This window comes from Glycine max, chromosome 17 (genome assembly GCF_000004515.6).
Source record: "Glycine max cultivar Williams 82 chromosome 17, Glycine_max_v4.0, whole genome shotgun sequence".
In the NCBI taxonomy this organism is placed as follows: domain Eukaryota; kingdom Viridiplantae; phylum Streptophyta; class Magnoliopsida; order Fabales; family Fabaceae; genus Glycine; species Glycine max.
The window spans coordinates 10,877,822-11,022,000 of record NC_038253.2 but is presented as its reverse complement, the minus strand read 5'-3'; the positions used below and the strand labels follow the sequence as shown (position 1 = coordinate 11,022,000).

At 31.1% G+C, this 144,179-nt stretch overlaps 11 protein-coding genes, 1 non-coding gene and 1 pseudogene across 14 annotated transcripts; 5 read left to right on the top strand and 8 right to left on the bottom strand.

Annotated features, from left to right (window-relative positions):
- Positions 1-3,021: 3,021 nt before the first annotated feature.
- LOC100795257 (AT-hook motif nuclear-localized protein 24) lies at positions 3,022-4,983 on the bottom strand. The gene is made up of 2 exons (XM_003549846.4): positions 4,545-4,983; positions 3,022-4,362 (listed from the first exon to the last, which is right to left on the bottom strand). The coding sequence occupies exon 2, from the start codon at positions 4,322-4,324 to the stop codon at positions 3,461-3,463; it is 864 nt and encodes a 287-aa protein (XP_003549894.1). The 5' UTR covers positions 4,325-4,362; positions 4,545-4,983; the 3' UTR covers positions 3,022-3,460.
- A 7,314-nt stretch (positions 4,984-12,297) lies between these two features.
- LOC100787342 (protein DETOXIFICATION 56) lies at positions 12,298-14,742 on the bottom strand. Its single transcript, XM_003550844.5, has one exon. The coding sequence runs from the start codon at positions 14,425-14,427 to the stop codon at positions 12,904-12,906; it is 1,524 nt and encodes a 507-aa protein (XP_003550892.2). The 5' UTR covers positions 14,428-14,742; the 3' UTR covers positions 12,298-12,903.
- On the top strand, positions 19,375-21,116 carry LOC100786795 (protein DETOXIFICATION 56-like; annotated as a pseudogene).
- Positions 36,918-40,348, top strand: LOC100794729 (ACT domain-containing protein ACR8). The gene is made up of 7 exons (XM_003549845.5): positions 36,918-37,408; positions 38,079-38,124; positions 38,229-38,343; positions 38,435-38,502; positions 38,601-39,167; positions 39,253-39,357; positions 39,560-40,348. The coding sequence occupies exons 1-7, from the start codon at positions 37,344-37,346 to the stop codon at positions 39,920-39,922; spliced, it is 1,329 nt and encodes a 442-aa protein (XP_003549893.2). The 5' UTR covers positions 36,918-37,343; the 3' UTR covers positions 39,923-40,348.
- Positions 40,349-51,429: 11,081 nt separating this feature from the next.
- Positions 51,430-57,050, top strand: LOC100794202 (AT-hook motif nuclear-localized protein 1). Its single transcript, XM_003549844.5, has 6 exons — positions 51,430-52,358; positions 53,954-54,021; positions 54,474-54,605; positions 55,581-55,742; positions 55,863-56,089; positions 56,743-57,050. Exons 1-6 carry the CDS (start codon positions 51,968-51,970, stop codon positions 56,756-56,758), a joined length of 996 nt encoding a protein of 331 aa, XP_003549892.1. The 5' UTR covers positions 51,430-51,967; the 3' UTR covers positions 56,759-57,050.
- An 8,548-nt stretch (positions 57,051-65,598) lies between these two features.
- LOC100793679 (ATP-dependent Clp protease proteolytic subunit-related protein 2, chloroplastic) lies at positions 65,599-70,293 on the bottom strand. Of its 2 annotated transcripts, none has more exons than XM_003549843.4 (9): positions 70,060-70,293; positions 69,924-69,967; positions 69,768-69,840; positions 67,630-67,750; positions 67,313-67,450; positions 67,081-67,197; positions 66,392-66,460; positions 66,200-66,295; positions 65,599-65,863 (listed from the first exon to the last, which is right to left on the bottom strand). In XM_003549843.4, exons 1-9 carry the CDS (start codon positions 70,119-70,121, stop codon positions 65,726-65,728), a joined length of 858 nt encoding a protein of 285 aa, XP_003549891.3. In that variant the 5' UTR covers positions 70,122-70,293; the 3' UTR covers positions 65,599-65,725. The 2 variants fall into 2 exon arrangements, with proteins under 2 accessions (XP_003549891.3, XP_006600819.3); XM_006600756.4 differs by having other exon boundaries at positions 66,217-66,295; positions 70,060-70,276.
- Positions 68,017-69,756, bottom strand: LOC121173833 (uncharacterized). Its single transcript, XM_041011200.1, has 2 exons — positions 68,592-69,756; positions 68,017-68,498 (listed from the first exon to the last, which is right to left on the bottom strand). Exons 1-2 carry the CDS (start codon positions 68,947-68,949, stop codon positions 68,296-68,298), a joined length of 561 nt encoding a protein of 186 aa, XP_040867134.1. The 5' UTR covers positions 68,950-69,756; the 3' UTR covers positions 68,017-68,295.
- An 846-nt stretch (positions 70,294-71,139) lies between the features above and the next one.
- On the bottom strand, positions 71,140-73,812 carry LOC100306019 (uncharacterized). Its single transcript, NM_001249428.2, is given in 4 exon segments — positions 71,140-71,263; positions 71,351-71,473; positions 72,565-72,746; positions 73,492-73,812. Coding segments are annotated over 4 exon segments (414 nt in total). The 5' UTR covers positions 73,564-73,812; the 3' UTR covers positions 71,140-71,226.
- A 1,658-nt stretch (positions 73,813-75,470) lies between these two features.
- Positions 75,471-77,097, bottom strand: LOC100786268 (uncharacterized). The gene is made up of 2 exons (XM_003550843.5): positions 76,492-77,097; positions 75,471-75,958 (listed from the first exon to the last, which is right to left on the bottom strand). Exons 1-2 carry the CDS (start codon positions 76,838-76,840, stop codon positions 75,810-75,812), a joined length of 498 nt encoding a protein of 165 aa, XP_003550891.1. The 5' UTR covers positions 76,841-77,097; the 3' UTR covers positions 75,471-75,809.
- Positions 77,098-93,891: 16,794 nt separating this feature from the next.
- On the top strand, positions 93,892-97,360 carry LOC100785755 (methylsterol monooxygenase 1-1). The gene is made up of 5 exons (XM_026126469.2): positions 93,892-94,422; positions 94,520-94,842; positions 96,377-96,524; positions 96,624-96,656; positions 96,846-97,360. Exons 1-5 carry the CDS (start codon positions 94,093-94,095, stop codon positions 96,903-96,905), a joined length of 894 nt encoding a protein of 297 aa, XP_025982254.2. The 5' UTR covers positions 93,892-94,092; the 3' UTR covers positions 96,906-97,360.
- Positions 97,361-112,710: 15,350 nt separating this feature from the next.
- Positions 112,711-115,625, top strand: LOC100785216 (uncharacterized). The gene has a single exon (XM_003550841.5). The coding sequence runs from the start codon at positions 112,983-112,985 to the stop codon at positions 115,254-115,256; it is 2,274 nt and encodes a 757-aa protein (XP_003550889.1). The 5' UTR covers positions 112,711-112,982; the 3' UTR covers positions 115,257-115,625.
- Positions 115,626-125,351: 9,726 nt separating this feature from the next.
- TRNAY-GUA (transfer RNA tyrosine (anticodon GUA)) lies at positions 125,352-125,444 on the bottom strand. Its single transcript has 2 exons — positions 125,408-125,444; positions 125,352-125,387 (listed from the first exon to the last, which is right to left on the bottom strand). It is a non-coding gene; the product is annotated as a tRNA-Tyr (tRNA).
- A 1,390-nt stretch (positions 125,445-126,834) lies between these two features.
- LOC100792796 (SNARE-interacting protein KEULE) lies at positions 126,835-138,949 on the bottom strand. 2 transcript variants are annotated; one of them, XM_003549841.4, is made up of 21 exons: positions 138,394-138,949; positions 136,657-136,715; positions 135,411-135,492; positions 134,884-134,962; positions 133,911-133,961; positions 133,721-133,817; positions 133,585-133,617; positions 132,782-132,907; positions 132,469-132,660; positions 132,288-132,371; positions 132,101-132,199; positions 131,897-131,973; positions 130,889-130,985; positions 128,934-129,059; positions 128,679-128,774; positions 128,430-128,549; positions 128,275-128,352; positions 127,651-127,841; positions 127,269-127,359; positions 127,093-127,182; positions 126,835-126,998 (listed from the first exon to the last, which is right to left on the bottom strand). In XM_003549841.4, the coding sequence occupies exons 1-21, from the start codon at positions 138,470-138,472 to the stop codon at positions 126,945-126,947; spliced, it is 2,001 nt and encodes a 666-aa protein (XP_003549889.1). In that variant the 5' UTR covers positions 138,473-138,949; the 3' UTR covers positions 126,835-126,944. The 2 variants fall into 2 exon arrangements, with proteins under 2 accessions (XP_003549889.1, XP_040867133.1); XM_041011199.1 differs by lacking the exons at positions 134,884-134,962; positions 138,394-138,949 and having other exon boundaries at positions 136,657-136,708.
- Between the last annotated feature and the right edge of the window lie 5,230 nt (positions 138,950-144,179).

Sequence of the window (144,179 nt, the reverse complement as noted above, 5' to 3'; positions counted from 1 at the left end):
TGTTATGTAAACTGATTTTGTATGTGAAATAAGCAAGGGGAACGTTCACACCAAAACAAAAAAGAGAGTAAAATTAGCATCAGTTTTGAATTTCATTTTCCATGAACTATAAACAGCTCATTGCCATTCATGACGATGACAATAATTGATTCGTTGATTAGCGATGATTAATTTGAATATGTTCAACCAAATTATTTGTCAATGTTGACGCTAGACATTCATTTCTCATAACTAACGAGTGACCGGAAAAGCCGATACATTTAATTATTGCTGCATTACTTGAGATGACTTGGGAAGTTTATTCTTTTTTTTTTTTAATGTTTGTATCTTAAATTTTCTTTTCTTTTCCCATCCCGTAAAGAAAGATCTCCCCGCCTTTTTTTTATTGAAAAAACAAGCTTATAATGTTCTCAGAACAAATTACATTTGATAGCTATTGATTTCAGAATAGTTCTTGAATATTTGAATTTTTTATGAGATAAGAAATCAAATTAATGATCGAACTTAATTACTACTAGTGAGAAAATAAACAAAGGAAAAGTTAGGAGTTTTCAAGTTATTATTTGGTAAAACTTTAAGTGTCCAAATGCACTGTGATTTGCTATTAATCATAATATGAATAGTGATATTAACAGAAATTCTGATTAACTGTCATTGGTATTGGACAATAGTTAAAAATCTTCAACCCGAGTGCATGAACCTTAATGTTGAAGTCCTATAAATATTTACATTATCGTCAATCTGATGGTTTAATTACCTTTATCAAAGGAAACTGATTGATATATACACAACTTTTGGGTGTGATCGAAGAGATGGAACTGGAAGGAAGAGATATAGAAAGACAGAAAGAATTAAAGCATATTAAAATAAAACCTGTGATATGTGATAAAAAAAAAATTAAGAAAAAATGAACTGAAAGAAATTAAAGCTGGAACTGGAAGTACTACACACGAACGAATATCCTTGTTAAATTAATACAAAATTGTAACAATTGTAATGAAGGAATGGAGAGAAATTAATCTATCAACCGCTTGTGTTTAAAAAAAATCATTTTCCAAAATAACGAACTACTTATTTATTTTGGGCAATTTTACTCTAACTTAATATTTTTTACAAAATTTCATATAATTTATAGGAGAAATAAGAAAAGAAAAAAAAAACACAAATATGAAATAAGTCATATAATAGAAAGAGATATTTTTTTAATAAAAATGTTTAAAAATTTGTTGAGTATAAAATTACTCGTTGATGCATACATAAAATAAAAAAAAATCAAATTAACATTTTAAAAATTAAGGTGTTAGATTAGAAGTCTTATGTTATACTATTTAATGGATTTAAAGCAATTTATGAACAATTAAATCATACATAGACGTGTAGCTTACAACGTAGAAATATCAATATGTGACAAAAATAGATGAAGAATTCCTGGACTTATTCCAAGTCTATGGTGATTTAAGGAGAAAATCATATTGAAGTTTTTTGAGAGAGAACTGTCCTCAGCCTGGCAACCATACGTGTGGGTAAAACTTTAATTAATTAATGGGAGTATAGTTTCTCAATTCAAAGAAATCTAAAGATTTTAGTGCAATTATTTTTTGGATTTAATAGTCAAATGGATTTAGACACACCAAAAAAGAGAAAGAAATAGAAAATTTCTCACTAATGATGCTAAAACCCTTAAATTTGCTAGAATATTGTAGAATTTGTCTTCGTATAAAGATTTTTTTTTTAATTTTCATCGATTGTTTCATTAATAGTTTTAAATATCGATTAAAAAATTAAATAAAGTCAGTTAATGCTCTATGTCTCCATCAAGAATGACTAGTTAAATGCACTCGCCATCGGTGATCCTAAGTTACCAATTATTAGTTAGGTTAGGTAAATGATAATATATATGTATATATAATCTGTCAGAATATAATCTGTTTACTTCAACAATATATTAAGTTCTCCAAATGTTTTTATCCAACTAAAACCTTATCCGAAAATGATTAAAATTGAATGTTCTTTCTTTACTTTGAAAATTAATTGGCGGATATATACCTGAAACTTGATATAATAGCCGCAACAAGGACAAATGCTTAAGCTTTCAACGAAGAAATAGGTTGGTAAGGAACCTACCAGTATACTATATTAAGAGAAAACAAATAAGATTCTTACTTTGAGGGAACAAAACAGTTGTCTGGCTCGAGGAAATTTAGAATCAGTTGACCAACAGAATAGAGCAGGACGCACGCAGTACACACAATACAATTAAAGATGGCAAAAAGTCTCATTAACGAGGATGATTGGATAAGCTTCATGTCGCTCTAGTTCATTTAGATTATACTAGTACTACCAACCAATCTTTAGTTTTTTAAAGAAAAAGGAGCTTCGGTGTATAGAATCAAAACCAGGTTTGGCTCAAAATTCAGTAGGATTAGTATGGAAGAGAGTGAGACAGAGGGTTTAATTAGATAAAACACTCGGGAACGTTGTTGTGTCTTGGTTATTGTTGCCTTTTAATGAAATTGAGAATGACTGCCTCGAAAAGGAGCTTTCATCAGACACTGCATGTGTGAACCAGTTGCCTAACATGAGTACTACACAAAGTTTATCTTCTAACTCTAATTGCAAAGGTTTTAAAACAGCGGCTACAGTTTTGTCACGATTCTTGATATTGTGAGAAATTTTGCTATAAATATGACTCATATGATTGCAATTAAAATTACAGACCCTCCAAAATTATCTGACCTACGTTGCGTTTGAAATTAGTTTGCAGACCATTTTCTAAAATCTTGCTAATAATTATATATACTACTTTAAAACAAATTAATGTCAAAATACAGAATTTATAATCTTACGTAACTAGTTTGTTGTGGAGAAGCCTACTAATTAACATGTTTGATTAATCAACCTAACAACCAAAAAATGAGGTCGTACATCATACAAATTGTTACTGTTTAATATGATACATGCGATGCGACTATAATCAGTTAATCACGAGTCGAACGAACACAATAGCACCCCATTGCCATCAACAGAATCAAACTCACCAAGGATATAAATATTCATCAGTTTAATTACAGTCTCGAATACATGTAAAAGAAAACATTTTACATCACCTAATAATCAAAATGACACACAAATTAAAGAAGCAAGAAACCTCAATTAATTCCTACTTTCAACATCCCTAACTTAATGAACGTCTTGCCATATCTCCCACCACCACCACCACCACAAAAGCTAACAGATAACTATAAGAGTGAAGAGAACAGCAGCAATGTTGAAGTACTTATGGTGACACTGATGGGACAATTGGAAGAGTTTATTTGAACTTATGAAAATACTAACATATAACTTTCTCATCACCTCTTTGTAGCACATATGAATAATCTCGGCAGCCAAATTTGACAATAAAATCTTGTCGTTGAACAAGAATTTATTGAACCAAGTTGTTTATCTAAGCAGACCCTAATCAGAAAGGTGGGCGAGTAGATGCCGCCCAGAATGGCTCAGATGGCATCTGAACAGAATTGAGAAGATTAGGAGGCAAACCATGGAAAAGTGGAGCGGTAGCATCCCCTCCTAGAAGCTGTGACTGGCCAACACCACTTGCACCGGGTGACCCAATTGAACCTCCTTGCATTTGCAGCGAATTAGGGTCCTCATCCTCCAAAGGAAGCCTCTCATAAGCAGCGTTGCTAAACGAGGCGGCCATGATCACCACGGGCCCTGAAGCAACCAGTGTTCCAACAACGCTTCCTCCCACCACCTGTCCCTGACCACCGGCCAGATAGATGGTCAAACCAGACGCGGCCGGTGGCGCAGGTGGTGGAAGGAACGATCCCGAGAGGGACAAGATCTCGAACCTTCCGTGAAGAGTGACAACCGAACCCGATGAAGCCGGTTGCCGGAGGGTGACGTTGGTGACGGTGCCGGTGCCGCTCATGATGCAAATCCCTCTCTGGCGTTTCCTGGCGAACTCAGACACGCTTTCCACGATGTCGTAGCCGTCTGCCACCTCCATCATGTGGGTTCTCATGGCGTTGGCGCTGTCGCGGGTGATGATAATGGGTGGCTTAGGCTTGTTTTTGGACCCAGCTGGTCTTCCTCGAGGCCTTCTTGTTATCTCAGCCTCACCTGCACCTTCGTTGTTGCCGTTGCTGTTTTCTTCGCGTTCCCTTTTCTGCGCGCCGCTGCTGCCGCTGTTCTCGTCCTCGGTGGCTTGGTTTAAGCTTTGGAACTGGTGTTGTTGTTGTTGCTGCTGGTGGTGCAGATGGAGATCTCTTGTGTGAAAAGGAGGGGGGAGGGAATGACCATGTGCCGAGATTGGATCCATTGCGGTTATATGATTCTATTCGATGTATAATAGAGTTCCTACGGATATCGATATAGATATAATGATCTCAAGTTGTGAAGCTCTTAAAACACTATTACTTCATTTGCATATGCAAGAAAAGTAGAAATGAATTTGGCTATTCTAGTATGTGTGTATATGTAAATGAGAGAAACAAAATATGGGATGGATCAAAATGGAAAGGAAATTAATGAGAACAAACTGTTATATTTGACCAGGCTTGGCTTTTCTTGAAGATCAATCTTGTTAATTTGATGAATCCAACTTGTAGCGAGTAGCAGTGACAAGTGATGATAGAAACGGAAATAGGAGATTGAGATTGGTGCAGGCCAGGTCACCAAAGTCGTGATTGAGATTAACTTGACTTGTACTACTACTTCAACTTGCCTCTAAAAACGTTCAATTGGTGGGGCTTTCAATGGTGAAAGCGGTGTAAATTGGAGTTTCCGTTGAAGAGGGAAGAGAAAAAGGTTGAAGCTTGTTCTCTTATTTTTGGAGAGAAGATGCAGTGTTGGGTTAGGGTTAGACTGAGGAGAAGAACAGATCCAAACTAGATTTGATTGCAGAAAGACTGCGTGCTTATGGGCGGTGGATGGGTCCTCATACTCTCTCTCTTTCTCTCTCTCTTTGGACACAACATATGCATCAAACAACTAATGTAGTACTAATATTTATATTAATCTTGCGAAATAAATATTTAATTCTATTCTTTAATATTCTTCAGTTCATTGTTTGAGTTAGTATTCTTAGAAATAAAATTAAATGCTTTTCATTTACTGCGTTGAATGCTTTGAATGAAATTAAATTATTGTATATATACTTTAAATGCTTTAATTTGAGTTGAATAAAACGCTTTAAATGAAATTATTTTATTTTTACTCCAGTCAACTTTTATTGAAGGTCACTCCAGTCAACTTTAAATGTTGTTTAAATAAAAAAATTATTTATTTCAAAATGTAAGTTATTTACTTATTTTTTTTAATAAATATTTATAAAAATAAATAACTTACATTTTGAAATTATAAAAAAATAAGTAAATAACTTACATTTTGAAATAAAGAAATATTAAAAAAATACGTTTAAAGTTGACTGGAGTACCCTTAAAAATATTATATTATGACTTTTTGGTTTCTTGAACATTAACAAAGTAAGGTAAAGTATTATCAATTGAGTAATACGATAGTTTAGCTGAATCAAATTATATATTATATATAGTTGAACTTATACTTTTGTACTGTTTTATCAATTATGAATTATCATATCATTTAAAATTGTTGATTATTGTAATAACTATTTTAAAAACCATATTTATAATATTTTATAATTAGTGGATAGAGTAAAAATATTATCATTAATAATATATTAAAATTAAACTTTATATATTTTATATAAAAAAGTAAACTTTCTATATGGATGAAGTATTTGATAACTTTTCAACATTTGTAAAAATCGTACTTACTACTAGTACTGTAGCATTTTTTGAAACGGTTGTATTAACTTAACACTTCTAATTAAATTAAATTTATTACTACTACTAGCTAGTAGCATGAAATACTTTTAAAAAAATAGCATTAAAGGTTGTAGCATTAGTATTAAATTCAGTTCATTAAAAAAAAGTTTGATTTTGAGAAGGTAATTATGTAAAGTTTTCTATAACTTCATTCAATCTTGTACATTGTGATAATATTAAAATAGTACGACTTTAAAAGTAGTGTTGTAGTTTGAACTAAACTTTTCAGTAACATGATAATGTACATGAAATAGCGATAGTGTTCAAAAAATTTTCACTAAAAATTTAATTAAAAAAGTTGGTTGAAATTATATACTAGTGGTATAAAAGGTTTATATGAAATAGAGAAAAGACTGAAATTAGACTAGGAGAATTTGCATATTGGCAAACCTTGAGATGGGAATAGCTTATAATGACTTAATTTTGTACAGTGAATTAATATTTAATTTGATTAATTTCGCGTCAAATTGAAAGTAGTGTTAGAAGATACAGCAAAGTGATGTGGTAGAGTTAAGTCTGTCTGAATTAATTTATGTGGAATTATTACTATTATTATCAAAATAAATATTGACCGAGAAGAACGTCAAGTTTTGAAGTTTAAAGCAGTTTTCTTAGGTTATTTTTCCTGAGAATATCCACAAGAGAAACGGGAACTTCGATGGTAGTATATGACAGACTAGTTTATATAAATGAAACAATAGTTATAGCTGGCACAATAAAAACTTAAGTGGACCCGTGTGCATCAAGAGGGGCTGCTAGGGTATTATTTGTGCTTCAATTTTCCATGACCCGCCACATGCACACTTGGGTCTTCGTCGCATTCGCATAAATTCTATCTTTAATCTTCTCAAAGTCGTCTAACCTTAAAATTGAGGCCCACCTGCTATAAGCATGACTCATGCGTTTTCACCGGCTTCTTTCGTGTCAATTCTAGTCATGGACTTCTTCCTGGACCAGTTTTATTATTAATTTGCCAAAATTAAGCATGAGCTAGCTACCTATATCTTCGCTATATATGGCTACTAAACTGAAATAAGATCGACCCTACAAGATGATAAACTAGAGTCCAACAACAGTGTGGTAATTAACAAAAACAACTAGGCATAAATGATATAAAAAATAAGATAGGACCTTAACAATTTTTCACGTTGCCAATGCAATAATAGGTTAATGCTAATGATGCAAAATTCAAAGCTGTACATGTACGCGCCACACCAATTCTTAATTCCTTAGAATCCAGGAAATGGATAATATAGTATATATATACACACAGAGAGGGAGGATGCACTTTTTCTATACATAGCAAAATCACCTCTATCTAAAATTTAGTTTAATTTTCATGTATAATTGTGAGTTCTGCAAGAAAATTTATTAAGTAATTTAAGATCAATATTGTGCTCATATTTTTTGGATAAGCCAAATGAATATATTTAAACAGAAAAGTGGTACGGGAGACACCAGTTTACAAAAACATGACAACTAAAAGAAAAAACACCAAGTTACCAAGGAGAAAGACAACACGAGATGTCATTCCCCCTATACTCAGCTGTACCCACTACCCACCAAATTGACTACCACAGCATTACATGCAATAGTTGCTCACTTATCTATTCAAACAAAGAAACACCCATCAATATTATGTTCATGATCTCAATTACTAACATGTTCATGTAGTAATTTTTACATGACATGTACATAAGTTTTTAAATTTATAAAAAAGAATTATAATAACATTTTGACTATGTGTTATACAAAGATCAATATATAAAAAATATAATAATCTTCTAACTATTTAATAATTTCTTTCGTCCCACATTTAGTAATAAGTAAATGATCTGATGTATAGTGTTTGCTTTGATGTTAAAAATGCAAATATATATATATATCATTATTTTCACGTTAAAAATGTTAAAATGATACAGAATTTACTCAAGTGAGGGAAGAAGAAAAATATTGAGTTTTGATTCTTTTCGTTAATAAAAAACTAATAATTAATATTTAATCCATAAATAAAAGTGGCATGCATCCATTTGTGCACAACGCTGTACCAAACACATAGCATATGTAGATTGTTTGTGGGAAGAGGCACATGCGCCATACCATAAGCGACAAGTGGTGAGTTAAAGGCATTTAGTGGGAGATGATGCAATGTTAGATCAAATAAGTGTTTTTAAGAAAGAGAAAGTGATTGAGTTTTGGAGGGAAGGCTGCGCTAGGAGGTGTGTGTGGGATGAAGAAAGAAATGAGGTGTAAGGTTAAGTGGTTGGTGTTCATGACCAATGAGGTAGCTAGGGCATATTGCAGAACAGAGTGTGTGTTGGAGACGCGTGGGTGGCGCTGACACTGCACAAGCGCCGGAGAGTTTGCTGAAACTCACAATAAAATATTGCTCATAAAACGCCAGCTATATATAGCTACTCTCTTCTCACAACTCCCGTGCGTAAATAAAACCCATGCATCCGAAGATGCTCTTTGTCGGCCCTTACTCCATCCAAAGCACTCTCTTTTCCCAAACTCATGGTGGGCCCCACTTCCTTTCTCCCTCTCTCTCTCTGTTACTTTGTCGGATTCATTAGTTAAAGACGCATGCCTTCATACTTCCTTTACCCTTATCCTCAATCCAATACTATGAAGGGAGACAATAATCATGTGAACTGTGAGGGTACTCTATGTGCATGCATAATCAACTCCCTTTTAGTTAAACTTTATAGGACACTTTTGGAGAAAATTGTGAATAATATCCTTCTTTTTGGTTGCAAAACTTGTGAAGGTTTTCATTGCATATAATTAATTGAGTTAAAACTCCCCCTCGATCTGTGCCTCGCCATATTTCCAAAACAATTAGAAGATATAAAATTAATTTAATAATTGTAAAAGAAGACTTAAGAATAAAGAAGGAAGGAAAAAAAGGAAAAAAATCAATTTTTTTTCATAACACATAATGTGGATGAACTTTCATACAATATATATATATATATATATATATATATATATATATATATATATATATATATATATATAGTGATATCATACTTAAGAAATATATATTGCACGTTTTTTTTAAATAAAAATATTATTATAGTAAAAAATCATAAAATTAATCTAAGTGCGGAGATCATTGAAGTGCATTTCACCTCTTTCAGTAAAATCTTTTCTATACAAGTTCCAAATCGAACCCCTCCTAGCATTCATATTTCATGCCCTTATGATCTTTTTTACTTATCAATACATATTGAATAAGAAATATACTAATAAGTGTTCTTAAAATATTAGTTAAGAAATTCAAAATGTTTTTTTATTAAAAATTATCATCAATACATATTTACTTAATTAATTTCGAATGCATTCTCAATACGAATTTCAATAATAAATTTTTTATTTTAAATTCTTTAACCATTATGTTTAGACTTTGGTTAGCATAGCTCTTTGAAGTTTGAATAATGATATATGAAGATTTTGTAACTCCAAAACACTTCATTCTCTATGTCGGATGAAGATTCTATGCAATAAAAAAAAAATCTTAAGCCTCATATTTTATTTCTCAACGTTTATTAAATTAAATATAAGTAGAAATTTTTTTAGCAGGATTCAATGTGTGAAGCATGACTGTAGGTAATTCAGGTACCACTCTATCCCTGTATTTCTATCACACATAGAAAAATGATTTATGGACATCAATAGTAGTCTACATAGCACCTACTAATAAAAAGAGAGAGAAAGAAATATAAGTTTTATAAATAAAGTGTACCATAATGATATGTGTTAATGAAATATTTAAAGACCATAAAAAATGCTCATGAATCATTACTCTAAATAATTAGATAATCTTACATCATATTATATATATATATATATATATATATATATATATATATATATATATATATATATGTGTGTGTGTGTGAGACAGTTAAATTATTTAATTTACAAGAAAATATTAATTAATAATGTTAAATTATGTGTTATATGATCAAAATTAATTATATAAGATTATGATAGTTTGAGATCATATAATAATTTCTTATATACTAAAGTGTGAATATCTATGCATAATTTCCATTAAATAAATATATATATATATATATATATATATATATATATATATATATATATATATATATATATATATATATATATATTCACAGCACAGACTCCTTAATATATTCTTCAAACATACATCCTACGAGAGTTCCACTAAAAAAAAATATGTAAGGTACGTAGTCATGTCAATGTGTTTGATATGATTTCATTAAACATAAGCCAAGAAGGAATTGATCACGAACAAGCATGTGGTCTCAAGGGAGTGCGTTGATCCTTAAACTGGCCATACTAATTCTGAAAAAACGATACAGTATACTTTATTTTATAAATAAATAATACATGCATTAATGTGTAAAAAATTTTTTTATCGATATGTAAAAGTTTTTTATATTATTATTTTAATAATAAATTATTATGTATAGTAAATTTGTTGAATTTTATAATTATCTTAAAAGTTATAAAAAGTATTTCTGAGTAGTTATCATTCAAAATGCAGACCTTAATTTGTTGTGGTGATAACTCGAAGTTTAGAGTCTCTTTTTGTTGGCTGGGAAATTATAGTGCGTATGTTCTTTTTTCTTACTTCGGACCCAAGCTATTTTTTAGAGCTCCTCTTTCATCATAAGAATTCAATACGGTAGTCCATTTAATATGCTAAAAATGCAAGTCAGTTTAAAATTTCTAGCTCGATATATTTGATTTTTAGACAAGTTTAACTCTGAATTTTAGCCAACTCAATAAGAGTTAGCTTGCAAATGGGTCAGGTCAATCCTCTCGTAATTCTTTTAATAATATATGTGTTGTTGTTGTAACTTATGAACCAACAGAAAACAAGTTGATTTTGTAAGTCTTGATAAAAACAATTATATTATTATTATTATTATTATTATTATTATTATTATTATTATTATTATTATTATTATTATAACATGTCTACTTATCTCATTGGGTTTGGCATTTGAATATAGGACCAAACTGACAAAATATGGGTTAAAATCTTGAATATTAGTATGCAAGCATGAATATAGAACTACAAGGGCTTTTCTTTTATAAAAAAATTATTAATAAAAATTGAAGTTTAACAATTCAAAGTTTTGTGGTTTTTGTTAAAGATATATACCACCCTTCTATTTATTTATTTTTTTGCTTCACGGTTAAGAATAGTTCACCTAGCTAGAATAGTACACCACCAAATTAAATTTGAAGGAAACAAATTGGCTGCATCGCCTAAAGATTGCACTGTATGAAGAAACTAGAAACACCATCGTCAACAAAAGTGAAAAATCAAATTGTGAAACCTGTGTTCCTCTCTGTTAGTCTCGTGTGCGTGAGTGTGAAGCAATTTTCTTTTCCTTTCTCGGTTTTGTTCGTTTCTGCTGTGCATGTTTGTGGGCTTTTTAATTTTTATCCCACTGATATCACTAAAATTTCCTATCTAGAACAAGGAAGAAGATGAAACAAAAATAAAAGAGAAGAAAGTTGTTGAAATAAAATGCTAGTAAGATCGACATGGGGGTGTACTAATTTCCAAAAGAAGAAGGGATATATTTGGAAAAACAATTTCAAAATAAATGAAAGGGAGGTATAAGATAAAAAGTGGGAGGTATTTTAACAAATGCCAAGTTTTAAAAAGAATAGGCCCATGAACTGAGTCGTTTTAGTACATAGTCCAAAAGAATTAGATTGAAATAGCAAGTTTCTAACCCATAACTAAAGTGACCTAATTCAACCCAAATCAAAAATATTTTGATCTGTTATAAGTTAATTAATTTGTATGGCAAACTAGCTAATCCAAATTGACAGTCCTGTCAGGTGCTTATGGATTCATTTCGCAATTAATTATGTAAATTCTAGCATGTTTGGAAACTTGTTGAAAATAGAAGAAACGCATTTAGATATGAAAGCTATAACTATTATATATCTTTTATAAATCATATTTTAATTTTGAAATGTGAAAAATGACATTTGAAACGTGAAGCCAAATACGTTAATAGCTACTAGATTTTATAAATCACATATGAAACATAAAAAATCACATGAAATGTGAAACCAAATAGGCTGGAATTCATATTTCTTGTTACTAGCATGCAACTAGGTTTAGTGATGCCGAAAGTGCTAGCTAGTAGCTTTCATTACCATATATATAAATTACATAATGCTGCAACTTTACACATTATTATTAGAATGACTATTATAAAGATACGAAGATAATTAGTGGGATAGAAGGAGCAAGTTGGACGATTAACTTTGTCAAAGCACTATGAACTAGCCTTCTATCCCACCTTATGATGGAGAATCACTTTTACCTTCGAAAAGCACTATTAGAGAAAAGATAAACATTAAGAAAAAATTAAACTCGAATAAGAACGAATCTGAAGTGTAGATATTTATTGGAAACTAAACTTTTACCTCATTTTGCTTTAGATTGGTTAGTGGTCTTAATTTCATAAATAATTACTTCGTAATATAAATTTCATCTATGCCTTGCAAATGATGGAAGGGACAACCCATATACTTCTTGGCATTTGGTTTGAAGCAGAATCCCCTGATTACAAGCTTTACTGTTTACTTCTTCTCTTTTCCGTTATCTTTCTCAGTAAACGAACGGGGCTTTGATATTGAGATTTAAGAAACACAAGAGCTGCAGTACTCCTAAATTTCTGAATCTCTGATGATGGGTAATTGATGCTTTGCTTTTAGATGTATGAATAGAATAGTTTTGCCTTGATTGCATTATGATCATTTGACACAATTATAACATTAGTACGTAGACCAACGTCTTGTTCTACCTATTGATTTAAAATGCATTAATCTTCTAATTTTCAAATCTGAAGTTCCACTGCATCCGTTACTACAATTACAACTAGCAATGATATGATTCAGAAAACACCCGAGATCACAAATACTAGTGAGATTGAGAAGGGACTTAGCATATTGTACATGTCTAATTCTTCTCACCCCAAGTGTTGTTATATATGAATTTGGGGTGATAGAGCCATAGAGGTTTCTTTCAACGTACAAGTTCATTTACCTGATTTCTTGGAACTTGTTCCTGTACCTGTGCGGGAATACATACTAACATTTGTGCCTTGGTAGCTTCTTGCACCCAATTTATTCTCACAATAAATGTTAACAACAAAATCAAGCATGCAACAACACCAATCAAGAATCCTATAATGAGTCCAGCAAGTCCTAAACGAAGCTTGAAGGCAAAAACCACACCCAATGGTAAGGCCAAGAAGTAGAATCCACCAATATTGGCATACATTCCTAGCCATGGTCTTGCAGTCCCTCGCACTATGCCTCCACAAACCGTCACAGGAAAATTAAACACTTCCACCAGAGCCATCAAAAACATTGTCTTCTTCACACCCTTTACAACCCCTTTATCATGGCTAAACAAATTCCCCCAAACCCCTCTAGAAGCCACCATCATGGAACCACCGATACAACCCGATATAACACCCACTGCCAAAGACACACGTGCTGATTTATAAGCTTGACCAGCACTATTAGCACCAAGCTCATTGGACACACGAGTGGAAACACACGTGGCTAGAGAAAGCATCACTGAGTAAAGCAAATAGTCAAAGTTCAACACAATGGCCAGAACCCCCAGGGCTTGTTTTGCGTTTGCCAAGTGGCCAGTGAGCAAAACTAGAATCTCGTAACACCACCACTCAAGGCACGTGTTGAGGCAGCATGACCCACTAAGCTTCATTAGCCTAATCCAATCCATCACATTCTGATCCCACCACCCTCCTTCCTTCCACAACATGCCCTCATTTCTTCTCTCAAGAACCACAACATAAACCGCCAGCATAACCATAACCATGAGATCGGTTATCCAAACCGCAATCGAAACTCCTCGGAGTCCCATGGTTTTGGAGAGTACTATGTTAACGGGTATGTGAAAGGCTAGTGCCACAGCAGAACTAAACATGGTGGGAAGAGTCATGCACTGAGAGCTGAGGTAGGTTTTTAAGGGACAAAGGAGTGAAGTGACCAACAAGTCAGGTATGAGATAGGAAACATAGGTTTTGGCCACGGTTGAGATCTCTTGTTGTTGGCCAAAACAAATCAAAATCTTGTCAACGTTCAACCACATGAAAGATATGGGGAGTGATGCCAAAAGCAACAAGAGGGTTGTCATGAGAAGGGTCTTGTGGAGGAGCCTCACGTTCTTGGCTCCATGCGCTTGCCCACAGATTGGTTCCATGGCGCCGCTTAGACCGTTCAAGACGGAGAAGCCGGTGATATTAGCAAAACTGAACCCGAGAGCGCCACCGGCTAAGTTCAGCTCCCCAAGGTGGCCAAGAAAAGCTGTTGTTATGGCTGTCTTGGCAAACCAAGCCAAGTTCATGGCCACAAGAGGAAGGGCTATCCCTCGTTGAACTCTTAGCTCTTCTAGTACCATCTTTATGAAATTTGCATTGAAAGGGCATTTTTTAGTGTGTGATGAAGGAGATGAGGGCCGATGGTTAGCCTTATCGTTTGTGCTTAGGTTCTCTACTTGTTTAGATGTTGCTGACATTTTTGCTGAGATAATGTTATGGTATGATTGTTGTGTTGTGAAGTTTCACTAGCGTGTTTCTTTTGTTTTATATAAGATTGGTTAAGCAACCAATCTTATATAAAACAAAAGAAACACCCTATTGGAAGTTGTTTCTCAAGCAAGAATAGAGATATCGGTGATATCATCAGCTTACCAAGTTGCTGCCAATTGAAATGATCTGTACTAGTGCATGAACCATGTAACACGCACTTTCAGTTATTGCAAATATCGTGTAGTAAAAAAAGACCTTGTGAATTTACTCAATTTAGGGGTCAGAAGGAAATTTCCTTTATTTACCAACTAATTAACTGTCACTCACTTCTAAAACGAAAGTAAACAAAATAAATTTAAGATATATCAACCAAAATAACCATTAATTAGTTGTGGCTTGTCTATCAAACTGATATGGTTGTCTTCTTGCTCTTGATTTCATGTACTCTACAATCCAATTTATGGAAACCTATCTAGAAAATGATCAGCTAATGGAGAAATGAGTAGGTGCAAAATGTGATGTCAACAGTAGTATTTCGTATAGAATAGAAAAATAAAAAAAAATCACCAAAAAAATAGAAAAATAGAAAATTTCCGTACATTTTAATGTTATTTTTATCTATTAATTCGCGGATGGTTTTTTACATATATTTGCATCAAACACAACAAAGTTCCTCATGATACAAGTTATTTTAACTCCGTTTCTACTACTCTATATATGCTCGATCACGGGTAGATTGGAAATTCATCAATCTGATTTGACCGGTTTCAGTTAAAGGCGCATTCCAAGGGTAGATTCCCACCCAAATTCCATTATTCCTTAGAATGTTGCATTTTAAAATATCATATCCTCGGTGGAATATATCATATATAATGTACTTATAAATTCCTTTCACTAAACTGGATTTCCATGCTTGGAGCTTAATTACATCATTAACATAGGAATTTCTTTGAGCCTAAGTACTGGGTGACGATCAAGCATCAACCGAATGCAAAAATAAGCTAGAAACTAGTTTTAAGTGGATTGTCCATCGACTCAGCTAGATTAAAGCAACCTATGAGAGTCAAACTCTTGAAAGTCGAGGATTACATTTTTCACACTTGTTCTTTGTGTTTATTAGAAGCGTATCACTACAAGAAAAAAAGGGTTCATTACCCACGGATTTCAATCCATAGATAAATCACCATTTTTGACAAATAATTTTTCGTCGAAAATTTAAAATTACCTACGGATTCAATTTTGTATATAATTTCATTAAGCACCAACAGATTTTACTCACGGATTTGTTTCGTAGGTATTTATCGAAGTATTATACCTATGGCTTGTATTTGTGTGTATTTACTGACGAATTTTACCTAAGAATTTTATACGTAGGTATTTATCGATGAAATTTACCTATGGATTGTATTCATAGGATTTACCAACAAATTTTACCTTGGATTTCATTCGTAGGTATTTATCGACATATTCTACCTAGGGATGTTATTCATAGGCATTTATGGACAGATTTTACCAAAAGAATTTATTCAAAGGTATTTATCAATAAATTTTTCTGACAGATTTTACCCACGCATTAAATTGTCAATAATTTATCAACGAATTTTATCAATAGATTTTTCATTGATAATAAAATCTGTGGAAAAATTAAAAATCCATATATAACAGTGGAAATGAAAAAAAAAAAAAAAAGAGGTGAGATAGAACATTATTAATATATTTCTGTAAAAAAACATTATTAATTTTCTAAATATTCAATATACGTTAAAATATAAATAATAATAATAATAATAATAATAAAAGAATAATTAAGGATGCAATTTTTTAATATTTTTTTGAAAAAAACCTAACACAAATATGTTTTACGTGATTTTTTTAAAATAAAATAAAGACACAATTACATGGGATGTAATTAAAATTACGTGTTAAAAAATGGCATTTAAACCACTTTGAGGATCAAATTAATTACTATCATAATAAATGTTCTATGTAATTAAAATTATAAATATAATCATCTGTAATATTTTTTTATACAAAATAAACCTAAAAATATAATAAATATTTAACATATATTACAAATAATATATATATATAGCGTTAGAAGTACAGTGTGAAGTATTAATTGGTGTTTGATTAAGTACAGTAAAACCCACTTAAAACTAAGAATTAATTGTCGAAGGTCTAACAAAACCCATTTACAACATTAATAATTGAGCAAACCATTTACTATACACACTAGAATCTTTTTTAAGTACACTCCCCCTCCTATCATCATTCCGAAAACCATGTTCTCGAATGATGTTTAAACTTTTATATTCCATAAATATTGCATGATGTTGATATAGCATGATGTTAACTCATTAGTAAGTGTACTAAATTTCTTACAAGTAGTAAAGTACTTGGAAGTCCGAGTGTCGAATCCACATAGACTTTGTTTGTACTTAGATTAATGCAAACCCCATTTTACAAGCAAGAGATAAGCAATTTAAAATAAAAGATAAAGAAAGATAATAGATAAGATAGATAAAGATAAGAAAAGATAAGATAAATAAAAGATAAAAATAGAAGATAAAAGAAATAAAATCATAATTTTATAAGGTTGGGACCTGACCTGCCTTGTTTGCCTAGGATGTATGAGTTTATGATTTTTCTTTATCAATTTAGGTGACTCTGTTCTACCCACATCTGTTCAATTACTTGCCCCTAATTCCTCACGATGACAAGCTTATTTTATTTATCTATCTTCCAAAATCCTTTGCAAATACTCAACAAATAAAATGCATGAAGTATGAATTTTAGTTGTTTACAAGAATGCATGGGCATAAAATTATCATTCTATTCCTAGCAATGATTTTCTTATGAAATCATTTTTTTTGTTCTATTAGAAGTTATTATCTTCCGAGCATCTAACCCCTAAAATCAATGCATGCATACCTTCTTTAAATCTTATTCAGAAGTTACCCTCTCCCGAGCGTCTAATCCCTACCAGAATCCAGGCCCTTTCTTTTGTGTTTTTTTTTCTGCTAGGCTTGATTGTCTTTTTATAGTTGTTGTAGTGGGATTGGGTCTGATGCTAAAAATCATCATTTTTGATACTTTGCATGTAATCATATTTTCTTGAGACTTTTTGATATTTTGGATATTTTCTTGATCTTTCTCTCTTTTAATCTCTCCTTTTTACATCTGCAAGTCAAATCTTAATATTTAAGTTTAAAGATAACTGCTAAATAAATATTTTTAAAGATATTTTCAATATATTTTTAAGCTAAATCTTATATGAATTGAATTAATTAATCCACTCAAAAGTAAGAAACAGTAGTATAAAAAAAAGTAAGAAACAGCTTTTTGAAGGAACAAAATTAGCAGATTTAATAACTGGATCGAAAAACATTTTCAAAATGAACTACATTTTTTAATGGCAATAAGTTATATATTACATATATTTCAACTAAAGGCATATGATCGATTAAGTGTTGAAGACATGAAAAGGAGATTAAGAAGTCCATTCATTATCTGGAAAACTATAACTCTATAAGGGGATCGAAAAATTTAAGAACACATAAAAACCATCATTTTGGACTTTCAGAATTCAAATTAAAACCTTCATTTGAACATATATTTAATTTAATTTTAATTCTTTTAAAAAAATGTTTTTAAATTTAATTATTTAAAGTTTAAAATTTTATTGTAGTCTTTAATGTCAAGTGTTCTTTAACTCATAAAAAATCTTATAAAACAATCATATATATATTAGTATATTTTAAGAAATTTATATTAAGTTGATTTTGATTTATATGAACAAGGTAACAAAGATTAACATAAAATTTTATATATATATATAAATAAAAAGAACTTTTAATTTAATTGTAAGTTTTAAGAAACATTATTTAATTAAAAATTATTAAATACTACAATAATTAATCAAAATTACATTAGTACGTATAATTTAATCTCTCTTTATATATATTATCCAGAATTCGTTGAAACCATTGTGATGTAAGGTATTTGTTTTATTAATTAATAGTCGCTTTATATCTTATGGCAGTATTTGCTTTATTAATACATGCGCTTTATACTTTGTGGCAGTAGCTGGAGCATTGAAGGAAACCAGATAATTAGATAATAAGAAAAGTACTTAAAGCGATTCATTTATTCAGTGGGTATATATAAAGTTTGAGATTTCAAGTATAATATGAGATCCCGGATGGTGATTAGAATTTTCGGTCATAAAACAGCTTAGTTCACTACAGGAATATATATATACTTGCATAGACTATACGGCTTGCTAAAACATATCGGATCTATTCTTGTATTCTGTGGATTTCAAATTTCCATCTGTCTTTAATTGCTAGGTTGCTGCGCGTGATTGTCAAAGTTCCAGTTCGCTGTTGAAGGATCATAATAAGGAGAAGTTCATTCGCTGGCAGCAGCATCCCGATTCGGGAGATCCAAGTTGCCGTGACAATTAATACCAACTTCTTTTCATATTTTTTTTATATTGCTCCCACTTTTATTTATAGTTGTGCTTAGTCCTACTTTTCTTATTAGGATCATGTTTTCATTTTATTTTTTATATATAAGATCGGAAATAGTAAGAAATAGCAGGAGATCGACCATATCCCACAATAAATTTCTTTTAGGTCCATATCTAACCGACAAGCCACAACTAATGGATTGGCCAATATCTCTTACAATTTATTACTATTTTGTTTGCTTTGGCTTTACAAGTGAGTACAGTTAATTAGTCGGAAGACTTACATTCACAAGGTGTTTTTTTATTACACGATACTCGCAATAATTGAATGTGCATGCTATATGGTTCACGCACTTTTGATCATTTCAATTGGCAGCAACTCAAGCACCAAAGTCTAAACCTTATCTAATCTTATACTATTAAAGAAAAGAAACACGCTAGTGGAACTTGGCAACAATCTCACCAAAACATCATCTGATTCATCTCAGCAAAAATGTCAGCAACATCTAAAGGAGAGAGCATAACCGCAAACGACTGGTCCAACCGGCAACCCTCATTTCCTTCATCACACACCCAAAAATGCCCTTCCAATGCCAACAATTTTGTGAAGATGGTGGTAGAAGAGCTAAGAGTCCAACGAGGGATAGCCCTTCCACTTGTGCCCATGAACTTGGCTTGGTTTGCCAAGTTAGCCATAACAACAGCTTTTCTTGGCCACCTTGGGGAGCTGAACTTAGCCGGTGGCGCGCTCGGGTTCAGTTTTGCTAACGTCACCGGCTTCTCTGTCTTGAACGGTCTAAGCGGCGCCATGGAACCAATCTGTGGACAAGCACATGGAGCCAAGAACGCGAGGCTTCTCCACAAGACCCTTCTCATGACAACCCTCTTGTTGCTTTTGGTAACACTTCCCTTATCTTTCTTGTGGCTTAACCTTGGCAAGATTTTGATTCTTTTTGGCCAACAACAAGAGATCTCAACCGTTGCCAAAACCTATGTTTCCAATCTCATACCTGACTTGTTTATCAAGGCACTCCTTTGTCCCTTAAAAGCCTACCTCAGCTCTCATTGCGTGACTCTTCCCACCATGTTTAGTTCTGCAGTGGCACTAGCCTTTCACATACCCGTCAACATAGTACTCTCCAAAACCATGGGACTCCGAGGAGTTGCAATTGCGGTTTGGATAACCGATCTCATGGTTATGGTTATGCTGGCGATTTATGTTGTGGTTCTTGAGAGAAGAAGTGAGGGCCTGTTGTGGAAGGAAGGAGGGTGGTGGGATCAGAACATGATGGATTGGATTAGGCTAATCAAGCTTAGTGGATCATGCTGCCTCAACACGTGCCTTGAGTGGTGGTGTTATGAGATTCTACTTTTCCTTACTGGCCACCTAGCAAATGCAAAACAAGCAGTGGGGGTTCTAGCCATAGTGTAGAACTTTGACTATTTGCATTACGCAGTGATGATTTCTCTAGCCACTAGTGTTTCCACTCGTGTGTCCAATGAGCTTGGTGCTAACCGTGCCGGTCAAGCTTGTGAATCAGCACGTGTGTCTTTGGCACTGAGTGTTGTATCTGGTTGTATCGGTGGTTCCACGATGGTGGCTGCAAGAGGGGTTTGGGGGGATTTGTTTAGTCATGATAAAGGGGTTGTAAAGGGTGTGAAGAAGGCAATGTTGTTGATGGCTCTGGTGGAAGTGTTTAATTTTCCTGTGACGGTTTGTGGAGGCATAGTACGAGGAACTGGACGACCCCGGCTAGGCATGTATGCTAGTCTTGGTGGGTTCTATTTCCTGACACTGCCGTTGGGTGTGGTTTTTGCCTTCAAGCTTCGGTTAGGACTTGCTGGATTCACTATAGGACTCTTGATTGGTATCGTTGCTTGCTTGATTTTGTTGTTGACGTTTATTGTGAGAATAAATTGGGTGCAAGAAGCTACCAAGGCACAAACGTTTGTATGTATCGCACAGGTACAGGAACAAGTTCCAAGATATGAGGTAAATGAACTTGTTGAAAACCATGAGAATGATCAAGTGTGAAAAGAAACCTCTATCACCCCAAATTCATGTATAAAACACTTGGTGAGGAAGAATCAGAAACGTATAGAAGTCGTAGACACACTACTCTAGAGTCAAAACACGATCATATATATATACTCCAATGTTCATTTTGCTGAGTCCCTTCTCAATACCATTTTGAGTGTTTGCCATCTCGGATGTGTCCTGAATATCATTGCTAGTTGTAATTGTAGTAACGAAAGCAGTGATACTTCAGACTTGAAGATTACAAGATTGAATAGGTACAACGACCCTTTGGTCTATTGATGTTATAAAAAAATGGTTATACTGACCGGATAAAAAATTTTACAAAATAATCCAATCATAATCCAACATAATAAATTTTTTTATTTTTAAAATAATTATGTAATTTAAACAATATTTTTTATTGGATGACCAGTAAATAGGCATTAATCTCTTGATGTTATAATTGTATTGAATGATTAGAATGGACTCAAGGAAATAACTATTTAGTTTGTACATCTAAATTTCTCAATCTCTTATATAGTTATATACAGTAACAGAGGTAATAGTGATTAGTTCATATACAATGATTTCCAAGAACAAGAGATTGAGAGGACCAGAATATGAAACATCGTCATTGGCAAACCTGGTTTATATATATAAATACTTACACACCTGACAGTGACACCACACTGTTTTGCAATCAGAAATAAGTAACTGGAATGGGACATCGGGCAATAAAGCTGACGGAGAATGATACAATTGCACTTCTCATACTCATTTTTAACCGAATGCATTTCACTTAGCAAGATTAACTGTGTGTTTAGATAAATATTGGTAAAATTAATTTTGAAGTGATTGTGATTTATGTTGAAAATTTAGATATTTTATTATAAATAAGTTAAGATTAAAATTTGATACAAAAGTTTGGATTCAACATAAAACTATTTAAAATGGTTGTTTCAGAATCAATTCTGAAATATTCATCCAAATTAAGTCTGGATTCAGAATCAATTTCCCAACACAAATCAAACGCACACTACATCTAGAAAAGCATATTTGCCGGAAGCTTCGGATGTAGTGGACTGGAATCCGCAGCACAAATTTTCACTAGCATAAGTGAAGACATTCAATATTCTTTTTATTTGGTCTAGCACGAGATTTTGAAATTCGGTTGAATAGATCGAGCGTCGATTCTGTGAATTTCAGGAGCAACATCCTTCACAACAGAAATTGGACATTTGACACACCTTCAGTTGTGACTAATTTAGGTTGGGGCCTGCTATTGGCACCCCCAAGTTAGTATTTAAATTTTAAACCCCTAAGCAAACAAAGTGAAAAGACAAAAATATCTTTTTGGTATTTAGTTACTCAAAAATATCCAGTGTTAATTTCTTGAAAAAAAATTCACATAAGAGAAACTTATTTCCATTGTTTTATTTTTTTTAAAATAAATTAACACAATAGAAACTTATTTCTACTATGTTAAATTCTTAAAAATATATAAAATAACACCAAAAATTTGTTTTCATTGTGTTAATCCCCCTCCCTCTATTACAAATATTTATTCGAAGATATTTACAGAACAAATAGAAATGCCCTTTGGGTTGTGACTTGAGAGGAGATTGGGCCAAGAAATTTAGGATTGATAAGATGGCCCTGACAGAGAAAGGCCTATGTAACAAAATCAATGCAATACCATTGAAACTGAATAGGTCTACATTTCAGTATTTCACAATCAAAATAAGACTGGGCTAAGAGTCTAAAAGCAAAGACGTTAAGAATTCATATTCTACGCAGACATTACAAGAAATCCACACGGAACAATTTTTTTCCTGAAAAGATAATGCATGGACAATTACTCTACAATGAAAGTAGTATTTAATTTGTTAACACTACATTATCACTGATTCCAACTTGCTCACGGGATAAAGCCCAACTTTCTCAGAAAATAATGCACTTCCATATTTAAAGCTAAGAAACTTAACTAAAACTTCTCCTTATTTCTCATTTGTGTTTTCTTGGGTTTCAGCTTTCAGGCTTTGATTAGTTAAATATTCAATGTCCTATAGACGATAAGACGCAAAATCTTTCGGTAATAATGGTAAAAGTACAGAAAATATACATAAAAAAAGTTTTAAAATTATATATTAAAGTACAACAATACAAAAAAATGATTTTCATACAGAAACCAATAAAAGAGTTTAATCGTAGTACTATTATTATTATAGTTAAATTCTCTTACCGATGCAATAATGTAGCTAGTTATGTAAAAAATTAACATTGAGAAATAAAATTTACAAAGACAGTTCTTGAGGAGGAAGGTTGTTATATATGTTATTGATTATAAGAAAATAGAAATATTTTTTTTAAATGATAACATTTCTTAATTAAAAAATTATTTACTTAATTTTTTTAAGTTTTTAGAAGTTATAATGAGGTTATTTAATGTTTATTAACCAATACCACGAGCACACATTGAAAAACTGAAGTAGTTAATCATTAAATTCTCAAAACACACAAATGCCAAAGTGTATCTTAGTTAAGGAAAAAAATATAAAGTATTTAATGATAAAAAATTTATTATATGAAAATTGGAAAAATTATTTAATGCATACTTTTCCAATATTAGAAATAATTAATTTAATAGTGTGATTAATGTTTTTAATCAATAATATTAAATTACTCGTTAAGAAAACCTTGTTTTAATATTTTTGATACAATAACAAATACTAATAATCCACGTGCTCAACCACCTGTTTCATGCTTTCTCTAGTTTTTGTTTTTTGTTTTTTCACTTTCAGTCAAATTCAGTTGATTGTGAAGTTTAGTTATAGGATGCCTATCAAATTTATAATGAATCTAAATCCCACCTACTCGTCCCATTTCAGTTAAAATCACGTGGCAAAATATGGGACTTTTAATACCCCAATAGTTGGAGATGGATCATTGATATGTCTACATCTAAGGTGTGTTTATGGTGGCTAAAAGCTGCTGCTATAACTTGTACATTAAGAAAGATGGGTTAATCTAATAAAAGTAAATTTATGTTATTCAAGAAAAGCGTGGTGGTGCAGGAGATTATTTTCAATGAGGGAAGGACAAGAATTTTCAGTGAGGGCATGACATTAGAGCTCATTAACTAAGGTGACAAGGGACAACCAAATTAAAACTCATGAGTCATGACCTAAGGCCTCTCATACCAAACATACAGGCTCTCTTAAAAAAGAAAAAACCCGGGCCATGTGAAATGAATGGTTAAGAGTTGTAACTTTCAATGGCTTCCCTGTCTCCTTCAAGAGGAGGAGTCCCTTTGGGAAATGAACCAAATACTGAGGACAAGGGCAAGGGCCAAAAGGGGAAGGAAATTAAATGAACAGCTAACAATGCTTAACTTAGCTTTGTGGCTTCCAAACTAACGGCAGAAAAAAGCAAAAACCAACCGTATGTAATGTACTAGTACTTTTCTCGTTGGGCTGCAGAGGAGAAGTCAATTATGCAAGCTGGATCCTGGATCTAAACTAACTATAAAAACGTTGGCCGATCCAACGTACCAAATAGTACTAGTATGTGATGGACACTGGAATTGGAAGGCTTCATTTAATGTCAAATTGTCAATGTGTTGTGCTTCTAGCCCTGATGTTGTTGACGTGAGCTATCAAAGAAAAATCATATGAAACAATAATATTCTTGTTATTCAATTTATGTTGTTCAATTATTCTAGTCTAGATTAGTGTGATTATATTTTTCTTCCAAAAATTACTTCATGTACAAATTATATATAGCCTTCCTTTGTTACATTGGAAAATAAGGAAAAATAAATATATTCTTTCTCTTTTGTCTCTTCTTTAACATGGTATCAAAGCACGAGTTCTAGATCCATAAAAAAAAAAAAAATGAAAACACCTACAATAGGGGTGTCGAAAGAGGAAGCGGAGAATTCACTCCTGGCAAAACTTACAACAAAGATGACTCAAGCATTGAATCTCAACCAAACATAGAGTCAAATTTCAAGTTCTGAAACTACAATACAAATTGGAATCAAATTAGATGGTACCAATTATGCACTATGGTCCCAAATTGTCGAGATGTATATCTCAGGCAAAGACAAATTGGGATATATAAATGGAGATCTTCCTGAATTCCTACAAATAGACCCTGCATTCAAAAAATGGAGAACAGAAAATGCAATGGTGAAGGGATGGTTCATCAATTCTATGGATCTAAAGTTGGTGAGCAACTTTATTAGATTTCCAACGGCCAAGGTTGTTTGGGATAGTATTGCTACAACATACTTTGATGGCGCTGATACATCACAAGTATATGATCTCAAAAGAAGAGTGACTAGACTCAAACAAGGCAGTGGATCTATTGAAACGTATTATAACAACCTGCAAGGACTATGGAGAGAAATCAATTTTCATCGACCAAATCATATGGAATATGGTGCCGATATTCAGCAATATAATTTAATTTTGCAAGAAGACAAAGTCTATACCTTTTTAGATAGGCTTGATGATTGTCTTGACAAGATTCGAGTGGATGTACTTTAGATGCAACCATTCCCAATGGTGGAACAAGCTTATGCACTAGTCCGAAGAGAAGATTTGAGGCAATTTGTGATGATGGTAAATGAATATATTGTATCATGAGGTGCTATGCTTTCAAGGAGAGGGCATAAACCTTAGCACCAATTATCTCTTCAGATGACTTCAAATGGCAAGCCAACTACCAAATCTTAATCACAAGGAAAAGGAGAAGGATGCAAACAAAGTCATTCAGATCATACTTTTTTCTTGAAGTATCAACAATGGAAGGTGACAGCTCTAATAATCTATGTTGATGATATGATAATTACAGGAAATGTTGAAAAAGAAATCTCTACACTACAAGAGCAATTGGCAACTAAGTTTGAGATGAAAAATCTTGGAGGGTTGAAGTATTTTTTGGGGATAGAAGTAGTTCGATCAAAACAAGGCATATTTCCATCACAAAGGAAGTATGTGCTTGACTTATTATCAGAAACTAGAATGCTTGATTGTAGACATGTTGATACACCAGTCACACAAAACCATGGCTTAGGAGAATTTCCAAATTAGACCCCTACCAACAAAGAGAGATATCAACGCCTAGTGGGAAAGTTAATTTACTTATCGCATACACAGCTAGATATTTCTTATGCAGTGAGCTTGGTGAGTTAGTTCATGCATTGTACTAGTGAAGACCATATGAGTGTTGTGTTTCATCAAGGAAAAGCCCGAAGAAATGATAATTCAATTTCCTTTTGTGAAGTCGGTAGATTAGCTAGCAGATATACTTACAAAGGCTATCTCTAGCAAAATATTTCACAATTCACTTAACAAGTTGGGCATTGAAGATATCTACGCACCAACTTGAGGGAGAGGGGGTGTTGACGTGAGCTGTCAAAGAGGAATCATAGGAAACAATAATATTCTTGTCACCCAATTTATGTCGTTGAGTATCCGTTGAATTATTCTAACCTAGATTAGTGTGATTATATTTTTCTTCCAAAAATAGCTTCATGTACAAATTATATATAGCCCTCCTTTGTTACATTGGAAAATAAGGAAAAATAAATATATTGTTTCTCTTTTGTCTCCTCTTTAACATATGCTTTCAATGGTATAAATCACTTATTTTTACTTTTATACAAGCACTTTTAAGCACCAAGGATGTGCTTAGTTGTAAGGAGAGAGAAAAAAGGAAGAATAAATAAGAAAAGAAATATGATGAAAATAAAAGTAATTTGACCGAAGAGAAATAAATTATAATACATTGAAAATTTTAAATTAAAATAGGTTGATAAGTAAGAAAAAAAAATTAAAAAAAAGATATACATTGGATAAATGACCAATAGCTTTCATTCAGTACTTGCCCCATCATGTGTAAGTAGAGGGCAAGATAGTAAAAACGATTGTGCATACAAATTTCTTCTTTAATATGATCATATGAGAGAGGAAAAACACATGTGGGTCCTATGAGCTTTTTTAAAATATTTGTGCACACACTTCCTTCCAATCAAACCACCACGAACATGCTCTCTCTTCTCACGTATTTAACTGCAATCAAACTATCGCTAAATCTGTACGATGGAGTAATTCTTTTTGGATACTTTCAATAGATTTCATCAAAAACATTACATCATTATATTTTAGTAATAAATTATTTATTAATTTATAATTATTTTATTTATAAATTAATTAAAGTTTAAAAAATAAGAAACTTTTTAGACTTTTATCATGTAAAATGTTTTTTTGACGCAAAAAATAATAAAAATATAATTAAATTATATTTTATTTAAAATTATAAAAATAACTATTCTCACACCAATAGTAATATTTTGCTACGAAAGCATCGGTGCTTCACATGTTGGGTTGCTTCCAACTCCAATACCCCTTGGAAACTTCAAGTCTTCAATTGATGTCTTTAATCAGTACTGTTTGTACTAGCAGTGAAAACGTAAGGGTTAGACGATCCCTTACAATAGCGTGCGTGATAACAGCTAGCTAGTATTATGCATGTGCTAAATTTATAATTGCAACATTAAATAATGTCCTAGCAGTCACAAGAGGAGTAAAAGGCGTAAATTGGGCCACTAGTTAATGAAAAAATGTACTACACTGTTGTTAATTGTATAACTTTTATTTTTACATTTTTTTTATAGTTTCATTTTTTTTTCTAGTGCATTTGTACCATTTTGTGTACACACTTAATTGACTTAACCATATTTTGTACATTTATGAGTTTATGTTTATATATTTTTTACATATTTTATTCACATATGTGATATATTTTAAGTCATAAATTTCGTCTATTAAATCAAATTAAATTTTTGCATGAAAATAAATTTAAATATTTTGATTAGGCCTAACAGACAGAATTAACAAATATAAAAAACAAATGGTAGAAAGTATATCAAGTATGTGAAACAAATCAAATCTCTAAAATATATATATATATATATATATATATATATATATATAAACAAACTCATAATTGATCAGCATACTCGTTTTTTTTTTCATATGGTCAATGCTCTTTTATTGATGATTTGAGTGAGCATAGTCTCCTCTGAGAGCAAAAAAAGGATCTTGATGCACACCTCTCTCTTTCCCCCAAAGTTTTCGGACGAGGGAGGGAGTAGACAACCTAAAGTTTCCTTTTGAGATAAGTTAGTAGGTTCAAAGAATCCATTATCGCTAAAAGACCCGTGCAGATTTAGTTAGGAAAAATCTATTCAAAATAAACTACAAGGATGATTATAGGTCGATGAATTCACTAAGGGGCATCAGCGTAGTAGATGTAGAGAATGGATTATACATTATGAAATTTGATTCAATGAATGACAAAGAAAAGGACATTAGTGGGAGGGCCTTGGATATTTTCGACCACTACCTTGCAATAAGACCATGGGTTTCAAACTTTGTGTCATTAAATGTCAAGATTGATCGAACCTTGGTTTGGATACATTTTACAAGTCTAGGCATGGAGTACTACAATGAAACTGTCTTCTTGACATTGACTTCATCTATGGGGATCGGAAGGCAGTAAAAGTCAATATCATGATTGTGAACACATCAAGGGAAAACTTAACTTGAATATGTCTTGAAATTGACTTGGATCAGCTAGTGATGGACGACTGTGGTTTAGAAATCATTGGTTTAATATTGAAAATGAAGGCTTGTGTTTGCTTTGTTATATATATATGGCTTTTATGGCCACTTGACGAGAAAATGTTTAAAACAAGAGGTTGGGTAATTGTTAAAAGAAAATGTACCAAACCCTATGGAAGAGTGGCTATGCAAATGCACACAATTGGTCAAAATGTAAATCATAATGCAAAAATGGAAACTAATGTAAATCATGGGGCAACAAATTCGTACAAGGCTTGGTTGGTGGTTACACAAGGAGAACGACTAATAAACTCTAGAGAAAAATAGTAGTGGAAGGGATAATGGAGCCAAATACATGGACAACTGTAATAATTTATTAACTTTTATAATAATTATCTTAAAATTTATATTTATCATGATTTTTTATTGTTTTATATTATCATTTTTTTTACTCTAACAATATATAGATTTTTTTAAGGAAACAATATGTAGATATTAATCTCTGACGAAGTTTAATTTAAATGAACCTTTAAAGGGGAAAATTGATAACAACTTAACATCATAATCTTTTACCAAGTTTAATTTTCCCCTCAAACTCACGTGAGAGCCGTCAACCGTTATTAAGCTGTTTTTTTTATAAAAAAAAATTGTGTTCAGCTGTTATTTCGAGATAAGGCAGGGCTTTGCAAGTGATAATCCAAGGATAACATACTTTTAAAAATAAATTTGGTTTTTAAATAATTAAAGCATATTTTCAGTTATTTTATTTTAAATATAATAACTATAATCTTAATTTTCTACTATATAATTATTATAAGTTTATAAGATCATTTTATTAGGAAAAAAAAATAGCATGTGTGTATTTACTTATTTTAAATATAATAAGATTGAAAATTTTGTTGACAAATAAGGTGGGTCGGTGCGAAGCCATCTTATGATGTTGAAAAACAGGGGGAAGTATTGACATGGTGTGGCCTGGCTGCCACTTGTTTCCGGATTTGCTTGCAGTGCTGTACTGCTGTTTCTAGTTGGCATACTTGAATACTGGTTATACATTTATGGGCAGCTTTTGGTTAGGGAGCAGAGACTATAAAGTACAGATAGATGTTATTATTATTATATGTAATTTACGTTGAAAATTCACGAATCTTTCAAAAGTACTTGTAGTATATATTAATACACGAGTTTAATATATAATTTTGGTGTAGTAAACCTATTTCATAGCTGCCTTCATCTTATATTAAATAATTGATATATTTTTTTTATTATTAGATAATATTCATAGATTATATTATCTTTAATCTTATTATATTTTTTAAAAAAATGATTAGTATTTATTCATTTTTTATTTTTAATCAATAATATATTTTAGTTTTATATGACAATTTTTTTATAAATATATAGGATAATATGTTGGATATAAATCTTAGATAAAATATAGATAACTATGTGTATATTATATAAATTAATAAGATAAGATAATTGCATTCTCTCTGTTATAAAAATTCAAGAAGATGATTAATACACATTAATTAATTATGTAAAAAATAATCTATAATATATTTATAGTATATAAAGAAGGATTTTTAAAAGAAAATTTTCACAAAAACAATTTGTAAAAGGAAAGTTTAGAAATGTCATTCTCTCCAAAGTTCTTAACAATGCAATTGTTTGTTAATTTTAATTTCCAAGAATGAATTGACACGTTTGCCTTCTTAACAATAAAAAAGTGATATCTCATTGTTCTAAAAATTTGTATCCGATGTATTAAGATTTAATGCAAACAAAAAATCAAATCAAATTGCTCTTAAACAATTTAATCTGATATTAAGATTCAATTAAAAAATAATCATACCAATCTGATATTAAAAAAAGTGATATCTCAATATTGCTCTAAAAATTTGTGTCCGATATTAAATTTTACTGCTAAAAAAATCAAATCAATCAGATATTAATAAAAATAAAATCAATTCACTCTAAAATTTTAATCTGATATTTATAAATGACAAGGGAATATTTAAGTACAATTTCTATAGAACACATATTTAAGAATAGGAAAAGGTTATGTGTGTGAAAATTAGCTTGAAAGTTAACTAAAAGTTAAAAAAAAATAACATATTAAATTATAAGTATTTGAATTATATTTAGTAAGATATTTCGACTAGTTTTTAGTTTCTTTTACTAGTTAAAAAGTTCATTTAGTTTTTCGATAAATAAATCTTTTTAGTAACTTTTTAGTCGTTTTTAATATTTTTTGAAACATCACTTGAAATAACTTTTTTAAAATGTTAGCTTCTAGTTTCTAACTTTTTATATTTTCTTTTTTTATCCTTAATTTATTTACCTAATTTCTTACTTGTCATTTTTAAATAAATAAGAGATTTATTGTTTTATTTACTAATTCATATGTTTGTCTTCTCTCTTTTTTTCCTCTAACACACAGCCCCCTTCATTTTGTTTCACAACATGCATATTTATCTTTTTTTTCTCCAAGGAATGGTATTTTTTATTTTTTTTTTCACTCCCCATATAATGCTTTGATAGGTTCTCTTTATAATATTTTGATTATGAAATTCTCTAGTATGAATGAGTAAAAAAACAAAAACAATAAAAAAAGAAACATAGGGTTTGATTACTTTATTTTTTATATTATGTTTTAAATATTTTTATATTGCATTCTTAATTTAATGATTATACTATTTATTTTATAAATTAAGACATTGATAATGATAGATGATAGGTTTTTTTTGTAATAATATTTTACATTTTTTATATTACAATATTTATTTTAACCATTATATCACTTATAATATTTAATTTATTATTTCAACACTATATTTTGTCTATTATTTTTTGAATAATTTTATATTGGTTGATTTATTTTGACTATTACACTAATTAAAAAAATTAAAATATAATGTCTACTTAAGTGTATTTTCTTATATTATTTTAAACTTTATTAAAAATATTTTAAGAAATATTATAAGGTTAACCGTAGAATACATGACATAAAAAATATAACATAAAAATGTAGAATATAAATATGTCTATTTTTGTCATTTTATACTTTTCAACTACTTTAATATTTAATTTTATCGAATGTTTTTAATTTAATAATCTAAATTTCCAGCTTTTTAGCTAATTTTATCGAACATAACCTAACAAGATATTAAAAAAAAAACTTGTTTATCAAATAGACAAGTAAACTTTTCAGCTAATAAAAAAAAGTTAGAAACCAATTAAAATGTATTGTTAAGCATAGCTTAACTGTTGAAGTATATGAACAATATAAAATGACATAAAAACAACAAAATCATGATGTATGTAAAGGGATAATTCTGAAAATTTGATTAATATGTTAAAAATAAGAAGGAAAGAAAATATTTAAAAAAACCAAAATTTGAAAGTCAACATTTAAAAATATGCTAACAAGTACCATAAAAACTACTAAAAAAGTTTAGTTGTATTCGACAAGGCATTTCAACTAATTTTTATCTTTTTTTACTAGCTGAAAAGTTTATTTGACAATTCAGTCAATAAGTTTTTTTTTAATAATTTCTAACATTTTATGAAATACCACTTGAATTAATATTTTTTAAAACTCTAACTTCTAGCTTTTATTTTTTTTATATTTTTTCCTTTTATACTTAATAAATTTAACAAACTTCCTTATTATTTTTTAAAAAAATTATGATTTTGTTACTTTTATGTTATTTTATACTTTTCAGAACTAGTTTAACAATTAGTTTTATCTAACAATTATTATTTAATAAATTAGTTTTTGAGTTTACAACTATTAACTAGTTTTTTAGATAATTTTACCGATCATTCAAATAAGTTTTTCGCTAGTAAAGAAAGTTAAAATTAATTGAAATATCTTATTAAACATATTTAAAAAGTTATAAATTTTAAGCATGATTAACACTCTAAATTTATAAAATAAAAAGTATTTAAAAATTAACTATGTGAATTTTAAACCAAACATATTGAATAAGAATTAGCCTCGTTATTATATTAAAATTTTTAAAATATCTCGGAGACTTTGTCGGGAGCCAAAACTCCTAAGTGAGATGGTTAAAGAAAAAATTTGTTCATGCCGTCATATTTCAAAACTAAGCCTCCGTCCTCCGTTCGATTCTAGTGAAAAATGGAAGAATATAAGTGTTTCAACAATGAAAGGAGTTTAAAGTGTTATATCAATATTTTTATTTATCCGTAGATATTAAATATAATATTAAAAATTTATAATACTTATACATCGTGTTTAATTGAGATAAATTTTATTGGTTTACCAATTTATTTGGTTGTAGTGAAAGTGAGCGGAAAATTGTTAAAATTATATCATGTTAATCGTGAAAATTATATTTATTTGTGTAAATGAAAGTATTTTTAAAGTAAAAAAAAAATTTTACTAAATGATTTTATTAACAAATAAATGTTTAAAGATGAGATATAAAATTTATTTTCAATTATGAGTTATTTTTGGTTAAATAAGTAAGTTCATAATTTTTAACTTAAAAGAGAATTATTTAATATTTAATGCACATTATAATTATAATTTCAATAAAATATCTATTTGAGTTGTAATAATATTGTAATTCATAAGATAATAGAATAACTTTATAAAAGTGTTTTCAATTTAATGATTACTTTCTGAATAATTTTATTTATAATAAGAAATAATAATTGAAAAAAGTTAAGAGTATAGAAATGTATAGTAAAATAAATAAATATAAATTCATAAAAGATGAGAATGGAATACAAAATGATAACGAAGTAAACCTTTAACCAATTTTGATGGTAAGCGTGTTTATATTTGGAGGAATTAAATGATTGTATTTCAACTTTTCGAAATTGATCGTCAACGATTTTATTTATAAACATCTAATACTAATAATTAAATTATATGATTTTGACACATGTACAAAAATATTTCTATATACATTAATGTAACACTAGTAATTATTTTTGCATAACTTCTTCACAATGGTATTAATTGGTATTTTGATTTGTCAAAAAGTAATTTACTCTCCAGCACTTTCCCGTCATCCAATGTGTGTGAAAGAAATTATTGAAATTAATAATGTCAAGCAAAATAATTCCCTTTGATTATACAATAAGTTTCTTGAATTGTTGTCATATTTTGTTTGTTTTTGAAGAGATTTCTCTTTGTTCATCTCTTAGACAAGTATATTGAAATTTGATTTTCACAACTTAATCAAATCTTACACAGCATAGTTAATAATGGGTCACTTTTGTTAAACTTTCATTTAAAAAATATGGTGAAAAAGCATGAAAAAACAATAAAATAATTGAAGTTTGTGAATTCCGAAATAGCCCTTTGTTTTTTTTTCTCACGTGATTGCATCTGCCACCGTTTCTTTTGTATTTTTTTTTTCAAATTTGTGCGTATAAATTATAAGAAAGCACAAAATCGGTTATACGCATATTCAATTTTAAAAAAAAAGTTTTCAAAAAAATTGTCATTTTTCTTATTACGTACTTAATAATTTTAATTCAAACATTTCATTTTTTCAACTCGCTTTCACCTAAACCAAAAACTTCACTTTTTTCCATATTTCTCACGCTTTGGTTATTTTATATTTCTCTCAACTGAACACAATGTAAAATAAAATAGGTTCAGATTTCGAACAATTTAAGCTAAAAAAAAAGAGTACCATTTTAAAAGTGCATTAGAATTTTAACAGTTTTCAAGTACAATTTTTTGAGAAAAAAATAAAGAAAATTATGAAGGAGGACAGAAAATTATTTGGAACGCAAGAAGGTGGTACAAACTAATCCCAACTACCATTGGCCTGCACGTTGATGTTAGAGGGTGTTTGGAGTTACTCCAGTTTTCGAATTAACGGTCCAAAAGTAGCGCGAGGCGAAGGGAGACCCAAGACAGAGGAAAATACTAGTCGCCCCTACGAGACAAAGAGAGACTTGTCAACAACGTGGCGCCACTCAAACTGCTTCTCACGCTTATTCTCCTCCACCATTCTTCCTACTTTGCCCTTTAGCCGCTGCCAAAACGCACCCTCTTCTCTTACCCGCACGCGCATTCCATGTATTTTTTTTTTTAAATAATAATCTTATTATTTTAAATACTATTTTAAAATTTCTTATCTCTCAAATTTTTATTGCATTATAAATCTCATTATATTAATATTTTTTTTCAAATAATTCTTAATCTTCCCATAAATCCTCATAATATTTTTTGATAAGTTTTAGAGAAAAAAAATGTATTTATAGCGTAAAAAATCATACACAATTATTTAATCATAATTTATTGTAAAATTATCGATACATAAAAATTAAACTCTAAACTGTGTTTCATACTTTCAAACCAATAAATATTTTACTTTTTATTCAATATTTATTATGAAAAAAGAAATAATAGAAAAAATTGTAAAAGATTAAATAACTTAATGTATGTTGATCTAACATATTTGTTTTTGAAAAGCAGCTTTTAGGTCCACAATATCTGTAGAGGATCATCTACTTGGGCCTCCTCTGGCGGGAACAATCATCTCTTCCCGCCACAGATTGTGAACAGACGGCCGTTTGTCTCTTGCAAAAGCTACTTTCCCTGCCGGCTAACGGTGTGAGTCAGAGGGACGACGTGTGTTATTTATTTATTTATGATATGCTTGCGTTGCATGTGACATAAGACAGTGTCAGTGTGCCCCGTCCTCGTGGGTCCCTCCTTTGGAGGACAATATTGGTGAACATCCTTCTTTGTCTGACGCGTGGTGCTTATTTCAAAAACGCCGTTACCAGAAGGCATGATCATGATTCTGTGGAGGTGCCTCCGTGACTACCGTAGTAGTATGACTCATCAGTCATGCGTGCGTGTATTTTGTTCGCAACCAATCCAATTACACCTTTTCAATTTATTATAATTAATTAATTATCAAATAAATCATGGCTAATCAATTACTATATGTACGCATGTACAAAATACCTAAACGGTTGACATATTTGTTGCCCTTTCTACAAAAATAGTTTCTGAATGGAGCCATTTACTTGCGCTTTAACCCTTTATTTGGATTATTAAAAAAAAAGAGATTTTTAATTGTTTCTATTATCATTTTTGTTCACTCAATAAATTAGGAAGATGCTTCAAACTATAAAAAAGTTATTTTCCCCCTTTAATATTAACATAGGTTAAATGACGTATTTAAATATTTAGATAATTATATTGTTTATATTTTTGGAATACCTTATTTTTAAAATTACAGGAGAGCAATACGATGTTTTTTTTTATATAAAAATAAAGTAAAAAATGATAACTCATTAATATATAATTTGAGTTTAGTAACGTGAGAAACCTCTTTAAATGTGTTATAAGCTTGAGTTTATTTTAGCTAACCAATAAAAACAAACAAACTTGAGTTTTAAAAAAATGCTGTCATTGGCTAGATTATTTAGTGAGAGTTAACCTAGCTAGTACCAAATTCTAGAATAATATCTGAATATTCCCTTTCAAAATATTCTACTTTTATTTGGGCATTCCAAATATTTTTATGTTCGAAAAGTTAATGAGATATTTGCTTTATGATTCAACTTAAAAGATAGAACAATTGAAGTAGAATATTTGGAATTAATTAAAAATGTTGTTGGTTGAAATAAATTATACGATTGATTTTTTTAGATAAATTATACGATTGATTCTTTATCATTATTACTTACTATAACACAATTACTTCTTATAACATAATCCATAATATTTTGTATGCAATTTATTTCTTCTAATTTAAAATTTTCATTACAGATATTATTGAGGGGAAAGTAATTGTATTAAGATTAATGATGGATGATAATTTGAACCTTGTGAAGGACGAAAACCGAGAAAAATTATAGATGAAACAAGCATGAGTATATATAGAATAATAAGGAAAGACAATAAGATCAAAGATACAAAAGCAGAAATACAAGGAAACTTGGCCAAAGCAAGGGACGGGGAAAAGCCGATACGAGCGGTGTTGTCACGTGCGGACGTCATAATTGGCGTCGGCAAATCACACCTTACTTACCAAGATTACTCGATTGTTACTAAGGTCCCATGGTGCCACGTGGCTGGACCCCACTGGTCTGTCTGTTGCCACTGTGCTGTTGAGTCCAAAGCAAGCAAGGAAATTCCACGTGTCGTCCCAGCTGGACCGTAACTACCCTTGATTGGTGTTTCGTCGTGGTTGGTTGATTTACCTGCTGCTGTGTCCCAAACAGTGAAAAAAACAGTAACTCCGGTCATCACGGGCAGAATTAGGGGCAGGCAAGCGTTTGTCACCGAACCTCTCTCCCTCTCTCTCTACCTATTTAAATAAGTAAACAAATAAAACAATAAAGATGGGAATTAAATGCCATAAATATAAATAGGTAATATGTGCCGTTTTAGAAAGAGGCAGAGGCTTGCAAGAAGAAAGAAAGAAAGAGAGAGAGAGAATAGTAACTCTCGCACACTCTCACAACAACGCATACTATAGCGAGTTTGGTAAGAGTTGTTTATGGCGATTTGATCGAAGGAGGTAGTGCATTAAAAGCCACCGTTTGGAATTTTAATGTCTACTATATATAACTTCCGCTGAGCTTTAAGACTCAGACACCCATATCACGAGTATTTACTGCAAAACGTTTCGATTCACCGGTTCACGTCGTTTCGGGTGGCTGCAAGTAGTGTTAGTATTTAATACCTCTTACCTTTTCCCTGTGCTGAGCAGAGGGTTATTCTTTCCTCGCTGGGTTTCTCATTCAAGCTCGCAACATACTTTTCCACAAATGATGGAGTGGCCAGCATGTACCGATGAGTACGAGAAACTCGTAATTCGCATGAGCACCCCCAGGTTTGTTGTCTCTCAATTTCATTCGTTGTTCTTTGTCTTCGAGGTTATTTCTGTTATTCTTCTTTTACCCCTGATTATGTGATTGTTGTTGTGGTTTATAGTTTTCTTAAAATCCTTCTACAATTTGTTTGTTAATTGTTCTTCTTTTCTTTCTCTTTCTCAAAATCCCCTTTTTTTTCTCTTCATTATTCTGAGCCTCTTACTATGAATTTTCATTGTAGAACTGCATCATGTTTTGAAATTAGTTGCTATTTTGTCTGTTTGTATATTCTTAATTTTATTTTACATTGTTATTGTTTCGTGAGATGCATCGTGCACCGATTCGAACTTCCAACTTCTTTTTTTGCGTGCCTCGGGTTTAATAATTTATTTTTTCTAATGTTGTAAGAATGTGTCAAAAATCGTGAACATCTCGAAGGCGGAGAAAAGCATGTTTCATCTAATCCACACCCCTTTTTCAAATTGATTTGTACCGACAACTGTATTTTAACAATTTTCTGACTTTTCTTTGGTTTTCGTGTCTCATGACTCAATTGCCCCTTTTTCTTCCAGAATGTTTTTCTTCATTTCGTTCACATTACTTTACTTTTTTATTTTATCTATTAAGCCCTAGAAATTTGGCATAAAATATGTTTAATTGCGCTGACTTTGACCATTCACAACGAAACAGGGTTGTCATAGACAATGCCGTGTGCTCCACTGCGACAATAGTCAAGGTAACCCCCGCCCGAAAATCCATCATTTTTCTTACATGGATTGTTGGTTTTCATCTAAATCGTGAAAATAAAAGACTAATGACTATGTTTGATAAAATTTGTAGGTTGATAGCGCCAGAAAGCATGGGATCCTTATTGATGCCGTACAAGTTCTCTCTGATCTTAACCTTTCAATTAAGAAGGCTTACATTTCTTCTGATGGCAGGTGGTTCATGGATGGTAAGCTAATTTTTCTTTCTCTTTCTTTACATTATTGGCAATTTTTTATTCCGGTTTCACTGACAATCCTTGCATTGAATTCAATTTACAGTTTTCCATGTCACGGATCAAAACGGAAACAAGCTCACAGATGAGAGCGTCTTAAGCTATATTGAACAGGTATTAATTGTGGCTAATAATTAACTTGAATGTTATTGATTAAAATTGATTTGCCAACTAATGTAGTTCTGGGTTATTGTGTTTGTGTTATGTATCAGTCACTTGGTAGCATTCACAATGGAAAAACCAGTCACTCAAACGGTCTCACGATCCTTGAATTAACCGGCACTGACCGCGTTGGTCTTCTTTCGGAGGTGTTTGCTGTTCTGGCTGAACAGCAATGTGATGTGGTCGATGCTAAGGTTTGGACTCACAATGGCCGGATTGCCTCCTTAATCTACGTGAAAGACTCCAATTCTGAGACTCCTATTGAGGACTCTCAGAGAATCAGTACCATTGAAGCACGTTTGAGAAATGTTTTAAAGGGTGACAACGATATTAGGAATGCAAAAACTTCCGTCACTAATGCTGTTTTGCATGCCGAAAGAAGGTTGCACCAAATGATGTACACTGACCGTGATTACCAGAGGAATCCCATTTTCAAATTCTCTTCTGATACCCCAATTGTCACCGTCCAAAATTGGGCAGAAAGGGGTTATTCTGTCGTCAATGTTCAGTGCAAAGATCGAGTTAAGCTTTTGTTTGATGTCGTGTGCAATTTGACAGAAATGGAATATGTTGTGTTCCATGCCACTATCAAGACAACAATCGACCAAGCGTATCTGGTAATTATTAGATATCAATTGTGTTTTATTTTGTTCCTTAACTTGGTTCATATGCTAAATTAACGTTAAATGATTTTCACTACAGGAGTTTTATATAAGACACAAGGATGGCACCCCAATTAGTTCAGAACCAGAGCGACACCGTGTGATTCAATGCTTGCAAGCTGCAGTGGAGAGAAGGGCATTTGAGGTATAGTATCCTTTTTCTCACTTTTCTTTGTTAGATTATTATTATTATTATTATCCATGGAATCGAAGACAGATACTAGATAATTTACAATAACTCACCCATCTTGCATAATCATCTGAGCTAGACTTCCTTGGTCTTTCTTAGATTATTGTGACCCTTTGCAATGCCTAAGATTAATTAACTGCTAATTTTTTGGATACAGGGTGTTAGGCTAGAGTTATGCACCGAAGACAGACAAGGACTTCTTGCAGAAGTGATGAGAACTTTCCGAGAAAATGGGCTGAATGTGACAAGGGCAGAGATATCTACCATAGGGGACATGGCATCAAATGTTTTCTATGTAACAGATGCGATAGGATACCCTGCTGATCCAAAAATCGTGGAATCTGTAAGGCAGAAAGTAGGGTTAAGCAATTTAAAAGTCAAGGAGTTGCCATTGGTATGCCATGAGAAGGCAGAAAGGGAGGATCAACCAGTTGGGGTTGGTGGGGCAGTGTTACTGTGTCTGGGGAGCCTCGTGAGAAGGAATCTTTACAATTTGGGTTTGATAAAATCTTGTTCTTAAAAAAGCAGAAAGGGGCGGAATTTAGTAGTGTGGGAAGATATTTGCCACTTTCAGAGCACAAATATTCTTTGCTTGAGGTTTGGGCTTTGTGTACATAAAAAGTGAAGGGGGGATTTGGTGATAGTAGTTGTTGTTCGTTGGTTGGGGTTGGATTTGGTAGGTGAAAACTGATTCATATACAGCTGGAGGGGATTGTGTCCCCACCCTTTTAAATGCTCTGCGTGAAGAGGGGGAAGTATTTAAGAGAGTTTGGAGTTGCAAAAGAGGTTGTCGGCCATGGTAAAATTTAAATATACTAGTAGAGGACTATTGGATTCTTTGTTGGCACAGAATAGGTAGAGGCAGAACAAATTTGGTTCATACACTACAGCACAAAATTTGTACATAACGGCGTATCAATTAATATCATTATTAATTTAATGTCTTTATGCACGCTATTTAAGTTTTATGGGTGTTGTTTTTTAAGTCACCATTTACGTTGGTGTGGAGGATAAGATATCTCTCCTTTCAACATTTTTTTTTTTCATTTTATGGGGTGCACAGCTTTATGGCTACTACACGAATGTTATTTGTTCCATTTAGGCTTCATATAAAAAAAACTCATGAATAGGTCAAGTGAAAAAAATTTAGCATTAAATTACAGAGGCTACTATCTTTATTATGAGATTTTGTTAACTCTGGCATTGCTAGAATGCTAGTTGACGCTGGAAGTAAGTGAATGCACGTACAATCTAGTAACATCCGTTTTACGCAAAAGGCACAACTCGTAGTAAATTGGTTCAAGGACAGTCACTATCCATTATCCAATTAAACAATGTCTAGCATAAGGGCCAGTTGCTGGGGAAACAATCTTAGATGATTTTCGTTTATTTTATCTTCATTCCCCGTTTGTGATATTTAATTTTCCTATATATTTGAGATTCGTCTCAAATTTACGCAAGGTATTTATGAGATAATTGTATTTTTATTTAAAGATAAAATTTAAACACAGTTTTATAAGTATTTTTTGTGGTAAATAAAATTATAATTTTATCTTAATAATCAATGACAATCCCAAATGTCAAACTTAATTTTGTGACTTACCAAGATAAAATTTCAATTTAAAACAACACAAACATTTTAAAAAAGTGTATCTAATTTTTATCCTTGATCCAAAAATAAGTCTATAAAAGGCTACCGATGTATGTGAAGTTGTGAAAAGACAAAAAAATAACAACTGCTACTACCAATTTTCATAAACTAATTAACTTTTAGATAGCATAAGTGGGGGGGGGGAATGGCGTGAAAAGTAAAAGAAAGAACATGAGTAATATAAAAAAAATGAAAGTAGAAAAGCAAAATAACTTAGATGTTTGGGAATTGATTTTAAAAATTGGGTCTTGTTTGGATTGGTTGTAGGTTTTTATAGTTTGTTTTCAAACTTATTTTGAAAACAAACTTTGTTTGGATAAAAGTGGGTTAAAACATTCTTTTAAATGAATTTTAAAACTTTATACATTCACTTTTGGAAATAGAAAAAAAAAAGTCTTTTAGTTTTAGTTTTAAGTTCCCAGAAGATGTTATTCTCTTTTGGTAGATTCCTTCACCATTTCCTTACCTCTCATTCAATCTTTGCTAAAGATGACTAAATAAGTTGAGCCAACTGACCTAATCCAAACCTATTGATGAAATGTTTAATTTCAACTTTAAATTTTGAGTTTGAATCAAATATAGATTTTTGAAATCCAATCCGATCATACTTTTATCACAAACTAGTTTATGAACTAAAAAAATTGAATTATGCTTAGTTTAACTTTAACTCATTTAATTAGCGAAGTGAAATTTTAATTTGTTTCATTAAATTAATTAATGATTCAAGTCCCCAAATTACATCAAGTTAGTTTGTCAACTCTAGTCGAAACTAATAGTTTTCTTTTGGAAAAAATAAATGTTTTTTTTGTCTGATACTTGAAATTAACTAATAAAACAATTTAAAAATTATATGATAAACTTTCTTTCAAAAATACAAATGTGGGACCATTATTTTCTTAAGGAACGGTTATATTGGCTTTTTCTGTTTTTTTTATAATTGTTTTTTTTTCTGTTTTTGAGGTTATATTTATTCATACATTTATAATTTAAAAGATTAAAATCACTCTATGTCTATGAGGTGCGAGACATGTTGTTTTGTTTAATAGAAACCATGACATTGGACAAAGGATTTGTTTATCGTTAGTCGATACCATATAATTTGACTCTTTATTTGTTGCGGTTTGTTTAGGGTCACGCTTACGTTTTACTCAAGTAAACTTGCTAAGGTGAAAAATATAAACAAATGATTTTTTTGAAACTTATCGAAATCAATATGCCAAACATTATTTATTTTAAACATGAATAGTTATCCTTTATTTTTTTTTATTCCTTTCATTTCAAAATATTAATTGTTTTGAACAGCTCTATCTTATCTATTAGTATTTCAGAAAATTAATACAGTATTTTTTTTAAATTTTATCTTTGTTTTTGTATGCTCGGTAAGTGAAAAATAAAACATTTTTCTCGCGTTAATTTTTAAGATTAATATTTAATTACATTTTTTTTATAATTTAACAACTATGGTCTTTTAAAATGAAATAAAAAATGTTTGGAAAACTTAGAAAAATAACTTATTCCAACTGATATTTTAAAATGTCCACTTCTAATTATTGATTCTAAATAAAATTATAAATCCAACGAAAAAAGGTATTGGAATATGATAAGTGTCCAAAGTAGTTTAAATTGATCCAAAATAATTAAAATGATTCCTTATTAACAGCTAAATATTATGCAAGACAAAATAGTCTTTTCAATATATATATATATATATATATATATTCCTTTCATCCTCACGTTTGAAAAAAAAATAGTACTATCGTTTACTCTTTCGCTTATCTCATGTCTCATATGCACAATATACCAATTGTTTTTTGAAGTTGTATATTACCATTACTTTTGAAGTAAAAGTTACACCAATTATTAAATCAACATTAGCAGGAGGAAAATTATGAATGATAATATTAATGTACCCGTAAAAAAAAAAAAAATCTTAATGAGATGTAAGTGCTCCAAACAAAAAAGAAAAAGGGCTAGATGCTATATAGAATCATAAAAGAGGAAAAACATTCAAAGAAGGCGGAAGAAAAGACAGACGGCGGGGTGCCTACCTGTCTGTCTTGCACATTTTTTAATTTTCATTTCTTGAAGACTACAACACCTCCAATGTTTCAGCATGTTCTATGTTAAATATTTTATCTATATTAGAATATAATATAAATATAAATATTGCACAAAAACCAACAAAGTTTAGCACTATTGCTACATGATGACAGAGATTTAATTTTCTATTTGTATGTATAAGAAAAAATTATCGAAAGAGAAAAAATTCATTTCAATGATTTCTAGGTCTTAAAGTTAATTTCATAACTTTTAGTTATGAGATACCTTAATTTAGTAAAAATAAAATAATAATAATAATGCACAAAGCAAGGGCCTTGGTGATTTAAACTAGGATGGAGCAACGGTGTTGATCTCAGTGTCGGGCTTTTGGTTGATTTTGAAGTTATAGGTTTGGCTATTGCAGTCTCGGGCCGAATTACCTATTCGTGGGAATCACGAAGCCTGCCTTTTCTATTGTTTAGAACTTGTTCAATGAATCATCATGGGCCATGGGCCCTAAGTATTTTAGCTTCTTTCTATTTCCTATAATTCTTGCAATGGAAGTGTTTTTAGGAGTAATTTCTTAAGAAGAGCATTTTTAGAAGTTTTTTTCTCTCCATAATTGACTTTTTTAGGAGTTATCATCTTAATATAATATATTGAGATTTAATTGAATTTTTCAATTTTTTTTATTCCTTTCAAATATATTTCTTAATTTTATTTTTTAATTATTTCGATTTAACAATTAGGCCCCAAAATTTGTTCTCAGTGATCTTAAATCACCCTAGTTTTTTTTATTCATATATTCAATCTTTTAACCGCTTACCTCTTTTAATCTACCTTTTTGTCTTTATTTTTAAATTAAATTTCTATAATTTTAAATAAATTATAAATAATTAAAATAATCTTGTATCACCATATAAATTACTTATTGTAAATCTAAAATATATTTTATATGTTCAATTATAAATTCTAATTACAATATAAATTATATATTAAAAATATTTATTATAAATTTTACTTTTCTAAATAAACATGTATCTTGTGTTTTGCACAAACTAAAATACTATTTTTTAATTTTGAAAATAAATTTTTTTTTTACTGAAAATAGATAGTTACTTTAAATTTCTGTTTAAGGATTTTTTAAATTTTTTTGCAATCCGAAGATAGGGTTAGTCAATATCTCTTACATATTTTTTTCTTTATAAATCGCTATCTCATACATAATAAACTTAGGTTGAGTTAAATTAATTATGTAGAATTTTTCTTGATGGATAATATAACATTTATAAATCATATAATTAATATATCATTGTTTTCAATTTAACTGTGAATAAAATGAAATTTCATTAAACTTAATTGATGAGTTTTTTTTTTATTTGTTATACTCCTCACTTTAACAAAGTAATAGTTTTTTTTTGGGCACAAATTCAATTCAAGCATTGGATCAGGTTTTAAATTTGGTTTTAACTAGTCGAGTATAACCTATACACAAGGAAACGTATGTTATAGGCCCCAAAACCCAGGTAATGCAAATCTACCATGTCTCCAACAATAGGTTATAGGTGCATTGATGCTAAATTTTACACTTTCACATGGCACACATAAGGAATTTTACGATATGTTTTTCTTAAAAGTTAAAACTGATACGTATCTCAAAACTATAATAAATTAGTATTAGTTTGTGTATTATATTTATTTTATATGATTAATATTTATAATAAATAAATATTTTTATATTTATAAATCACACAATTATAATATTTGAGTCACTAAAAATGCATTAAGCCCAATTAAAATTTGAAAAAAATCCAACAATCTGGTCCAAATTTTTTTAAGGAATCTGGTCGAAATTAGTTACGTCTATGATTTATTCGATTTCGAACTGCTTTATTTTTTATCAGGCCGGTTTTCATGGTTAAATGAATAGTGTGGTGTTTGGTTTCAGTCAAATTGATTCAACCAACTCTCTATATTTTTTTTTGTTAGAATTAAAAATAAATATATAGAATGAATGAAAACAAAAAGTATTTTTTTTTATAAAATCGTAAAACATATTTAAGTATTTACATGCATTTTGTCTAAAGTCCTTTTTTTTTTTAATCCGCTTTGTCTAAAGTCCTACTTGCATTGTATCATTGTTCGTACGTAATTTGATTCATTGAAAATTTAAGGGGAGGAGGAAACCAGAAGTAGAGAAGCTTACAAAATATATACGGATCGATCAAATTTACAATGCAAAATTTGACTTAAAGTACGAACATTGGAATCTCAACACTCTCCTTGGCTAATATTCCAAATAATTCCAGATTCAGTATCTAATTGGCATTTCAGTAAAAAAAAATAAAAAAATCTAATTGGCAGCTACGCATTTGAGGATGATCTTGACACTTATGACAGTCAAAAGATAAAAAAAAAAATTAAAAAATTAAAAAATACTGTTAAATTATTGGTAAGAAATCCACATATAATTAGATGTAGATTTAGATCACAGCCCTTTTGAATTTTTGCTAACTGTCTCCTTAGCAACAAATCATTAATAAATTAAATTCATAAAAAAAATTATTCTAATTCTAATTCATTTATTCATAGCTTCTCATATAGTATATTTTTACAATGACAACAGTAGATTTCAAATTTAAAATCTAATACAAAGTACTCAAAATTATAAATAAATAATATGGTTTCCATAAGTTCATATATTATTAAAACATTTGCCTTCTTAAACTTATTAAATATAAGACTGCATGATTTTATGATAATACAGAATTATTCTTTAAAAATGATAATACAAAATTATAAAATTCCTTTTTTCATATTACACGGCCATACTTTTTCTGACAAAGACCTCCACTGACGAAGCTCTCCTTAATCCTCATTCATTGTCTGTAAATTGGAGCGGTAATTTTCTAATGTCACCTAGAAACTTATATAATTTTTTAATCATCTTTCGCTTTTATAAGTTAGGTCCCTTTATCAACTAAAATAAAATTATTATTATATAAATAAATAAAAGAAGTCGAAACTTTGGGGGCAAACGCAGAATATATAATATACATAAATATATAATCAATAAAAACAAGAAAGCAAACAAGCCAATTCAATTAAAAAACTTATAGTTGCGGAAAGCTAGTGTGCAATCAATACTCGTCACCTTATATAAGATTATTATATTTTTTAATAATAAAAGCACAAAAATCAAGTTCGTTCTTATCGCATCCTAATTTCTTTAACATATTTCTTTTTTGGTGACTTCACTAAAACTTGTTTAAAAATATTTTCAAGTTTATTGCGATTTTTTTATTATCTATTATAGCATTTTGTATATAACACTAAAAAAAGAACAAGTACTGTTTGCTAGTAGAGATGAAAAGGGTACGTAGAATTTGGATATAATATTACAATATGTTTGATGGTAACTTTAATATTTGTTGGGTATCTATACGTATTATTATTTGCTAAGACTAATATTTATTGTATTTTGATTTATTTTAATGAAAATAATTTTTAATTTGTTTTCATGTGATTAGGAGTATTGTTAGTAGTTATTTTTTATGTTTCATTATGCTAAGATTCTAAAATTAAATGAAATGAGAATTTTAGAAAAAGATATAAAAGGCGTATTTGAAAAAAATAGCTGAAAAATTAGTTAAAATTACAATGTGATAAACATACTAATTGAATTAAAATTATTTGATAAAATTAATTATTAAAATAACTCTTAATAGGCATAACAAATAATCTTGCATTTGTGGGTATCGTCCTTAGACTTATCCCGAATTTGATGGAGAATATCCACTTAAATTGGATATGAGTACGGGTACAAGTATTATATATATTTTTTTGACAATTTTTTTGTCACAACATATACATATATAATATATATTAAAGATTTTATTGCTATAATTTTTTAAAATATAAATCAATTAGCTTAATAGTTAAATAATTAAATAACAAACTTAAAATATACATTTAACTAAAAATATAATCGAGTTATTAATTTTTTAACTTTCATTTCTTTGTTATTCATTATATTTATATATTGTATGAATTAAAATACAATTAAAACTTAATATATAATTTGTTTAAAATATATAAATAAAGTAAAATTATAAAAAAAAAGTGTAGTGGATTATTCGTGAGTAGGGGTGGGAATAGACCAGACCGGCCTACAGGAGCCTACGACTTAACCTACATAAAGCCTGATCTGGAATGACCTATTTAATTAAAAGGTTTGGATTAGATTTTTTTAAAAGCCTATTGAATTAAATAGACCAGGCTTAGACTTATTAAAAAACCTTGTGTGTGTGTGTGTGTGTGTGTTATTAAAAAGCCTTGTGTCATAGTTGTTTTTAACTTAAGAGGATTGTCTAAGTGTTATCGAAAATAGTTATTAGAATTTTAATACTAATATCCATCTTAATAGTTTTGTATAAATAGTTTTAGTAGTAGTTTCAATAATAATGATTTCGATAATAATAAGAGACCAAGATCGGATAAAAGTAAAATTTAGAAAAGAAATGAAGATTGAATAGAGGTAAGGGTTCAATGAAATACAAAAAAGTAAACAAAAAAATTCATTAAAAATATGATGAATACATACATCGTGACTTTCGAATCAATAGTCATTTTCGTATGAGTAGTGTGAGTGGTGTATGAGGATTTGAGTGATAGTGATTCAATCTAATGAAAAATGATTGTCAAGGGTCTTATTTATATATTTCTAATATTAATGGATGAAATATAGAATTTTGACATGTGTATAATAGTTTTCTGACTACCTAATTCAAATGGCTTTGATTATCTTCGCTTGATATTTGTTGTTAACTGCTATAGACTTTCTTGAATTTGAACTTCAACTTTTTGTCTAAGCACTTCTCTTCTTCACATGTGTAATATGCTTTTGAAAACTACCTCTTTTAGTCTTTGCAATTTAGTATTTTTTTTTGTTTTTTATCCTTAAAAAAATTCTTGCAAATTAGGTTTGTTATGTTTTTTACCCTTATAACATTTTAGATAATATTTTTTTAACGGTTCAAAACGATCTAACCGTCCCCATCTGTGTTCAATAAAGACAAAGCTTCCTTCACTGAAGAAACTTGTGTTGTCGCTCCTTACCCATTTGGCTTCGAGGGAAACACAATCAATATGGGGTGAGATAGATGCTTGGATTTGCCATGGAGAGGTGTGACGTCGAGGTGGAGAATGGCTTTAATGGTGGAACAACTTAACTCATTCTCAAAACGCTTTTACTTGCAACCATTTTCGAAACCAAGAACAAAAATTATGGATTTGATTTTTAGTTTTAAAAAAGTCATCAACACCACCCCTTCATACATTTAAATGATCAATTTTGGTATCACCGTCACCGTCATCACCATAATCATTGACACCATCATCACCATTATCATCAACATCATAATTATTATCATTATTATCACTTTTGTTGTCATCGTCAATATTGTTGTCAATTGTGACTATTGCTATCACTATTATAAAAATACTTTTAAACTAATTTTAATAGAATAGAAAACTTTCAAAAGAAAAATTAAAACTAAAAATAAAAAAAAACAAAAACTAAAATTTAAAAACTAAAAACGTGTTATTGTTTAAAAAAAATCGAAATGACAACTAAAAATAAACTGAAACGGGACCTTAAAGTAATTGTGATTAGTTTTTCCTTTACACAATCAAATCTTTTCTTTCTAAGCTCTAACCTCCGAGTTTCAAACAGGCATGATTCCACTATATGCTTAAAATAAACCAATATATCGGGAAAAGATAATTAACACCATTAAAGCGGAGGGGGCACTCAATTTTATACTCCATGTGCAACCACTAACAACCAGTGGTCGTATAAGCACGTGATGTACTTGGACACAAGAGCTATCCCTATTTACTTATATTTAGATTAATGAGATAATATTATTTTAAAAAGAAAAAAGTTTCAGGAGTAAACTGTACGCAAAATTAGGGATATATATTTAATTATCATAATCATATCAATGATTATTATTTAAATGTACTCTGTATATTTTTTTTAGTGGAAAACCATATTGAATACAGTTTGAGGAAGAAAAAAAGAAAGTTCCACTAGTATCATCTGAAGAAAAAAATTATTTATCGTTTATTTATTATTTATCATTATTTATGATATATCCAGTGATGTACCCAAGACTAGTGAAGACAAATTATAAAAAAATATTGAAATCAGAGGGTTTCATTATTCAAATATAAAAGAAATAAATACAAAAACATATGATTTTACTTATAATTTTTGTAAAAAAAAAATAATTGTGAATTTTAAAAAATTAAGGGATGCAAGTGCATCCCTGCGCATAATGTAGGTCCACCAATGGATATATCTAGGAAAGTTATTTATAAAGTATATTTGTGTTAATAGTTTCTGATTTATCTATGAATTGCTTTTAATTTATTATAATAATATTGTTTTGATTATGAAAATAACTTAAAACTTGTATAATAATAGTTTGGATATTTTTTATTTTAATTATAAAAACAATTTATATAAATTACTTTTTAAAATAAATATTTAATTTATTGTTTATCAAAACCCTTACTGAAAATTGTAGTTCCTAATATATTAATATATATATAATATTAAATTATATCGGTATAACTTAATCAACTATTATACTATTTTATAATTTCATATAAAATAAGATTTTTATTGATCTGACTGTTAAATTATATCTATATATTATCAAAATTGTCTGTGCTAAATTTTGTCAAAATTGAACTATAATAAAAAAGTAATCAAATAATTATATTTTAGTATATTTTAAAAAATTATATTATATCAATTTTAATCTATATAAATAAAGTAACAAATAATTTTATATTAATATGAAATTTTGTATATAAAATTTATGTAAAAAAAACTTTCACTCCAACAATAAATTTTTAAAAAATATCATCCAACTAAAATTTATAAAATAATATAATAATTAACTATTTATATCCATTGAATTTCATCTCATATATATATATATGGAGGAATATTGAAAAAAGTGCTTGAGTGGGTCTAACAGTTAGGCACAGCAAGACATTTGAAAGTGAAAAAGCAGCAGTTTGTGATAGGCAAATACTGTATAGTTATTTGTTGGTTTCATCATTAGGTATATCTCTCTCTCAAATTAACTTTCCTTTTTAAGTGGAGGGAGAATTTATGAATGCCTTGCTTTACAATTTATTCCAGTGATAAATAAAAGGTTTGTTTAAGCGTGAAAAAAGCGAAAGTGCGGGTCACAGTTCCTTTTCATTTTATTTTGCCGTCTTTTTCTTTTTTCTTTTACTAATTTCTGAATACTAGATTAATAGACTATGCACTTATGTGTGTATTTAGGCAAATATTCACAAACTTAATTTTAAAATTAATTTTAATTAATGCTAGTATTAAATTTGAAGTACAAAAATCTACTCTTTAAATCCTTTTTTATATTTCAAAAATAAAGTTAAAACAAATTTTAAAGTAAAAATTTCATTTTAATATAATAATTATACTTTTTTAAAATTCTAATCAAATGTATTTTAAAAGTATCATTGAACGTGTATATCAATTGATATTAGATTTTTTTTACTTAATCATTATTCTCAAAGTTTAAGTACTAAATACGTAGCTTGTAAAAAAATATTAGATATGTAATTGTATTAAATGTTTAAAATAAAAATTTTCTTGTCCATCTTAATTTAATTTAAACAGGATTAACTTTGTGGACAGACTAAAAGTATGTGTTTTAAAAGTAAATTTAATTCTAAACTTTTTTTTTGGGTACAAAATTTGATTTTAACTTCTTACAAGTGGACATGATTTTTTTGTATATAAATAAAATAGCATCTACAATCTCAAACATGGAGTGATACTTATTACATACAATTGATGCCATGACCCTAACTTGCTATTTGCCTAATGGCTATTATGATATTGTCATACATGGCTTGCCTTAATAGACTGTCTACCATGCCTTTCTTTTCCTTTCCAAGATAGTTTCTTTGTTTCTTGGCAACCTATTTTACTTTTTCATTCACCTAATAAAATCATATGGTAACGTGTGGTGATTCTTTTCTTTATTTTTTCTTTCTTTTTTTTCCCCTTTGTCCATATTCACACATTATTATATATTTTTAAAATGGGGAAAGAAAAAGAAAGCCCCTCCCAACAACTTTAATACTATTTTATACATTTCTCCACCAGATTCCAACCAAAACCAAATAATTATTTCCGTTAAAATATTATTTCCGGCATTAAATATTAATTCATTAAAATAATTTTTAATGCCCCCAGTTCAGTATATCTCCTTTTCCTCCCCTTTATTTTTTAATCTCAATTTGGACAGTCTTAGGAAAGTTAGGAACCCAATTACCTGAACAACAAAAACAAAGGATTCATTTTATCTGGCCATTTTCATTTCCCTTGGAAACTCAAAATATTTCAAATTTCACTCTTTCTTTCTGCACAATATTTTCCCATCTATTTTTTTCTTCTTCTCAAAACTCACATATTAGTATTTTCTCCCACAAAATTTCAGCTCATAATTTTTATTTTTCGATTTCATCCAATCCTGCTAATTTATTTTTAATGACGAAATTTACGCAAATGGTGCAAAGGTGAAGATTTTCCACATCTTGTTTCATGCCCAGCTCCTCAAGCTAGCTTTTAATTTTGATTTTTCTCATTTCCTGGCTTAAATTTTTCATCTTTTCTAAAAGAAAAAAAATCATTTCCCAGCAGCATAGCATAGTAGTAGAAGTTTTGGGTGATTGAGTTTGAAGAAGAAGAAAAAATATGAGATATTGATGTGTGGTTTTACTTTATGTTACGTGTGAGTGGTACTACTTCTCAAGTGTTTGAACATGGAGACCAGTGGCGGTGTTAGCGGCGGCGTTACGCTGGTGGGATCGGATGCTCCGTCGGACTACCATGTAGCTCCGAGGACCGACAACCCGGCTCCGGCAAGCGGATCCACGACGCAGATTCCGGCGACGGCGGGAAGTGTTCCGCCGTCGCCACATCCGCCACACACGGCGGCGATGGAGGCGTATCCGGCGAAGATGCCGGCGAAAAAGAAGAGGGGCCGGCCGAGAAAGTACGCACCGGATGGGTCGGTGACCATGGCGCTGTCTCCGAAGCCGATATCTTCCTCCGCTCCGTTGCCGCCGGTGATCGATTTCTCGTCGGAGAAGCGCGGAAAAATAAAACCAACTAGCTCCGTGAGCAAAGCCAAATTCGAGTTGGAGAATTTAGGTAAGTAGTAAAGAAAATTCTATTTCTCTTTTATTCGTGATATTCATAAGGTTGACCAAATAGGTGGTAAAGAAAGAAGAAGGAAAATAAAGATTATGAGTTTCAATCTCTCAATTGATATTTTTATTGATAAAATTAATAAATTAATCATCAAAATAAATAAAAATTCATGACATTTATTAAAAAAGAAGAAGAAATAACCTGAGTTGAAGTGGTAGTACTTTGTTGTTAGTGTTGGAAAATGGAAAATAGGAATGAGAAAATGGGTTATAGGGAAGTGGAATGAGATGAGAGGGAGTGTGGGACCTTTGATTGTTGTCCTGAAAAAGTGAGTTAGCTTTGTGGGTCGGTGGAATCTCGTTATGTCCGTCGTTTTGGCAGTTCGTTCGTTCAAACTGATCCAATCCAAATCTTTCTACGTACTATGTTAGGTACTAAAATCTGCAACTCACGGGGAACAACTTATAGGAGGGAAATAAAATTGCTGATTTATTTTATTTTGAGGGGTTTCGTTTTTTGTAGTTATTTTGTTTTTGTGTTTGTGGTACTAGAATGCTAGTGTTGTGGGTGTTGCTTTCTAGGAGTTGTGTTGGCTAGGTGTAGAGTGATATGGAAGGACTTTAATATTGTTGTGCACTCACTCACTGTGTGTTTGTCAAGAAAGGTCCTAAGACCAAGTTGACATCATGCTCCGCTATTTAGTACTACTTAGTTGTTGATAGGTGATGCAATGCAATTACGTGGTCCTTCTTTCTGCTACTACTGCTTACTGGATGACAAGGCTAATATGGATAGGATTGTTTGTTGGGCTACTCTTGCATGCAAGCTAATATTATTTTCTGAGATTTAAATGGGAAATTAACAAAGTAACAAACTGTTTGATCGAAGAGTGTAAACGTATTAGCCAGGAAGTCTATTTTTCAATTCAATATAAAAAATCACCAAACAATAGACTAGGCTTCATGAAGTTATTTTCTGGGTATAAGATAGTAATATGATATTTGATATGTATTAGATGCATGATCAATATCTGAAGACCACTTTTCACAAACTGGTTTTCATAGAGCATTATTATTTTCAAATTTATTATTCCCTTTAGCCACTTTTTTTTTTTTGCCTATTCAATATGTGCTTACCTTTCTGCTTTTTTTTAAAAAAAAAAATGATATAAGCTTCTATTTTTGCTGAGGAAAGCAAGTTTTCCCAATTTGCATTTACATATGGAAGATTTAAATTTCTACGAAAACTCTTGGTTAAAGCTTGCCATTGGAATGGGTAGCTTTTGCAATAAGCATCATAAAATAATTTTTTGAATTATTTTGCAAAGGGTTTTTGGTATTTTTAAAACCCAACCTTATGCTGGGTTTTAAATTTGATTTGCATCTATTGAAAATAACAATTAGTTCTTGACATGCACTATGAAGATTGTTTCATGAAGCTACGACAAAATTATGTTTCAACTTTTTAAATTGTAACTGTAGTATAAATATTCCCATGCTTTATTTGGCCTATATTACAAATGCCTTGTAATAGAAACTGAGACTTTCTCATTCCCAATTTTTTTGTTAATTAATGATTTTTTTTACCCTTTTTAGGTGAATGGGTTGCATGCTCAGTTGGTGCTAATTTTACTCCCCATATCATCACTGTTAATTCTGGGGAGGTAAGTGTCAGAAATATCTATTGCCTTATATATGCTGTGCTCTTGTTGTGCAATGCAAATTAACATTTCTGATATTTATGGTCAGGGAATAGCCAAAATTATTGGTGGAATAGTATTATCTGACATTTTTCTTGGGTGGAAGCACAACTTTCACCAAAAATAGTCATTGCATCTATGATTTTTTTTTTTATCCTTTCCCCTTTCAAATGTTTCCTCTGTGGCCAGTTTTACAATCTTTTCATTGGTGAGATGACAAGGCCTAAGTTACATGCATGCCTTTTGCCATATGAAGTGATTAATTATCAAAAGAATGACAACCAGAGAGAGTATATGATTAATGACTTGTTAATTTCCAGGAATCACTGTATTCGTTTTCTTTTTGACTGGTAACTGGAAAATATTTTATATGATGGTTGACAAGTGACAAACTACTTTTCTTTTGGTTATTTTAGGATGTTACTATGAAGGTAATATCATTTTCTCAGCAAGGGCCGCGAGCTATATGCATTCTTTCAGCTAATGGGGTCATATCAAGTGTCACACTTCGTCAGCCCGATTCTTCTGGGGGCACACTGACATATGAGGTGAAACATTTGTGCAATTTGATAGTATCATGTTATTCCATGGAAAAAACATTGACTTTATTTTGTGTTATTTTATAGTATCTCTCATAGAGGAAGATTATATGCCTGCCACCCTGTTATCCTCTGAATTATTGGATTTTCTTTGACTGCATATTAGAGTTGTTCTTATGAGATTGTGTACAATCTAGTGGAAACTCTAGTTTCAATAAAAAATTATATTGGAAAATGCTCAGGAGCCTGGCAGATTTGTTTGAATCCCTAAACTTATTGAATTGTTTCTTGTTGGTTTTGTGGAGGAAATTATAAGAGAACAGAGGAGAGAAGAGAGACAATACATATGTGGAGGAAATAAAATTATTCTATTCTAATTCAAATTGTTCTCAGCAACGATACAATAAATAGTAAAAGATAAACTAGTTAGATAACAAGATATTAGCAAAACAGAATATTAAAACTAATTTTCTCCTTAAAGATAGGAACCACTTATTGACTAGGCTAATCTATTAAAACTGTTTTACTCCTGAAATAATATAGGAAACCAACTTATTTACCAAATCCTATATTAAAAACTAAAAAATAAAATATTATGCAGTTACAAAAGTATATCTTCAACATTTCTGAATGATGTGAGAAGAGAATTTTTCATCTAATTCTACAATTTAATAATCTGGACAGTAAAGAATGCTACCACTCCTGCCTTTCTGAACTTTGTTTTTGCATTTCATTTCTAGCATATCATTTATTTTTCATGCTTTTGTCTTTGGATATGTAGTTGCAGTGTATTACTCATGGCTACTGCTACTACTACTTACCTTACAATAGTTTCATTAAACCCAGTGAAAACTCTAGCTCGACCTGTTAAGTTCTTTTCACTCTGCATTCATATTTGAAAGTATTACTATCTCTTTATCCTTCTAAAACTACTATTGTCTATCACAAGAAGAAATCTAATCTTTCTTTCTGCTGTTTCTACAGGGACGGTTTGAAATTCTGTCTTTATCCGGCTCATTCATGCCAAGTGAAAGCGGAGGAACACGAAGCAGATCCGGTGGCATGAGTGTATCTTTGGCAAGCCCTGATGGACGTGTTGTAGGTGGTGGAGTAGCTGGTCTGTTGGTGGCTGCAAGTCCTGTGCAGGTAATGTATTCAATTTCACAAACATACTAGTAGCATGCATTAGATGAAAATTTAGTATTCAATAACAAGGGTACATGATTCTGACTTCTTTCTATTTTCCAATTGATTGATATGTATCAGGTAGTGGTAGGAAGTTTTCTGGCAGGAAACCAGCATGAGCAGAAGCCAAGAAAACAGAGACATGAGGTTATAACAAGTGTGATACCAGCTGCAGTTGTTCCAATCTCTACCCTTGATCCAGTGCCAATTCTATCAGCAGCGTCTTCCATCCGAAACGATAATTGGTCTGCTATGCCAGCAGAGGCCAAGAATAAGCCAGCTGACATTAACGTGTCGCTTCCTGCAGGGTAATTAACTTATAGATCTTCATTCCATCTGAATTTACATTTACTGCTGACAACATTGTAATGTGATGGATTCCTAGTTGTTGGCTTTGCTTTCCGTTGTTTGTTGTGTCTGTAATTGTTGACTTTCTACCGGGACCAGCATTGTTTTCAGAGGTTTACCAGCTTCCTGTTCTTGTAGAATTTGAGTTGGCTGATTAGGTATGCTTTTAATGCTGATGTTGTGACATGAACAACACTTTGATGTGATAGTTATTCATGAGAATCCATCTTCCCTTTGGAGTGATAGATTGCGCAATCCACGTTATTTCTATTAAGACAATATTCTTAATTTGAGAATGACCATTTCTATAATTATTGTACACCTTGTAACCACATAAGATTCTTGATCTGTTAAAAACTCAATCTGTTAGTTCCCATGTCTTGTAAATTGAGAATCGAGAAACTAATAGCAATATAACATAATATAAATTATAAAAGACGTTGTTAATTTTCTTCTATGTTTGAATCTGAGAACGTATTTAATCCTTACTATAAATATGCTGTATATATCTAAATAAATTTTTGGACACCGTTGGTTTTATTCTATGATTTTAGCTCTCTTCCGACAATCTAGGGGTGTTTTGCCGATAATGGCCGTATTATTCTTGATGCAGGTTTGTCTTTATGTAGATAAATGTGCCGTGAAGCTGGGTTTGGCATTTGCTTTGAATTATTTTAATTTTGTCAACGGCCATAATCTTCGGGCACGTAACCTCAATCTATTGTCTTGTATATATATAAATGTTTCTTGAACCTTGGTTTGACACCCGTTGGTTTGCAATAGTTTTTTTGTTTTATTATTTTTCTGGGTAATATAAATTTTTGTGGAAGGGGAAGTTGTTTGAGAGTGATATTTTGAGCCAACCCCACCCACTACTTTGGATTAGTTTAATCTTGCAAAGAAGTGAAGTTGTTCGGTCCATGTCCCTGTCTCACACTATGTGACCCACTCGGCTTCTCCCACTTCTAGCTAGTTCTTAATTAATTATATTGGATATGCATGCGAGGTTTTATTCATAGATAATTATATTCTCCAACCATTAAGATTGACTTAGGGGTGAGGAAGGAGGGATTTGAATAGTTTACATGATCTCATGGGTGAACTAGAAAACTTTATTGTCATTGTTATATTAAACTAAAAATAAAAATTGGGAAATGTATTCTCTTCCTCTTTATAGCATTAGAATGTCACTCATTTTTTTTGGTGAAGGAGGTCACTCATTGATACTGCAAAAAAAGCAGGAATACAGCAAAAAAAAAAAAAGGGTCACTCATTTCAGGGTTTACTACCATATTACATGCACAAAACTACTACACACCCTTTTGTCAAAAAAAAAAAAAACTAGTACACCCTTGCACAGGTAAGAGTAGATCTCTGTTTTTTTTTTTTAAAATGTAACGTTGATTAAATGACAACTTAGTTAAATGGGTAGTTGATTTAGGTAAAACATGTAGACATGTACTACACATTTGATCTACTCCTATATTTTCAATTTTAGATAGTAATATCCTCACTTTTCCAACTCAGTTAATTCATTTTTTTTTTCATTTCTCTCGTTGCACGGTGATCTCTCTACACACAATTTATCAGAGTGTAGATATATTTTCAAATTTTATAATTTCTCAATTTAATTTATTTTTATTATAGCAACTATGACTATTTTTAAATTTAAATTGTATTAACTAGTGTTATTATTATGAATATGTTTTTTAATAAACCCTGGACAACAGGCAGTGGCATATCCAAAAATTCTTTCTAGCGGGCAAAAAAATTTATAATATTTTCAAAGAAAAAATAATTCAATTTTTACAAAATACGCAATATATAGCAAAAAAAATCTATAAAATACCTATGTTTTTTTTTATAAATTACAATTTCTCTTTACATATTTTTAAAATATTGTATGATTTTTTCATTGTCAATACTATAAAAATTTTAAAAAATAAAGTGATAAAGTTTAATACCAATATATTCTCTCTTTTATCTCTTATAATTTTTTACATTCGTTTAAAGAAAAAAAATGTTTCATGGGAGCAAAACTAATTTTTTTATGGGAGGAAAAAATAAATATTATATATATATATATATATATATATATATATATATAAAATGTAAAAAAGGAAATCTTGTGGAGACAATTACTCCCACACCTAATAAGGTTAATCCCACACAACACAATGAATGAAGATTCAAATTTACATTAGAAGCTTATGCCCACATTTTATAAGGGCAAAACTATTTTTTTTATGGGAAAAAAATAATTATTATTATATATATCATGTAAAAAAGGAAATTTTGTGGGGACAATTGCTCCCACACCCAACACCTAATAAGGTGGATGAACCATTCACAACAGACCTCCCAAAAACACAAGTCTTCAAAATTAATTATTATGAATACCTTATTATTTTCTCATTCAAATTAAATTGTACTTACCAACAAGAGATGGGTATAACAAAAGAGATTGTTAGTCCCTCACAACAGGAAGGTTCAAATTTTCAGTAGAAACTTATGCCCACATTTTATAGGGTCCGAATTTGGATATTTAGTAAAACAAAAGTAAATTTAAGGGTTCATTTGAGGTTGTTATGAATTTTTAGTTTTTGGTTTTTAATTTTTAAATGTAATTTTGAAAATAAAATACATTTGACAATAATAAAGTTGAAATGATTTTAAACTCATTTTTGAAACACTTAGACATTCATTAAAAAATGTTTTGTGGATAGATTTTTAGTTTTTAAAAAAGCACACACTATATTTGATATGGTCCTTTCTATTACTACTATGCTACAACACTTGACACAAGCATTAACACCATTGTTATCACTACCACTGATTATAGTCAACAATATCATCGCTATTGTCGTCGACACCACTACCAACAACAACAACAACACCACCACTGCCACCATTCCTACCAACAATGCTATCACCACCATTGTTGTTGTATTAATTGTTGACGTTCATTGTTGTTGTCACATTGTTATTACTGTTATCATCACACAAAAAATACACTCTAAAACTAATTTTAATAGGATAGGAAACATTTAAAATGAGATGATTTTGAAAATAAAAATGAAAGAAAAAACTAAAACTAAAATTTAAAAACTAAAAACTAGTTTTTTTTATAAAAAAATGAAATTCATAACTAAAAACTACTCCAAATGGACCTAAACATTTTAACCATAATTTTAATTATTTTGTCATTTTTTAAAAATATATAAGACTAAAAAAGCATGAAATATATTTGATAAATGATAGTAATAATTTAACAATAAAGGTTGTATTATATATTTAAGCAAGGATTTAAAAGTAATTTTATAATAACGGGTACCCATGGGCACAGCCGCACAGTACCTTATTTGCCCCTTCCTTGTGAAAATACTAGTTTAAATTATCTATAAATACCCACTTAATTATCCATCATCTGTCTATTTTGAATTTTACTGAGCTGGTATGGATATTTTTGTCATCCGGCCATGGGAAACGGTAAAAGAATTAAACCATATTTCATTTAAAGTTCTAACAAGTTCTATTATTTTACAAATATTATCGTTATAATGACATTATTATCCTTGAATTTAAAACAAATTAAATGTTATTTTTTATTAATTTAATTTAATAAAAATATAATAAAATGATTTTAGTTTATATAATCAAATAATTATATATATATATATATATATATATATATATATATATATATATATATTATTCCGTACATAAAATATATAAAAAAATCTCACTTTTGGAATTTTGCGTTTGGAGAAGTCCCCGCAAAAAATGATGAACTGCTAATGTTCCGAGTCATTTGCCAAACTATATAACGTCTTTGCAAGCCACAGCTCGCTGTGCCGCCAGGAAATTTCCTACAGCGTAAAAAGGAGACATTAAACTTAATAACTTCTTGATCAATGATCATTAATGCTTGGAGGCTTCCATTACTTGGAACATAAGTACGCGTTTCATTGACACACACACTACATGAATCTTTCCTAGAAATAATCCCCTAAGCGACTTTATTAAGAAAACCTCATAAAATATTGAACAAAAATTCACTATATATACATCGCGATATTCGAAGTTGGTACACAAGTACATCAAAACATGATCATTAAATAGTTTTTGTAGATATGGATAGGATACTAGTAGTAATACCTGTAATTTTGTGCATAGTTGGAATCTCGGTTCACAATTCAAAGTCATCAACCTCTTTGCTTGTGTTTTTTGTGATTAACACGATAATTTTCTCTATTCTCGTGGGAAGTCGCAAATCATCTTTAGCAGAAGTTGACATGGCTTCGCCTTTACTACCATCTTTTTTTGAAGTAGCGGGAGAAGCACAAGGTGGCTTTTTAGAGAATGCAACGTATGATAAAGTTGATGAAAGTAACGATGGATATCATAAATCTCTATTTAATATTGAAGATGAAAGTGTAGACAATGTTGATGAAATTACAACGCAAGAGCAAGAAGAATCCGATGATAATCTGAAGACAAGAATTGAAAGCTTCATCGTGAAGGTCTACAAAGGATGGATTGAGGAGAGCTACTGGGATAAATATGGCATAGACATGTGAATTGGAAGTGAAACTATGGTTTAACTTGGATCTAGTTTTTCTTAAATGAAGTATTTTTGTATGATTAGTATTAGCTTCTAATTAGCTTTCTTTTGTATTTTTTTTAATCATTGTGAAAGCTTAATATAATTTGTAAAAGTGTTTGATCTAGTCAACCATGCTACCTTTATAATGTAAGTACATATAAGGTAACTCGTTTGTAAAATTGATTTTAAGGTGAAGTGATTTATGTTTAATTATTTTTATTTTAAAAAAATAGTAGTAAAATTTAAAACAACTTTTTTATCCAACAAAAACTTTCGAGTTAAACAAGCTCCCTAGTTGTGGCTAAGGGTAAAGAGTGACCTAGTCCCCTTCTAGCACCAATATTCCCACCTTGAATCCACATGTTAACTTGTTGGCAAATGTGTCAATTCATTTTAAGTAGTAAAAGACTCACAAATCTGAGTGTCGAATTCACAAGGATTTTGATTTTACTTAAAGTGATGCAAACTCAATTATTAAACAATTAGAAGAAGTAGAAGAGATAATAAATTGTAAGTGTAAAAATTTGGGGGGAAAGGAAAAGAAACAGATAGCAAGAAAAAAAACAATAATTTAAATGCAAAAAGATGATTTCAGAATGTGATTATGTTGGGGGCATAACATGTCAAAACTACTTGTGATGCAAGTTAATGATTTTCTCTATCTAATGAAATCCTTGTTTCCACCCACATCTACTAAGACACTCTATATTTGGTTTCCCACATAAAGAGCCTAATTTATTTATTTTTTTCTCCCAACTTTCTTTACAAAGATAAAAATAATAAATCGCATTAAGATCAGAAATGTATGAAATAGGCTAAACGAATGTCAATTTATTTCTAGCAATGATTTCATTTAGATATTCTTCCATAGTTCTTTAGAAAAATAACCATTTTTCAATGCATTATCCCTTAAACACTATATGAATAATCAACTCATAATAAATAGAGAAGTACAGAGAAAAGAGTAGTAAAAACAAAATTGTATTAAATAGATAATAGAAAGAGTTGCATTTCAAGAGTTTGCCTGCCAACAATGGGAGTTTAGCCTCTCACCATGAGAGACTTTACACTTTAGGGGCTAATGTGGATGGAAGAAGGGATTGGATGGCTAAAAGAAATAAGGGAGGAATGGCTAGAGAAAGAGGATTTCCCCTATTAGAGATGCTCAGGCTTTGGATATTTTCAAGCTCTCAGACTCGGTGTGTCTTCCCCTCCTGCTTCTTACTCCTTTTATAGGCCTAAAGTAGTTTACTTTTCACACTGACTTCGTGCTGAGCGCGCACTTCTGGGTTTAGGGAGAATGTCGGTTTAATCATGCGCTTAGCACGGTGTTCGTGCTAAGCGCGACCTTGGGCTTTCTCGTGGGCCTTCTTCATGCTAAGCGTGAGCTGGTCGCTAAGCGAACAGACGTGTTGAGCCGGTCTTATGCACTAAGAGAGCTGTCCAATTCTTTCAACTTTTCTTTAAGGTTTTTTCTTTTAGTTTCTGCATCAATTTTCCTCTAAAGCACTTAAAATCTTCTTCTTTTTACTTCTACTGATAAAAAATTGCAAAGATATTAATTTCTTCATTATTTCATTAAAAACAATAGTAAAGTGAAGAAATTGTAATCATTCTTAACCAAAAATAACTATTAAATTAACTCAAATTTCGCAATTATTAGATGACAACATAAGAGGTATTATCCGTTTTGGTACGTAGTGACTTCGTCATGATTTTGTCTTGAGAAGACGCTCGATGAGTTAGAGGAGGAGAATGTTTATGAAGTACCCTTGGCCTTAACTCTAAAGCAATATTGGGTTTTTGGTCTACTAGAACATCTTTCTCTATAGACACAACACAACTCATATATTCTCTTGTTATGAAATAGATCATGCAACAAACTTACATTTAAAAAAGAAAAAAGAAGAAGAAAAAAGGTAGTTGATGATTGTTGTGCATGCTTATTTTGTGCACTCATTTTACACAACAAATATATACTTTTTCCTTAATTATTGTTTAATTTTGTCCTAGTTAGTTAGAATTTAATGCTTTCTTAGATTCTACTTGTTATACATGAATTTTTAGCATTTATTAGCAGAGTGCTAGTCATAGAGAGAGAAAGAAGTTGCTAGAGAATAGAGCTTGCCTAACAAGGAGGTTCGTGCAAAGAAGGTCACGTTGCAGCTCAAGAATGAAAGAAGAGAGCTAGGTCATTTTGTAGAACTCACCTAGCAAGTGTAGCTTGACCAGCAAGCAGATCTCACTGGGTGGAAGAAATTAGACTTAATTTTTGGGATTTCTGAAAAACTCACTCAACGAATGGATCACGCCTAGCGGATCAAGCCTACAGAGTGGTGACTTTTGGAATTCACAAAGAGCTCACCCAGGGAGTTGTATTCTCCTATCGAGCAATGCTTTATGTGAACTGACAAGAAAAAAGCTCATGGCCCATCATAAAAAGGCACATTCTCTTAGGATCAGGGGCATCATTTTAGGGCTTTGAGAAGGGTGTAAACATGATTTCATTGACCTCTCTTCCATTTTTCTTCATTGTTCACCCATTTTTCCTTTTAATACTCATTTTGTAAAGTCTCTCATGACACTGAGAGGCTAACCTATCCATTATTGAGAGCTTGGATGCAAAAAAAATCTGTGATTTACTACTCATTTAATGTTATTTCAATGTTATTGCTTTCTTTTTGTGTTTATTGTTTTGTTTATGGCTTGATCATCCATGTGCATGTTTGTTATAGCGTGATTAATTGATTATCACTGGGAAATGTTTTTATACTAAGAACTGAAAAGGGATTCTAATTAACTCATATCTAGGGATAGAATGGTGTTGATTAGCCTTTTTATAAACCATTGCTCTTAATTAAACCATGTGGTTTAGCCTTCTAAGGGATTAAGAACGGAAAGTGATTTAGGCTTTTTCACATGAGGGAGTGCTAGAGTGGATTAGTTGATTAAGGTAATAGTTGACATTGCATTGAATGGTGAAAAATTCTTAACATTACATCAAGAGATCTTTTGGTAAGCCAAACACCTAACATTTCCACAAATTTTGCACTAAATCTTCTTTTGCCCTTAAAATGTTTGTGTTTTTGTCTCTTTGAACTTTGCCTTGTTTTTAATGTCCTTGTTTAGTATTGAACGTTAAATTTTTTCATTCCTATCTTAAAAATTAATCAAATTAAATTATACATTTCTTATAACATTTGGTTTTACACAAATTGTTTAGTACAACTTAGTCCATGTAGACACGACACTCGAACTTTCCGTTTATTTACTAATTGCATAATTTGGTCCACTTTCCAAATGATTACCAATAACTCATTTCCTATGTTTATTTGTCATGCATTTTAGTTCACAAACTTATTCATGTGCAAAAGCTAAACTGTTTCATATAAAATTTTAGCATATTTAGAATGACAATGCAAACCATAACTATGTTTCGAATCCATTGGTGGGATGATCTACATTAATAGAAGGAACTCGTAAGAGTTGGGAACATGTTTCCAAATATTCACCACTACCAAAAAAACATAACCCAAAAATAGAAGCTACAACAAGTTTCTATAAAATAGTTTTAGATCATCATCAAATCTCAATCTTTTTATGTATGTTAGTTTATTTACTTTTATGATAACTTTCTTAAAAGTCATATCAACAATGATGTATAGTTGAATGATAACTCAGAATATATATATATATATATATATATATATATATATATATATATATATATATATATATATATATATTCACCTGCCATATATCTTTACCATGGGCCAAATGTTAATTACCCAGAAAAATATTTTTAATATATTTTACACATTAACTAAAATTGATTAGAATTTACAAAATAATGAATCGTGCTCTTAATTTTTTTTAATGGCTGATCAAATATTTTAAAAAAATCCTTAAAGAAGCACAAGGTGTATCTCTATAGGATCCATCAAAAGTCACTGTGCCACACCACCCACTCCTCCCTGTCAACACCAGCTCACTCCACTCATCCCACACCTCCAAGATAGGAAAAGGAATTAAGAATTAGTTTGTTTAAATTTAAAAAAATCAACTTTAAAAATTAAATATTTTTTAAGAAACATAAAATTTGCTTCTTAAAATAAGCATAAAACTATTTTTTTAAACAAAAGCAATTTAGACAAATATACTAAAAATCAGAAAAATTGCTTAAAACAAGAAAAAACTGATAAACAAATAAATTTAAACAAATTATTATTAAACTATGCATTTATTTCAACAAATAAATTTAAACAAACTTATCCTAAATAACCATGAAGAAAGAGGTTCCTTCTCCCTTTGAGTCATTTTCAGGAATATTTTTTAATGAATTCCACCATACCATTTAAAAAAAAATCTCTTAAAACATCTTCTAATTCCTCACTTTCCACACCACAACACTACACCGGTTGTCACCCTTGTGCTCTTAATAAATCAGAAAAATTCATGTATTCTAAAAAGACTATTAGTTCAGTAAAAAAAAAAACTGTTAGCAGTAAGTGTTTACAAAATAAAATGTGGGGTAACATTTCTCATTTTTAATGCTATGACTAATATGATAATGCTCATTCATTATTCAATGGTACAAAACATTTTATTATTTGCTCTTCAAAGTTCAAACATGTAAGAACTTCTTAATAAAATGATTCTTCAATACAACTAAATAAATGATCCTTTTAATATGGAAATTCTGCCTCTCCGGTGCTCGGTAGATGATCACGTAAGATGGGATGGGACTAGGACTGGAAAGAGGGTGTTGAGCAACTATTTCGTCTTTATTAACCTTACTTTACTTACTTTACTGCTCTGAATAAGAATTGAAATTCATTCACTTCTAAACAAACAATCAATATCTAGCCAACAGGTTCTAACTATCCAAATATTATTATACAAACTCCAAAAATTGAAGAAGCAAATATTACATGAGAAACATTTTGATTCAGCCATATTAGTTACTATGTAATGCGTGTTCCAAATGTTTTTAACCAAGACCTGTGCCTGCCTCCTTGCGAGGTGCATCAGCCTTAATGCGGGGTGGCCTGACAATTCGGTCAATGAGACCATATTCAAGAGCTTCCTGTGCGTTGAAGCGTTTCATCCTGCTCAGGTCTTTGGTAATCTGAAGAGATGCATTAGAAATTAGCTTCGTAATCAATAAAACTTATGATCTCGAGCTGTGATATAAATACCGGGAAGGAAGGAATTAAGATACACAAGCAAAAAATGGACATGGATGTGAAATAGAAAAACTGAAAAAGAGACATAGAAATAAGTGTTGAAAGTCAAAGTTGAATTTGACTTCAACTACAAGGAAAAGCTAATGATTTTTTTTAAAGATGTTTTCTTCTTTCTTTGAAGTTGGTTAGTCAAGCAAATATACAATCATGAGATTCAAACCACAACAGAAGTCACAAACTCATTTATCTCCATGTATTTCATTGTTGGATGAACTGACCTTCTCAAGAGGCTGACCTGTTTTCTTAGACAACTCATTGAAAAGGTAATCTCTGATTCTAAGAAGTTCATTTGCTTCATTCTGAATGTCATCGGCCTGACAATTTTCATGATGTTAACCATCAAAGTAAAATCAATCCCATTCATACATCAGAGGTGATATTGATGTCCTTTAGACAGAAGACAGACATACCTGTCCACGAGCAGCTCCAGCTGGAGATGTAAGGGCAACTCTTGATAGAGGCATTGCAGAACGATTACTCTTAATACAGCAGAACAACATAAAAAGATTAATAGATCATCAGAACTATTTCATGAAACTAGAGAGGTCAACGGACTCAATACAATGAGCTAAAGGCACAAACTGCATAAAATCTATTCGACTTGGATGTTGCAACACAACAGAATGGAGCAAAAAAAGGAAGCTTAGGAATCAAAATTATGATGGAATTAATAGCTGAAAAAGTATTTCAATGTTCATTACAAGACTTATCAGTTTTTCAATTGTAACATACAGTACAATAATTGATATTACTGATGATATGGTCATTCATGAAAGACAAGGTTATGACATGCTCTTGCTGGCCACAGAAGAAGAGAAAGACACTTGATATATTTTTCTCTTTTGGGGATTGTATATAAGGATTTAATGTGTTGTTTCAAATGTATACGATGTCAAGCATAATTTTTAATCATACACAAATATATCATGTATGATATAGAGACAACTCTCCTGTAAAAAAAAAGGTCCTAAAGTCCATACAACATAGGACATGTTTGATTATATTAAGAATAGAAATCTCTAATCATATAAAGCCTTACTAGGATAGACTTGACTTCTATAGGTAATATTAATATTAATAGATAGTGATAATACAGTACCTTTTCTCCAGCTGCAAGGAGAAATGCTGCAAGACTATAAGCATAGCCAACACAGTGGGTGGCTACAGGACTTTGCAAGCTCTGCATGGTGTCATATATAGCCATGCTTGGTGTAAGCTGCAAAATTTGTAAGCTTAAACAAGTTAAAAACCATGACTAATTATCAACATGAAGCAAGGAATAAATGATTTAATTGATTTATCATTTAACACTAGAACCATAAGAGACTTACATCACCACCAGGACCATTGATGTACATATAAAGCTTCTTGGAGTTATCTATACTGTCAAGATACAGCATTGTTGCCAATATTTGGTTACTAAATTCTTCATCTATCTCTTGTCCAATGAAGATAACACGTTCTCGATACTGCACCAATAATGCACTAGTTTTTGTACTAATTAACTTTAAAAAAGAGATGAATACCTAAAGGAAACTTGAGGTTCACATGTGAATAATGATCTATACCTATGTGATACAAAGAAAACCAGCATCTGTTATGTGAGAAGTGGAAAATTAATAACATACACCAAGGTGTAATAACTTACAAGGGCATTCCATACATCAACCCATTGCCAAGTTCCTTCACCAGGTGTCCTATAGGGGACTTTAGGAGTCCCTATGGGCATCATTCGAATACGTGCCATTGATGGATTGTGGTTAGCATACCTGAAAACATGAGAAGCGTATAGTTTGCATCAGTTTGTTTCCAACAATATATAATATTTGTGACAAACACTTCTACAAAGTGTAACATAGTGTGCACTCCCAAGTAGTGTGTAAAACATGTTGCATTCATACTTTTACTAGGTCAAAGATTATTAAGAATGCTCTTTAAAATTCACATCTGTAAAACTGAAGATATATTGATAGAACACCTATTGATAAATTGAAGAACAGGATTATTAAATCACAGAATACAGTAGAATTTGTTGTCCCATAGTAAAAGGCTCCTATAGAGATGAGTTCAAATTTTCTATCCAAATTACCCAAAAAACACTCACCTACCCCCGTATTTACCTATTACACACCTATGTAATTGCTCCTAACTTTCTGCCCTTGACTGTCAACATGGCATTACTATTCAACATATTCTAATAATATACATAACTGCTAATGATAGTTATTATTATTTTAATATGGAATTGCTTTTACTTTCTGCTCATAACTACCCTAACTGTCTCCAAGGCTGAAAGTAGGAAGTTGGTTCTTCCTCATTCTTTAGCCACTTTAATAGCAATTAGTTCTCCATCTTCATTTAGGGCTTCATTATATCCCAAAATTAACAATCTTAATTGTTTCTCTGCACATGGACATAAGGGATGGAATTTTTCTCCACACCTGAAGCATAAACCCTTGCTTTTCATTTCTGTCAATCTTGGTGTGTTACATGGCGCAGGCCTCTGCTTTTCAAACCCTGCAACCAAGGCTGCCATAAATTTTCCCGAAGTCAAAGGTGCCTCAAATTCTCTCAATAAATTAAACCAATGGATTGTTGACTCTTCCATACTTGGTTTTTCCAATTTAATTTTGACAACCTCACTTGCTCTGAACTTCAAAATTGGTTTTAGCCTTTGTGGTCCATCCAATTGGGTCTTCTTTATCCTTCCACCTTTTTTACTGGCACACGATATTTCACCAAAACTGTGATGATAATCCAAATTAGACCCATTTCCGGAAGAATCTCTCTCATTGCAGTTAGAACTTTCATGTTCATCCTTTGGATGTTTGCCCAACACCTTCCTTAACAGCATCTCAGTCATGGAAATTTCCATACATCCTATCTTTTCTTCCATGCAAGCATCAATTTTAGCCTTCAACCCTTCAAATTTTTCCTCCAACAACATATGCTCAGTCACATTAGTCATGGTGAAATGATGAATTCAATTGCCACAGAACATCCACTTTAGAATCCGGCAAGAAGGACCAAAATGATAGAACACCAATTGTTAAATTGAAGAATAGCATTATTAAATCACACAAAATACATAGAATACAGCAGAATTTGCAGCCCTAGAGTCAGAGATGAGTTCTCTGTCCAAATTACCAAAAAAACAACACTCCTATCCCCCTATTACACACATATTTAATACATTGTAACTGCTCCTAACTCTCAGTTGCCATCATATATGATATCATGTTATGGCCACTATGAACTTGGTTGCTGTTTAAAATTACTCGCTAATCCAATAATAATAATACCAATAATTATAAGATAAGTAGGATTTGCTTCCAGAAGCAAGGAAAACTGTATTGGAGTGGAAGTGTCACATTTGCAGGTTCAGGGAATTAGAGCCTGTAAACCTACCAGGCTCATTAACAAAATACTATAGCAGAAATGGAGCACATCAACTGAGCAAAACATGACAAATACACAATTTACCTCGCATGAAAAAAAAAGAGTTACGAAGAGGAAAAAAAGAAGGAAATAGAGCTTATTCCTCTCATAAAAGATGTAAATCGCAAGCGTACAATTCTAGTTATTTAATCAATTACTCGCCAATACAAATGGAGGAATAAGAGTAGCAATTCAAATCCAAAATATCATAAACTCATGTTAGGAATAATCTAGCAAGGTTTAGCGCAGCGAAGAATGCACCAATTCTGAATAAGGCACACGCCAAAAAAAATAATCATATAACCGAAAAGAAAGGAAGATGAATTGGAAATAGGGAGTGAAGGTTACCGACAGTGAAGAGTGTTGTGAACTTTTCCATAAAATTCAGCGGTTACGTTAGGTCTTGCCGCTCGGAAAGAACCTAGAATTGAAAACGGTGAGCCAGCAAGCACAGAGACATAGAGAGATTGAAAAATAACAACAAAGAGAGGGAATGAGACACACTCGCAGCTTGAAGTTTCAATCCGGAATAGAGCTTTGTGGCAACACTGCAACGGCAAAAGAAAGAACACAGTAAGCATTAGTCAAATTAAAGAGTGAATTGTATAATTTTGAAGGAAAGAGAGAGAGAGATTGTAACCTAGAAGTAGGAGGAGGAGAAAAACGAGGTGCGGAACCGGTGGTGTAAGGTGCCACCGCCATGTTCAAGAAGTGAATAAGAGAGAGCGGATAGGGAACAAAAAACCAAAATCTGAAGAGTTACTTGCAAGAGAAATGAAGATGAATGAAGGAACATCAACCACAATGCCGTTTCGATCCTCCTTCTCCTAAGTTTTATACTCGTTCGAGTGTATTTCTTCAGGTAAATAAACATTTATTCTGAAATAAACATTTAATCTAAGTGACCAAGTGTGCTATTACTGATAAAAAGAAAAAAAAATATAAAATACCAAGTATTAAAAGTACTTAGTAACATTATTTTTTTTTACTTTTTATTTAATAAATTTTGTTAGCCTAAATTCCGAAAACTTGTTTTTACTTTCACAACCTTGTATTTTACTTCTCTTTACAATATTAAAAATATAAAGTATATTAATTTTCTTTTCCTCATTAGTGTCTTTGAATTATGAATTATTCCTTTGCAAAAGCTAATCAAAATGTTAAAAATATATTATTTAATTTTTTACATGAAAAATATATTATTTAATTTGTTTAATTTCTGTGTAATTTTAATATAAAAAAATTATATTGTCAATCAATCTAAAATCATTATCGATATAATAGATAAATATTATAATTAAAATTTCCGTCCCATTTGGGTAGGTTACACCTGAATTGACATCCCTACAAACACAATCACAAGGAGAGAAATTATAATTATATACTACTTAACTGTTTGAAATGTAAAAATTAAGATAACTAAATGGTTTTTAATTCCGCGTATTTACTAATGTCATCAAATGATCAAGATTAACACACAAAAGTTACCTGATATATTAAAAAAATAACTGTTTTTTTATAATAATCACGTGTTTTTAAATAACTTAAATTTAAGCGTACAGGTAAATTACAAGGTTAAGAATTTTGCAATTTGCCTTTGCTACAAGCAGCATGAATCAAACAGGCAAAAAACTGCTTTGAAATGTATTATACAGATACAGAACCACATATACTATTGTCCATGTCCAACAATGGAAACAAGCCAGCAACCCAAACCTAAATTTTGCACGTTAGTCCAAAATAGCATTGAATATGGGACGTAATTAGCTACCCTCAACCGCACACGGCTGCTGCACAAAACAAGCCATCAATCATCATGGTCATCCAAAGATGTGTAGATCATCCTGCACCAAAGAGCATTTGTAAGAATAATAGCTTAATGTAGCACTTCTTTTTAATGAATACTAGCCCTTTTTTTCTAGTCACCATACCAAAATAAGGATAGGAAAAGGATAAAAACAATATAGAAGAGTTTGAAAAGCCTTTGCTTCTTTTCCTTAGGGAGCAAGTTGAATATCTCTGTGACATCAACCAGATGTTTTCCTTGTCTGTACCTGATCAAATGGAATGAAATGTGTAGTTAGCAAGACCAAACTAAGCATATTCCAGTATATCAAGATATCAAGGATGACTAAAGCAAGAAAACATGTCATCCCCATTAATTTCCTCTAACTATAAGAAATCCTTAACTAAACAAAATGGCAGCTGGGACATACACCACACAGGCAAACGCTACTAGATGATGTCAGTGAGAAACTGATACTGAACTCTACAACTGGCAACTCCTGCTTTATTTGACAGACAAGGGACATCCAAGGTGCACAGACTGTGCCTAAAGAACTCCAGCAAGCACATCCAAGGGTCACTCTTGGCCCTAGTTACTAATTCAGATATCAAGTCTTTTCCTCAAGTAATGAGATTTGAGAACCAACAAGCACGTCTAAAAATGTGGCCTGCTTAGAAATTATATAATGAATGAAGCAAAACCCTGTTTACAACTATTGACTTCGTTTGTCTCATGCACCATGGGTATATTACTCCTTTGGCTGGTTTACAATATAAGGGACGCTAATGCTATTTTCGAGTTTGGTTCAGTTTGAGACTGAAACTGCACTAAATTAGCCTTCACTAATCCACAAAATTTAGAAATCAAACTAAGTTAATCTGAACCACTTGTCCCAATTTCATTCGGTTTATCAAATTCCTACAAAAACTAAACCAATTATAATGATCTTTTACAAGACATGAATTAAAGAAGATAATAACATATACTCCATATTTATACAGCTAGATGAGTGGTAGAAGTCTAGAAGATCAAGGAATTATTAGATTAGAAGTAAAAATAAGCAACTCCATGAAGCATAAACCAACCCGCATATTATTATATTATATCAATCAAGTTGCCTTGTCTTGTGCCATCAATAAGTTACTCTTTTCCTGGGTAGTCACACTACTACAATGCCAAAGAATGAAAAAATTCAAATTTCTAACTCAAGCTGCCATCCACTCTTAAAATAGTGTGCAGACATTGATTATTTCCGCAGTTCCACTTAAAGGTTTCTTAAAAACATAATATTCAGCAATCAGTATCTTTCATAAACAATAAAATTTCTCAGCTTATTTCTAAATTTGATAGAAAACTTACAATCTCACATTGTAGTAGAGGTAAGGAGCACAGATCAATGACATTATCCAATGCCCTGTTACAAGGTAGAAGCCGAATAGGACACCTACTATAATATATTCAGGCAATATCACTTTGTTTATTCGAGATGAGGAATCATATGGATTTATATAATCAAATTCTAGGTCTGCCAGGCACATTAACTGCAACAAGTGTTAAACAAAATCAGCTCAGATAAAAAAGATGACAGTGCACCAAACACAACCAAGTTCATTATAGACTCCTGGATAAAATATTAATGACAAGTCGCATTTTGGTGGTAATAACACTTAACAATCTTCAGAAGGCTCTGAAGCAGAAGCAGAAACAGAAAAATAACAGAACATGGACATAGAGACAGATGAAACTCCTAACTCCAAGAATATTCAATAGATCAACATGAAGACTTGAAAAGATAAAAGCATAACAAAATTAGGTCATTTTCAGTAAATAGACCTCTTTTCAAAACTATAATAAACATCAAATGTAATGTAACCTAATCATGATTATACTCATCCAATCTTAGAACTTCCATGTTTCATTAAAACTAAATGTTTATACATTTGTTGAGTACGAATCATAAGTGACACATGCATTCTGTCCATTGAAAACATTTTCTGAGGAAAAATACTTAAATGGGGCCCCTTCCCCCTAAAGCTTGTCTAAAATTTTTAGAAACTAGATGAGAACCCATAGACCCCTAATTTTCATCCCACGTGTCTTCCCTTGAAGTTGTTAAGTGTTTAATCAAAGTTGCATGTGAAACAATTAGACATATACCCAGTTAAATGCTTGAAATAAAGAACCAATCTTCAGATAATGGGGCGCTTTAAATAGCTTCTAAGTTGACTTTAACAAGAAATTTTAAAAAAAAAAACACAAGCAACAAGTTAGGGCTTGTAGACTGACCTGGTAAATGACGAGTACAATTAAGGCAATAAGAATGAAGAAGGAGATGAGCCACGCAAAGAGATCAGCCATGCTCTCTCTCTCTTCTCCGCTTTCTCTGATTTTCGATTTCAGTTGCAGCACAAAGCGTTCGAAACATGCGATGTGAATTGGGCACGGTGGTAGCTACAAAAACCTCGTGCGTAGGTGCACCACACGAGGAGGAGCACAGGAAAGAAACCTTGGAGGGTTTGGATTCCGCAGACAGACAGAGACACTCGGAGAAGCTAAGAATCTTGTGCCAACTTAACCATGGATTAAAGAAAGGGTCGTTACCAATCCACACAAGAAAAGAAAGGAATTAGTGAACCCTTTTTTAAAATGAAAAAATTAACTAAAATATACTCTCTCTCTCTCTCTTTTTACTGCAGCTAAAATATACTTTTATTCTTTATTTTAATTTTTAAAAAATTTTATTCTTTATCTTATTTTGAAGATTAAAATATTATTTTTTATTTTCTTTGAATTTTTCTATTTTGATCATTTATATCTTTAAATTTTTATTTTTATCTTTTATTTTCAAACTCAATAAATACTGTGTCTATTAAATAATAATGTGACATCAATTAAATTGTTTAATATTAATTAAAATATATTTTTTATTCTCTTTGAAAATATTTGAAATCTTTTCAGATTCTGAATCTACAATATCACTTTTTCCATCACTTACACATATATATAACTGATATGAAAAATCAATACACATATATTTGGATGTCCAAACTTTACTCTAAACAAAAAAATGCCATGTTTCAATTTTGTGGGAATAAAAAACATAGTAAAAATTATACAAAAATAAATTTTCAACATTATATATTTATGTTAAAAAGATTTATCTTGTTTTAATAACGATTAGAAAATCACTCTCAATATTGATCTTGTTGAAAGTTGAAACCTCTAGAGGAAACCAATTTGATAGCATGAAGCATAGCCCACAATACATCTCCTCATTTTAATAAATTCGGTTTTTTAAAAAATTTATATTTTGCATCCTCTAATTTTATGTATTTGAATCCCTAACTCTTGTCCGAAAATAAATAAAATGCACCTCCGTCTTAGATCCGCCATTGATTGCAACACTTTGTGAATCACGATCTTGTGTTTTAATTTAATGGGCTTAATCCATTAATATATAGTCATGGAGTGAAACTCAATTACAAAAACTATTCTGCATTTGATTTCTCCTGATATTGATATTTTTTGCGTTCTTGTTCTTTGCTGTTAATCCTTCATCTTTGATACTATTTTCATTATTTCTTAATCGAATATCCCCTCCCTTTAATTCAACTGGAATCATGATAAATTGATAATCATAAAACACAACTTTTCTAAAAGGATAATATTTTTATCATTTAATGACAATCATACATACACTTATCATTTTCCTTTATCAAATATATTTTAAATCCTAACTTGTTTCTAATAGAATCAAAATCATTGTTTAATTGATCAAATTAAAATATCTTTTTATTTGATCAAAATTCATTACTTGAACCAAACTAGATTGCATAGAATCATATTAAACATATGATATAAATTCTTTTATCTTGCCATAAAAGATAATCATTGTTTACCCATCACACTATTTAACCAAACATATTTCAATAAGTTATAAGTTCGAGAGTAATTAAATTTGATTTTTTAAGTAAAATCTTGAGTTTTAAGTGTATGCATAAAAAAATACAATTAGAAAAAAAATTTCACTAAAGATAATCAAGTAATTAAGTTCTTCGATAAATATCAATCATCAATAAAATTGATAGATATAAGGTAAGACAAAAAAAAAAATCATTTCTCTCTATCTTTCTAAAAAAATTCAATTCATGCAAATTTTTTCCTTGAGCTATGGATGAGATATTGAAAGAACTGTCACATGAAATTGCATAAAGTTTTCCAAAATAAAAAATAAAAAACAAACTCATTTGTTTCACAAGAACGTATAAAAAACATGCTTAACATTATTTGATTGAATTGTTTCATAAGAACGAATAAGAAATATGCTTAACATCATTTGATTGAATATATAATTAGCCCGACTCCTGGGTAAAGTCCAAGTAGCAAGGAGCCACATCAGGTGTCGTCAAATCTTTTTGTTGATGTGGACTCTAAAAAAAATAGTTAGTTATCCTTAAAAATGATGAGAAATGACCTTCTGATATCACTTGCCATGTTCATCAAACTGAGGGGCGTACACAACAAAAGGCAATCAGGCCAGACCGGATAAAAGCGTTGAAAGAGGGGCGTGTTGTTCATCAAACTGAGATTCATACGGTCCCAATCTAAAGCAGCAGTGGGACGAATACCATCCAAGGAAATGCAGAATCAATTGCCATATTCTTTTTCTCAAAGCAAGTAGCGCTTGGAGGCTTAGAGCATAGAAAAAAATTCCTTGACCCCAAGCTCACTAACTTATCATCTGCCTTCAAACCTGCACCACCTCATACAAAATATAACATTCATCATGAAAATAAAAAATAAAATGTTAAACATATTATGTTATTGATACATACTATTTATCCATAGTCATGCATTCAAGGCCGAAAAACTCGGTATCATATAAGTTGTCCGCCGATCGACACATGATTTTGATGATCTATATATCCAGTATCGATCACATGTAAACCCCCTCTTGAAGCTATAATGATTCTCTAGGAAATGTGGTTACAAGATGTCCATAATAATAATTAATGAGGAGTTAAAAGTGGGAACAACCGTTAAATTAGCCATAGGGGAGACCCGTGAATAAGAACCCTTAGATAGAGTTGAAAAGACAGATTATATTTGTCTAAAATGTTTTTGGGTTAGATATAGTAAATTTTATGTAAGACTTAATTATAACAACAGGTATAATTTATGAAATAATGAAGTTATTTGCAAAAAATGAGAAGGAAAAAAAAAAAAAGTGGTGCCATGCCCATGCTTGCATGTGAGTATGAAGATAAAAAGATTACTACTAATTACTTTCAAGGGTGAAGGAAGAGAAGTGAAGGTCGTAGCACTTGGGATCAGTGTTCTTCAAGAAGGGCCTCCTCTTCTCCTTCTCGTAGAACGCCAACGCAGCCTTTATCAAATCAGCGACGGTGTCCTCCGGCGACAACAGCACCTGTACGGCGCCCAAGCAGCTTTCGATGGTAACGTTCAGCAACAGCTTCGACGGCCGAAGGAAAGAGTCATTACTGCTTTGCAACGGAAGCTTAAGCGTCAGAGGAGCGGGTGCAAATCGACGAACGGAATGTTTCTCCGGCTGGAGTTTACGCGGCGGGTCCTTGCCGGAGAATTTTCTCCGATGACCCGGTGACGCTGAAGTCATGCTTATGAGGATGAGTATTTTCGTCGTTTTTGTCTCTTTTAATTCCTTGATAGTCTTTTTTAGGGATCACATGAGACGAGAGAATTGAAGGTTGTTGTAAAGAGTTTGAGAAGCAGAAAGTAAAGCTCAGCGAGAGAGATACGGTTGTAAGCAAGAAAGTACTAGTAAATACTTACGAACAGAACAAACGACCTAGGTTTGGTGGATTTGGATTAGAGTTTAGAGAAGCTTCTCTGAAAGTGCGCGAATTTTAACCTTTTGTTTGAGCAATTTCCTCGGACGGACGGTGGTGGATTAGGTTAGAGAGATTACTTTTGCATTTTGCATGAAAAATATATTACAATAATGATAATTTACATGGATATAAAGAGTGTTTGCATGAATGTTTATAAAACTTAAGATTTTAGAAGTATAAAATATTGAAGAATGCTGGTTATAATATATGACACTTTCTCTCTAATTTTTATTTGTTTATTCACAAAATTTTAATAGATTTAATTTTCTATTTAATATTTTTTTCTTCACATTTAAAAGTGGCTCGACCCACCATAAAATTTCATTTTTAATAAATTTCTCTTAATCACATATAGAGTGTTAAAGATTGTCATTGACCTTTCTCTAAAACATTTTAATATTTATCTTAAAATATAATAGAAGGAAAAAAGTTATTATTATTTTAAGAATAGTTAAAATTGTTATTTTAAAAAAAACAAATGATGATCCTAAGTTGAGTGGACCACTGAGCGCATGGATTATAATTAGAGATTTTAATTAGATTCAAGTCTTGAATATATAATTATGTAAAATATTTAAAAAAAAAGAATTTTATTGTTTATAACAATCTTATTTAATTTCAACAAGATTTCTTTCGTACAAAATATATTTGATTTAGAAAAGAAAAAACAAAAGTTGAGCTGGAGGGGCTTAAATGATTGATGAGAGAAACTTCTTGGAAATGGGTGTAAGGCTTTGTTTGGATTAATTCCTCTGAATTCACCGCAGTGAGTAAATAAGTGGTGAAAGTGAAAAGAGAGGGAGAGAACAACTCTTGGCAAAGAGAGAATGAAAAGAGGGGGAAAAAAGAATGCGAAGAAAAAGGAGAAACTTTGGGAAAAGGAAAGGAGAAGGATGACTCTTTCCAAAATGAGAGTGGGAATATTTTAAAAAATATATATTCGGAAGGTGCATTAAGAAAAAAAGAGTTTGCAAAAAGGAGCACTTGCTCAGCTGCTTTTCTTGTTATTTTCTTTTGAGACATTGGAATCCTACGCCTCTTTATTTGTTATTTCTCATTACATTCTAAATACTCATTTTCGAATGTAAAATTACATTTTAAAATAAACTTTTCAAGATATAATGAAAGATGTTTGATTCATTTGTAGGATTTCAGGAAATAAATATCTCTTTTCAAATACAATACAGTTGTATGTTCGATGCAGGGCTGGTTTTGTTTTGACATGTCCCTAGCCGCCTACTGGTGGGTATTGCTAGGTGTATCACTCATATTACTTGTGCGTGGTTGGTTTCTTCTTCCTTTTACCTTTAAATAATAACGTTTTTTATGTAATCATTGGTTTATTGTGTTGGTTTGTTCTCATTTTTTCATTTTTTCATTTTTGTGAGAGGAGGGATGCATTGTGACCGTTTTAGTCGAGACAATAGTGTTAAGGAGATACATCAGCAAGTGATGATTCTGGTGTGATTGTTATTGAAAGTACACCGAGTACTTTTTTTTTTTTTTTACGTATAAGTCTTTCGGATTAAAGAATCTGTAAGTATTATATAATTTACAAATTGTGAAATTTGTATGCGTTATACGGATTTAAAATTAAAAGAAATATTTATTGTTTTTTATTTTTTAAAATTATAAATATATTAATATGATTGTTATAAAAATTAATGTGTAAAAAATTATTTGTTTATTTGAAATGTAATTAATATTATTATTTTAAATATTTTTAAATAAGTGTAGTTTGATAATTAATTTGTAAGTATTTATTTTTATATTTTGGAAATGATATTAATTGTAAAATAATTTACACTTATAAGTTATGTATACTTTATTTGAGTCGTTGTGGTCTAAAATTGATTATTTTTTGTTTAATTTGATTATTTATTTTATTATTTTGGAGATGCTATTTGTTATAATTTGATGAATTAGAATTAAGTTCAATAATATAATTTATTTTAGTACATATGGTTAGGTTATAATTTTTTATGTATTATATGGTTACGAATTTTAAGTAGAAAAAGTTGATGTTATTGGTTTTTAATATATAGGATTATCAATTTTAAAGTTTTATATTATTAAATGCAGTAAAAAATATCTAGGATTTTGTGTGATAGTATATGTATGGTGCGGTTATGGGTCGTTTGTTTATAATTGAAATTTTTAAATATCTTGTTAAGATAGATAAAGATCAGTGGATATATAACAATATAATGTCTGAAGAAGTTGATGAATGAACAAAATGAAGATGAAGATGATGTGAAGTCAGAATATGTTGATTGTTCTGATGTGTTCAATATTTCTCATGTATTAATATGATTTTTTGTTGCTAAAGTAAGTGATTGAATGTTTGCTGAAGAGTAAAGATGTTTGGGTTGCATTGTAGATGTTTGCTACTAGTGATGATGTTTTGAATTGAGCTCGAGCTGTTGCTTATGAAATTGGTTTTGTGATAGTCATTATGATGTCAGACATAAACATTGGTGTGAGAGGAAGGATTTTATTTGTCTTGATTGATTGTGAAATGAGTGGTTAGTATAAATCCAGGAAGAAAGATTTCATAAAAGCGATAGGAAATGTTGGGTGTTCCTTTAAACTGCGTGGGAAATCAATGGTTGGTGGCTAAGGATGGATGGTGAACTTAATGTGTGGGAGTCATAATCATAAAATGACAAAGTCATTAGTGACATTCATACGCTGATTGATTGACTAAGGATGAAAAGATAATTATTATCGATATGACAAAGTCAATGGTGAAATCAAGAATTAATATATTTACAATTAAAAAACAACAACTATTTAAAAACATAATTCAAAATAATCTATTTTTATTTTAAAAAATAAAAAATAACTATTTTAAAACAAAATTCAAAATAATATATTTATAATTAATAAAAAATAACAACTATTTAAAAATAAGAATCTAAATGATATATTTATAAATAAAAAACATTAACTATTTAAAAACAAAAATAAAATTAATATATTTATAATTAAAAAACATTAACTAGTTAAATACAAAAATCAAATTAATATATTTATAATTAAAAAAAGAAAACATACGAATTAGGTAATCCTATGAGTTATACGGATTGATCAATCCGTATAACTCATATGGATAAATCAATTCGTATGTGTTATACAGATTAATCAATTCATATAACTCATACATATTACCAAATCTGTATATGTTATACGGATCCAAAACGCAACACAACCAACCAAACAAAACGTCAAATGCTTGCCTCGATTGCGGCAGAAATAGCACGACAGTGGTGGAGACGACTTGAACAGTGACAATGGAAGTTATGGTGGCGGTGCGACAAAGAACACAAAGAGATGGAGGAGGAAGAAGCTTGATTTGTGGTGTTGTACAGACACCGCTAGGGAGGCTGGTTTTTTAAATTTAAGTGAAGAACATTTTTGTCACTTCACTTAAATTCCTAGGTGCACAAGTAATGGTGTTGGGTGCACCTAGCAACAATCTCATGCTTTGTTGTCTCAGGCCACTTGTTTGTGACCTTTTATTTTATGTACATCGGTTGACCAAAAATCTCAATAGATTAATTAACTTTTTTTTAAGAGATATTAATTAACTTATAACTATACAAGATGGATAAAAAAAAAAGAGATTGTTTTTATTGTGAGATGGTCGAAATTTTGTGAATTTTGTTAAATGTAGGTGAACATAATTAAGATAATCTAACTAACTTAGTTGGTTAAATAATGTGTGTATTTTTAATTGTTGCATATAAAAAAAATATAGGTAAACATAATGTGTGTTTTCAACTTTTTCGTCTCTTTAATTGAATGCATCAATCATAGCATTTTCCTTTTGATTAGCATGCATTAGGATTTAGGATGCATTAAGTGAAGTTAAAAATATCTTAGGGCGTTTGGTAGGAAAAATAAACATGGGAAACCAAATTCTCAATCTAAAGTTTTCAGGAAACCATTTTTTTTTTATTTTTTACTGAACGCTCCCTTAAAATTTAGTTGTGATACAATATATTGATTTAAAGATTTTTTACATCTCTAATTAATTAAAATTTACTTTAAATATTTAAAAATCCATAAGTTTTAACTATTCAATTCATGATTGGATAATAAAAATTTGCACTTCCAATATATTTTTAATTAAATTCAAAATCTTACTTTCATGTATGTAAGCTTCTCAATGTTTGAAGATAATAATAATTATAATAATAAGTACTAAAATCATCTATTGCAATGATAATTTAAATTATCACTATAGCTCAAGGATCGTATTTCATGAATAAAAAACCATTTGCTTATTTGATCTAACCAATAACAAATATTAAACTATTTATTTTGTTTAATCAACACGTTATATGATTACATAATCGACCATTGGAATTGTTGATTTGGAAATAAGAAATTCACCATTACTCCACTCATAGTATTTAGTTCTTCATATTATTTATATGTATTAAAATTCAGTTACAAATCTTATAATTACATATAGATATGCTTCACTCATTTATGCATTGTATATATATATTTAAGTTAATATGGGATATAATATAATATATCCAATTTAAATTGATAGTTTACATTTTTTTTAAATTAATATTATTTTTATTTATACATTTGGTTCAAACATTTTATTGATTATTTATTATTCCGTATTTATACAATAATATTATTTTTAAAATTAAAAACAAAAGTAATTATTTCACATAATATATATTAAGATTAGTTTTTTTTAAAAAAATATTAAGATTAGTTTGAAAAATATTACGGAAGAGAGAGAAATAAATATTATTTATTAGATTTTATCATAAATAGTCAAGATTAAAACACTCAAATCATCTCAAAATTAGGAAGACATGCCAATTTTAAAGAAAATATATTTTTAATTATTCATGCATAATTATACAATCCAAAGATATTATTCTAACTCTTATATCTTTTATATAAAATGACTTCCTTCATATCCAATATCGTTTTTTATGGTCTTGTTTGAATAAACCTTTCCAAAATTACTTATAGAAGAAAAAAAGAAAGATAAATCAATTGATTTTATCACGTGTAAAGTTATTATGTATCTCATATTTTTTTTAAGAAGTTAGATGAAAGAGTTTTTTTATTAAAAAAATAAATACATTTTTAACTTATGGAAGAAGTTCAATTTATTTTACTTTTTTATTTTATTCTCTTATCATTGCTGATAAAGAAACTTATTTAAATTAAATAAGACTTATATAAGATTAAAGATTACTTTATTTCAAGAATAACACGCGGTAAAATTACTTTCTATAATAATAATAATAATAATAATAATAATAATAATAATAATAATAATAATAATAATAATAATAATAATAATAATAACTAGTTCGGTAAATTAAAATCTTCTGTTGAATAGATTAAATTTATAAAATTTTGTAAAATATAAGTAAATGTGGTCTATAAGATTATCCAACTGTGCATTTAAAAAAAAAAGACTATCTAACTATAAATGTCTTATTTTATTTTAAATTTTGAGTGCGTTGAAATAATATCAAAATATTCATCAATAAGATAAGATTATTAAAATTAATAAATTACACTAACAACCCTTAAAGTTTCATGAGATTATACAAACTTTTCTTTGTATTTTTAACATTTATTACAACTGTTGTTACAGGAGAATACAATATAATGTTTTTTTTACAAGAAAGTTAACATAATATATATATAAGGAGTGCTAGTGTAATGTTTTCTAAATAAGTAATGAGATTAATGTATGGGATAAAAAAATAAGAAGTTTTGTGCAATTTTACCAAACCTTAAAGAGTGTTATTAAAATTTAATATATTAAAGTTATTGAAGAGAGTAACTCTACCATAAGTTAATCTTTGAGTATCTTTGTTTTCAATTTATATTTATAAAATTAGATCATATTTAAATCAACAATACTAAAGGAAAATTACACTTTTAAAGTGGTATTGGATGAAAAAAAATATTTAATTTTGTTCTTTATTTATTCAATTGGTTTGATTTTAAAATTAAATTTAGTATTCTAATTTTAACTCAAATAATTAACAAAATAGTGTAAGATCTTGCTGTAATCATATAAACGGAGAACACCCGTATCTCTGATTTAAGATGGAAAAAAAACCTAATGCTCTTTTGAGCAAATAATGAGCTAGCTAGCTTCCTAAGTTCAAACTGCCTTCAAATCCAAGAATATCCCATACAAATTTAAGAGATTATAAAAAATGTCAGTGTCATTTTAATTTCTTTTATTTATTTATACTTCATCTTAAGGTTTAAACATACTTTTTATTCATATAGTTTTATGAATTTAGGTTTTTTATGATCCTTACATTTTTAATCGCATGAATAATATAACTCCATGCATATTATGTAACACACTTTTCCATATTGCCCTGTCTTCTCTTTTAGGGGCTAATATATCATTGATTCGTTCTAGTCAAGGACATATCTCTCTAGATTTGAACGCAGTTAAGACTTAGGAGGTTAGCTAGCTCACTATGCGTGCTCTTTTGCTGAGGTAACTGGCAAAGTGAATCGATTGTATATATTGACCAGGTTAAAAAAACAATGAGTGGATGATATAGTGCGTCTTCAACTTGGTCAAGAAACCAAAAGCCAGAGATCTCATTTCATGGTAATATAATGGTGAGATAGTAAATTATAAGACAAATTTAAAAAGAGGTGTGGTACATGCAAATTCATGAGCAAGAAAGACCCACATTGTGGTTTTTAATGAATGGATCCGCCATCGTTTAAAGCTCCTTTTTTTGAGAAAGCCAGCATGAGCATTAACAGTCACAATTACTCTGCATCACTAGATTGATCATTTTTGTACATATATAGGCCACTTGGTACTCGATGAATGCTTAAACTCCGCATGCAAATCAGTTCGCACTATAATATTGCAGATCCTATGTGATGTAACACATTTTTGTCAACATTTTACAGCTACAAGAAAGCAGAAACATGCAACAGTTTGGAGAATCTTTTTTAGTGGTCATTTTAGTCTACTCACCAAATCATTTGCACCCATCACGTCATCGTCACCGCATAGACCACTGATGTGTGGGGGCTCATCACCGGATCCAATCATCATCTCAGTCTCAAAGTATCTATCCCCTGTCCCACCCCCATCATTTTTTTCTCCTCATAGATACAGCCGTATAATATTTAAAACTGTTTCTACAGTTAGAAGCTAGATTCGTATAATGCATTCTGCCATTCTTTTTTTCTATTCATGTTCATCGAAGATAGATATTAAATAATTCACAATCAATTGAACTAGATTTTTTATATAATGCATGTTGCTGATTATGTGATCATATTTTGTACATTCAGAAGCACCATTTAAATAGATATATATTTTAAGAGACTAATCTTTAATTTTTGAAAATATCCAAGAGTTAAAAAAAAACCATTTAATTAAATAGCATTAGTGAATTAGTTTGAAGTACTTCAGATGTATGTGAGCAGAATGGCGTTTCAAAATAGTACTCGTCGAATTTAATTGACCCGAGAAAAGGCTGAAAATACGTACTGTATATCTATTTGATGACATATATATTGCATTATTGCAGTTCTGATATTACAATTATGGCACTTATGGGTCTCGAAATAAAAGTGGGGTTGTAATATTGATAGCAGTAACTTGGAGTGATCAGCTCGATGAAGATGACGTTGCTTTCACTTTGGAGTTTGCCAAAAGTTGCAGAAAAGGGGAGGAGGATTGATTGATAGTAATTATAGTCAAAGAAATAATAAAAAAAAAAGAGAAATTTGGTAGTGACTAGTGAGGCAGAAGGAGTAACAGTATTTTAATTAACGATTCATTAATTATCACCTGCACTGATAATGAATTTTTAAGTAAGATGAGAGTAGCTAGTTAGGATAACATAAATGTTAGAGATGCAAATTTATATGATTAAGAAATAATAACCTTCCATGACTAAGTGTAATATAGCAATATCTACGGCATATATAGATTATGATGAAGGTGAGAATCGAAGTATAATTATCATGATCGGAGAGATAAAGAGAGAGGGAGTGATCAGTGAAATGTGAACAATCAAAGACATAATCGATTGCAAAGGAATATGAATAAGCTGACTAGAACGACAGAAACCAAGAGCGTGAAGGGAACAAATGATTAAAAGATAGGGGATGCAAAACCAAGATGCCAAGATAATCATGGTTGCTAAGTCATGCTCCCGGTTTGCTCTATGAAGGACTAGAGCTACCTCCTTTTCCATGACAAAAAAAAGAGTATGACCCCTGTGCATGTTCTGCGGTTAATTGTCTAATAACAGAATTTCAAAGCTTAATTAAGCATCATGGTAATTATCTAGGTGTAACAAGGAGCCAAAACTGTATAATTGACACGTCCTAGCATTTATTTTGGATTGGCATGAGGAACATTGGTTTTCACCTTTTGAAAGGGTGACCAGCAGCATGGGCCAGCTTTTTATAGTCTTATCTTGCTATATATTCCTATGTGTCCTTGAATAGCTAAGAGTCAAAAAGACGCACAGTGATTGTACTTTATGAACGGGGAGAATGGGTGATAGGTTTTACCAGCTGCGCCGTTGTTTTTCATGATTTAATTAGTTAATTATATGTGTAGTACTAGGTACATACTAATATTATACAAATACATACACATGTGACATGTGAGATAGTCCTCTTAGAGCACGGAATCTATTTAGACAAACTGACTCATATTTACTAACTTTGCTTGAGAAAAGTGATAATATTTTGTTTCTCCTCAATTAATAAAATAATTCAAAATTTGAATCTTAATTTTAAATATAAAATAAATTATATTAACAATATATATATAGTGTATGTTTATAATTTCCGACCGATATTAATTATGGTTTTAGATGATAAATATTTTATATTAATATTATACTAAAAAAAGACATATGTATCTATTTATCTATTATGAATTCTCATGAATATTAAAAATATTTTAAATTTTTTCTTATTTTTTTCCTATTTCTCTTAAATCAAACATTTTTATCTATATTATATTTTTCACTTATTTATTGCATTCCTATTAAACACACTCTGAATCAGTTTTTTATATTTTATTTTAAACTTCTTATACTTCACCAGCATTTTATATATGTTGTTTTTTGTTTGCCAATAGGCAATTGTTCACGAGCTTACGTCTAATAATAAGACAACAATATCTTTTAAGGCGTATATATTCCGCATCTTAATGACATGACATAATGTAGTTGATACTGAGATATTTTATTACGGATACTTAACCATTCCATTATAATACATTAAAACTTCAAACATTTTGTCGCGATCAAAACATTAGAACTTGGTTAATCAATTAAACTGTCGGTACACATAAAAAAAACCCTATTATCAAACTGAGTTATATTTTTTTATTCGTTAGAATAAAAATTAAGTATCATATATTTATAATAACTCATAATTTATCAACCAAGTTGATGACTCGATTAATAGTAAATCATAGTATTTCTTAATTGTTACGTTCTGGCATTACAAATTTTCATCTTTTCTAGAAAATATCATTGCATTGTAAAAATATAAGAGCTGAGAGTATCGAGACGAGAAGTGATGAAGGTCATCAAGGGTTCGTGGTACACTTAAGGCGAACGTCATCTTTGAATTACTCATGATATTCCGTTAGCTACGAATAATTTTTGTGATATCATGTAAACCAGCCACAAGTAAGGAATGATTAATAATATATAATTTAAATAGATTGGAGTTTAGCAATTTTGATAAAAATAAAATGATATCAATAATTAAAGGTAAATGCTAATCAATATAATATTCTTGAAATATTAATTAAAGAACTAAAAAAATTAATTCAAATACACAGAATTATATCATTCATAATTTTTTAAGTTCTTTTGTGATCTTTATCTTAAATATTTTATCGTTTTAATTCTTTAACCAATATTTAAAGATACTAGTCAACAAAATCCTAATTTAAATAGCAACATACTCTCCCATTACCAGCTCTTGAAATTTTCAGCTATAATCTTTAATTTGATTAACGGCCACATTTATTTATTCATTGGAACATAATTAAGGTTAAATTAGTTTTTTCATTTAATTTTTTTTATTTGAAAATTTAATTTTCTTTCGAGTTCAATTAAGTTTTTTTATTTTTAAAATATGTTTAATTTAGTCTTTAACATGAATTTTGACTAATAATGTTAAATTTGAGTCTGTGTAAAAAAAAAGTAGAATGACACATCAATGGTCACACGAATTCTACAATTAATATTGATAGTTAAAATTTGACGACAAAGACCTGGATGAAATTACTTTAAAAGTTAGAGGACTTAATTGAACTAAAAAAATAAATTATTTAATTGAAAAAAAAAAAACAAAGGATCAAATCAAACTAAAAAAATAATATTTAACCTATAAATAATTTTTTTTTGTTATGTTTTAGATGTGGTCAACGAGTGATATACAATTGTTTATGTTTATTTGGATAAAAAATATAAGAACTTTTGACAGTTTCTCTAATGAAAATCTAAAAAAAAAATTATTAGTAGAGAAGCTCTAAAAAAAAGTAGCTTTACAAATAGATGAACACCTAGTTCCAATACAATAGGAAACTATCATAGTAAGTTAACAGAACAATATGTTTGATGAGTGGAGATATCCAAACAAGCTCTTAGTGGTAACCTGTTTAAATGGATCATATTCATCAACTTAAGAGAACAAGGCAACTACTATTGTCACTTTACTTGGTAAGCAGATCCATGATTTGACTGTATGGTTAAATTGCTAGTTATCAAATGATTATTTTAAAATAACAAAATCATAACTGACAAACTTATGTTTGATTTCTAAATCTCTCGAGAATCTTGTAATGATATGTATAGGAATTACCAAATGTGAGTCTCTCCCTAAATCGATCACCTGATAATACACGTTAGAGTGACACTATTTGATCATCCACCCCAATAATAACTATATATTCATCCAATCATTGAGCATGAATTGGGTGTCAAAGCCTTTATAAGTGGTATCATCTCCTCCGATCCTAATGACATTGTTGAAGCCTTGACTCCACACCATCATACCCCTTAATAGCCTAAAGTAGTTGGAACATATATAATAGGTTAAATATGTTTTTTACTTTTTACAAATAGGATAACGTTCACGGTTAGTCCTTTAAAACAAATTGTTACTTTTTAGTTTATCGTTTATGAAAATATGTCATGTGATTGATAATTCCCAGAAATGGGTAATTATTAGGAGATGATTTTATAAGAAGGGCAAAGACTAGGTCACACATTTCATTAACAATGAACTAAAGGAGATGATTTTATTTTTTAGGGACTAAAGATTAACATTTCTATATTTATAGGACAAACATACTTAACCGTTTAATCTTTTGAGTTATAGATTTCGATTCCTTAATCATAACAAACTCAGCTGAATAAGACGATTATTTATAAAGTATCACAATTGAAACTTCTTTGCTACACTTGTGTCTTATAAAGATGATGCATTCGTTTTGCCCTACAAAGGTGATTAGACAATGCAGACAAGTAAGGAGTAGGATAGTATTTGTAAATAAATAAATAAAAACAAGCGACGTATATTTATTTGTTTGTTAAGATGAATTGTTTTTATGTAAAATTTAAGTATTTTTTTTAGTCTTTCAACTTAAGATTTAGGCATTTTTTTTTTAATTTTCAAAACATGTTAGAGTTACGTAAACGTCTTTTGATCTTATAATTTTGATGTCTCCCAAAATGCATATGATGTGACAAATGGAAATAGAGGCAAAGAGATGGAAGGGGTGAAAGTTAAAAAATAATAATATGTTGATCTATTGAAATAAAAAATACTAATTTATATATTAAAAATTAGCTCTTATAATTAATTTTAAATAAAAGAAAAATATTTTCGCTGGGATAAAAATAATACCTTTCATTTTAAATATGAAGTGTAATAAATGTTTTCCTTATTAATAAAAACCTTATACTTTTAGTTAATAAGTGTAAAATGTGTAAAATCATTTTTAGAGACAAATGTTAACAAAATCGTAAAATAAAACAGTTAGAGAAAAACCCTTATTTTGAAAATGCTAAAAATGAAATAAAAAAATAAACATATATGATAATTTTGTTCATTTTTAGAAAGAAAAAAAACTATTTTAAAAGTCATTCTTGATATAATTTTTTGTTTGTTTATAGTGCAAAAATTATTACGTTGATAATGCTTAAAAATTATTGAATAATTGATTTATTAGGAATAACTAATATTTTCTTAAAAAAAACTCTTTTTTATGAATTTTTCTTTTCCCATTGGTTTATTATTTCATTTTCTTCATTAATTAATGTCATCTTTTTTTAATATGCAGTATCTCATCATTACATAATATTATTTTTAAAAAAAATTATTGAATAAAAAAGCTTGCACCCTCCTATTAAGGATTGAAAAAAATTGATTATAATAATTTAATAAACAAGTTTACAATTCTAAAGTTTCAGAAGATAATTTAAAACCAAACATATTCAATAAATTATTTTCCTTAGTTTGAAAAAGTCTCATTATTAAGTGAGATAAATAAATGTCGGGTCGGCCTTGTCCTTTTCAAAATTATTTTCATTAGTTTGAATTTTGAAAAGGTTTATTTCTTAAATTTGTAATTATTTTTTACAATTTAAAATTTATATTTCTGTAAATTTTTATAAAAATAAAACTTATCACAGAAATATACTTTTCATTAAGTTTCGACCAACAATAAATGCTTCGTTATTTTCTTAAATAATAAATATGTTGATATAAAATAACTTTTCCAATACAACATATAATTTAATGCAGATAATATATTTTGTCAGACACAATTATTAATTATTAATTTATTACATTACATATGGCTACAGGCCCACAGAAAAAAAGAACAAAACAATGGAGGCAAATAAAGAAAAAAGTTGTTTTGGTTCAGGGGAGAACAAAACAAAAGGAAAAGATATTAAGAAAAACGAATGGTAAGGACTAAATTTTTGTGAATACGACCAAAAATTATTTGTATATATATTACTAATCGTCTAAATGCTTGAGGTATATATCTTGTCATGCCTATTAATTTTCACCAAAAAAACTAATGTTTGTTAACTGTTACAGAATTTAACCTTCTTTTTTTTAAACAAAATTTAACCTTAATTGTGGGTGCAGAAAATGGTTTTACATTCTCAAATGAAATTCAGTTGTTACGAGAATATGTCAAGCACAAAAAAATTGTTGGGAATTAGCCTCATAATATGTACAAAGATTACTCTATTAAAAATTAATTTTGTATTTCAAAGAATAGAAAAATATTATGCCAGAAAAAAAAAAAAAAGTAGACGTGGACGGCCGAAATCTATTTATCTACGTGTTTGGAATCACCTTGACATAAAAAAAAAAAGTACTTTTAACGAGTAATTTCCACCTCGTAATAAGTGCGTGTATTGTCATTTATTTTTTTTATGAGATGTGTGTATTGTCATTCTAAACACGTAACGTTAAAGAAAAAAAGTATATCAGTCAAAAAAACAAAAAGAAAAAAGTATAAACTTGACTGGTTTTAAATTTAAAAAATAAATTTTAAAAAACATTTTTAAATAAGTACTTTTTTAAAAAATAGATAAGATTTACTATTTAATTTTTTTAAATTTAATTAAAAATAATTTAGACACACACCAGAAAATCATAAGATTATTTATTTTATTTTAAAAGTACTTATTTAAAAAAATAAACTTAAATAAACTAGCCTTTAAAATTATAAAAAAAATTACTATCTCGTATGCCAGAAATACATAATATTTGTAGATTGTTTTTTATCATATTAACAAAAATTATTAGTTTGGTGTAAAAAAAAAAAGTAATAGTTATATTAAAAAGGTTGTAAGGTTGTAATATTTTTTTATACAAAAATGGATGTATTTTATTTTATTCAGGTAACTAGTTATGTATTTTTAAAATAACTTATTATTTGTTTAAAAGTAAATCATAAAACATATGAGACAAAAAAATATTTTGAACATAATCAAACAATAGGAAAAATATATTTATATTTCAAATTTTAAAAAAATACACATTAAAATAAATTTAAAATATTATACAAAATATTTATTGATTACTTTTTTTATTCAATGTCATCAAACAAAAATATCATTATAAATTTACTTTTTTTTATCAGTTGATTAAGCATTATTCGTGAGTTATTGTAATTCTCTTTGTACTTGTTTTTTTAATTTTTACAGATAAAAAACTCATTAGTTTTTTTTATCTCACAATATATTATTTCATAAATTTATTATAAAGTATATAAATAATTATTTATTCTAATTTAATCACGTGTCTAGTCAATTACCAATGCATTTGCTTGGATTGTATTGATCGTTACACATAATTTAAAATTATTCTTATATATTATTTTTAAAATAAAATATAGAGTAATAACAGAAATCTTGTTAAAAATTTAAGTGTTTTTTAATGTATTTATTTTAAAATAAGACATAAACCACTGAGACAACCCAGGTTTTTAATCTTTTATTTTAAAACATAAAAAATTATATGAAAAATTATAACACATAATTGACTCACCTTAAGTTAAGATATGTTAAGAAAGGATATGATATGAGAGTAATTTAAGAATAAAATAGGATAAAAACATGATAAATTTTAATGATATCCAATATTTGATGTGCACCGGATAATAAATCATATAATGGTAGAACATAATATGTTCAAATAATAAAATTATTGTTTCATTTAAATTATGCATAATTATTTATTTTTAGGCATGTTTGAAGCACACTTATATATAACATTAAATTTATTTAGAATCAATCATAGTTATCATTGTATTTATTTTATAAATATAGTTAACATTATATAAAAATAAATATGATTTATTAAGTACATAATTATTTAATTTCATTGTTGAATATAAAAGTAATAATTAATAATTACAATATAAATTTTAATAACATAGTTATACTTTTTGCTATGAATCATTTACAAATTGGTATATTCAATAATAATAAATAAATATTTATTTATTACATAAAATTAATTAAATATTTATTTACTAATGAATTACTAAAACTATTTGAAACACATTATTTAGTTTACCAACTCTTAGATGTATTCTCACTTTTTATATTTTATATTTGGGCATTTTTGTGTGTATATATATATATATATATATATATATATATATATATTAATAGATAATAGATTTTGATCTAGCTATCAATAGGAGAATATGGCAAAGAGCTTATCCTACCCCCCACTTTCCAAGAAGTCAAATATATTCAGTATAATGTGATTCTTGAAGTGAAATTCATGTTTTTGTAATAAAATGATCCCAAAATAATAATGCAATCAAGTTATTCATCACAAGTATTATAGATAAGAAAAAAATTATTATTACATGTCTCAAAAGCATGATTGTCTTTCATTAATGATACTTATACTCTCTACAATAAAAAATATAATTGATTTAATTTATGATATTTATTGATGAAATAATTGAAAACTATTTTGTAACTAAAATATATTCAAAAATTAAATTATTGTATACTTATGTAAAAAACATATAAATTATTATATAAACACTAGTCAACACAAATTTCATTTATAAATTTATCAATCACGGAGTCAAAATATTATTTTGTTATAAATGTCTTAACTAATTAGATTTAAATATATAGTTAGAAAAAAAAGGTTTTGTCTTATATCTATCTAATTCAAACAAAATTATTTTCAGTGAATAAAATTTATGGTCTTAACCATAAAAAATTAAAACTAATTTATTTATAATATTATTGATGAATCAATATAAAAATATTATGTGATATAAATGTATTTTGTAAATAATTTTTCACATATATCATATTATATATATATATATAATTTATATTATTATATAAATATTAATCAAACCATTTTTGTATATGAAGTTATTAAACACATAATCAAATATTATTTTGCAATTCATATATATTAACTAACTACTTTTAAGTTAATTTTGGATATAAATATTTCAATCTCATAAATAAAAATCATTAAAAAAATTATAAATATATTTTAATTACTTTATTATATATTTATGTAAAAAATAGATTATCATATAAATATTGATCATGTTAAAAAATTTGTGTATGAAGCTCAATGCATACATTAAATCAACAAAAAGAAAATAAGTGAAATCATTCAATAATAACATTAAATTATAGAAATGAATAAGTAATAAGTAATTATACAAATTTATCATTCAATTGATACAATAACAACATATTTTCTGTAATATTAAGAGCATAATATGTATTAAACATTTCAAAAAAATAAATTATATGTTGATAGAAGTCCAATGTTTTTTTATGATCTGACTCAAACAATTTATTTTTCTATAAAAGGAATTCAAAATACAAATATAATTATTAAAATTAATTTCAGTAAATTTATTATATATTTATGTAATAAATTACATTATCATATAAATATTAATCAACATTAATTTTTTTTATGAAGATTGATGAATACATTAAATAAAAAAAAGTGAGTACCTTTTCTACATAAACAGTAGGTTATTAAAAATAAATAAATTTATGTATAATTTAATATAAATAAATAAAATAAATATTAAATTCAAATAAAACAGATAGCAGATAATAATGTCGATAAATTTTAGTCGGGAAGAAAAAAGTAGTAAAAGATTGTAGCAATCAGCATCATCCTGGTGTACATAGAAAAAAAGAGGGTGTTCCGTTACGTTGTAAAAAAAGGCAAATGGAGTCTATAAATAAGGTGATGCATTTTGAAAATTCCCGCAAATATTTGTCGCAGCAGACAAGCATCCAGCGCAGCATCCACCACGTCCGCAAAAATCCCACACCGCTTGCTTCCCTGGCCCCTCCCCTCTCTCACATCAAATCCATTTCGCCAAATTTCACATCACTCTTCACAAACAGAAAAATAGTCCTCCGCCGCCGGCAATCCTAGGTTTCCGGTGACGATGCTCCCCTACGCTTCCATCCCGGAGGCCGTGGCGGCGCTGGGCCGCAACCTCACCTTCGCGGAGACCCTCTGGTTCAACTACTCCGCCGCCAAGTCCGATTACTTCCTCTACTGCCACAACATTCTGTTCCTCTTCCTCGTCTTCTCCCTCGTCCCCCTCCCCCTCGTCTTCCTCGAATTCAAGCGCTTCTCCTTCGTCTCTTCCCACAAGATCCAACCAAAAGTCCGCTTGTCCCTGGCCGAAACCTTCAAGTGCTACAAAGACGTCATGCGCATGTTCTTCCTCGTCGTCGGCCCCCTCCAACTCATCTCTTACCCTTCCATCCAGGTTCGTTCCCCTCACCGTCACCATCACCATCACCCCGCTCGCCGAGGGAAGAGATTTATTTATTGATTTATTAATCACTATGTTTTTTTCTCTCCAGATGATTGGGATCAGGACGGGCTTGCCATTACCTTCGTGGCGGGAGATCCTCTCGCAGCTTCTGGTGTACTTTCTCGTAGAGGATTACACCAATTACTGGATCCACAGGTTTCTGCACAACGATTGGGGGTACGAGAAGATTCACCGCGTCCACCACGAGTACCATGCGCCCATTGGATTCGCCGCGCCCTATGCCCACTGGGCCGAGATCTTGATCCTCGGGATTCCCTCCTTTCTTGGGCCTGCCATGGTTCCTGGCCACATTATCACCTTCTGGCTCTGGATAGCCTTGCGCCAGATTGAAGCCATTGACACGCACAGCGGGTAACTAAAGTCTACTTTCGATCTCTAACAGTGCCTTCCTTGCTTTATTTTTCTTTGATTGTGAATCCCCCATGGGTCCTAGCATCTTTTTCTCACCTTTTTACTCCCTTTTTCTTTTCAATCCTTCATTGCTTTATTCTAATTTTCAGCTAATGTGCTGCATTTTTTAGGAAGAAATGTGGATTCTCTGCATTCAATTATGTCCCTAAAACACGCATTTAAAATTGCACTTCCAACAGTTATACTGTAACTGTCTGGATGTGTGCTAATTTGACTGCCCTGCATCCGGTTTACATCTTCCTGCTTTGCACACGGACACTCTGTTCTGTTTTGTTCTCCTTTGTTTCATCCGTTTAGATTTAGTGGAAGCAAAGTGTATTACTTTTTTAACCTTATGTCCTTTTGCCGTACTACTATCTTTGAAGTGCACCCGAGATGTATTACTGTTACTTTTGACCTATCTACCAAATCCTATCTTGTTTGGTAACGCATTTTGTACCATTGGACGTGGATATGAAAATGCAACTAGGTGCGTGTTTGGAAATGGATCACGGATGTGGTTTTTCACATCAAAGTGAATGCTACTATTTCTAGATTTTGTGCTTTTTACCTTGTAGACAGGATTTTTTCCAAACACGTTCTAATAGTTGCTTTTGCGTTGGTTTGGGTGTAAATTTGTGTGGATGTGGATCCTGGATGGTAAATCAAACACACACGTAAACACACTTTATTAGCCAAGTTTACTGAAGAGAAGTCTGAAAGAAGGTTGAGGAACATTGTATTTCCTGTTTGTAATTATTTAATAATGTGAAATCATTACATTTGATTTGATTGTGAGTTCAGTGCTGAAGAAGAAACTTGGTTGTGAACTTGTGGGACCTCTGTAGTTTATCAGGAAGCAAAAGTTTCTTGAAGGGTTAATATTGTAGGGAACATTTTGTTTGTTGTGATCAATCTGGCGACCACATGTTATAATTGAAATTTTTCTTGGACAAACATTTGCTAGTTTTTGCTTTAGTACATATAATGTTCTTAATCACGCTGAGAAATGGATCTTTCTGCTGTTTGCTGTCTCAACAATATACAGGTCAAATTGTTATTTGTCTAGGACAATTTGCCAATTTTTGCTTAAGAGTACACATGTTCTCAACTACACCAAGAAATAAATCTTTCTGGTGTTTGCTGTCTCGACAATATAGGGAAATAGTCCAGGTTAATGCTAAACTAAGAGTTCAACTGATTTATATAAAGGTTTTGTTTATAGAGGCCTAATTATATCAGAACAATGGTTAATTTTGTGGAGATGGAATATCCTTGTGGTGTGTCCAACTTGAATTTCGTAATAATTGTTGATTTTGCCGGTAGTTTACCAGTGGCCACTCTTTCTTTTCCATTGATAAACACCCAGCTGACCAGCATACTCCCCTCTCTCCTTTCTCCCCTTTATGAGAAGTTTACACACCATTCTTTAGTTCCTGCATTGTGATTTTGACACCTGGCCTTATATTGTATTGCCTACCTTATCATGTCTCAGGTATGACTTTCCTAGGAGTATCACAAAATATATTCCATTTTATGGTGGTGCTGAGTATCATGATTACCATCATTACGTTGGAAGACAAAGCCAAAGCAATTTTGCTTCAGTTTTCACATACTGTGATTACATCTATGGAACTGACAAGGTTATATCATCATTCTGGAATTAGTTTTCTGCATAAATATCTGCATAGTCTTTCCACATGTCATATTGATTTGCTAAGATTCTACTTTGTTTGTCACAGGGGTATAGGTATCAGAAAAAAATACTTCAGAAGGTAAATTTATAAGCTGTCATTGAGAAATGTGATTGCATGTTGTGGCTTCAGTTACATTAAGAACATTTTATTTTGCTTTGATTCTGTTGACATTTCTCTTTTTGTTTTGGACTTAATTTATATGTGTATACAATATGCAATGATTGACTTTTTCCCCCATCTCTGTTGCTGCTTGGTGAATTGATTTAGTTGAAGGAAGAGTTGGCAAATGGTGTTGAGCAGAACGGAGGATTATACAAGACTGACTGAGAGACTGAAGTGTCTTAGGTGGTTTCAGAATGCGTTGCCTGTTGACTCTTTGGAACCACCAAAATTCTTGTAGACATATATATATATATATATATCTGCTGTGGCAAAATAGATGTCTTTGGTTAGCTTCAGGGTGGAGATTAGTAGAATGGAGCTTTACAATTTGTGGTTTTGTGTTGGAAGAGGAGGGGGGCACGGGAGGAATTTCTTCTGTTGTCATGTTCTGGAATTCAAACATTTTGGTTTTGGTTCATGTCTGTCAGAATGTTCCTTCTCCTATGGATTGTAAATTCAGAATCTTCTATTGTCATGTTCTGGAATTCAAACATTTTGGTTTGGGTTCATGTCTGCCAGAATGTTCCTTCCCCAGTGGGTTGTAAACTCAGAAATATGTAATAGGCTTCCTCGGCTGGGATATAATTCGAAAATTATAATAAAAATTGGAAGTTCGGTTTTATGAACTTGCACTAAATGTCCACACTTAACATGCAGTCCATAAACATATGTGCAAGTCTGCGCGGTTGCTTGCTGATGGCTACAATTCAGTTTCGTTTGGTTCGGTTTGGTTTGATTCGGTTTGCGCAATATCTTTTGAGCAAAATTTATTTACCTTAAAACTGGTTTAATGGCGTGTTTAGATTGACATTTATTCACGTTGAAAGTCGATGTTTCGTGAGAGGAGGATCCTTTCAATGTGTATCCAGAGATAGAAACAACAGTTTACATACTCAAATTATACCATCTGTCCATGTCCAGTTTATAATCTTCAGTTGAACGTGATTATTTTTCTTTAAAACTATATTCTCCACAAAAAAGGGACAAAGAAATTAGGAACGTGCAAGTATAAAATTTGACCTTTGAGTTAAAAGCCACAAAAAAAAAGTTGGTCTGTTTAGAAAAAAGATATAATTGAGAGCCTATTCAATGAATTTTTATTATATGGAAATTTAGTACATATTTGATTATGAATTTTATTAAAATTAGTTAACAAAATATTTTGACGAACTTAATCAAGAAAGTTAATGGAAATATTTTTTTTGTAGGAGCTTATTTTCAAAAATTTTAACAAGTTACTTGTGACTTTTTTCTAATGTCCCACTGAATTTACCATCGCAATTTTTGGAGACTATGCCTGCCTTTGTATGTTCTTTCACCACGTGAATAAATGCTTAAATTAAAAAAAAAAAAAAAAGAAGTCTAATTGGTGGTAATTCACCAATGCAATTGGATTAAAACTAATCACCCTTTGATCAGGTTCTCTGCTTAGTCATTTGTCTTCAAAGAGATTTCCAGATGCCATAGATAGAAGTTAATTGGGAGTCTCTTTTTCACTTTGTTAGGAACAAAAATGTCCTTCGAAGCTAATTGAGGGGATTCATGCCTGCTCTTCTGAAGCCTCGTAGAACTTTCAGTGATAAATGTCCATTTACTCACCAAAAATCCGAAAGACAAAAAAAAAATGATTTTAATATCGAGAACATAATTATATGTCTTATAAATAAAACACAAATTATTTTTTAAATACCCGTTTAGTTCAGTTAGTAGAATGCAAAGCTCTTAACCTTGTGGTTGTGGGTTAGAGTCCCATGGCGGATTTTTTTTTTTCTTTTCAAACTAATTCTATTTTTATGAGATTGCGACCACTGTTGTTTGTGGAGCATATTTGGTCAAGCCCAATTCCTAATTTGGCCCAAAACGATCGATCGTGAAATGTGATTTTTTCTCTGACCAAAAACCAAAACAGTGACGATTTTTCTTCCCAGTAGTGGTCCATATTCTCCGTTGCACATATTGACTTCAGCACAGATAAAAGTGTTTTTTTTTTTTTTAACAAAAAAGAAAAAAACGTCAAAGCAGAGAAATATGATGTACAATGTTTCAGTGTCGTTTAAGGTCCTTATTTTCTTCTCTCTTATCCTTACTCCTTAGTATTAACATTAATTGGACATTTCTTACATTGAATTATCCCATGTAGCTTCTAGCCTATGTAGGTAATTCTTCTAATTGTAGCAGAAAATCTCCCAGAATGTCTCCGATTATTGAAGCCGACAATCACGAGGTCTTTGTGGCCAGCTGTTTATAAATCTAAACAAGTTTCATGTTTCAAAGTTTTCAGGATATGTTGGCCATTCTTGCTTCTTTTTTTTTCTTTCTTCCCTCCACTTATTATAAAGTCAGTGAAATTGCAAACGTGCTTTCTCATTGTTCCAGACATTCTGTGTGTATCATTGTATCATTTATAAATATAAACTTCCCACTATTTTCCATACACGTGGGTAAGAATCACAGCGTAATCATAGGGTCCGACCTGAGTCGATGACCAAATAAGGAGAGAATATTAAGTTATTTAGGATTATCATTATTTTTAATCTTTATATGGCATTTTTCTTCTGCTCAACATCCGAAGAAGTATATTCCATGTGTATCACTGTTTTTTTGTTCTTCTTATTGGAATATTGAAGAGTCTCGATGGATGCTGAGGTTGCTGAATCAATTATTGAAAAATCAATTGTGATACAAATTCAGGAGGAGAAACAAAATAAAATTAATATAACAATTTTGATAACTTCTTGCATTGTCAATTACAAGTATGGGATGCAAAATAGATAACGAGGTTTGAACTTGTAATTTCATCATTGATAACAAAATTGATAATTTCTTTTTGTCACTAGTGTTTGATAAGGCACAAAATCTTCAAATCATGTATGTGATGCTGCACCATATGCTAACCGAGGGAGCATGGAGGTTTAATTTGGATCAGACAGAAAGAGGAGGAGAATGCATGAAATGAAGGTTGCATGCTATATATGAAACCTTTGACTGCAGTCAAATTAAATGGGGGAGAGGATGGACTGGATAAATTATGATGAATTTAGATTTTGTTCCGAAGCTGACCCAGTTCAGGTTTAATTAGGCTCATTAATAAATCAGGTCCTCGCAGCATAAAGCCAAACCAAATTAGCTAGGGCTAGGAATCCTCAATATTTGAAACTCCATATATCTTTCTATTTAAGAGATATTTTTCCTCCCTGATAATATATGACCTTAACCAAATTTAAATTGGATTTAGTATAGTAAAATTTGCACGTGACTGATTGCATTTATAACTCTTACTTAGATAAAGATCAAATGATTTATATATTTGTTTATCAGTAAAATAGTTTAAGCCAATTAGATCATGAGAGCTTAAAAAAATCACAATACTTCTTAAGACTCATAAAGTAGTCACAAATTGTTTACTAACAAAATTTTTACATCAACAGCAGAATTTAAATTCACGTCCTCATGAGATATGGTTGAATTTTTACCCACTAGACTAAAATTAGTTAACAAATGAATTATATTTTAAATGTGTGTTTTAATTTTAATTTAATTTATCAAAATAAAATATGAATTGACGTCGGATTTTTATTAGACAGTTTAAAATTACTGAAAATTGAATACATGAAATTTTTATTAACTTTTTTTATTATATTTTCACAGTCATTTATAAATTGTAATAACTTTTTTTTATGCATCTTCACATTCATCAAATACATATTTTGAGTTTCATTTATCAAGATAAAATATAAGTCGTTCATCTAATCTACGTTCAAGGATTATAATTCGCATGTGTATGTAAAAACTATAAACTGACTGAATAGGGCAAGTATGGTATTGAAGCTTGGAAATATATATGATTGGTGGGTTTATGATATCTAATCGGTTTTAATTTAGAACTAACCTGTTACGACTTATACGATAAATAAATGGGAGGACATGGATGGCTTTCTCCGTCACATAAGTCCTTTATAGAAAAAGTTAATTAAAGTCAAAAAGTGTGAGGCTGTGAGCTTCTTGAACTAGTTGAATATTTTCTATTTCTGAGTGACTTTTGGCTTAAAATTGTTGATAACTGACATCGTCGAAGTACTTCTATGTTCCCACTCAGTGAAAAACCGAAAGTGAAGATTGCATCTTTCTTGTTCACAGCCAGAAGAAGCCGAAGCTGCTGCATGAATATTGGATATTGCTATTTTCTAGACACTGAGTTTATTTTTTTAATGTTGTTTAATATATAGGTTTAAGAATAATGTTTTTTTTCTTTTATAATTATCAAAAAGGCAAACCCCTTAATTAGAATTTTGTTTAGGGCTGCATGACATTTCTTAAAACAATTGCTTAACACTTTATTTGGAAGAAGAGTGAAATATGAAAAAAAAAATAGAATAGTTTAGACGTATAAAAATAAAAAGAGAAAACTAAAAAAAATGTTTTAGAAGTTTTCACTATATATTATTAATGATGTCTTATATTAAAAGTTTTCACTACTCTCAAATTCTCAAGACCACATCAACTTGTTTATTTTGGGAGTACTACTAATTAAAAGAACTCCATTATTCTAATTAACAAAAAAAAACCCGATAATAAAATGAATTTATTAATACCCAGCACTGACCTCAAAATGAAGTAATAATTCACTAAATACGAGAAAGAAAAATATTCGACATTTGTAAATTGTAGCATTATATATTTTTCAGATTCTTGTTTATATGTTGAGATGGAAAGAAGTACCATATACTTCTGGTTCCAGTGGAAGAAAATAAAAGCTAGCTAGGAAAAGGACTTATAAAGCAGAAGGTAATGAAGATGAGTTTCCTATAGTAAACATTAGAAAATGACACGCTTAAAGAATAGAGCGCACATGCCATTGCTGAAATGATCACACACACAAGAGTCTATGTTTAATTAATTAAGGCCCAATTGTAGTTTGTTCAGTGTATTGGGAAGACGAAACCCAGTAGGCATTGTTTAGCAATCCCATCCAAAAATTTCTGTTTCTGTTTGTATTATAGATCACATCACATGCCTTTTATTTTTCTACTTATTATTTTCTGAGCATTGTGTCACCAGAACAGCACAATGAGGTTGAGGTGTGTAGAGCTTCACCTAACTCGGGGCTTTATTAATACACGTTTGAATTTTTATTCAAAATTGACCAATGCGTGCCAGAGGGGTCTGTTTCATCTTTTTACGTATTCAAAAATTGCTTTCATTGGAAGGTGGATCATGGATGCCAATTTTTTCATCCGGTTATTGACTCCTTCAACATTGACTATTTGCACCTTCTGATCCGGCAATAGTTGTGTGGTCTGTACCTTTGTGTAACAGTGTCATATATTACGACCATCTTTGGAACTATGCTTATAAATTTTACTAAAGACTAGAGGGTTCTTTCCTTTTCTCTAGAGATGGTAGTTTTTTTTTTATCGGTGAATTCAAAGATATATATCAAAAAATTTATAATAACTTACACGCCATATTCAAATTAATGAGCTAGACTTTTTTGTTATTGAGATTTTGTAATTTATTTTTTCTTTCCTATTATTGCTACAAAAAGGTGTGATGACGATGATTAATCTACTAAAGAAAACAATACAGTTTAATCTCTTTAATTTAATATTGGTAAATTGCTGTACGTTACACAATTTCAACTTATATTCTGTTAAAAAAAAGAGAAAAAAAAAATCAATTCGTGTACTGCATGTTTGTTTAAGCGTTGCCGATCAACATATGAAGCATAACGATTCATAACAGACTCAAAAACAAGTAGGCAACTATTCATTGCTTTTGTAATGCGCACGAAGCTGGTAATTGGTAAGGATGGAAATCCAAACATGCTAAGTTACAGAGATTTTCCTTTTGACATAATGCTCACATGAGCACTGCAACTTAAATTTAGGCCAATTTCATATATAAGCAAATGTGTGGGGTTGAATTATATAATTGGAATACGACTACAGTATTTATTGGGTAAGTAATTTTTCATGTTATTAAATTTAATACATATCGGAATAAAGGTTTTGAATTTTTTTATGTGTTATTTACACTTTTAAAAACTAGTGAATAAGTTAACTGCTTTTAGTTGTCGCTTAGTATATTTATAAGAATATAAACTAACTTTTTTTTTATATCTATGAATGTGTATTTTTTATTAATTTTAAATTCTAATCTAATTGTTTCATTAGGTCAATCTACTACTGATATGATTGTAATCATTATCAATAGATAATTCTCTTATTTCTAAGCATAATTTATAAATAATCTTCTTATTTCTAAGATAAAGATAATTCATTTATCACAGAAGAATAGATCAAAGAGACTATAAATATTTCATACCATCCATATATAAGATATGTTGTCTCTTTATCTCATATATTTCTACTTTAGTTCTTATTGACTTAAATGTTAGAGTACTTATAAGTAACACCACACCAATAACATTATCAAGAAATCAATTTTCATTGAAGAACAATTGCACACATAACAAATAATTCAATTTGACAAACAAAAGCTTAGTTTCTAAACTTCCAACACACGGTCTAACATAGTTTCTAGAGTTTGAAAACATGATACAGAAAACTAGTGTCTTGAAAATTTGGTGGTTGTTTTACAAATTCTCCTTCAAATAAAAAATCATTTAAAACTTTTTACATCCATTTGAAAAAAAAAAATTATTTTTATATGTAGCAAATGCAAGCAAGATCACAATAACTTTTAGTCTAGCTACAAGTACAAAGTCTTTGGTAAAATTTGTACCTTTTATTCCGGTTATATAGCCTTGAGCTAAAACCTTACTTCTTACAACTTTTCCTTCTTCATCAAGCTTGTTACAAAACACTCATCTAGTTCTAATGACACTTTTGTATTTAGGTTACGGACTAAGGTCCACACATTATTTCTCATGAATTTGTTGAGTTCTTCTTTTATAGCCAAGATCCATCCATCATTTGATAGAATTTCTTTGATGATCTTAGGTTTAATCTCTTAATCTAAAACAAAATAGATATTTTTTCTAAGAAAAATAATATGGTTCTAACTCCTTTCGTTTTTCACTGTTAATAGATTGACAAGTACACCAATTTGTCTCAAATAGTAAAGTACTCGGAAGTCCGAGTGTCGAATCCATATGAACTTTGTATTTAGATTGATGCAAACTCAATTTACAAGCAAAAAATAAGAAATTTAAAATAGAAGATAAAGAAAGATAAATATTTAAATTAAAAGATGATAAAAATAAAAAATAAAAGATAAGACAGATAAGAAATTTTAAAATAGAAGATAAGAAAAATAAAAGATAACGATAATAATAAAATCGATAAATTCAAAATGCAAATATGTTGGGACCTAACATGCCTTATTTGCATAAGATGTATTATTTTAAATTTTTCTTTATCAATGTGGATTTTTTCTACCCACATCTATTAGAATACTTGTCTCTGATGTCTCATGATGACAAACATATCTTACTTATCTATCTCTCAAATGTCTTTGCAAAGACTCAATAGATAAAATGCATGAAGTTTTCATTCTAAATGTTTGCTTTGATGCATGGGCATAATGCAATCACTCTATGTCTAGCAATGATTTTATTAAGATACCCCTTCCTTTGAGTTCTATTAGAAATTATCCTCTTTCGACCGACTAATCCTTAAAACTAATGCATATAAGACCTTCCTTGTATTTTTATTAAGGATTACCCTCTTTCGAGTACCTAATCCCTAAAGATGATGCAAGGATGAATGATACATAAAATTAAAATAAGAAAGAATAATAAGAAAGAAAACACTTGTTTGCATTGATAGATATGAAGCATGCAATACATCTTTTGACTTTTTAGGCCTGTCAAATCCTAACTAAGGGGGTTTAGCCTCTCATTGTCATGAGAGGCTTTACAATTCAGGGGCTAATGTGGATAAAAGAAGAGGGATGGATAGAAGAGGAGAAAGGGATAATGGACAGAGATAGATGGTTTTCCCTATTGGAAATGCTTAGACTTACGATGTATGCATTAGAGAGCTCTGAGTCTTCAGGGTGGTGTGTAGGAATTGGTGTCCCGGTGTGTAGGTTGTCTTTCCTTTCAACTTCATACTCCTTTTATAAGACTAAGGTAGCTTACTTTTCACGCTGACTTCGCATAAGCATGAGTTGGCCGCTAAGCGAGGAGACGCGTTGAGTCTGTCTTGCGCGCTAAACGAGTTGTCCCAATCTTCAACTTTTTCTTCAAGGCTTTTTTTTCATGTTTTTGCATCAATTTTCCTTCAAAGCATTTGAAATCTTCTTCTTTTAACTTCTGCTAATCAAGAACTGCAAAGATATTAATTTCTTTATTATTTCATCAAAAACAACAGTAAAGTAAAGACATTGCAATCATTTTTAACCAAAATTGACTATCAAATTAACTTAAATCTCGCAATTATCAACTCCCCCAAATTAAAACCTTTGCTTGTCCTAAAGCAAAAGACAAGTTCTGAATGTATTGGTACATAAGATATTTGCGAACCATTTCAAACCTTTCAATGACTAACCTTGAGCTTGCATTTGTCTTGATCTTGTGATGAAAGCATGAAGGAATGCACATGGAGATGAAAAAGGTTAGCAAGTAAAAACTTAATGAAGGCAAACTTACCACACTTCATTCCTTACAAGGTTAGTGTTTTTCTCAGTGCACAAGTGTCTCGGCTAAGAGTGTTTTTTTAATCCAACAACTGAAAATAATGTTTCCAACTTTACACTTCATCTCAGTTAATGTAATCATACACACATATTATGGATCACTACAGACTTTTTAGGATTGTAACATGGCTGGGCTAACAAGGAACTCATGGTTTTTCTTTAGATTCAAAGTTAGGTTCCAAGAAAGCACACACCCAAATTTTCCTGATAACCCATGGCTCATATTTCACAGCCTCAACTTCTATGTTTTCTACTCTTAATAGCACACAAAATTTATTTGGCCCTTAGTTACTTTCAACTCTTTATTTGAAATACACTTTTTTTTCTTTTTTTTTGAACTAACAATGGCACTGTAGCAACTGATCACATGCTACAATTTACCTTTGGTTGTGTGTTGTTATTAATGTCCCTGCAACAAAAATCACCCAAGAATCCTCCCCCAAATTAGGGGCAAATTTATCTTAACCCATGCTCTCATACAACCTAAGATAAGGTAGTTATTCATTTCATTTGGCTCGGGTTTCAAAGACAATTTATTCACTTTAGGCTCAACATGGTACAAGGGATGTATTAATTCATGACAAGGAGACTATTTGGCTAAGTGGCTAAAACAATTTAGTACAAACAAGACCTTGATCATTTCCACATTTTGTATATACTCAAATAGTCTAAGAATCAAGCAAAATCAGGAAATTAAGAACAATTGTTCTCTCACAATCAAAGGTTCGCACAACTCACCGAACATTTTATGAAGTACTTGGCTTACCATACCATGATTTCCGTTTAGACATGCTAACATCTTCACTCTTGTGCTTTTGATTCATACTTCATCACTCATAATAACGCCTGCTCACAAAAATCATAATTTTCACAATTATCTCATCAGTACATAGTATATCTCATTCATAAAATCATCCAAAACAAGTCGTAGCCAATTACTGATTTCCTATGTCTCTATCATGCAGTTTTTATTCAATCACCGAAATTAAACTACTGGAATTAAACTGCTGAATTTAACTGCATGAAATCAAAATAAAATAAAGAAAAAAAAATAACACAACTATCCTAAAAAAACACACACAATGCAATTAACTAAAAGAGAGTTAGGGTAAGAAATCCTGGGTTATCTCCCAGTAAGCGCTTTTTTAACGTCATTAGCTTGACAGTTCAAATGCCTTCAAGGTGGCATGAAGGTTACATAGAACACATCTTCCTTGCATTTTCGCCTCTTAGTTAGAGACTCCATGAAACTCATGTATCCCAGAAACACCTTCCATATCATTGCAAGAGAAGTGCTAGTGATCAAGAAAAAAATGACATTTAAAGATTTGTCATGTTCTCCATGCCTTTCTTCCTTGACAATCAGTTGATGAGGAGGGGTATTGACTTGGAAAATACTTTCTTATTGAATTTATACTTGTGAGAACTTCTCTCATTGTTGTTGTGTTTTCTCCTCATTTTTTTCCATCTTTTTCTCTTGAATCATGCTCTTCTACAAGAATTTCCTCATGAACTTCAACCTCTACAAAGTTTTCTTCCCTTGTGACCACAAATTTAACCACTTTCTTTTGCTAGCTTACTAACTTGAATTTCTAGATTTTTAAATACGTGTTGAGTGGATTCATATGTTTCCTTGAGTTGCATCAACAAATTATCAAGATTAGAAATTCTTTCTTCTTCATATTGATTGTAGGGTTGTGACTCTTGCTCCCACTGACAATTTTCCATGGAGTAGTTCTTGCCAACCTGAATTTCCTGGTTTTGCATTGAGTTTTGATTGGCTTTAGAGCTAGCATGGTATTCCATGAATACCATAAACACATTCTCAAGGTTAGAAGTTCTTTCTTCTTCATATTGATTGTAAGGGTGTAACTCTTGTTCCCACCAAGAATTTTTCATGGAGTAGACATGGCAGTTGTTAGTGAAATGCTCCCCTCCACAAAAATCACAATTTATCGGTGGTAGGTGACTGACCCTTGGTCTTGTGCTTTCAAGACACCCCTTTAAAAGATCTTCCAGCTTTAAAGTGTATTCCATGGATCAAGTTCTTCTGAGGTTCCACCCTGCAAGCATAGACTCACAAGAAAAAGTTTTTTTTTAATATGAGTGAATAAAGAAAAATTGAAAAATAGTTTTTTAAAAATAAAAATAAAAATAAAAGTTAAAAGATAAAAGTGATGGCTTTAAAATTGGAGCATGCAAACAACTAAGTACGAAAAACAAAGTCTCTGACAACGGCGCCAAAAACTTGTTAACAAATTGACAAATGCACCAATTTGTCTCAAGAAATAAAATGCTCGAAGTCGAACCCATAGGGACTTTGTTTGTCCTTAGATTGATGCAAACCCAATTTACTAGCAAGAGATAAGAAATTTAAAATAGAAGATAAAGAAAGATAAAAGATAAGATAAAGATTTAAATTAAAAGATGATAAAGATAAAAAAAATAGAAGATAAAACAGGTAATAAATTTTAAAATAGAAGATAAGAAAAATAAAAGATAACGATGATAATAAAAAAGATAAATTCAAAATGCAAATATGTTGGGACCTAGCACGCCTTATTTGCCTAAGATGTATTATTTTAGATTTTTCTCTATCAATTAGGTGAATTTTTTCTATCCACATCTATTAGAATACTTATCCCTGATGTCTCACGATGACAAACATATCTTACCTATCTATCTCCCCAAATGTCTTTGCAAAGACTCAATAGATAAAATACATGAAGTTCTAATTATAGATGTTTGCTTTGATGCATGGACATAATGCAATCACTCTATGTTTAACAATGATTTTATTAAGATACCCCTTCCTTTGAGTTCTATTAGAAATTATCCTCTCTCGAGCAATTAATCCCTAAAACTAATGCATATAAGACCTTCATTGTATTTCTACTAAGGATTACTCTATTTCGAGTGCCTAACCCTTAAAGATGATGCAAGAATGAATGATACATGAAATTAAAATAAGAAAGGATAATAGGAAAGGAATTAAAATAAGAAAGGATAATAGGAAAGAAAACACCTGTTTGCATTGATAAATATGAAACATACAATACATCTTTTGACTTTTTAGGTCTGTCAGGCCCTAACTAAGGGGGTTTAGCCTCTCATTATTATGAGAGACTTTATAATTTAGGGCCTGATGTGGATAGAAGAAAAAGGATGAATAGAGGAGGAGAATGGGATAATGGACGTAGATAGATGGTTTCCCCTATTAGAGATGCTTAGGCTTAAGATGTATTCATTAGAGAGCTCTGAGTCTCTGGGTGGTGTGTAGGAATTAGTGTTTCGGTGTGTAGGTTGTATCTTTCCCTTCTGCTTCCTACTCCTTTTATAGGACTAAGGTAGCTTACTTTTCACACTGACTTCGCGTTAAGCGCGCCTTTGGGCTTCTTCGTGGGCCTTCTTTACGATAAGCGTGAGCTGGCCGCTAAGCGAGGAGACGCGTTGGGCCTGTCTTGCATACTAAGCGAGCTGTCCCAATCTTCAACTTTTTCTTTAAGGCTTTTTCTTCACATTTTTGCATCATTTTTTCTTCAAAGCACTTGAAATCTTCTTCTTTTAACTTCTACTAATCAAGAACTGCAAAGATATTAATTTCTTTATTATTTCATTAAAAACAACAGTAAAATAAAGAAATTATAATCATTATTAATCAAAATTAACTATCAAATTAACTCAAATCTCGTAGTTATCATTCACCAATGATGAGATGTCTTGGGTGATGCACACAGAAAAATTTCAATCATGATAGGTATGCCCTTCTAATTGACTACTTAGTTTGGATCTTTTGTTGAATTGGATTATCTTAGACTTTTTTATTGCTTTTAACAATGTTAGACTAACCAATTCTTAAATTTGCAAAATAAGAGTCTCTTGTTAGTTATTAGTTCACCATTCAATCTAATATGGATAAATTCTTTAACATAGAATTAAATGAGACTCTATATGACTTTCAAGTATTTAAGTATCAAAATAAGATTCCTTTGTGAATCATGAATCAAACTTTTTAAGTTAATCATTTATATTTAAAATAAAATACTCACATCTAAGTTAAATCTTCCACCTCCACACAATTCATAAGATGCTGTTAAAGTATGATTTTATTAATATCTTGTTTTGAGCATGATATGTCATATTATTGTATATAAAATTATATCAATATGTTTAAATAGGTAATTTATAGTGATAGCTAGTTTTAATAAATAACAAGTTAATAATTATCTTTTTAATTATATATATATATATATATAAAGGAACATTTTAGGGGGGAATAGTTAAGAACAAATTCTATATAAAAAAAAAAATCTGGTAACAATTTTTTTTATAAAATATTCAATTCATCGGCGTGTGTTGTATCATTACTGTCCAAAGAGGTTCTAACACGTTTTTATTAATTGTCTCTTTGTAATGCTTTTTTCACAAATTATTCAGTGCATCCGATCCGCAAATATTTTATATCATTATTCAAATATTGCTCTGACATTATACCAAATCAAGTATTGCATTGAGAAATCATTCAACTTAATATATAAAATAAAAATCAAAACGTAAAAGTTACTCAATTGTATGATGTACGATACAGTGTAGTACTTGTTTCATGTTTCACAACAAATTCATTAAATTACTTGAGATTAACAAAGTTTTTAGTCTATACTTTTTATTTAAATTTAGTTTTTAGTTCTTGAAACAAAATTAACTGATTAATTTTTTTGTTAAAAATTTAATCATTAAATAAAAGTTTAATCAGTTAAGTTTATTAAACTTTTTAAAAATTTGGTGAAATTATGAATGACTTTAGGATTAAAACTATAAGTTAAGCATCAAATCAATTTTTTTTTTGAACCAGCTTCATCACACAATTAATCTGCATCAAGTTTAAGAAGCCGACATACAAGGAAGTGCATCAAGTAAGTGATTAAGTAAGATATAAGGTTGATTGAGTGGTTAGGAAGGAAAGAAAAAGGAAAAAATTGTGAAATTAATCTCTTTTGCTAACAAAAAAATTAATAAACCAATAATTAATATTTGTTGATAAAAAATAAGTGATTTTATTTACTCATTGAAGGTAATATAATCATCATGAAGAGTTAATAAATAAACAGATGTATTTGGAATTCCAAATCCTCTAGGATGTGGACAATTTAAATGTGTTGAAGAGTTACAAAATATATGATCATAACAATTAAATCTATGTGCTTCTAGGTTTCGTTGACCCTATCTATAAGGGAAACATACCTACACAAGAAACAACTAACAAATCTCTATTATCAAATTCTTTCACAGTTGACATGCTTTGATCCGCATCACATCATGTAGAAGGACATTACGCAATCCAATTTGGTAATAAACTCATAGAAGAAGCATGTGAAGATCCATAACTTAGGGTGGATTGAGTTTTAAATATGATGGATGCATGCACTTACTCAATGGGAATGATTATGTACATTAGTTGGAAGAGGATCAACATTGACAATAATGATAAACAATAAGGGAACATATGAAGCTTTGGGGTTAGCTTTTTAGAGTTTTACATTGCACATCATTAGATGAGAGCAAAAAATGTTCTCCTTTGCCAAAAATCCAATTTGACAAAGAACTAATTTGGTGAGTTTGGTCTAACTCTAAATTTTAATTCTAAACTTATACATGATCCCATTAATCTTACATGACATGACTAAAAATTTATTTTGTAGGTCACATCAACGACAAATTAACTTAAGTTGATGGTAATGACTAAAAATATAAAAGTTAAATTAAAATCTTTTGAAACACGAGTTTAATAAAAATGCATGATTAATATACACATTTTTATATTATTAATCAATCATAAACTATTACTTTATTATTACATCTCTTACTTATTTTATATCAATTTTTTTTTTCTTTCCATTACTCAAAAAATAAAGTTCAATTTATTCCTGAGAGTGGAAGTGGAAAAAAGACTTTTGACAAATATTTTTTTAATGACATTTTTTACAATTGTTAATCAATATCTAAAATATTATTTAAGAAATTAAAAATAATATTTTTATTAACACGTGTTATCAATGCATTTTTATTGTAATTTTTAACGTGTTCCTGGCATGATTTTCAATTAATAAAAAAATAATTTACTATTATTTTAAGACATTAAAAAATTATTAATGAGACTCAATACTTTTATTATTCATAGAAATTGAAAAATAGCAATCAAATTTAAATATATTTTTTTTTACTAAAACTTCAATATAAAAAGAATGAAAGGAGCTATGATTAAGAAACTCATTAAAAGTCATAATAAAATATATTACTCATGTTTTTAATTAAAATATTTCACATTTAATTCTTTAACCCACATTTGAGCATGATTAACACTTTCCTAAAAACACCAATTAATTAATTCCCACCTAAATGAATTCGGCCCACAAAACAAAAAAATGACTAAAAACAAGATAGACGGGATAATTTTATGGTTAAAAATAGTACACTTAGTTACTAATTGGAATTGATTCGAATTTTTATTAAAAAATCATATAAATCAAACTTAAAAAATATATGTGGTTTAGTTTTTATTTAAAATAAAATTTAAACTAAATTAAATTAGTATTTTGTGATTTCATTCAATTTGATTTTTGTAATTTTTACTAAAATATTATTTCATTAAAATTTATACGTTTTTTTTTCATATTTTAAATAAAATTATATTAAAATTTTATTGATAGAGATTTATGAAACTTGTTAATATACTAAATCTTCTATAGTAAAAGTATGTAAATTATTGATAGCAATTTATGAAACTTGTTAATATACATTTTATGTATTACATAAAATGCATAATATTATATTAATATAACTGTTAGGTTTGGATCAAGTCACAAATCGAAGAAAACCAATCCAATTTAATAAAAAAATTTATCCAAATACATCTGAAAAAAAATCAATTTGATTCAATTTTTGATTTTTTTGAATATTTTAAATTTTTATTTGTGATCGTTCTAATTTGAATACTCTTAAAAATCAGCATTAAAAAAAATAATAAATAGGAAAAAAGAAAGCGACAAGGACAGTAGAAGACCCACACGATGACCCGAAAAACAAAAGAGAAAATAAACAAACAAACTAAAGGAGAAAACGTGTAAAGAAAAGTCTCCAACGGCGCGTGTGTCTCACTCCCCAATCATGAGCTACGTGGGAGTCTCGTTCCCGGAAAGCTGTTTCCCACGCGCACACTCCCGCGCGTGAAAAAGCGTCGCCCTTTTTCTCTGTCATTGATCTGAGAGTGGAGTAGTAGCCGTACGTGTATCTGCTCCACTCTCATTCGCTTTGCTATTTCGGTCTCATTCACTCACTCACTTCTCTTCACTCACTCACTTCACTCACTTAAAAAACCTCTCTTTTTTTTTTCTTTCATCATTATAACAACAAACCCACCCTCTTCTATGGACTATCGCCGGAAATTCGAATTCCGGCCACGCTTCGGCTAAATGCTCTTTCCCCCGGATCCCGACGACGACGACGATGACGTAAAATCGTGATCGTGAATCGTGATCGCCCCTTTTTTATTACACTCTCATTTGTTCTTCACTGTCACTCGCAATGGCGGCGACGAACGCCGGCGTGGCGGCGGCGGACTCGGCCGCTTCCTCGGACGAGGCGGCGGCGAAGACGGCGCAGAAGCGCTACGAGGGGCTTCTGATGGTTCGAAACAAAGCGATAAAGGGTAAAGGCGCATGGTACTGGACGCACCTCGAGCCTCTGCTGGTTCACAACACCGAAACGGGACTCCCCAAAGCGGTGAAACTCCGTTGCACCCTCTGCGACGCCGTTTTCTCCGCTTCCAACCCTTCCCGCACCGCCTCCGAACACCTCAAGCGCGGCACGTGCCCCAATTTCAACTCCGCCGCCAAACCCATTTCCTCTGTTTCCCCTGTTCTTGTTTCTTCTTCCACTTCTCCTCCTTCTGCTTCTCCCTTTAACAACCGCAAAAGAACCACCACTTCGCCCTCAGCTTCGGGTTCAGGCTCGGGTTCTCTCTACCACGCACCCTCTCGGTTTGGAATAGGTTTGATTCCTCATCAGCAGCAGCAGCATTTGAAGCTATCTGGTGGGAAAGAGGATTTGGGAGCTTTAGCTATGTTGGAGGACAGTGTGAAGAAGCTCAAGAGTCCCAAAACTTCTCCTGGGCCCACTTTGAGTAAGGCCCAAATCGACAGCGCGATTAAGTTTCTCGGCGATTGGGTCTACGAGTCGTGCGGCGCCGTCTCTTTCTCGAGCTTGGAGCATCCAAAGTTTCGAGCTTTTCTCGCGCAGGTCGGTTTGCCGCCGGTGTTTCCGAGGGAGTTCACCGGTACGAGGTTGGATGCGAGGTTCGAGGAGGCTAAGGTTGAGTCCGAGGCAAGGATTAGGGATGCGATGTTCTTTCAGATTGCGTCTGATGGATGGAAGTGGAAGAGGGAGAGGGAGAGTTATTATGATTATGATGATAGCAATTCGGGGTTGGTGAATTTGAGTGTGAATCTACCGAATGGGACCAGTTTGTACAGAAGGGCGTTGTTTGTTACTGCTTCTGCGCCTTCAAAGTATGCGGAGGAGGTTATGTGGGAGACAATCACTGGCATTTGTGGGAATCTCGTGCAACAGTGTGTTGGGATAGTTGCAGACAGGTTCAAGGCCAAGGCCTTGAAAAATCTCGAGAATCAGAATCATTGGATGGTTAATCTAACTTGTCAGTATCAGGGTTTCAACACTTTGATCAAGGACTTCGCCAAGGAGCTTCCTTTGTTCAGGACCGTCGTTCAGAATTGTCTCAAGCTAGCCAATTTGTTCAATTACACCTCTCAGGTCAGGAACAGTTTCCACAAGTACCAGCTGCAGGAGTATGGCCACACCTGGCTGCTCCGGGTGCCTGCTCACGAGTTCGAATTCGGACTGCCCGTGTGTGCTATGATGGAGGACACTTTGAGCTCTGTCCGCGCCTTGCAGCTGGTGCTCATGGATGAGCCTTTCAAGATGGTCGCCATTGAGGACCAGGGCGCGAGGGAGGTCGGGGACATGATTCGCGATGTGGGGTTTTGGAATGACTTGGAGGCTGTCCATGGTTTGGTTAAATTGGTTAAAGACATGGCTCAGGAGATTGAGGCAGAGAGGCCTCTGGTTGGGCAATGCCTTCCCCTTTGGGATGAGTTGAGGGCAAAAGTTAAGGATTGGTGTTCAAAATTCCACATTGCAGAAGGGGTTGTGGAGAAGCTTGTTGAGAGGAGGTTCAAGAAGAATTACCACCCTGCTTGGGCTGCTGCTTACATTCTTGATCCGCTTTACTTGGTGAGGGATACTAGTGGGAAGTACCTTCCGCCATTTAAGTACTTGACACCGGAACAGGAGAAGGACGTCGATAGGCTCATAACTAGACTCGTTGCAAGAGATGAAGCGCATATCGCTCTGATGGAGCTCATGAAGTGGAGGACGGAAGGGCTCGATCCGGTTTACGCCCAAGCTGTTCAGATGAAGGAGAGGGATCCGGTCACTGGGAAGATGAGGATTGTCAATCCACAGAGCAGTAGGCTTGTGTGGGAAACTTATTTGACTGAATTCAAGTCCTTGGGGAAAGTTGCAGTGAGGCTCATATTCCTTCATGCAACCTCATGTGGCTTCAAATGCAATTGGTCTTTGTGGAGATGGGTTTGTGCACAAGGTCACCACTCTAGGAATGCACTCAACAAGGTGCAGAAATTGATATTTATTGCAGCTCATTCCAAACTCGAGAGAAGGGATTTTTCCAGTGATCAAGATAAGGATGCAGAGCTGTTTACCTTGGCAAATGGTGAGGATGATGTGTTAAACGACGTTCTTGTTGATACATCCTCAGTGTAACATTTTTTTTCTTCTTTTTTGCCCTCTTTTTTTTTTTAAATAATTTTTGGGTTAATTAATCAGTTAGGAATTTTAATTTTTTAGGATTTATTGAATTCTTTCCACTACCCTCTTCTTTTTCATGTCTTCTTCTTCCATCCTTCTTTTTTTTTACCACTCCCTTTGCATTTTGAACACTCACTGGAAGGACTTTGAGCAATTCTTCATCTTTCATCCTGGCTTGATCATTAAGTTGTTAAATATGGGAAAGCGGGAAAGATTGTAACGCCAGAACTGGAAGGATGTTGTAGAAATTTTATTCCTCTTGTAGTTTTGAGATAAATAATATTTGTATAGGGGAAGTTTTTATCGATTCTCCTTTAATTTTAAGACCGTTTCCCCACTCAAACTTTGTCACCATAAATATTTGTAAATTCAGAAGCAAGCATGCATGCATTTTGAAGGGGACTTAATTGTGAAGAGTATTCTTCTGGTTTGCATCTTTCAGCTAAAAGCTGCAATTGATGCCTATGAATGCATATTTAGTTGTAGTTTGTGTAGCCTTTGGCATTAGAAATTAGAAATTGACTTAATGGGATGTGTAGTTTATTTATTTTTCAAACTTATGTTTATATAGAATCTTCAAAGGTACACACCATTGCATTTGTAAAATCTGGAAAGGTGCTTCGCTTTCAATCACTCCTAGTCCTAGATTGAAGGCTGTCCATTCCAAAGGCAATCAGCTTTCTGTCCCTAAGTCAAAGTTGAGTATGAATCATCCTAATCTCGCCTTGAACTCACATAAGCCATGTGCTGTAACTTTATGGCCCCTTAATCAGCCACCATGTTGATTCCTTAATCATCTTGGTGTCCAGATTTTTTTGTCAGCAAAATATCAAAGAAGCTAGGTACTTTGATCCTTCTTCGTTTGTTATCTAAAGCTGTTGTCCGGTCACAAATTAACTTCACTTTCCGCTGGCAAAAGAGTCTCCTCATCAACCTCAGTTTACAGAGAATCACACACAAGGATATTAAACATCTTTATGGTTTTAGCTCAAAAAAATTTCAAAACCGTGCTGTTTCCCCTTGTGATCTTTTTTTTTTAGTGCAAATCATATTTCCATTCAATAAAGGGGCATTTAAAGTTGAATTCTTTGGTAGCAAAACATGGAGAAGGATTTTGTTATACCACTGAAGCATGTCATGGATGTAATGTATATGCATGTTTGAAAATTCGGTGTAAAATAACTTTTACGGCAAAAGTCATTCAAAATTCTTGTTTTTATTTTATTTTTATCTGTTGGATCTGTATTGAAATGTGTGTCAAAACAATTTCAGTTACAAATAAAACATGCACTGTAACCTTGGGGCACGATAGCTATACCCACAAAAAAAACGTTGAACTTGTCAAGAGTATGTCTGTTTAGATGTTGAAAACACTGGAGAGCGAGGCATGAAAATGTTGGTTGGTGGTAGAACTTATTGGACCATTTATCAAGAGGAGTTATCCAAAAGTATCCGATAATGGAATTGACTTGAAATCTTTTTGGCACTAAGGAGTCCTTACCAGTCAAGCGTCAAACACATGATTCTCAAACTCGAGAGAAAAAAAAAAAGGGTTTTGGTTCCTAAGTGGCAGGTCTACCCAAATCTATCCAATCTTTGCTCCTCTGGTCTCAATTATGAACCCACCATGAAACAATCCAAAATAGTATTATTACGTGTTCATGAAGCAGCAATTAATGCATGCTTTTTTCAAAAGTTTTACACCATTGATTCTAGACTCATCCACGTAGATTTTACGCACTCATAACTTAAAATTAACGGTGAAAGATCTTGAAAACATTTGCCAATTGCTGTTCCAACAGTAATATTTTATAGTATAATCTTGAAATTCCTCTCACAAACAAAGTCGAAGTCTTTTTTCCAAGCATTGTTTGTTAAACAATAGATATCAACGTTTTCTTGAGTCAAATCATTAATCTTTGTGGTTTGGCTAAGTTTTTTTTTAAACATTCCAAAGGTAGTGACTAGTGAGGTTCATGCAGAGCCATTGGAAGATGCACCCCATGACCATGATTTTGTGAGAAAGGTTCTGAGAAGACCTGCAAGGGAAGATTGTCGGCATGAAGTAGCACAGAAGATGCTGAGGAGCATTCTTCAACAACTAAGTTTTAGCAAAGTTCCTTCTTTTTTGGTTTTCTCTTCTCTTTCTCTTTCAAACGCTTATCATCCCCCACTTTACATGTGGTTGTGGGGTTGAAGGAAAATTTATTAAATTTGATTTGTCTGCTAAAGTCCCATTCCTTAAAGTCTTGAACTGTTTTCTAGAATTGTTGGTTGAAGGAAGGAGAGCAAAGGTGCTCTTAACAGTTTATTTGAAAGTAGAATGGGAAGGATTTAAACCAACATGGTTGATAGATAAATTTAAACACGTGATCAAGAGTTTAATTTCAGGTTCATATGCATGAAAAAATATTTATTGGGAGAAATCAATTCCTAAATGAATCTCTATACTTTGAAGAATTAATCATTAACTCTTGGACGAAAAATATCTCATTCACCCCAAAAGGGGAGGATTTATGTTGTTGTTATCATAGAATAGATAGGTCCAAGACACAGTTATATATCTTAGCAGTTACTAATCTGTATCAAGGGGTGGAATCCAGCACGATCAAGTGAAATACGTAGATTATTTTCTCTCCCACTCACATTACAATTTACAAAGCACAAACAAAACTTTGATTCTATAATAAACTTAATGATTTGACATAATTTATTTCTCTTTTCTTCTTCCCTCCCTTTAAGGTTTGAAACGAGGCTAGACTAGATTCAATATTGCAACCAAAGTAGTTAAACAAGCTTTGTGCTCTTTTTTTACTTTATTTATGAAAAATGAGTGTTTTTTTAAATAATTTAAAATAACTGCTAACAAATTTTTTCAATGAGATCAAACTCAAAACTCAATTTAATGTATTGAGATTCCCAGTTTATATGATAATTGTCTTGCAATTAGACCATACTAACTGGGTTCGGTCCCAATACAGAAACATTAGAAGAAAAAAAAAATTCAATTCAATGTTTGGCGTAGAGGGGCTAAATATAAAAAATTCATCTTCACAGAATACTGAAAGAGTTCCATCTACATATTTGAATTTAATATAATCAAGTTAAAATCGAATGCAGAGAAGTGAGTCTAGCTAGCTAACAAGTGTTTTGATTAACTAATTTTCAATAGCAGCCAAGAACATTTTCCATCTGAATTCCAAACCATTTATTTTCTCACAAATTAAGGGAATTAATACAAATTTTCAGGGTTTTCTTTTCATATGCGCTGCATTTTTTTTATCATTTAATTTTCTCAGTAGGTTCTTATAAGTGCCCTAAAACAAGAATTAAAACATTGATTTTTGTAATAATTTCATGATGTGCTTTGTATCTCTTCCTTTTCGGTAAAACAACAAAGGCTAATTGATAGTGTACTTATTATGCTCATATGTGGCAATTATGCTGCCATTGATAATGGCTGAGATGGGCCCTCTTTTCTTTTTGAGAGGGTGGATTTAAGTTATCGATCATTTTCCCTCATGAGCAAAGCAGTTACTCATTATGGAAAAGCTGCCACTATTCTATTTCACTCCTATTCTTACAGAATAATTCTTAATAAATAGTATCATATATACTTCTACCCCCAAGGAAAATATAAAAATTTCAGGTATTATATATAAAAAAATAAATGGAAACAGAAACCTGACACACCCTCTATTCCATGAGACTATGATCTAATGTCATTATAGTCATAATATATATCCTCGGAACTGTTTGAAATACGAATCTCTCTTTTGGATGATGGTTTTCACATTCACACACACCCACCACTGCAAACAGTAAAAAGGTAAAAGGATTAACCTAAGTGGGGGAGAGTCTTTAACTTTAGGCAAATATTGTAACTGTTCTATTATTTAAACTTCAAAAAAATTAATATTTTTGAGTTATACATTGATGTGAAGTGTATATAAGGTTTTCTTAATCACTCATCTTCTTTGTTACATAATTTTACTAATCACTTCTAGTAAGATGTCATTTTATGTTTTTTATTCATAAAATTTAAACAAAATTTTATTTAGGAAATTTGAGTGTAGGGACAGACCAACCATATGTTAATATAAAAATAATATAATATATGATATTTAATATAATTATATTTTTTATATGCACATATTGAAAAATATAGCTCAAAAATATAAAAAGGGTAGTTTTAATTCATTAAGTTTCAATTTCAATGTTTATGAAACATTTTTGTGAATGAAGTGAGTAGAAAAGTAGCTGGAAGAATGAAGAAAATGGAGTATAGTAGTATTATTATCTTATCTCCACCTCTCCCTCGTTGGGTCTTCTAATTACTCATTTAGTGGACAGACAGAAATCATTGTCGGCAAAGCCTTACCAAAGCTAAGAGTTCATTCATTCTCTCTCTCTCTAGAGGTTGAGCCTTTTTCGCCAGTATGGTATGCAGTGCACCTCTCTACATTTGTGGTTTCAAGGGAAAGGAGAGGGGAAATATAATGATTAGTATTGGACGACACCCTCTTTATACAAGAATCTTCCCCTGTTCCAATGCTCTAATTATGCAACCTTTTTTAATCTTTCCCCTCCCTTCCCCCATTTTATTAATTATTAGTATTATTGTTGTTGTTCTTACTTAATAAATAGCTGACTTTATTTGTATGTCCTTTTCCACTCGGAAGAGCATTGATGCTTGACAGAAAGAAGAATGCTGTTGTGACTTGTGCTTCAAGATGGGTACCCACACGAGGGTACCTGACATCTCTTAGTTTTAATCTTTGGTAATCATTCCATGGCGGCCTTTGTTTCGTTATTTTCACAAAATTTAATGACATCCCATCCTTCAAACTATGTCTCACCCCTTTTACTCTTTTTTTCTTTCTCGATCTTCTGCTATAGCTAGTTCAAATCAAATTATCCGTCCTTCTAATTGCTGACTTTGATTCAACTTTGAATATTTGGAAATACTGCCCAAATTAAGCAACCAGCATATGCCTTTTCCTTTTACTTAACATGGCAAGAAGTGCATGAAAATGGGGCATGTTCACGGACCAATTAATCAACAACAACCTTCTTAACTTGTGGACTTTATAAATTATCAATCAAAGACTTTAATTTTGGTAGTTTGATGTGGTTGATTAATTCTGCATGCAATTAAGATTGTAATTAAGGTTTGAGGTTATTTGTGTTAAAATTAGTGACCTCCAACTTATAAGATTTGTTATTAAAATTAAAATGGATCTGAAAAAGACTTTAGTTGTTATCAGTTGTTAATTAAGCAGCTTCATGTAGATTGATTTTGATTTAACATGGTGGCTTCCTTTCTTATGATGGTATGTTTATAAACTTCATTTTCACCCGGAGAAACCAAGAAGGACTTAAAAAGAAAAGGTGCTTTACTAAATGTATAATTGATCATTGACTATAGATTGAATTAAGAATGAACAGTTTACGAAATTTTAAATCAAAAGTCCTAGGACAACTACTCACATCTTTTAAAGTTCCATATGTCTTAATTAAGTTGCATGTCCCTATACATGAATTGAAAATGTTTCTTCCCTCTTCAAGACCAAAACAGTGCATGAAGTAAGGACCACCTAGAATTTTTACCCTTCAACACGTTATTTCCGTTCTTAGTCAAAACTGGACATATATATATAACCTGAATTGAAAATGCTTCCCCTTTGTAGAGAAAGATACGAATTCAATTACTTGTACACTGTTATTTCACATGGAATTTATCGTATCCTTGGGCTAAGAAATTTATTTAGATTTTAATGTTTATGTAATGATATTATCATTCAATTATAGATTAATATTTGAATTATTTTGATATAATTATTTTAAATATCAATAAATTTATTATATATGATAAGTTGTGATGGAATGATTATTTAAATTTGTTTTGTTTACAATGTTGTATATAATTTTTTTTCTCACTTATTTATCTCTCTCATAAACAGTCTTCGCTCTTTTATGTATTTTCCACCAGCCCCAGGCTCAACTTGGTTTTCCTTATACGTTTTTGCTTTGATTATCTATATATTTGTCTGTGGTCCTTTCCCTTTACGCTCATGTACATATATATAAAGACTACATTATTGTATTATTGTACGATTGCTCCCTCCACAGTGACTAGTCAGAATTAATTATTGTTCCTTTTAACCAATTCTAGCTAAAATTTTCAGACTCACAGCAGCAACTAGCTAACAAGCATGAATGTGTATTTTCCTACTGAGTTTGAGATAAGAGAAACTTAGAGATAGAGCAAACCAAATGGCAGTTTCTTCAACAGATTGGATTTAAGTTGTGAAAGAAACACTTGACCTTTTTTCTTCTTCTCTTCATTAGCTTTTTTCTGTATCTCTTTCATGAAAGTAACCCGTGCCATGTTTCCTTATCCATGTTGTCGTTTTTACAGTTCTCAAAATAATTTATAATTGAGAAATTGTATTTGTATAAACTTTTTATATAAAAAGAAAGAGAGATAAGAAATTAAAAAAATGTGTGGCAAAATGACTGATATTATAGAAAAAAATATTATAAATAAATGTTATATAAATTATATAACCCTTTATAATTTAAGGTTAATTACTTTAAATATAATTCTAATAGAGGAAAATGTATTTTTTTTCTGTATAGAACTGTTTAGTGTGTGTGTGTTTTTTTGGTGGAGGGAGGGTGTTTAAGTAAAATCTTTTATATCTGCCAAAGTGCCTTATGACTTACTTTTACGGCTTTTTAAATCCTTGAGAGACCTAATTATATGGCCTACAATTCAGCCTGGCCCTCACAATTTATTCGGACCAGGTCTTTCTTCTTTTTGTAAGACAAAGTTTTTTGTTTTTAATATCACTTTGTCTCAATTTAATTGAAAATTTAGCATTATGAAAAGAAAAACTCTCTCACGTGCTGAGATTAAGTTAATGAAGCATACAGATTCCAACAAATAATAGTACCTTCCCGGAATTATAATCGATATTAACAATGTAAGACATATCTAATTAATTCGATGAGTTATGTGTCACAATCACTCAAACTGTGTCAAACAAATGCTTAAAATATTTATCTCCCAACTTTTATGTAGGTCGCCACAGGCTCGAATACATTAAACTAAAGTAGTAAACTAATCCATGATGATACAAAAGTTCAACCAAGAGTTTGAATTTTTTAATCTTATAATACTACTATAATTTCCCACAACTGTGTGTATTTCTTCAACGTGGACACCTAGAACTAGATACACCATCATGGTTCCTCATGGAGATGTTTTATGAAATGACTAATATACCTTTGATAAAATTGAGGATCCAATGCAATGGGGAAGGGTGGAAACTGTAGTTTGGGCTTGAGAAGTAGTCCTTTTATCCGAATGAAGTTGCTTTTGTTGCCTGTTTGTCGCTGTACAGAATCTCTAAACGAGATATGGTGGGTACGAGTATTGGCATTTCATTGGCTGGCTTAGTGCTAAAGAAAATTTTGGTTGGATTAGTTATCCACTTTCACATGATATGATGGCTAAGCACCTCTTTTAAATTTTGCCCAATTGCTCAAATTACAAGTCACCTCGGCCAGTCAGTAGAGGAAACACGACAAATACGCGTCACTATGCAAAATGTACGAACATACGTGATAAATAATATGAAATATTGAAATATGATGTTAAAACAAGAGGGTCCTAAGCAATATTGTGCTCACACGTTAAATAACGATTTAATTGGTAAGAAAATTTATGTTTAATTTTTTTAATGTGTAAAATTATATTAAACAAGTGACAGACAATGATCACACATCGCAAACTATAAAAGTCTTCTGACTAAGTGAGTTAAAAAACACTTAAAATCTCTGGTCTAAGACAAATAATAATATCTAAGAGGGCCTTGTTTTTTCCAGTGGTGGACCTATTGGCCGCTACGCTACACAATGTATTTGCAAGCACTAGCACCTCATGTCAAAGTAGGTTTTTGTGAGCGAATCCGTTTATATGGCCAGTCTTTGTTTAGGCCTTTGAATTTAGCCACTCGTTTATATGGCTAGTCTTTGTGAGTAAATCATAGTGTCCAACTCAAGAAGAGATTGTTTCTTGTAGAAAATATTTGTGGTCCAAAAAACAAAAAGTCATAGATAAATGATTATCCAATATGATTGTATAATTAACTTAATTTGGTTTTAAAAAAATTAAATAATAATTTGCAGATTGTTTACAAATATGTCAACTTTACATATAGACACGCATTAGGACCATCAACTATGAGAGAAATTTTTTAGAATCAGAGACAAAAATATTATTATGTTTATTATTATTAAACTCAAAAGTGATAGTTGAGTATTGTTAAATGCATATTTCCCAAGAGAAGGGAAAGAGGAAAAGCACGTTCCTTACCTTCCATTTCTGGTGTGGACCTAGCTAATTGGGAAATTGAGTGTATATATGGATTAAAGTTTATAAAATTAAATTTGAATGAATTTTATTTTGTACACTGAATTTGTAAAAGTAATCTTCCATTTTCTTTTATTTCAACTTAAGATTCAAGATAAAATTGAGGTAAAATTTAGTTTACAACAGAAAGTCAGAAATTAACTGAAGATTGAATAAAGAGATATTTTTTTCAATTTTAATTTTTGAATAGACTTTTGAGCATCACAACTCAAAACCAAACATAATCTGAGTTTCCCCTTCATGTTCCATTTCCATTCCTTCTATTCTAGGTTCTATACTCTCATGGATGAAAGAGTCAGCCACTTTCTACGTTATCGTACCCGCCAAAATTACATTCCTTTACACATGATAACTTGGGGTCGGGTAGATTTCTTAAATCACAGGAATCTCCAATATTTGCTCAATATGCACCTTGGGAACTTTCAGATCTCTGAGATTTTCTAACAAGATCTTGTTAATCGGTGTTCTTGAAGCATTGATTAAAAAATTGAAATAAAAAATATTTATTATAAAAATTATAAATAATAATAATAATAAATAACATAATTTTATGCATCCCAAATAAAAAATTTCTCTTTCTAGTTTTTTAACTCTTTGCCTTTCTAATATTACTATTTCCTATATTTGATGAATTCTAATCTTAGGTGATCAAGCCTGATTTTGTAATCTGCACAACGTCTTAGTATATATGCACAGAATCTCTAGTACTAGTAATATAAAAATAGTTCTAAGGGTTTTCAGTTCTTACCTTGTTAATATTGTCTGTTTCTTTCATTAGAAAAAAATATGTACAGAATGTATTGGGAAAATATATAAGATTGTGCATTTGAAGATTTTCATGTATTTAAGTCTACTTAATTAGCAATTACCATTAGGCAATATGGAGAAGAAATCTACTTATTTGAATGATGCAGCAATTTGACCTAATGACTTTTTACTACAGTAGGAAATACTAGATGGGAGGGGTCCAAATGTTGATGTTATATATGTTGGCTGCATGTGGTCAATGTGCGAGCTAAATGATCAGATTGCAGTGCATCCGATTCTATATAAATAGTTACGTATCTGCAGAATTGATAGGGGCATGTTAGTTGAGTTTATTGAACATTGAACTGAGGAAATATAAGGACTCATTGAACTAATTAATGACATTTCTCTTTGGATGAAGGACTGGTTGTTGCAGAATATTCTAGAAAAGACAATTTTTAATCTAAATACAATGACATTGTCCTCTCATCATACATCATCATGAATAATTTTTTTAATATATATATATATATATATATATATATATATATATATATATATATTTTAAGGACATCTCTCAATAAGTAGAAAAAAAAACACTTAGTAGATCAAAGTTTGCAAATTTTTATAAAATTTTAAAATTAATTGATATTTTATTAAATAGATTCAATTTAATGCATAATATACTTTTTAAATATACAGGTGAATATTGCTTTAAATTCACATAATTATTAATACCATGAACATTGTGTTATCAAGATATGTAACTATTATATTAATAAAATTTAATAAGTAAAAAAGTCATTTAAAGGAATATATAACAAGAATTATATCCATTGAGTGAAAAGATGATAAAAAGAAAATCCGACCTGCCGGATTCGAACCAGCGACCTAAGGATTACTTTGAGCAACTAACCCACTACAGTCCTCCGCTCTACCAACTGAGCTAAGGTCGGTATATGCTCTTAAGCTTCCACATTTTTTAGATAATACTTAGTTACATTAACGATTTAACAATTCAAACATTCGGCCTCACTAGAAGTTCATAGATCTGTGAAGAAAAAAAGTTACTTGAAAAGGGAAAAGACACGTAAAATTCCATTTAATAGAAATGAGAATATATTAAAACATGTATTGTTAGCATTTCTCAAACAGATGCTTTGAAAAAGTTGTACTACCATTGTCTCTATATGAATTTTAAAAAAAATACAAAATCATGATATCCCATTAAATAAAAAGTGAAACCTTCAAAATTTTATATTTTTTAATAAATTTTAATCAATAATAAAGAATATTTGAAAAAGTTTGTTAAAACATGTGTAGCTAGCTTTTCTCTTCGAAAAAAATTGGACTACCATTATCTTTTTATATAAAACTTCTTTTAACAAATTCGTAAGAAAAATGAGTAATTTATTTAGTTGTATTAGATTCGTTAAAAATTTATATTTTATTTTTACAAAACTACCATTAATTATTAAGACTTGTCGTCTTTCTTTTCAACTAATTAATTAATGTGTCTCCTTCCCAAAAGAGAAAATGAATGTCTCGTTAAAATTAGAATTATTTCAACTCTAACTAATCATCTTCCTCAATCCTCACGAGAGAAAAAGTTTTTTAGTTGCTTTACAATTATTGACTATAAAAAATTATAAAATACTTAAAAATAAGTCAGTATGAAAATAATTAATGTAAGAGATAATTCAAAAGAAATCTTAGGGAAAAAAAATACAAATTTCTTAAAATGCTACTAGATAAAAAAAGAAGGTAGTATTGAAAATCATACAAACTCAATTAGACCTGTAAAACAAACTGTCTAAATATTTTAATTTTTATGTGATGATTAGGAAGAATAACCCGCCACTTGTTCCGGAGGTTCCGATCTTAAACAAGCCGGGATCGAGTACAGTGGGAGCCGTTGCCTTATTAGTCAAGGCAAAGATTTTGCACTCAGTAAGCCCTTTTTTTGCTCTCAAAGAGGTTATTTGGTGTCCAACTTGTTCTGGGTTGTTGCTTCCTGCATTCCAAAAATTGCTTCCTCACCTTCCGAAATGTGTGTTTACCTTCTTGACTGGTCATTTCGGAAGGCTAAAGGTGTAAGCAATTTGAAATGTAATTTTACATACCGGATTGGCCAATCCGGAAGCTAAAAAGGAGTGCAGGAAGCAACGGCCCTCATTCAGCTCCTAATATCCAATGCAACGAATTCTTGAAAGCGGCTTTTAACGAAAGTGTCATTCGAATGAATAGCATTTACCAGATTTTTTTCAAAAAATAAAATTGTCTCTGTCCAATGAACAATTCCTAACATATGCACAGTTTAACATTCAGTGGCTTGGCTATACCACAGGTCAAATGTCCAAAGAATTTCTTACATGAGATGAATAAACAATATGGTTACAACACGTATATTAGACAAGCGGAAGGAAGATCATCTTCCATTTTTCAAGTCTGTGACGTCATATCTGGAGATCATCCAATGAAAGTTCCTGTGCTGTCAGCATCTTCAATTTCTACAAGCCGAAAAACAGTATGAAAGGGCGGTTATGGGAAATTGTAATTTAAGGAACATGTTTGACCTTGAAGAAAAGGTAAACACTACAATACCGTAATATATTGTGCAGGATCATCGATACTTGACGAGCCTAGAATAACTTCCCTCTTCAGCTTACCAGTAAGCTTGTGGCATATCCTAAGCTGATGATTAAAACAACGTATCAGACCAGAAAAACTGGAACGAAAAAGAGTGTATAACCTCCTTTTATCAAAAGTATTATTCAAACCTCAGATCTGGTTGCTCCACCAACAATGAATATAAATATTCGTTGCCCCATTTTCTTGAAATCACTGGATGCATGTTTTAGCACCGAGTCGCTATATACCAGCAGAAAAAGACAAATTAAATGTGAGTTTTGGAATGGCAGGTCCTAGTTTGCAATTCCAACAGATACTCAGTAGTCCCCTACAAATTATTGTCTATAATAGCAAACTCATGCAAGTATACAACCCAAGTACACAGCTCTGAAGTTGGGAAGAATAATAAGGTGGTGGCAAAGACAGAACAGGGTTCATAAATGAAGTGAAAAAAAAAAATAACTAACTGATTTCATTAGAAGCGCTCATCACATTAGTGAGACATGTATTGAGGAGGAAAGAAAGTAAAACCTTGAATATCCATCATCAGAGCCTCTAGGTCGAGCCCAAGTTGGTGTGCGCCTTGATCTCATTGAATGAGCAGGAGGATTGTGAGTTACTGGTACAGCATAAGTTGTACCGTGGAAAGTTGGACTTGGGTCATTTAGACAAGGATAGTCCAGTTTTGATAATTCATTTTTGCTAACTTTTTCGATGAGTTCCTGAATAATAACCATCCAGTCACCACATGAGGCTCTAAAGGCTTTATAAGCAACCCATCAAATCATCATAAAGATAACATTATAAATTAAAAATGTCATAACATGGAAATGTGGTGTCCTTTATTTTCTTAATAATACAATGAGACTAAAAGACTGTAGGACATAATAGCAAATAACCACTAGCTGAGTGAATGCCCTACTCTCTGTTAGCCAGCATTTTACAACATGACTTGTAGGAATATTCAAAGAACCAACTACTTCTGATTCTTTAGGCCCTAGAAAACATCATAGGCTCATCTATCATGCAAAGTTCACAAGTCATAACTAAATAAGAAAAGAAGATTGTTCAGCAGTAGTTTTACATCCTCCCCGTTAAATTTTCATAAAATTAAATACATTTTATGTGCGGAAATTGTATCAACTTAATTTGTACCTCTATTATGGGATAAAAACGTGATAACTGCCATGTATCCTCTTCACCAGATCGATCTTTCCTTGCTGCACGCTTTTTCTGACAATTTAAAGAAGCACTTTTCAGAAATAATATTACACTGAAAATAATATATTTAAACTAAAAATTACCTTTACCTTGTGCATATCAAATTTAAGAGCAAAAGAACTCGTCGAAGTCGTTTTGGTATCAGGTTCTCCCCCAAGCATTCTCAAATTATTTATTGCAATTGCATCCTCATCTGTCAACTTCGCTACCTGAAAAGTATTTGAAAGGTTTCATGTTACAAGAGTATTGCATAGCACCATCATTGATAACAATGCTATTTGACATATTAAGTCAAGAGCAAGAGGCAATAGTTGACACCAAGTTTAAAGAAACCACACCTTCATTAAATTCAGACCCTTTTCAGCCTCAAATTTCTCAGGATATATGGACGCAAGAATCATTAACAAGCGCAACTTATTTTCACGAGTTGTATCCTGCATAAACATGGTACATAAATGAATTTTAACAAATGAAAAAGCAAAAGTTCTATTTCTAATTTCATGACCTTTTTCTGCAATAAAAAACTTTCTTATTTTGTCGACTAACTAGGTGTAAGGTACACCCTTTTCATTTCCCATCTTAGAATTACTTACTTCGTTTGTAGTAAAAAATTTGATCACATCTTTCATCCCTGCGTCTCCAAAAACAAGATCTTGCTCCAGCTGCCCAAGTTCCCGAAGTCCTGACTCCCTAATAATTCTGTTAATTTTTCCTGCAATCTGGACAAAGAAGCTCATCACTTGTGTACACATATGAAACTCATGATCATAATCCACTCCACCATTGTAATAAATTCAATTAACACGTTAAACTTAAAACCCTAATGCAAATTGCTGAAGAAAGAACTATCAGAAATACTCAAATATCTAATAAACTTAATTAAGCACAAAAGTTATTTATTCAGTCGCAATCAGCAAAAATCTTGATGAAAATCAAATATTATCGGGAGGAAGGGGGGGGGAGTCTTTGATCAGGGTATTCCCTAAAGAATTCATGTGAATTAACCCTCAGTCACTGTTGTGGTAGGTCACTGGTCTCGATTGTAACAGTTCCCAAGGGGTTAATCTCAGTAAGAGGGATACCCTACCAAAAATGGAAAATATGTAACCCAGCATAATATTATTGATTTATTTATTTACTGCATGATAACATATATCTATAAGTTATATATTTTTCAGTAACAAGGAACAACTAAAACTTTGAGTAGACATCAATAATTTAAAGTGATGCGGTAAATATTCAAATGTTCACACTTCTAGCGCTAATAAAGTTGGGCAATAATTCACATGCTCACAAATAGAAATGAACTATCAACACTTCTATTTTGTCCTTGTGGCTAATCAATTAGTTCTTACTGAATAAGTTTATTCGCAAAGATGGAGTCCAGAATGCAGATGAACCTAGTTAGAGCTACCAATTGTGAACATGCTATCACTCACTAGAGCTTCATTGATGACAAGGACCAATTGTGAACATTTCAAATAAAATAGGGATCAAAAGAACAAAAAATTATCGATTCAAGAATCAAAACCAAAATTTGCAAACTTTGTAGGGACCAAAAACATATTAACACATTTACTTTTATTATGTTTGATTGATGGCATATCACTCCGTTGAGCCACTTCAATGCCTAAGTTATCGTTTAACATTAGGTAATTAACAAGGACCGATTTTGCATATACTGAACTAATGAGGGACTAAAATCAAAAGTTGAGAACTTTGTAGGGACAAAAAATATTTAACCCATTAGAATATAATATGTAACGAGCAAGCACTGTAACTTCAAAAATAAGGAGCCTACTAATGAAATGATAAGCCTTTAGCGAAGGAGGAATGTGTTTCTCCTTTCTTTTTTGTCAACAAAATATTTCCTCAACAATAACAAATTAACAACTTTATCCCACTAGGGGAGGTTGGCTACATGTATCGCATGATGCCATTGAACTTGGTCAAAAACCAAATCCTCATATACATTATACACTATGAGATAGATTTTAATAATTTCCTCCGATGTCCTTGGTCTTCCTCTGCCCCTTTTCGTACTAGAACCCATGCAATCTACTCTCCTCATTGGTTCCTTTAGTGGTCTTCTTTACACAAGTCCAAACTACTTTACCCAATTTTCTGTCATCTTTTCTTCAACAAGTGGCTTACCAATATCTCATCGTATACAATTATTTTGTATCTTGTCCTTTTTTATGTGCCACACATCCATCTTAACATTCTTATTCCCAAAACATAGATAAAGGCCATTGCTTACGGTGTCACTTTCCTTTTTTTTCTTCTAAACAGGGAGAAGGTAATAAGGGAAAAAACAAAACTCAAACAAATGCCCAACTAATCCTACATGCAATTAAAATATGGTATTACCAGAGTGTAAAAATTTAAAATATTTCACTCAGGTGTACATTAACACACCATAGAAAGGCTACTGTTTTGTTACCAAGTAAAGATAGCACCCTTTTTTTAAAGCAAATAATATCATACAATTTCCTTTTTAGTTTTTTTTTTGGGGGGGGGGGCATCAAGATTCCATTGCAGAACTAACCTCTACATGGAGGGAGAGCTTGTCAATTTGTTCGCTGTATTGTGGAAGTGCTTGAACCATCTTCTGCAAGTCCCTTGTTGACATTTCACCACTACCTCTAAATGAAATGCAAAGTTGTGTAAAGTTTATGATGACAGTAACTAGATAATAAATAAACATATAAGAATGGTTTTTGAAAAACCATTCATGAATGAAGGTGAAAAGATTGAATTTTGTTAGTTGCCATTTACTTTTCAACTTTTCTTTTCTCTCTCTCCAACTATGATTAAATATTAGGCATGCATGACAAAGTTTTAAATAATGCAACTCAGCCATGCATAATACATATTTGGACATTACAACTATTGGATAAAACTGTCAAATTACACATTCACATAGTGCAAATATCATTGTGAAATGATATCTGAAAGGAACTGATTCAGATTAAGCACACAAGGAATGAATTTCATTAACAACCCTATTTCCCAACCCTGGCCCCAATTGGTTTCAGAATCAAAAACAACGCAAAGACAACGAAATGAACACTCCTGGACTTTTGAGAGGTCCAAGTCTCTCCCAATTCCTTTACAAATTCCCACACAATGAGTGATTCCCCTCTTGACCCCTCTTCCTATTTATATACATCATCACCAACTTCACTCACTAACAAAGAACTCACTAACTATATCCTAACTAGCTAACTAACCAGAGGTTACCTATCAATATCCAAATGTTTCGTATCCTTGGGTGGTAAGTGAAGGTGTTACTACTGACTCTAATATTTAAGGGTAATACATAAACAGAACTTTCAACACTCCATATTTGTGCCCCCACACACACACAAGCATAAAAAAAAGAAATAAATTTTTCCTATCTTCTCAAATCATAATAGCTTTGGATATGAATTACAAAATTAGACAATTTTTTATTTCCAATATATTTTACACCACTACTACTGTTAGGGCAGAATCAATATCCTCTTAGATCACAATGTCATTGATGAAAAACTCCCACAAAATTAAGACTAACCTTGAACCATGTTGGATTTGTGCAGCTTTATTCTTTGAAATGAAGTTGGTCATCTTCTCGTGCAGCCGTTCACTAGCCTGGCATTGGCAAGGCCATCAATATCCAAAGGTTCATGTTGCTTAAGTTGTAAATAGAAGAGATAACCCTAAATAGTAAACTATAGAGTCTACACTATAAACATCAAATAGTAAAAACAGGACATACATCTGCAATATGTGCATGACGAAGTTCAAGCCATATAGGATCATGATCGTCCAAGAGAACCTCTTTTCGCTCAGGTGGACCACCAGTCTTGCTAGGAACCTTAAGAATACAGTAGATTTGTGTTCATGACAAGAAAGTGAACACAAGTCACAACAATTTAGAGGGGGAAAACAATATTGTAGAATACCTCATGAACATATTTATTTCCCTCCATATTCAACAAATCACGGCACATGGCATCATATGTCCATTCATGTATCACAGGAGCAATCTACAAATCCAGAATAGCATCCTCCTTATAAGCAATATGATAACAGTTTGTTGAAATAATACTACACGTCCATAACTGGCAAATGGAGATAAGAAACCTGATCAATAGTTCTATCAATGATGAGCAACTCGCAGGTCTCAGTCTGAGGGAAATTAGGTATAGTTTTTTTATATTTCATAAGACAGTCCCAGACACCAGCAGCAAGTTTTGTAGGAATAAGATCATGGAAGGTAGTCATTGTGGTTGCATCTAGGGACTTGGCAGCACGAAAGCGGACAAAAGGAAATTCCTAGAGAAACATTTACACGATATAGAAGATTTATCGATCATTTGTTTGAACAATTATAGAACATTGATTACAATTTTTTTTTTAATTTCTATGATAAAAGAGCAAAGCATTGACTACATACTCTTAATGAAGCAAAAAGTGTTGCAATCCGAGTAGCCATCACATTTAAACATGCAACAGCTTTACGATTATTCTCCTCATCCCCAAATAGCTCCACTAAAGCTCTCTCATTGTTTGTAATGAAGCCCTGCATTATCATGACAAAGATTGCATTTCACAGAAGAAGAATGACAATCCCAAATAATGGGATGATGATGGCATTAGAAATTAACAAAGAAACCATAATGAGCACATTTGAAGGTTGATAAAGTTCCCTAAGGGGAAGAACCTCAGCAAGCAGGTTTCATGAATTTTGAGTTCCAACAACATAACTCTACATATCAATTTTTTTGTTGGTGAGATCTTGTAAAAGTAATATACATGAATGATTAAAATTGCCAACTTGCACACATTATAGATTTATAGGACGTCCAATTCACATATCTCAGTAGTTACATTTTTCACTTCTCAGATAAAACTTCAATTTACTTCTCATCAGGCCTGTAATTTTACAGATCCAGCCATAAGAATAGTTTGTTTGTTCAATTTATTTAGCATTGAAAAACAAACTTTGTATCTGAAGAAAGTTTTCTTCAACAGCTAACAAATTCTAATTGTTTTAACTAGAAAAACATTGTGACCCATCATTTGACTCTCACTCATGGCTATGTGGAACTGGACAAACACATGTTGCACTCCTACATGTCATAAATTTTGAAACTTACCAAGTAATGAAACAAAAGGAAAGTAACTGTATTCATATGAAAAGAGATGACACTATGATGGTCAAGCAGTGAAATAAAGTACAAATGTACAATCACATACCTGACTATCTATGGTAAAATACTCCAAGTTCATCTGCATTCAAATGAGGTGACAAAATCACAATAAGCAAAAATGTGAATTGTTTTGGGGGAAAATCAATTTCCATGTATATTCTAAATAAATAAAAAATCTTCACCTCTCTCAAAGCACCTATACGAGGTAACACCTGTGCATCTTTTTTAATTTCCATAACCAATTCTCTGGCAATAGGTGAACTAAAGAAAACAAAGGCCCTACAAGAACACAGAATAAAACAGGATTGAAAACCAATTCCCGGAAGTCAAGATGAACTTGCACTCACTGGAGATAGTATAAAGATCACATACTTCCTATACAAGGGTTTCCTTCCAGACATGTCTGACAAAAACATAATAATACTGCCAACAAAAATGAATAAGGAAAATAATTAGGTATGAAACAATTCCATAAAACCCTATTGCATAGGTTAACTAAAACATCCATCAAAGCTAAATGGAACCATTTTACAGCCACAAAAGTTCAGAATATTTATCATTCAATAATTTAAATGATATGTGCATCACTAGAAGGGAGAGAAAGAGACAAAGTGATAGAACAAATGACAATACAATAGTTATGTGTCATGATACATTTTGTAGATAAGAGGAAAAAATATTAAAAAGTGCAGTATAATTCATGAAATATTGAGTGGTAAACATGAGGGAGGAAGTTAAACAAAGAATCAGATTCATAAACAATAAAATAAAAGGGAAATTAATTGGCAGAGAATATAAGAGACCAAAGAACAAAAATTAAAAGAGACAATACTCTCAAATTCAAAACCCTATATTAACTGAGATTTTATTTTCAACCAAGATATAGGGAGTTATACTCACAAAATAACTTTGAAACTGCATGTCTATAGTCATTAGCAACATACTTCACAACAAACTTTGAAATATACATACCAAACAAGCAGAGAAATATACAAGAGTCATGCACAACAAAAATAAATTCCTTAAACATTTTCAAAACAATAATGCTAAAACTGAAAACTATTAGCAACACGATCCTCTCCTTTTGTTTTCTTGGCTAGCATCAACACTCTTACTTTTCTCACAATTATTTTTGACACAATGCCAAACAATAATCTTCAGCATGAGCAAGTATAATTTTTCCAGTAAAACTAACAGAAATCATGCAAAAACAACCATGACAGACCAACAGAAAATCAGCCTCCATGCCCTCTACTACTACTGTGTTTACGATCTATAAGGAATTTCAAATTAATTTAAGACAACTCATTAAATATGCCACAAACGTGAGAGAAAGGATATGTACTTCTCTCTGGTTGGCTGGATGAAGTATATAGCATCCAAGGTGGGCAATGGCTGCCTTCGCTTGTATATGTCTTCAACTACTACAAAAAGAAAAACAAATCACATACATACAAGAATTAGAACTAGTTGTGCAAAATATGGGTGTCTAGGGAATAATTTTCTTCCGAAAGTGTAATCATATTCCTTCAATGGCATCAAGCTAGAAAGGAAGCAATTGTTCTTTTTCTTAACTCTTTTTGTTTAGGTAACTTTTTCTTTTAATTCTTAGTAGAGGGAAAGTGAAGGCAAAGGGATGGTAGTATTAGACACAACAAATTAAGAGAAAATTAACCACATTTAACAGACATAAAATATCTAGAATAGCGTACATTCAGATTGCAATTTTTGGAGTATAAGTTACATTTGAATATCAGAACTCAGAATAAATCAAGCATGGCATTACATCCAAATCATGGAAAGTCTTTCTCTGACAGTGGACAGAAGAAAAATGATTACTTATTACTCAAGAATCAATCTTGTGATTCTTACATGAAACACCTTCATCAGTGATATCAGCCATCTTGCAAGAATGAGACATTATCTTCACAGTAAGTTTGTCCATTATGAGTACCTGCAGGCAAGCAGCTCATGAACCAATACAAGATGATAAACAATTGAAGTATCAACAATTTTACTAGATTTCAAGCTCTAGCTGATTTCTTGAAAAAGAAACGAGTGTGTGTGTGACTGTGTGGATTTAAAGTCATCCTCCATGTGAAGAACCAAGCATCCCAAAAGCTTATACTATTAGAAGGCTCATGCATGGTTCTTACATCCAACTCAATCCCTCGCAATCTCGCACTAGAGTCCTTTGAGCTTGAAGCATGAATAATGAACAAGCCCAATCAAACTCTAGATCACTTGGTCGTTACAGGCTCTAATATAGTGTAATGAACCAAACCAACTATTCCAAAGGGTTATGTTTTCCAGTAAAGGTTTATGAATGGTTTTGATATCTAACACTCCTATACCATGGCACATAAGAAAAATACATTAAAAGGAAAGAACATTGCAAAAGCTCTAAAATCACTCTGCATACCTAACAAGGAGAGTACATTGTGAGGATAACACTGAAGAGATACCTCAAAAGAAAAACAATTACTCAACAGCAGTGATAAAAAGAGCTCATCCTGACAAACTGCTAAATGTCATATTAACCTTCTTAAATTGAAAGGAAAAAGATTAACAATAGTTTTAATGCTCCAGGAATCTCCTGATCATGCTACTACTTTGTCTCCAAACTCAATCCCCCTTCCTTCTCTCTCTCACACACACAGACTAATGTCTCATTTTCATTAGTTTCTTCAAGCTTTCATCTTGCACCCCTCATTCAAGAACATATATTTATAGCAAGAAAGCATAGTCATCAAACTCTGCTGCTCGCTTAATAGTTGATAGTAGTACAGAAAAATGACAAATTTTCCACAATGATCCCACTTGAAACTATAAGTTGCTAACTAGTAACTACTTGAACATGCAAAACATAGATATAGATCCAATGGATAAAGAAACCATTCTAAACGTGATTTAGCAATTGACTGTACTTACAAGAAGGTGCATATTGGAAAGATTTGCTAAATATGTCCTATGTCCAATCATCAGCATCATAAAATGAAATTTCTTCTAAAAAATTCCTAGAATGAAATTACAGACTGAGGCCAAAATAGACAGAAGGATGGTCCATCTGTATTTATGGTGAAGCAGAAAAACTCAGGCAGAATTCAGCATCTTATACCTTCCATGTAGATTTTGAATCTCCTGTTTTCGCTGACCTAAGCATTTCATGTAATAATCCTGCAGAAAATTTCACAACATAGAAATTAAACGAGATATGATCAGATCAGAAAGCAATTGATCATGGTTAACTTCCAAGCAAATTACTATTAAAATGTTAAAGGGAAGAAAAAGAAAATACAAAAATATGCAATCCTTGCAAAGGAATTAGCCACTTCTGTTCCAAACATGTTTTAAACTTTCAATGTCCATCTGCTTATGAGGAGGATAAAACAATACTGTATTGAGTTTGGTATCAATGTTAATAGCAAAAAAGTTCACATGCCATGTACAGTGGTAGAGTGTTATCTCAACTCTTTAAAGAACTGTAAAAGTTATTTGGAGTGATTTCATTCATCTTGTAATTTTCCTTGTTTTGTTTCTGGGAGACATAAGTAGATATACGGTTAGAGAAAAAAAGTAATGTACAATAACAAACAAAAAGATAATCACCTAAAGAAATGAAAAACACAAATAGCCAACAAACAAGACACATAAATTAACCAAAGCTTGTCAGTCTCCAATCTCTGTACATGTTTGCCAAAAAGACCCCTCAAAATAATTATGATCTGCACACCATAAGGACACTAGGAACAAGGAAGACCACTTCTAGCCTGATAGGATACCATTCCAAATGGAGTTTTGATGTCAAAACACACATTCCAAAGCAGTTTTAGATGGAGCAAAAAAAATGTTGCAGTAGTGTAACAGAGATTCAGACAAGCTCTTCATCCCATAGAGATAAAATGGTTAATGGCAAGAAATTATCCCAAAACTCTATCATTCCCCTCTAACAATAAGCACCAAGTAATAACATACATACTACAACAACAAATGCCTTATCCCACTAAGTGGGGTCGGCTAAATGGACCACACAACGCCATTCAGCTCGATTAAACACCAAATTTCAAAGATATAATCTACCATGAGATCCCTCTTAAGTCTAAACAACTTCCCCCAATGTCCTTCTTAGTCTCCCTCTTCCTTTTTCAAAGGACTGAAAATCATGCAATCTATTCTCCTCATTGGTGCTTTCAGTGGCCTTCTTTGTAGGTATTCAAACCATCTTAACCAATTTCCAGTTATCTTTTCCTCAATTGGTGTTACACCAATATCTTCTCATAATCGTATACAATCATTTCGTAACATGCCCTTTTCTTAACAATTTTCGCCGCAAACAAGAAAAGTGCAGAAACTTGATCCTAATGGCTGAATGTCACTCTCGCAAATTCCTTAGCTCCTGGACTAGAAGATCCCAATCCCCTTTAAGTAAAATGTTCGCAGAGTTCACCCTAAAGCAGTTGAATCTACTGTTCAGCATTACCACCAACAGATGCCAGTGCCGGCAAGCTTCACATTTTAACACACCGGCTGCCGGCTTGCCTTCACGTGCTCTGTCATTTAGCTGACAACACTCCCAAACAATAAATAAAACATACACCAAAGACAAATTTTATTTTTATTCACCGAGATCAGAGCCAAAGTGCGATGAAACCCGCAAAGAGCAAACAAACACTATACAGCATCCTCTAACAGAACCAAAAGAGAAAAAGAGAAACAAGCAGAAAAAGAAAAGTTTGACTATATCACAGATACTTAAAGTGAGTTCAGAACTTAAATGCGAATTGCTGAGAGAAGCGAATCAGGAATCAGGAATCAAATGAATTAATTACAAAAAAAAAAAGGAAGAGATACTCACGGTCGCGGCTAACTTGTTTGAGACTCTTGTATTCAGCGCCATAAGAGGAGGAGGAGGAATCGGAATCCGACATTGACATGGCGGCGACCTCGGTCTCTGTGCCCCAAAACCTCCAACCGGTGATCGATCGCGAATGGAGAGAGAGATCGCCGACGAATCGGAAAACCTGATCAAGCTACGAAGACGAGAAACGAGAGAGAAATGGAAAGGGTATCTTCAATTTGAACCAATCAACAAAAATCAAAAGAAGAGGAAGAAGGAGGAGTGAATTTATGGTGGCATTGTTATTTAGCGAGAGTTGAAGGGAGCATGACGATGGCGTGTTGAATGGTACAAAGGGTTGAAGGAGTTCGGAATCGAGAAGGCGTTAAGGGGTCAGAGACAGAGACGAAGAAATTTCGCAGAAGCGGAGTGGACCGATAGAGGACGAGGTCCTGTCCCGAGCCGGAACCGCATGTCGCTGAACCGTCGGTGGGCTCCACCCCCTAACGCCAACTCATTCTGCTATCATGCGCCTCTCTACAACTCCCTCCCTCTCCCTCGTTATCGTCGGAACATTATAAATAATAATGTTTTCCTTCAAATATTTAACATAATAATATACATATTCCAAGAAATTAAATTCAAATTTTTTAATTAAGTTTAAATAATCTCTCTCACTCACATTGATTCGTCTGTTTGATAATAAATATATTATACTATGATTTAACATTTCAACAAACTTTTTTTTTTTTTGCGTTTACTCTGTTTAGCTTTTGTACAATTTGTTAATTTGTTGTTTTTAATGAAAAAAATGATTTTCAAATTTCAACAAACTTTTTTTTTGCGTGGACGTTTTCGTTTTCTACTTTTCTTTTTAGCGTACGAAGACAATGTGCTAACTCTAGGGAGGACAAAACTACTACGTCTAAACCGTCATTTCGTATATTTATATTTATTTTTTATCCTTAAAAATGGAAGAAGAAAAAATGAATACATTACAGACTGAAACACTGAAATAAGTAATTTATTAAATAGAGTATAAGAATTAACTAAACTTGTATTAAGATTTGAAATAATAAAAAATTTACAATAAATTGCTTATTTTCTGAAGTATCTTTCTAGAAATATAATACAAAATGCACTGTAATCAATTTGCAAAAATATACTTACATAACTATGTCAAGTATAAAATTTCTTTATTTTATTTTATGTGTGCTTGGATTCCAATTTTATCTAATTGAACTCACTTTCTGCGCAATCCAACACTTTCGTTACTTCTCATTTTATACATTGAAAAATACGATTCTCCAATTTAAAGTCATTCTAATAAATTTTCAAACATACTATTTCTGTCAATAACTTTAGATTTTTTTTAAGTAATAACTTTACATTTTTAATGAATAAATGTTTGCAATTAAACACAACTTTGTCTATAAAGTTTGGTATTTGGGCAAGATAATTTAAGGAGTTTAATATTATATAAATTATCAATTATTATTATTTGGGCAAGATAATTTAGCCTCATTCTTGACAAATAAACTATGGTTTGCATGAGCTTGATTGTAGCCATAAGACAACAATAGAACAAATAGTTTCTCATACCAAGTTTGACTAGCTTGCATGAGGTCGTACAAGGATTTGAGTAACTTGTGGCATTGATAAGGCTTACAATCATCAATGCCAAGGGGAATAACCATGTATACTTCCTCTTAAAGTTCTTCATGAAGAAAAGTGTTGCTCACATCAAGTTGGTGAAGGTGTCAATTGTTGATGAAGGCTAGTGCAAAAACAACATAGATGGTATCCATTTTAACCATAGAAGAGTAGGTCTCGAAGTAATTGATTCCCTCTATTTGGGCAAATCCCTTAGCGACTAATCAAGCTTTGTAGCATTCCACGCTTCCATTGGGTAAGCGTTTGATTTTGTACACCTACTTACAACCTATGGGACTAAAAATTAGGAGGAATGTCCACAATGGTCCAAGTCTCATTCAACTCTAGGGCCTCAATTTTAGACTTTATGGCATCACACCAACACCGGTGTTGGGTAGCCTCGTGATAGCTTGATGGTTCAGATTCAGAAGACAGAGACATAATGTAATGTTGATGAGGTTGAGAAAGTTGAGAGTAAGAAATTACCGAATGGAATGGATACAAGCACCTTGACGATGATTGGGTTTGGAAGCTACAGTGGTAATCAGCTAAGGTGGTTGTGGGTTGTGAGGTCTAGTGGAACAACGTGGTAATGGAGGCTGAGGAGGAGTAAGTGGAGAAGGGTTCAAAGATGACAAAGAAAAGGAAGATACATGTATAGGGTTGGTGGTGTTGTTGTTCTGAAAGGGAGACAAAAGACTATTGGGCTCATTGGGTCTGACTAATGGTGGGGATTGCGGTGAGGATAATAAAGATGAGTGACTTTCTATGGATAAAGGGACTAGACTTTCAGTTTTGGTGGGTGTTTTGCTTGGGCCAAGAGGGATGGAACATATGTTCTTTGGTAGTTTTGTTTTGTTAAAAAAAGGTAGAGTTATTTCATGAAATGCCACATGTTTGGAAATTGAAACTTCTTTTGTATCTAAGTATAAGATAACATATCCTTTGGTGCCCTTTTGGAATCCCAAAAATGCCTCCATCTAAATCGTGGATCAAATTTTGACGATTGATAATGCATGTAGAAGTATAAACCAAGCAACCAAAAACTTTGAGAGTGAGAAAATCTTGTGTTTGTTTATATAATAGCTCAAAAGGTGTTTTATTCCAATTGATTAGGAAAGAAACCCGATTAATTAAATAAACAAGCTTGATATCATATTACCAAAAATTACTTGGAATGTGAGAATGAAACATAAGAGCTTTTGCCACATTTAAGATGTGTTGAGGTTTCCTTTTAGCTCTCCCATTTTGTTGGGGTGTAGCAACACAACTTATTTGATCTGAAATCCCTTTTGAAGCGAAGAAATCTTTTTAAAAAGAACTCAGACTCATTGTTTGGCTGTATGTTTTTGAATTTTGCTTCAAATTAGTTTTCAATCAAATGAATGAAGTTTTAAACATGTGTTTTAACTTCTGCTTTTGATTTTAACAAAACAATCAAAGTATAACACCTATAATCATTAAGAATGGTTAGCAAATATTTGTGACCATGTACCTATATCTTGGGAAAAGGTCCCCAAATATCCATGTGAAAAGTTCAAATATTTTGGATGCTCTATGATACTTGGTGAATATGATAACCTTCTTTAATATACTTAGAAATAAAAGGAAATTGTTGATGTAAAATATTCAATCTATTTCCAAACAAGTGACGTAGTCTAAAATGTCAAATATTTGAAGTAGAAATAGTGGTAGTTGTGATGGAATTGTTCACTAAGACGGGTGTATCATTGTTGATGTCTATATGATATAAACCTTCTTGCAGCTTACCCAAACCAATCATCCTTAATGGTTTTGTTTCCAGAATTTTGCAAAAAATGTAAGAAAAAAGTAATTGTGTAAGACAAAGTAGCAATCAGTTTAGAAATAGAAATAAGATTGAAATTAAAAAAAATGTGGGATAGAGATAACATCATGAATGACAAAATTTGGTGAAAACTAAACAATGCCTGAAATTTGAGAAGTGACAAAATTTCCATCGGGAAATTTAATAAGAATAGGTTTTATTTTAAAATGAGCTTGAAAACAATTTAAAGAAAAGGCAGTATGGTTTGTAGCCCCTGAATCAATAATCCAAGGGTTATTTTCATAAAAATTGGTGGAAGAAATGGATACATTTAGAACGTTTCTACTACCAAGTTTTAGGCCTAAGAGATGACACGATTTTTTGACATTTGTTAGGAAAAAGGAAGTATCAACAAAGCTCCAAAAGGGAGTTCTGGTACCATCAAACGATTTGGATGTTTAGCTCTGGTACAATGACAAAAGTTATTTTTCATTCATACATTTCTGTAAGTTACAAGGTGAAATATATAGGCTTATTGATATGGTAATGCAACTCACTAAATCACCAAAAGATAAGAAAGAATCTATAGAAACAAACAAAAAAGCAAAATAGAATTGCACGAAACTACAAAAGGGAAAAACAGTTCACAAAACAGTTCAACAAAGAGCACATGGACAAAGAAGGACAAAGCATCTAGATGATTCTAGAATGAAGAAAGGATTGAAGGGTGATGCTTTTGATTTGGGCCAACGCTGAGTCAGTGGGAAAAAATTAGGAGTGTTGCTAGGTGCACCCAGCATTCTTTAAAAATGGCAAAACTACCCCTGCTAATTTCTCTCCTTATGGATCAAGTTGATCCGTAAGTTGATTTTTAAGACTTACGGATCAAGTTGATCCGTAAAAAACTTACGGATCAAGTTGATCTGTAAGTCTTAAAAATTAACTTACGAATCAACTTGATCCGTAAGGGGTATTTTTGTCTTTTCGTGGTTAGTGCTGGGTGCATCAGCAATAATGCTGGGTGCACCTAGCAGCACTCAAAAATTAGTTGGGTCAGGCCTTTCTTTATGGTTTTGCTGATACATACACTAATATAAGAACTAAAGGAAAAAATTAGGGTATCAAGAAGTTAATTACTACTTTCTATCTAATTTTTTTATCATATGTCCTTTAAATTTGGATGATGAGGATGTTGATGATGCACAAGCACAAGGAAATACCATGATAAACATGAATTTAAATGAAAACAATGTTGAGGAAGCTACTATGTGAGATTTTGAGTTCTTTAATGAAGAAGGAGTTTCTCAATATGACAATGACATAACTTATACTCCTTGACTATAAAAAAAATTGGACTTGTTTGGAACTTATTTATTTTATGTTTGTGAGCTTTGTTACATGACTTTGATGTTTTGAAGTTTTAACTTGTTATGAGTTTGTTATCTATTTTAATTTTGTTTTATTAGTTTAAAACCTCAATGATTGAGTGAAATTATATTAATTTGTGATGAGTTTTTTTAAGACATATATAAAATTTTAATATTTTTTTAGAGTAAACTACACTTGTATTTCCTGTGTTTTTTTCAAATTGTACCCAATACCTTTCTTTTTTTGCACCCTAAAAAAATTCCTTAATTGTTTAGCTCACATTACACCCCTTCCTCCTAAGCACCATCTAATAATTTAATGCACATGCTAATCACATGACTTTTAATAAAAAAATGTGTCTAAAATATCTCTATCGTCTTCCTCACTCTCACACCCATGTGTTTTTTTTTTTCAAATTACACTCAACACCCCTCCTTTTTTGCAGCCTACAAAAAATCCCTTAATTATTTAACTCACATTACACCCAGACTCCCTTCCTCCTAAACATCGTTTAATAGTTTAACAAAAAATATGCACATATTGATCACATGACTTTTAATGAAAATTTATGTCTAAAATACTCTCATTTTTTTCCTCTTTAACTCCATAAAAGACATGACACCGTTTTCAACATGAAAATATTTTAATACTTTTCCTTCTTTTTCTTTTTTTCCCTAATTAGACGTGAATTCAACTTTTTGTTGGATGTTACCTACCTTGTTAGTACACATGTGTTAACACCTTTTCTTCTTATTCTTTTTAGTTCAATTTTTTTTGTGCGTGTTGGGTTGTTTGATTGCTGCATTTTTGTTTTGACATGTTTCCAACAATACCTGTTAATTGAATATAGACTTTTTGCTTCAAATTTTAGTGTTTTGCTCTTGTATTTGTGTTTCTTTGAAATATTTATTTTTGATGGCTAGATTTTGATATAATGCCTCAAAGGTTGCATTTTCTTCAAGTGTTAGCAACAATGAAATAAGAGTCAAATATTAAA

Bases quoted from the DNA above. Each gene is read 5' to 3' on its own strand.
- LOC100794202 (XM_003549844.5), top strand. From the start codon at position 51,968: ATGGAGACCAGTGGCGGTGTTAGCGGCGGCGTTACGCTGGTGGGATCG. The intron at 52,359-53,953 runs GTAAGTAGTAAA...TACCCTTTTTAG, and splicing joins ATTCGAGTTGGAGAATTTAG to GTGAATGGGTTGCATGCTCA. The intron at 54,606-55,580 runs GTGAAACATTTG...CTGTTTCTACAG, and splicing joins GGGGCACACTGACATATGAG to GGACGGTTTGAAATTCTGTC.
- LOC100785216 (XM_003550841.5), top strand. From the start codon at position 112,983: ATGGCGGCGACGAACGCCGGCGTGGCGGCGGCGGACTCGGCCGCTTCC.
- LOC100786268 (XM_003550843.5), bottom strand. From the start codon at position 76,840: ATGACTTCAGCGTCACCGGGTCATCGGAGAAAATTCTCCGGCAAGGAC. The intron at 75,959-76,491 runs GTAATTAGTAGT...GAGGTGGTGCAG, and splicing joins CTCTTCCTTCACCCTTGAAA to GTTTGAAGGCAGATGATAAG.
- LOC100793679 (XM_003549843.4), bottom strand. From the start codon at position 70,121: ATGGCGGTGGCACCTTACACCACCGGTTCCGCACCTCGTTTTTCTCCT. The intron at 69,841-69,923 runs GTGTGTCTCATT...TTTCAATTCTAG, and splicing joins ATTGAAACTTCAAGCTGCGA to GTTCTTTCCGAGCGGCAAGA. The intron at 65,864-66,199 runs GTCAGTTCATCC...GCATCTCTTCAG, and splicing joins CAGGTCAGCCTCTTGAGAAG to ATTACCAAAGACCTGAGCAG.
- LOC121173833 (XM_041011200.1), bottom strand. From the start codon at position 68,949: ATGACTAATGTGACTGAGCATATGTTGTTGGAGGAAAAATTTGAAGGG. The intron at 68,499-68,591 runs GTATGGAAGAGT...CCTTGGTTGCAG, and splicing joins AATTAAATTGGAAAAACCAA to GGTTTGAAAAGCAGAGGCCT.
- LOC100795257 (XM_003549846.4), bottom strand. From the start codon at position 4,324: ATGGATCCAATCTCGGCACATGGTCATTCCCTCCCCCCTCCTTTTCAC.
- LOC100794729 (XM_003549845.5), top strand. From the start codon at position 37,344: ATGATGGAGTGGCCAGCATGTACCGATGAGTACGAGAAACTCGTAATT. The intron at 38,344-38,434 runs GTAAGCTAATTT...TTCAATTTACAG, and splicing joins TGGCAGGTGGTTCATGGATG to TTTTCCATGTCACGGATCAA. The intron at 39,168-39,252 runs GTAATTATTAGA...TTTTCACTACAG, and splicing joins CAATCGACCAAGCGTATCTG to GAGTTTTATATAAGACACAA.
- LOC100785755 (XM_026126469.2), top strand. From the start codon at position 94,093: ATGCTCCCCTACGCTTCCATCCCGGAGGCCGTGGCGGCGCTGGGCCGC. The intron at 94,423-94,519 runs GTTCGTTCCCCT...TTTTCTCTCCAG, and splicing joins TCTCTTACCCTTCCATCCAG to ATGATTGGGATCAGGACGGG. The intron at 94,843-96,376 runs GTAACTAAAGTC...ATCATGTCTCAG, and splicing joins GCCATTGACACGCACAGCGG to GTATGACTTTCCTAGGAGTA.
- LOC100792796 (XM_003549841.4), bottom strand. From the start codon at position 138,472: ATGTCAATGTCGGATTCCGATTCCTCCTCCTCCTCTTATGGCGCTGAA. The intron at 134,963-135,410 runs GTAAGAATCACA...TTCTTTTTGTAG, and splicing joins CACTGATGAAGGTGTTTCAT to TAGTTGAAGACATATACAAG. The intron at 128,775-128,933 runs GTAAGTAATTCT...ATGTTTATGCAG, and splicing joins AATTTTTTACTACAAACGAA to GATACAACTCGTGAAAATAA.
- LOC100787342 (XM_003550844.5), bottom strand. From the start codon at position 14,427: ATGTCAGCAACATCTAAACAAGTAGAGAACCTAAGCACAAACGATAAG.